This window comes from Triticum aestivum, chromosome 4D, assembly GCF_018294505.1.
Source record: "Triticum aestivum cultivar Chinese Spring chromosome 4D, IWGSC CS RefSeq v2.1, whole genome shotgun sequence".
Classification (NCBI taxonomy): domain Eukaryota; kingdom Viridiplantae; phylum Streptophyta; class Magnoliopsida; order Poales; family Poaceae; genus Triticum; species Triticum aestivum.
Window position 1 is genome coordinate 500,527,897 of NC_057805.1, and position 144,179 is coordinate 500,672,075.

General features: G+C 44.8%; 4 protein-coding genes across 4 annotated transcripts; 3 read left to right on the forward strand and 1 right to left on the reverse strand.

Annotated features, from left to right (window-relative positions):
• Positions 1-15,280: 15,280 nt before the first annotated feature.
• Positions 15,281-49,546, reverse strand: LOC123099037 (callose synthase 9). Its single transcript, XM_044521147.1, has 51 exons — positions 49,148-49,546; positions 48,476-48,573; positions 47,929-48,092; positions 47,673-47,796; positions 46,464-46,574; positions 46,251-46,376; positions 45,189-45,278; positions 44,199-44,296; positions 43,996-44,113; positions 42,894-43,019; positions 42,704-42,780; positions 42,550-42,628; positions 41,618-41,734; positions 40,498-40,600; positions 40,271-40,394; positions 39,060-39,237; positions 38,890-38,942; positions 38,743-38,803; positions 38,578-38,659; positions 37,671-37,720; positions 36,310-36,396; positions 35,696-35,781; positions 35,599-35,623; positions 34,623-34,717; positions 34,467-34,548; positions 34,200-34,360; positions 33,995-34,115; positions 29,046-29,143; positions 28,860-28,950; positions 28,603-28,763; positions 26,355-26,464; positions 25,861-25,995; positions 25,685-25,753; positions 25,423-25,597; positions 25,170-25,284; positions 24,669-24,788; positions 23,294-23,409; positions 23,121-23,204; positions 22,926-23,038; positions 22,023-22,075; positions 21,088-21,264; positions 20,289-20,336; positions 19,611-19,769; positions 19,208-19,321; positions 19,013-19,101; positions 18,769-18,927; positions 18,563-18,665; positions 17,102-17,221; positions 16,454-16,504; positions 16,179-16,361; positions 15,281-15,788 (listed from the first exon to the last, which is right to left on the reverse strand). Exons 1-51 carry the CDS (start codon positions 49,344-49,346, stop codon positions 15,552-15,554), a joined length of 5,715 nt encoding a protein of 1,904 aa, XP_044377082.1. The 5' UTR covers positions 49,347-49,546; the 3' UTR covers positions 15,281-15,551.
• An 18,858-nt stretch (positions 49,547-68,404) lies between these two features.
• Positions 68,405-71,053, forward strand: LOC123099038 (subtilisin-like protease 4). Its single transcript, XM_044521148.1, has one exon. The coding sequence runs from the start codon at positions 68,561-68,563 to the stop codon at positions 70,811-70,813; it is 2,253 nt and encodes a 750-aa protein (XP_044377083.1). The 5' UTR covers positions 68,405-68,560; the 3' UTR covers positions 70,814-71,053.
• Positions 71,054-97,989: 26,936 nt separating this feature from the next.
• LOC123100595 (phospholipase D gamma 1) lies at positions 97,990-101,970 on the forward strand. Its single transcript, XM_044522500.1, has 10 exons — positions 97,990-99,097; positions 99,280-99,396; positions 99,486-99,680; positions 99,780-100,028; positions 100,109-100,177; positions 100,270-100,417; positions 100,638-100,786; positions 100,924-101,091; positions 101,235-101,432; positions 101,511-101,970. The coding sequence occupies exons 1-10, from the start codon at positions 98,009-98,011 to the stop codon at positions 101,802-101,804; spliced, it is 2,676 nt and encodes an 891-aa protein (XP_044378435.1). The 5' UTR covers positions 97,990-98,008; the 3' UTR covers positions 101,805-101,970.
• Positions 101,971-126,717: 24,747 nt separating this feature from the next.
• Positions 126,718-129,565, forward strand: LOC123099039 (flavonoid O-methyltransferase-like protein Os11g0303600). Its single transcript, XM_044521150.1, has 2 exons — positions 126,718-127,547; positions 128,996-129,565. The coding sequence occupies exons 1-2, from the start codon at positions 126,762-126,764 to the stop codon at positions 129,290-129,292; spliced, it is 1,083 nt and encodes a 360-aa protein (XP_044377085.1). The 5' UTR covers positions 126,718-126,761; the 3' UTR covers positions 129,293-129,565.
• Positions 129,566-144,179: the final 14,614 nt, after the last annotated feature.

The window sequence follows — 144,179 nt, forward strand, 5'->3', positions numbered from 1 at the left end:
GATGGCCATATCATATCACTTATATTGATTGCATGTGATGTTTATCTTTTATGCATCTTATCTTGCTTTGATTGACGGTAGCATTATAAGATGATCTCTCACTAAATTATCAAGGTATAAGTGTTCTCCCTGAGTATGCACCGTTGCGAAAGTTCTTCGTGCTGAGACACCACGTGATGATCGGGTGTGATAGGCTCTACGTTCAAATACAACGGGTGCAAAACAGTTGCACACGCGGAATACTCAGGTTAAACTTGACGAGCCTAGCATATGCAGATATGGCCTCGGAACACTGAGACCGAAAGGTCGAGCGTGAATCATATAGTAGATATGATCAACATAGTGATGTTCACCATTGAAACTACTCCATCTCACGTGATGATCGGACATGGTTTAGTTGATTTGGATCACGTGATCACTTAGAGGATTAGAGGGATGTCTATCTAAGTGGGAGTTCTTAAGTAATATGATTAATTGAACTTAAATTTATCATGAACTTAGTACCTGATAGTATTTTGCTTGTCTATGTTGATTGTAGATAGATGGCCCGTGTTGTTGTTCCGTTGAATTTTAATGCGTTCCTTGAGAAAGCAAAGTTGAAAGATGATGGTAGCAATTACACGGACTGGGTCCGTAACTTGAGGATTATCCTCATTGCTGCACAGAAGAATTACGTCCTGGAAGCACCGCTAGGTGCCAGACCTGCTGCAGGAGCAACACCAGATGTTATGAACGTCTGGCAGAGCAAAGCTGATGACTACTCGATAGTTCAGTGTGCCATGCTTTACGGCTTAGAACCGGGACTTCAACGACGTTTTGAACGTCATGGAGCATATGAGATGTTCCAGGAGTTGAAGTTAATATTTCAAGCAAATGCCCGGATTGAGAGATATGAAGTCTCCAATAAGTTCTACAGCTGTAAGATGGAGGAGAATAGTTCTGTCAGTGAGCATATACTCAGAATGTCTGGGTATAACAATCACTTGATTCAACTGGGAGTTAATCTTCCGGATGATAGCGTCATTGACAGAATTCTTCAATCACTGCCACCAAGCTACAAGAGCTTCGTGATGAACTATAACATGCAAGGGATGGATAAGACGATTCCCGAGCTCTTCGCAATGCTAAAGGCTGCGGAGGTAGAAATCAAGAAGGAGCATCAAGTGTTGATGGTCAACAAGACCACCAGTTTCAAGAAAAAGGGCAAAGGGAAGAAGAAGGGGAACTTCAAGAAGAACAGCAAACAAGTTGCTGCTCAGGAGAAGAAACCCAAGTCTGGACCTAAGCCTGAGACTGAGTGCTTCTACTGCAAACAGACTGGTCACTGGAAGCGGAACTGCCCCAAGTATTTGGCGGATAAGAAGGATGGCAAGGTGAACAAAGGTATATGTGATATACATGTTATTGATGTGTACCTTACTAATGCTCGCAGTAGCACCTGGGTATTTGATACTGGTTCTGTTGCTAATATTTGCAACTCGAAACAGGGACTACGGATTAAGCGAAGATTGGCTAAGGACGAGGTGACGATGCGCGTGGGAAATGGTTCCAAAGTCGATGTGATCGCGGTCGGCACGCTACCTCTACATCTACCTTCGGGATTAGTTTTAGACCTGAATAATTGTTATTTGGTGCCAGCGTTGAGCATGAACATTATATCTGGATCTTGTTTGATGCGAGACGGTTATTCATTTAAATCAGAGAATAATGGTTGTTCTATTTATATGAGTAATATCTTTTATGGTCATGCACCCTTGAAGAGTGGTCTATTTTTGTTGAATCTCGATAGTAGTGATACACATATTCATAATATTGAAGCCAAAAGATGCAGAGTTGATAATGATAGTGCAACTTATTTGTGGCACTGCCGTTTAGGTCATATTGGTGTAAAGCGCATGAAGAAACTCCATACTGATGGACTTTTGGAACCACTTGATTATGAATCACTTGGTACTTGCGAACCGTGCCTCATGGGCAAGATGACTAAAACGCCGTTCTCCGGAACTATGGAGCGAGCAACAGATTTGCTGGAAATCATACATACAGATGTATGTGGTCCGATGAATGTTGAGGCTCGCGGCGGGTATCGTTATTTTCTCACCTTCACAGATGATTTAAGCAGATATGGGTATATCTACTTAATGAAACATAAGTCTGAAACATTTGAAAAGTTCAAAGAATTTCAGAGTGAAGTGGAAAATCATCGTAACAAGAAAATAAAGTTTCTACGATCTGATCGTGGAGGAGAATATTTGAGTTACGAGTTTGGTCTTCATTTGAAACAATGCGGAATAGTTTCGCAACTCACGCCACCCGGAACACCACAGCGTAATGGTGTGTCCGAACGTCGTAATCGTACTTTACTAGATATGGTGCGATCTATGATGTCTCTTACTGATTTACCGCTATCATTTTGGGGTTATGCTTTAGAGACGACTGCATTCACGTTAAATAGGGCACCATCGAAATCCATTGAGACGACGCCTTATGAACTGTGGTTTGGCAAGAAACCAAAGTTGTCGTTTCTTAAAGTATGGGGCTGCGATGCTTATGTGAAAAAGTTTCAACCTGATAAGCTCGAACCCAAATCGGAGAAATGTGTCTTCATAGGATACCCAAAGGAAATTGTTGGGTACACCTTCTATCACAGATCTGAAGGCAAGACTTTTGTTGCTAAATTTGGATCCTTTCTAGAGAAGGAGTTTCTCTCGAAAGAAGTGAGTGGGAGGAAAGTAGAACTTGATGAGGTAACTGTACCTGTGACACCTACACCAATTAGTGAGGAAGTTAATGATGATGATCATGAAACTTCAGATCAAGTTGTTACTGAACCTCGTAGGTCAACCAGAGTAAGATGCGCACCAGAGTGGTACGGTAATCCTGTTCTGGAGGTTATGTTACTAGACCATGACGAACCTACGAACTATGAAGAAGCGATGGTGAGCCCAGATTCCGCAAAATGGCTTGAGGCCATGAAATCTGAGATGGGATCCATGTATGAGAACAAAGTGTGGACTTTGGTTGACTTGCCCGATGATCGGCAAGCCATTGAGAATAAATGGATCTTCAAGAAGAAGACTGACGCTGACGGTAATGTTACTGTCTATAAAGCTCGACTTGTTGCAAAAGGTTTTCGACAAGTTCAAGGGATTGACTACGATGAGACTTTCTCACCCGTAGCGATGCTTAAGTCTGTCTGAATCATGTTAGCAATTGTCGCATTTTATGATTATGAAATTTGGCAAATGGATGTCAAAACTGCATTCCTGAATGGATTTCTGGAAGAAGAGTTGTATATGATGCAGCCGGAAGGTTTTGTCGATCCAAAGGGAGCTAACAAAGTGTGCAAGCTCCAGCGATCCATTTATGGACTGGTGCAAGCCTCTCGGAGTTGGAATAAACGCTTTGATAGTGTGATCAAAGCATATGGTTTTATACAGACTTTTGGAGAAGCCTGTATTTACAAGAAAGTGAGTGGGAGCTCTGTAGCATTTCTGATATTATATGTGGATGACATATTGCTGATTGGAAATGATATAGAATTTCTGGATAGCATAAAGGGATACTTGAATAAGAGTTTTTCAATGAAGGACCTCGGTGAAGCTGCTTATATATTGGGCATCAAGATCTATAGAGATAGATCAAGACTCTTAATTGGACTTTCACAAAGCACATACCTTGACAAAGTTTTGAAGAAGTTCAAAATGGATCAAGCAAAGAAAGGGTTTTTGCCTGTGTTACAAGGTGTGAAGTTGAGTAAGACTCAATGCCCGACCACTGCAGAAGATAGAGAGAAGATGAAAGATGTTCCCTATGCTTCAGCCATAGGCTCTATCATGTATGCAATGCTGTGTACCAGACCTGATGTGTGCCTTGCTATAAGTTTAGCAGGGAGGTACCAAAGTAATCCAGGAGTGGATCACTGGACAGCGGTCAAGAACATCCTGAAATACCTGAAAAGGACTAAGGATATGTTTCTCGTTTATGGAGGTGACAAAGAGCTAGTCGTAAATGGTTACGTCGATGCAAGCTTTGACACTGATCCGGACGATTCTAAATCGCAAACCGGATACGTATTTACATTGAACGGTGGAGCTGTAAGTTGGTGCAGTTCTAAACAAAGCGTTGTGGCGGGATCTACGTGTGAAGCGGAGTACATAGCTGCTTTGGAAGCAGCAAATGAAGGAGTCTGGATGAAGGAGTTCATATCCGATCTAGGTGTCATACCTAGTGCATCGGGTCCAATGAAAATCTTTTGTGACAATACTGGTGCAATTGCCTTGGCAAAGGAATCCAGATTTCACAAGAGAACCAAGCACATCAAGAGACGCTTCAACTCCATCCGGGATCAAGTCCAGGTGGGAGACATAGAAATTTGCAAGATACATATGGATCTGAATGTTGCAGACCCGTTGACTAAGCCTCTTCCACGAGCAAAACATGATCAGCACCAAGGCTCCATGGGTGTTAGAATCATTACTGTGTAATCTAGATTATTGACTCTAGTGCAAGTGGGAGACTGAAGGAAATATGCCCTAGAGGCAATAATAAAGTTATTATTTATTTCCTTATATCATGATAAATGTTTATTATTCATGCTAGAATTGTATTAACCGAAAACATAATACTTGTGTGAATACATAGACAAACAGAGTGTCACTAGTATGCCTCTACTTGACTAGCTCGTTGATCAAAGATGGTTATGTTTCCTAGCCATTGACATGAGTTGTCATTTGATTAACGGGATCACATCATTAGGAGAATGATGTGATTGACTTGACCCATTCCGTTAGCTTAGCACACGATCGTTTAGTATTCTGCTATTGCTTTCTTCATGACTTATACATGTTCCTATGACTATGAGATTATGCAACTCCCGTTTACCGGAGGAACACTTTGTGTGCTACCAAACGTCACAACGTAACTGGGTGATTATAAAGGTGATCTAAAGGTGTCTCCGGAGGTACTTGTTGGGTTGGCGTATTTCGAGATTAGGATTTTTCACTCCGATTGTCGGAGAGGTATCTCTGGGCCCACTCGGTAATGCACATCACTATAAGCCTTGCAAGCATTGCAACTAATGAGTTAGTTGCGGGATGATGTATTACGAAACGAGTAAAGAGACTTGCCGGTAACGAGATTGAACTAGGTATTAAGATACCGACGATCGAATCTCGGGCAAGTAACATACTGATGACAAAGGGAACAATGTATGTTGTTATGCGGTTTGACCGATAAAGATCTTCATAGAATATGTAGGAGCCAATATGAGCATCCAGGTTCCGCTATTGGTTATTGACCGGAGACGTGTCTCGGTCATGTCTACATAGTTCTCGAACACGTAGGGTCCGCACGCTTAAAGTTCGATGACGGTTATATTATGAGTTTATGTGTTTTGATGTACCGAAGATAGTTCGAAGTCCCGGATGTGATCACGGACATGACGAGGAGTCTCGAAATGGTCGAGACATAAAGATTGATATATTGGAAGCCTATATTTGGATATCGGAAGTGTTCCGGGTGAAATCGGGATTTTACCGGAGTACCGGGGGTTACCGGAACCCCCCCGGGGGTTTAATGGGCCAAGATGGGCCTTAGTGGAGAAGAGGAGGGGCGGCCAGGGCAGGTCGCGTGCCCCCTCCCCCTCTAGTCCGAATGGGACAAGGAGGGGGTCGGCGCCCCCCTTTCCTTCCTCTCTCCCTCCTCCTTCCCCCTTCTCCTACTCCAACTAGGAAAGGAGGGAGTCCTACTCCCGGTGGGAGTAGGACTCCTCCCTGGCGCGCCTCCTCCTGGCTGGCCGCCTCTCCCCCCGCTCCTTTATATACGGGGGCAGGGGGCACCTCTAGACACAACAATTGATCTCTTGATCTCTTAGCCGTGTGCGGTGCCCCCCTCCACCATAATCCACCTCGATAATATCGTAGCGGTGCTTAGGCGAAGCCCTGCGTCGGTAGAATATGGAACTCTCCCTCAAAGCTCGGCTGGATCGGAGTTCGAGGGACGTCCTCGAGCTGAACGTGTGCTAAACTCGGAGGTGCCGTACGTTCGGTACTTGATCGGTCGGATCGTGAAGACGTACGACTATATCAACCGCGTTGTGCTAACGCTTCCGCTTTCGGTCTACGAGGGTACGTGGACACACTCTCCCCTCTCGTTGCTATGCATCACCATGATCTTGCGTGTGCGTAGGAAATTTTTTGAAATTACTACGTTCCCCAACATGTCCACGCATAAATTTTAAAAGGCCCGCGGACATAGATCATGTCAGCGGCCATGCCATCGGCCAAAGTTCATGTCGGTGCTATGCCAGCCTCCAAAAAAGCCACCACACAGTTCATGCTGGCGCACTTGCCAGCGGTCGGCACACATACCAGCACACAAAAAGGGGCGGGAATTTGACCACGCCATCTCGGCCGTGGTCATGCCGGCATACAAAAAACAGATGGCGCTCTCCGCCATAGATCACTCGTCGTCTTGCAGGTGCTTCTCCTCCCTTGCGTCCTTCTTGCTCTCCACGATTGCAAGCAAAGAAATCGGCGCCGCATCGCGCTTGTCCTCCTTCTTGGAGTTGGTCTTCCCCCGCGGCCGTGACTTTTCGCCCTCCCCAAGCTCCTCCACGGCTTCCTCCCCCCCCCCACGCGACATGAGGATGGCATATTGCGCCTTGAACTTCTCCTACCCCTTGATGACCATCCAATAATGGGAGAGGTGGAAGGATTTACCATCATGTTGGACCTTGAATGCCTCCAAAGCCTGGAATGCCTACAAATGAATAGCATGCAAGCATATGGGAAAATGGACATGCAAGCATAAACGAAAACAGAAACGGATACGAAGAGGGGCACATGTATACCATATCTTGCATGCCGATGCCGCTCATGGGGCGTGCCTTGATGGTCTCAAGGGTGGCACAAAACTTGTTGTACTCTTGTTGTATCACCCTCCATCGCTTCAAGAGGGACACCCACCCATGGTTGCTTTGCATTTGGTATGGCGCAAACTTCTTGCGTTCATGGTACTCGCGATGCACACGAATCCAAAAGGTTGATGCCTTTTGTTCAGCGCTGACCTTGGGGTATTGCCCAATATCCCTCCAACACTCACAAAGGAGCTTGTCCTTGGACGGGGTGTATGCCTTCGTCGGCTTGCTTTTGCACTTCGGCTTTGTAAGTGCTAGTGCCACTCCTAGTTGGTTTTGGAGTATTGACGACAAACTTGGTTGAGGGACTAATGTGTTTGTGAGAATTGCAGGATAACATAGGTTGTAGTCCCTTATTGATTCGGTTTACCTACCAGAGATGACCCCTAAAATGTATGAAGACATTGAAGATAATGGTGGTTCGTGAAGACATTCACGACGAAGATTATGACATGTGATGACATTCACTTGAAGATTATGGAGTGCGAAGACATAGTTGTTTCGTAGTTTCCTTTTCTTCTTTATTGAGTCATAGGAACCACCGTACTGTTAAGTGGGGTCCAAGTGAACAAAGTCAGAGTGACTGAAGTGATGCTCAACCAAAATCCTATGTCTTCGAGCGAAGACAATGTGAGTAAATCTTATCCAGAACTAGATGAGTCAGCTCTACTTGTAGCCCAAGTCAAGCTGCCGCGTGTGTTTGAAATCCTACCGTTGGACACGTGTCGGTTCCTTAGTGACCCAGGGTCATTTCGGACATATCAGGTCGGGTTGCCTCCTGGCTATAAATAGCCCACCCCCTACACCCTAAATCGGTGGCTGCTCAGAGTTAGTGCACGGCTTTTGTCGTTTGACAGCAACCCACCTCCGAAGTCTTTGAGGGAGAGATCCTTGCGAGGACAAAGCCCAAAACACCCAGAGCCAAAGAGTGATAGGCATCACTGAAGTCCTTCTGTCCGCGTGACCTGAAGACTTGTTACACTTGAGGACTGTGAATCCTCCAGCCGGTTAGGCGTCGCGTTCTGAGCATCCAAGAGTCATTGTGGATCGCCGGTGAGCGAAGTCTATGAAGGTTTGGAAGTCTACCTTGAAGACTTACCAGAGTGATTGGGCGAGGACTGGGTGTCCTTAGCTCAAGGGGAATAAGGTGAAGACGCGGTCTTCTGAGTTCAATCTCAGCCTCCCTAACCAGACGTACAGTTGTCACAGCAACTGGAACTGGTCTACCAAATCCTTGTCTTCACCAAGCAACTGGTTCTATCCCCCACTCCCCTTTACTTTTCTGTTTGTCTTCGTGAAGTCATTGCTTGCCTGTCTGATCTGATTGACTTCACTGTGTGAAGACTGTTACCTGTTTGGCTTCATACTGTCTTCCATCCTGATCCATACTACCTAGTTGTTGATAGTCTTCGTACTTTCACTACATTTCTTACTTGACTATGGCTTGTCTAGTGTAGTATATCTTCCGCTGCATATCAATAGGTTCATTTCATCTGTTTGTCTTCAAAGACCTCGTGTTTTGAAGACTTTCATAAAAATCGCCTATTCACCCCCCCCCCCTCCCTCTAGTCGATAACTAGCACTTTCAGGCTTCGCGCCAGCTTAGTTGAGGAGCTCGTCCTCGAACAAAGGCTCCCCATCGATGTTCATATCATCCTCTTCCTCGAGGACTCGTGGTCGAGCGGGAAGCTGGCCAGGCCGACCTGATCTTGCATGAACGCGTCCTCCATGCCAGCTTGATCATAGGTCGATGGTGTGAATGGCGCTCGGCAGTCTTGGCTTTGGGTCTCCTCGGGATCGTAGGCAGCTGCGGCGGCACCGCCAGCGAAGGCAGTGGCCGCCGCACCACCTTCGAAGATGATGTTCTCCATGATGGAACGGCTGGCCCTTTCGTCCTTGCTGACCATCGGCATTATGTCGAACAGGTTGCGTGCGCCGGGGAGCATGTCGGCTGGCATCTCCCGCGGGTATTTCCTCGCTCCTCCAGAGGATGATGAACTGGCCACCGGCATGGCATTGAGGTCGATGGCCACGGGCGCGGGCATGGACAGCACCACCACGCTCACCTCCGGCGAGCATTCCCCGGAGAAGCGGGAAGCTTGCGGATAGACGTGGAAGCCGGGAATCGGTTGTGTGGCAGACGTGCGCGGTGACTCTGGCAGCACCATGCGAGCAAACGTTGACGAGCCCGTGCTAGCCGCGGCCACGGAGGCGCTAATGAGCCCGTGCTGGCCAGGATTCAACCCTAGGTACATCAGGGCCTCCCTCGTTGCAACAGCGACTGGGGCATTGGTTTCCTCTTGCTGTGCGGCGGCGGAGAGGGCGGCGACGGCCGCCGCTTGGTCTCTTGCGTACGATGCGTGCCTCCGGTCCTTTCGCTTCGCCAACTGCACGGCCCGCTCCTCGGGCGTTAGCTTCTTCTTCTTGGGCAGCGCCACGATCTTGCCGGGCGCACGGGGATTTCCTTTCGCGGAGGCGATGGAGGCGAGGTCGGGCGAGGCCGGCGGCAGCATCGAGGGTCGGCGCATCGTCGACCATGGCTGGGAGCGTGAGCGAGCGGGAGGGTTTTGGGAAAGTGGAGGGAAATGGTGGTCGTTGTGCCACCGACTGGCGGGCCAGGGGGAGGAGTAGGCACGTGTCGCGCATGTCCGTTTCGTGTCCGCGCCGACGCAAATGAGGCTCAAATTTAGGCCGGGAATGGGTCGGCAGGCGGCGAAAGGCGGACGCGCGTTCGTTTGGGTCGGCGCGTTGGGCCAACTTTTTTGTCCTCGGCAACCCAAACGGATGCGCGCAGACGAAATGGGTCGGCGCGTTGGAGTTTCTCTAAGGGACTAAAACCTGAGTGTACACTTAGCAAACATATTAGTCCCTATAATTGTGTGACATCAATACTAAAACAACATTAGGGGCCAAGATGTACTTTCACCCTCTCAATGGGACACTTTAGAGTCACAATTAAGAAAAATAATGTCAATAGCAAGAATGATTTGGCATGAGTTTTTTTTTACAATTCCTATTTTCCTTCTATTGTCATACAAATCCAACACCTTTCCTGCAAAAGTTTTGACTCTTCTTACTGGATATCTCATCAAATTTTCACTTCCCTTGTGACACACCCATGCCACAAGATCTCCCCAGTAATGACCTTGAGCAATTTTTTGCCAAACATAGCTTGGATTTATGATAATCCAAGAGTATCCATGACACCGTTCATATTCGATGATAGCACATGGAATTAAGTAGGCAAGTAGCAATAGGTGCAATGACATTTGACAATGAAGGAGATGTAGTGCATTTAGCACATCGAGGAAGTTCTTCAGTTGGATCAAGTTAAGAGTACATTTTTGTACATAACTTGACGAGCTGCCCGATGAGGCTCCAAGCTTGTAACTTTTGCACGTATGATGTTTCTTCATGGATCTCCATGGTACTGTTGTGAAATCTTCTTGGTGTTGCCTATTCTCCTTGAGATATCACCACAAAGGTGATTAGCAACCACTAGTGTTAGACCTTGAGACGGCATCCAAACCTTCACAAACTTTTCGGGGGGAAATCACAAGTTGATTCCTCATAGGTCCATCTCGGTCATTTCACCCCCAACCCATTCATAGGTTCCAAATCACTGCAAATCCAAACAAGAAGACCTCGGAGGGTCCGTAGGAAACATGCTCGACAACTTTGAATGAACTATTGTTAGCCTATCCTAGAAGGGTCTGAATGAATGGAACAAAGGGTTTTGTAAAATTCACTTATCCCAATTCGAAGGTTCCGACTACTCGCCATTCAGATGGTACGGATTATATTGGGACCTAGGGATGTCGCTAGTGATCAATATCGAGATGTTTGGACGGATATGTCTATAGTGTCCAATTTCTTTGAAACCAAACTTCACTGGCTAGAGGGTCTTGGACGAATTCACTTGGAGGAACCGAATGAGAGTAGGACCTTCTTTGGCATCATGTAATGCATGAACCACCCGGTCGAAGGGTCTGAACAACACTTAAAGTAACTCGAACACTCTTTAAAGGACTCGAGGTTCCAAAGATAATGCACTCGAAGGCTCGGGACATGAAAAGAGGAGAGGATATGGGTGGAAGAGTGAGGGGTTTTGTGCGAGTTCTGGAAGTCTAGGTTTGAGCACTTAGCAAGAAATATCTTCTCATCACAAAGTCCAATATCCCCTGGTTTCTTCGACCACAAAAGGCTAGAAATATCATTAATCTTATCGATCATTTCTCATAGTTTTTTAGGGGTCAAGAACATCTCTACCAACTAGGTGGACTAGAAATGATTAATACTTGAGCAAAATGTTCGACCATCAATCTTGTCTTGAATCGTCAAAACCCAGTATGGGGGCCTAGATGCACTTTCCACCTTTATTATACGAGGTATTATTTTGTAGATGTATATACTAGTATTTTAGTTTTGTCTTGTACATATGCGACGATACATACACAAATATATGAGTACACTCTCGTACAAATTGTAGATCTTCAAAACGTTGAACAAAACCAAACTAAGAGTACCTCATATGGTTAGGTTCCACTAGTGCTCCCATTTTTCTGGATTTAGGCTTTTCGACGATGTTCGTTTGGTGCGAGCAGATGTTCCCGTCGACTATGAGGCATCTGTGGTGATTTCGTCAATCCCACGATGTGATGTAGGCTCGGTATCTCAAAGGTGCTCATAGGGGTCGTGCATGTGCATTCATAGGGGTTGTACTGTGTTAAATAAAAGTGTTGAACGAAAAATTTGAAAATTGACATTACTACTAATTCTATTTCGATCCAAACACCGAAACTAATGGAATTGATCACCAATTATATTGCTTGAGGAACTGGAATTGGTAAACGGATCCTAAGTAGAATTTCAATTGTCTACTGTCTACTTACCCTCTATAGTCAAAAAACGGCAGCGCTATATCTAGCATTCAGCGAGACGGTAGAATACCTCGCTGAAGCGTCTACAGTAGTTGGGCCAGCCCATCCGCACACATTAAAGGAAAAGGAGAATGAAAAAGTAGGAGAACGCAGCTTCTAGTTAGTGATAAGTAGTACGGGCACAACCTACTCGAGGCGATTGGACTGGTTTCCTCCGGGTTTTTTTCTTTTGTTTCTTTTCTTCTTCCTACCCTAAATTTTTTTCATTCTTTTTTCTTCTACATCAGCTTACATACATAGTATTACTACCATTTTCTTTTTCTTCTCTGATTTTTTCATTCTTTTTGCATTTGTTTCTTTGTTTTTAATTTATGTTTTTCATTTTTCTTCTTCTTTTTTTTTTATCATTATTTTTGCATGTGTTTCTTTGATATAATTTTTTGATTTATTTTTTTCTTTTTTATGTTTTGTTTAATTTTTTGTTTCTTTTGGTTTTCATTTTACATTTTTTATATGTCAGCACCATTTTTTTAATAATGTTTAACATTTCTCAATGCAATTTTAAAAAAAATACATGGTCAACTGGTTTTCTTTACATATTTTTAAACATTTTATGAATACATGGTCAACATTTTTTCTACACACACTTTTAAACTTTTTCAAATGCTTGATTAACATTTTTCAAATACAAGATTTACATTTCTAGTACATGGTCAACATTTTTTCTATGCAAAATTAACATTTTTTCCAAATCCTTGATTAACATTTTATAAATGCAATATTAACAATTTTATCACATGGACAACATTTTTTCTAAATATATTTAACATTTCTCAAATGCTTGGTTAACATTTTTCGAATACTTGTTCAACATTTTCCAAATGCTTGATTAACATTTTTATAGACATGATCAAAAAAATAATCATTTTTTAAATACATGGTCAACATTTTTTCTCTAGACATTTAACATTTTTCAGATACTTTTCAACATATTTTCAAATGGTTGATCAACATTTTTATATACATGATCGAATTACTTTCATCATTTTTTTAATACATGGTCAACACTTTTGTATACACAATTCACATTTCCAAATGCCTACGTAACATTTTTTCAAATGCTTGATTTACTTTTTTAAAACACATGATCAAATTGTTTCATGCCCATTTTATTTATATCTTGTACTATAAATTCTTCGTATACATGATATACATTTTCTCTATACACGTTTAACATTTTTCAAATGTTTAATCAACATTTTTCAAACGTTTTGTGTAGATTCATTTTTGTAATTTATTTATTTAGAATATTAGGAAGTATAAACAAAAGTAAACAAAAAACAAAAACGTGAAAAAAAACAGAAAATAAGTGTTGTTGTTTCTCATGCGCCTGGGCCGGCTCAATTCACGCACCCTTCAGCGAGGGTTGCCTCTATCTCGCTGGGCTGAATCCCGAAATCACTAGTTGAGGAGTACTCGTTGCAAAGATCACTCCAACTCCCCTGGTTGCAACAAGTGGCGAACATGCACGCCACTTGTCGCAACCTGAGAGTTTTCCCTTTTTCCGTAGACCCGTTTATTCAAAACGTTTTATCTCTCAAACCGTGCGTCCAAATCTCTAACCGCTTTCACCGTTGGATTCCTCGCGTCGAGATCTTCAAAACTAGATCTCGTGTTGATAGGTTTTGACGAACTTTTTTTTCACGAAAAAAACCCGACAAAAAACTGACCGGGAGCACGGGTTTTTTTCCTTTCCGAAAGAGGCACGTCCGTGCCTCTCACGAAAATCACAACCGTGCCTCTTGTGGAAGCAAAACCGTGACTCGCGAAAGGGGAAAAAAAGAGAAAACGCATTTTTTTTCGTTTCCGAGGAGGCACGGCCGTGACTCTCGCGAAAGCACAACTGTGCCTCTCGCGGAAGCAAAACCGTGACTCTCGCGAAAGAAAAAAATAGAAAACATGTTTTTTTCGTTTCCGAGAGGCACGGCCGTGACTCTCGCTAAAGCTCAACCGTGCCTCTCGCGGAAGCAAAACTGTGACTCTCGCGAAAGGAAAAAAACAAAAAACATTTTTTTTCAAGAGGCGCGGCCGTGACTCTCGTGAAAGCAAACCGTGCCTCTCGCGGAAGCAAAACCATGACTCTCGCGAAAGGAAAAAGAAAAAAAGAAAACGCGTTTTTTCGCGCAAAAAGAAATTCCAAATTTTTTTCCCGAAAAGCTAAGGAAGACCGGTGGAAAACCAAAACGTCAAAAAAGAAGCTGAAAATAAAACCGTTTAAAAAAGCAGAAAACGCGTGCGGAAAAATAAAAAAATTCCAAAGGAAGCGTTCAGAGCGCGACACGTGGCGAATGGCTGAGAACGTGCCAAGTGGCGTTGGTCGTTGCGAGGCTCCCGGAGAAGCGCTCGTTAACTAGTTGCTCTCGCTGAATCCGAGATTCTTCTAAAAAAAAACCTGAATCCGAGACATGGGCCCGCCCAGATAGGTTCCTAACGCCACCACCATTGCTTGCCGTAACAATGCTAATTATCATGTTTCAAATGGAATTTGCGTCATAATGCACCGTCAATGGAAGAAACTAATTATCATGTTTCAAATGGAATTTGCGTCATAATGCACCGTCAATGGAAGAAACACAGGAGGATTACGGCATGGTTGAGCAAAGGCATGAGAGGAGGTACGAAAAGGGGAGCAAGAATGACCTTGCAGCCCCATGGTACTAAGGCTCCGTTCGGAAGCTCTCGAGGAGCTGGCTTCCAAAAATCGCTCCGAGAAGTCGGCCGAACGACTCCGCTCCGAGAAGCTGGCTCCGCGGAGACGAGTTCTAGGCAGTGCAAATATCACGGAGATGAGGAGCTGCGCTGGCTCAGCTTCACAAAAATCAGAAGCTGGAGTTCATCAAAATTACGCTAGCAATGCCACCCCGAAGTAACACTGAGTCGAATCGTTTTCCTCCATCAAAGCCCAGCCTGATGGCCCGACTAGCAGCCCGTACAGAAACGAACGCCCACCTGCTCTGCTCTTGCAACCCTAGCCACCGGCCGGCGCCCCATCGCCGGCCGGCCACCCCGCCATCGTCCGCCGCCGCAGACCCCTTGGATCTACGCCTCGTCTCGCAGATCCCTGTCCACCGCCGTTTGCAGCAGCCGCCACTCCCCATCAGCCACCACTCCCGCAGGTCTGCGATCATCTCCGCCATCTGCCACCACTCCCTCCATTGATCGCCGCCGGCAGCTGCATGAACTAGAGCTCCTGAACGGGCATGCCACAAGATCCACGCCGGAGAAAGCCGTTCCCCCAGCTCAAGGTGAGCAGCCACCTCCAGCGTAGCCGAACAGGCTGGGAGCTGCAGCAGTGAGCCGAACGCTTCCTGCTCCTCACAGAAGCTGGCTGCTGGCCGGATGAGAAGCGGGAGCCAGCGAGTTTTGGAAGCGAGAGGACTTCCGAACGGGGCCTTAGTGGCACGTAAGATGACTCAGGATGTGCAGACCACAGTTTCACAACATAATCTAAAGAAACTAACATAAACAAGCTATTTTAACAATGATTCAGCACCCGGTCCTTCAATAACACCACCTCCTATAACTATCATGAGTGCAAAAAATGTCGCAGGCGATGTACATATACAGCCATAGAAAATAACTGCCAGTCAACACGGAGATATATACATATGCTGCTAACTCAGAACCGGGGATCAACTAACTACGAAGGTGCATGATCTGGGTGAGGATTCAAAAAATGGATGATGCCACCATCATATGCCTGCATTCTGATTGTTGCCAGCCAGGATGAGAGAAATCTCCAAACCTCTGCTGAAAGCCTGGTTGAACAGTAGCCGTGTCTGGAAGGTGGAGATGAAGGGAAACCAGGAGCAGATGGCTATGGGCACAAAAATGATCATTCCCATGCCAGCATCATACAGACGAGCCAGCGAGCGCACTATTTTCCACAAACCCAATCTCTTCACAATTGGTTTCCATGCCACAGCAATCTGCAGAAGCAAAAACAAGATCGATAAAGATTTGGTTAGTAAGAACTCTTGTATCCTGAAATTTGGATTTGTTTTCTTTGAGATAAAAATCTATATGGTGTTTGAAACAGTTGTACGGTAGTAAAGATATCTCCGCCTGTCGAGCTAACAATGGAGCAACATTCTGTTACTATGCAAAGGTAAACCACATGGAAGACTTGACATATACCATCTGTGTCATCATTCTATATATAAATCCTTTCATTAGCTACGCAACATGAGCAGATCCACTACCAAGTTTTAAGTTGCGTAATAACCAACTAGCCTTTACTATCCAGTGTCATTTTGAACAATGGCACGGTTTCCGAAATGCAGGATTTCATGGTACCAAAGTTGCCACATGAAACTCACCGAAAGAATTCCCCATCCAGTAGGGACATATGCTAGGATGGAAGCAAGTACATCTAAAACAGTGAGGGGTGTCATCGCAATTGCCACAACCAAACCTGCCAAAACCACTAACAGTGCAATGCTTTTGACCAGACGCAGGAGCAACTGGAAATGAACCATGGCCTTGGGGTTTAAACTAAATACCTGCAGATTAATACAGAAAGCAACACAGGTGAACACTGCGATCAGTAAAAACCAGGTATGGCTGTTAAGCATTACATTGCGAATACACGTACCATTAGGAGGACAAAAAGCCCTCCAAGCACTGCCCATGAAACCCAATATACCTGCAGTGCCAAGACATGATATTACTATTCTAGTATTCTTTTCTTTTGATAAAGTAGGCCAACAAATACATGCAATTGATTCTTCCCCAACTGTTCTCAAAGGAACAACTGATACATCGGTAAGCTTAAACCGCATTCAAGGAAATAGTAGAACCAGACATGGTGCTGTGATGTTCTCAAGCAGTTAAGACGACCAAAACTAGCAAAAGAATGGCAATGCTTAACATTCAATCCAAGATCAGTTTTATGCGGTGTCGGAATTGCACCTGTGTATGCGTTATGGGTGGGTTCAGGTAACAGAAAAACAGATTAGTGTTTTGAGTTAATTTTGGTGTAATGGGGTCACTACTAAATTAAGTAAATGGCAACCATTTTTAACATGGTCTTCCTTCTAAACATACAAGAAATGAAAGAAAATATTTTTGTAATCTTCTAAAGTACAAGTGGAAGATCAGACAATCAACGATATATACAAATATAGACTTTGCCTTAGCAAGTGCTTAAAGAAACTGCAGTATCTTTGGTACATAAAATCCATGTTCATTTGTCAGTGAATTTCATGTCAGCAAGCAAAACAGTGCTGAAACACAAACATACCGATAATGTTGTACTTTCTTTGGCTGCATGCATGTGGTAAACAACTCCATACTGGAAAATAAAAAATCTTAAACTAAGTATAGTTTCCAGTATCCTCCCGCGGAAGGTGTGAATATGTGCCTGAAAAGGAAATGTTTGGAAATGAATTATTTTCAACACCTTGGACCTCAACAAAACTTAGTGTATGAAACTTCCAAGCGTAATACCAGGGGCGGATCCACATGGGGTCAAGGGTGTACGTCTGTACACCCAAATGTTTTGGCAGGAAATTTTTATATATGATTTATACTAGATACATGTATAAAAAGTGGTGTGGTTTGTGCAATAAACATCATGCCGATTCATATAAACCGGTCTCAAACCTTTGGTCCAACTATCACAAACATCTTGATTCCCTTAAGACCAATTACCATCGATGCGTTTTCACCATCTCGTATTACTATTACCAATCCTACATGAACTATGGTTTTAACGACGCCTTGTTTCTGGCCATGACATATTTTATGATTGTATAGAAAACAATCGTCATTTTTTTTACTATTTTCTGTAGGGTACTGTCATTATTATTGAGGAAAAAGTTTTTACTAGCTACATGAACCTTTTAGTTATTACTTACGTACTTACGAAGCCTTTTATCCCAAACAATTTTGGGTAGGCTAGATATGAAACCCTTTCACGAGGACTTCCCAGGAGGTCACCCATCCTAGTACTACTCTCGTCCAAATGGGTTTCATACCCAAAGGACTGGCTAGTTTTTACGTTGGCTCGCCAAGCATATCACAACCCTTAAATATGAAACCCTTTCACGAGGACTTCCCAGAAGGTCACCCATCCTAGTACTGCTCTCGCTCAAATGGGTTTCATACCTATGGGACTGGCTAGTTTTTATGTTGGCTCGCCAAGCCTTTTAGTTATTACATTGGAAAAAATATTTGAACACCCAATTTTCGAATCCTGGATCCGCCACTGCATAATACGTATTGGTATCACATGAAGAACATAAACCCAACTGCAGACTTAAGGAGACAAATTATGCAATGGCACAAAGGAATTAACACCTTTCAGTATTTTCTTTAATTGTGTCCTTTTCAAAGAAAATAATTGCGGAAAGAGCACAAGTAATGACATAATCAGTGTAGAGGTGGTGCAAAAACAGAGCAGGAAAAGTACGCAACATTTGGCATAGTAGTAAGCAAGACGAAAGATAAAGTGAGCTTATTGAAACTATTGATACATCTATATAAGAATTCAAAAGCATAAATCACAATGCTGCTTCAAAGAAATATGCCAATATGTTCTCATGACATCATCAGGCTGCAGCAGGATATTTGTAGAAGTTCAGTTTTGTGACAATGTTGAACTTCAAAAGCAATTCAGGTGTTGACACAAATAATGCAGCAGATAGATGTCATAACAGATCATTCGAGACTGGAGAGGCTAGTCAAAGCAACATTGAATTACCAGTTCTTCATCCCACCAAGCTTCCCAGCTTTCTTCTCCTTTAACCCCAATACCACCTCGGTAAAAAAGCCAGTTTGTCCAGTCTCTGAAATCCTCGACGACCCTGAGAGAGCAAGAGAGAAGGGGTGGCACAGGATTTTATCTTTGTCCTGACAGTTTATAGTGATTGGCTGGAATAAACATACATACAATGCTAAGTGGCTTACTTTTGCCATTCAAATCCAGAAGGGTTGAATACATATGGAGCAAAAAGCCAAGAAAGAGCCATAAACCAGCTACTTATGGAAAGTAAGATATAGCCAATTGCTCCACTGTTGTTAAAACCATAAGCTAGAAAGATAACCAACAGAAGTGCAACCTCCAGCCTACAAAATGGAACAAGAATTGTTGGCTTGGATATTACTGAAATTGCACATACAATCATGAAAGTAACATCACATGACAACATACCCTTTCACAAAATGGCTTCGGGAATAAAGACGGTAATTCTCAGCAAACTTAATATGCCGTACCACAAAACCCCTACCAGTTGCTCTATACTGGTAATAAATAAGAAAAACAAGATCAGTATAGTGCGAAATTCTCAACAACAGAAAAATGTAGTGTGAGATTAAGAAGACGAGCATGACTTCCAGAAAGCCCTACCTTTGCACCTCCATGCAGTATTGTGCGACCAAAATAGTGAGTCCTTGTTCCAAGAGAGAACGTGAAAAATACAGAGCATAGTTGGAACTGCATAGTAATGAAGCTAACAAAAGCCTGCATCCACACATTCACATGTAAGGATTCATAACCGGCTGTTCTCTAGGGAAATATTTACAAAGTAGTGGCTATTCATGAACCAAGCTAATAAATATGGCCAAGGTTCCACATAACACACCAGAAAGATAAGCTCATCTAAAAACGAATAAATTAGAACTATATTGGAATCAGAAGGAACATAACTTAATTTAAACTCAATATTCTTTTCAGAGTAGAGACAGTAATAAACCAACCATAAATAGAGATATGATAATAAACCCAGAAGTCTGCAAGGTAAGAGAAATACCGTCAGGACACCTTCTTCCAGGATGAAACCTAGAATCATAGGAATTGCAGTAAACACACCAATCTGGAAAAGAAACTGGGTGTTCAGAGCCACGCTCAATGCTTTATTTCCCTGTATATCCGCCCTATTTTGAATTGATTCTCCAACACCAGATAAAGCCTACAATACAACAAAAAATGCGTCAGAAAAAATCCAAAACGTGACAAAGAAAAGACTGAAGAATCTAAAGATGCAAAGGTATTTTTGACACATAAACTGTTACATACCATTATAATAACAAATGAAGAAGTTTCTTTTGAAAACAGGTAGTATTTAAATGCCATGCAAAGCTTGAGAAAGTTTGCATTCACTATAACTTTGTGTGAACTTCATGTCCCAAAAGTAACATGTACTGGCAGCCGCATGAGCCAACAAAAAGTGCTTATGCTGTCACCAAACTCTGTTGCATGAAAAGTAGTGGAGAGAAAGAATAGCCGAGACATAATTCAAGCAATATGTGCGGCCTATATGACTGGAACAGCAGTAACTAGAGGCATAGATAAGCATGACAAAAGGCGCAGGAAACAAGTAGGTTTGACATTTACATGCAAGTAGATTGACATGATAAAAAACGACCTGTCTGAGATTCTCGCAGAGATCTTACTGCAAAGAAGGAGAACAATGGATATTGAATCTTACCAGATAAGTTTTACCATAGAGAAATATGTACACTGTCAGTACAGTTAGCTGCAAAAATAAATAAACAATTAAATATCGGTAACTCTTAAGGACAAAAGAAGAAAAGGGATACAACAGCGGAATTCTCAAGGTCAACAGGCAGCATCTTCAATTTGTATAATTAGTTTTATCAATGTGACTTGCAATAATACAAATCCCACAGATACAGGTATAGCTCTTATAATGCACAAAACATGAGCTTGCACAAGAAAATGTATTAGTTGGGAATTTAAACTAAGAATAATATTTGAACATTAAAGATTCGTTCGAATGATAATACATGGTAGATTCACAGAAAGTAACAAAAATATTATGGGATCATAGTGAGCATTTGGAAACAGAGTAAAGTAATTGCCATAGCAATGCCTGAAGATACATACAACCTTTTCCACCCCTTTTCAATGAAAAGAAACGCAAAGTCTTTGCGTTTTCTCAGAAAAAGAAGATCCATGCAATATACTCTGTTCATAAATAGATGACCTTTTGGGCCTTCACAGTTACCAACATGCAACTTTGACTATCAGTTTTCATACGAATATTCTAGTGAGACTTGATAGAACTGCAATATTATGACAACACTTATCTTCAAGAATCTAAATAGTATGAGTTTCACATGACCAAACTACTTTTTCATATATATGAGTCGAGGTTAGAAATGTTTGACTGCACACATTCTAGGACATTGTATATTTACGAACAGGATAGTAGAAAACACAGCTGCCAGAAAAAACATAACATATCGTATCAGATATAGAATTACCATAGTACAGAAGTAAAACCCAACAGTAGTCACATAGAAGGATAACATCCTGAAAAAATCAAAAAGCTGCCCAAGTCTGTATATATCTCTGCTAAGAACTTGTTCGCCGTTTCCTCCCGCAACTTTTCCTTCAAATAGTGCGATCTGATTAAGCCCAACATCTCTTCCTTTACCAACCTACAGAATATGTCAAACATCCATATAATGTTCACAAGGCAGTAGTAGAGCCCAAGTTATATGCTACAGTCGGATAAGAGTGGAGATCAATGTGTGGGAAGAGAGAATCACACTGAGGGCATCAGTACTTTTTTAAGCATTTCATTCATTTATAACTATAAAATTGCTGGTAAATATAATTAAGTGGTAGAGGCAAACTATATTGCTCTCTGAGTAACATAAAGTAAGCAAGGTTTAAAGCTGGCAGCTCAAAAGTGGAATCACTCAAGGCCAAACATATTTAGAATATGAAGATGAAGAAAAAGTGGCATCCATCAGAAATTGAAAATACTGGAACACTTGTGTTGCTTACTTCCCCTTAACACACCGGAAAGTTAGCTAGTAATAACCAAATGGAAGTAATCTACCTCACACGACTGAATGACTTCGATCAAGAGTTCATATATGCTCTAATTTAGCAGAAACTGCAATGTAGTCACATAGTCATCTAAAGTTTAGTACAAGACATGCCGTAGATTAAGTTCTGTTATCAAGTCTATCAAAAAAAATTGCAGGGTGTTATTAAGTCTATCCTTGCTGAGTTCTGTAGTACAGTTTTGTCCAATAAAGGAGTATAGATGCGAGGAGTGAACTAATAAAAGTTTACTTGTTTAGAAAGATTCATAGTCAACAAACAAAGAAAGCTTAAGGTTTCCGTTGACTGAAACACCTGATCAGCAGGTACAGTAAAACAATTACAAATTGAAGAAAAACAATACCTGGATATACTCATGGTGAGTTATGTTCCCTTGACGCAGAGTAGAGTTAAACCCTGCAATTCAAAGATGGTGCACCAGTAAGAAGATACAACTCCACGAGTGTAATATATTATCAGCTAACTAGCGTAATGATAAATGCTATAGCAGAAACAAAGATAACTTTCACGCATATATGGAATCAGTAAGAGGGATACCATAAACAATTGACATACTGATTGTATATGGAAGAGATACCGTCCAGCTAAAACATGAGAAAAAACACAAGACTAAAATATGGTGTTCACAGATGTGTGCGAGGCTTCTACTTGTTTCTTGAGAATACGGTTGCATATAATATCTAGATTACAAAATGGCATTGCAACATATCATTATTAACTTGTTAATTTCATCAAAATTCCTTTCCATGAATAACAGCAAAAATACTGTTAGTGTTTTGTTAAACAAACATGAAAATTGTGAGATATTTCGTATGCTTTCCACTTTTACAGATCAGCAAACAGTACATAATATCAAAATGAGTAAAACATTAAAAAATGTGTATAGTTGACTCCAAAGTGAAGAATTTCTTTCCCTTATGAAGAGCAACACAGAATGGTAACCAGTTGGGATCTAAAGACAAATCACAACAAGATTTAAAATATTATTAGCTAGCACGAGTAACAGAAAGGAAGGGCAAGATAATGCAAAGACTCACTTCAAACATAACCTAATATATACTGCTCAGCTTCTGAGATGAGAAACAGATATAGTTTCCAATGAACTATGTAAAAATGGTGAGCCGTGTACCATCATGTTCTTAACTCAGAAAATAATAGGCAACCACAGAACAAATTAATACTAGAAAAGTAAAGAATGATACACAAACACCAAGAGACAAAGCAAAAAAAGGGTATTTGATCTTACCTGCAAATATATCCTCGCTGATATTGATGATACGGGACGCCTTACTTATGCCACCCCTCGTAATATGAAATATTCTATCAAACACGTCTGGGTGACCATAATGCATTCTCACTCTGCAAAAAGAAAAAGATGTTAACAAGATGTAATTCTAAGATACTTCAGTCGATTAGAAAATTATTATGTAAATGCACTTACTTCAGTGGATTAGAAAGAACACGCTGTCCTAATGTCACAAAACTAGTTTCCTGATTTGACATAAACGAAGCAAGGGAGGAAACACTACACAAGAGAAAATGTTATTTTGACTGGGTTTACCAATGGAGCAAACCAGAAAGAAAATAAACAACCAAAGTATACTGAAATATCACCTTCCGGTGAAGACATGTTCTCTAACACCAAGAATTGAAGGCCTGAACTTGCCATGATTTTGAGAGAATTCCTCAAGCAGATTTCTCATTTTGAGTGCCTCCTCGAAATAGTTATCCTTCAATTGAAAAAACAACTCAGCAATGATAAACAAAACAGTTGATACAGTCTTGCAATGGATCATTAGTCAAATCCTCGAACAGAGACAATATACATAGCAGAGTGAATAGAAACTATGCACAGAATACAGAACTACCAAATGTATAAGAAATGAACACACAAGAAAAAATGTACATGGGAAAGTGAAGAAGGTGCAGCAAATAAATACATTTTTTAACAGAAAGTACTAGATAGCTGCCTCTATTACTGTAAAACCTTCTCTGAGTTGATAGAAAACTACTATTCCCTTGCAAAACAAGAAACTGAATGTCCTAGAATATTTAAATGTGCAGAATTTGGATTAAAATGACACTAATTAAGACAGGATCAAAAAGGCAATGCGTATTGATAGGCGGGCTTGAACAGTAACCTCTCCTATCTTCCTGATTTGCAAGGAGGAAGAGAAGATATTCGGCATGCTCTGTCTGGGAGACGCCGGGTGAGGAATATTTGGAGGTGGGGTCCCAAAGACAGGATCAAAAAGGCAATGATTATTGATAGGGTGGGGTCTGCTATTTTGGATTAACTTATTAGTGGCGCTGATGTTAACAGTATGTATATGGAGCATGTTTCTATGGCCGTCCTTATTGCTGTGGGATGCTGGTATAAGTTGTGAGAGAGAAGGCAGCAGGTTAATAATGAAGCGGTATAATTGCCTGAATGATCGGCGCTCTCGATTCAGACATTGCCTCTGAATTACTGTCAGGCCGGAAGCACTGTCAGCAATTCCGACAAAACAACTCTTTTAATTGTTCAAGCTAAATGTCGATGCCTCGCTGTCATATGATGATAGTACAGGTTCTTGTGGTCCGATGATACAAGATGATGCTGGCGATTTTGTTGTGGCGCAGAATTTCTTCACAGGGCCCATAGCGGATGCGCATACCGCAGAGGCAATGGCACTGAAACGCATACCGTCACTAGCTCACGTAATGGGCATTGAACATCTGCTGGTGCATTCAAATTGTTCGGACCTCACTGATCGCAGAAGAAGTGAGCTTGAATCCCCCCTGTGGCAGTGTCGATCATTGATGATTAGTTCGACATTAGTCAGGAGTTTGGCAAGCTTAGCCAGGATTCATCCCTTTTTCTGCTTTGGCTCCGAAATGGATGATGTATCTCTATTTGATTCGAAATAAAGCTAGCCAGTAGCCATGAAGTATTTCCCTAAAAACAATGACAGTGAATGACTCAAGAAGCGTGAAGATAGCTGGATACCTGATTCATATCAATGGTTTGTACGGCATTTCCGCGAGTGAATATTACAGCATGGTTTTGATTTTCGGGTTTACCCTCCCCAAGCTTTGGATTGCCGGGCAATTTAACAGAATAAATTTCCTGCAACGGGAAGTTTAGTTTGGTCAGAGTGAACACATTGCTCATATAACAAAACACAATATTGAAGTTTAAAATTGAAGATTTAGTGCAGCTTGGATAAACAGGTGTATGGTCATCAAGTAAGTATATGAGAACTGCGATAATAGTATCAGTATGAAGAATCAATGTACTTACTGTCACGGTCTACCCCACAGTTTTATGCACAGATTTTACTTAATGTACCAAAACAATTTAAAAGAACTAACATCGTAGACATTAAAGGCGTGAGCAGGGAAAACAACGGCTGAAACCCAAGCCAACTGCTATTGAACAGCCCCTTAAGAAAATCGATAAGAGCAATCAACCTTTAGCCAGGAGGAAAGACATCCAAAACTAAACTACCTTGTCCTTTCCATGGATGTCAGCTTTAACAAGCTTTGAGTAATACTCAGTGCTAGGCTTTCCATTCTTAACGCTCTCAACAACATCGATGTAAGCAATTCTGAGAGCTTCATTTCTGAAAAACAAAGAAAAATCAGAGATGGTGTACTGGTGTAGCACAATATAATACGCACAAAAAGAAAGAGCTAATCAGCTCCTTCACTGATTCTAAAAAGAGAAGCATCGCTTATTTAGCATGAAATATAAAGAGCACCTTTGCATCAGAAGGGCTATATCTGCAGCTTCTGGTTTCCCTTCTCCTTTCTGCACTCCATATATTTGGCAGGTAACCACATACGTAAATTTCAAATCAGCCTGTGCGCGTGCTTCAGGGGAGTACTCAAAATGTGTGTCAGCCAGACCAGCCATATCAAATGCAGATTCGAGGTCTGGACAAGAAAAACATCAGAAAAGGATGTTACATACATTCAGTTAAGTAAAGAATTTATGTCTGAAAAGGAAGCTAGTAGACATACCTTCAGAATGCATCCTCTCCAAATAACTTTGCAACATAAGGGCCTTCCTGTAGTACATCATCCCACGAACTACAGAGAAACATAGTTACAAAATATAGATCCATGCATAGGAAGAGTATTTACAAAAGGAATGCACACGGGGAAGAATCAACATGTAAATCCAAAAGAAAGCAAACCTGTTCGCGCTAATGTTTGCCCACGGTAAGATGCCCATAGCCGAAGTTCTAATATGTCATTCGCACTGCTAAAAAGTTCAGTGTCTGCTGCATTTTCATCCCTGTTGATGCGAGTAAGGAAGTTCTTCCATTCATCTGTATACAGAAGTTAACCGCATAAGGTTTGGACAAGGAATTCCCATGGTAACAAAGAAAAATGCATTCTCAACAATTAAGACGGGAATGAAATAAGCTCAGTTGTATAGCATTGGTATTGATGACAGTATACGCTAGGTCGAGTTGTCCATGTTTAGATATTAACACTCCTCAAACAGGAGGCTATGGTCCATAGGTGTTTATCAATATTCAAGCTGTAAACCGATTGGTAAAAACAAGTGGGGCATCCGATCTACTCGAATATAGAAACAGATCTCTTAGAAGGAACATGGTTTGAGCGAGGAAACCACCTTTTACATAAGTGTCACCAAATTTCACCAGGAAAAGAAAGAACAAACCTGGATAAATCTTCTGAAGATAAAACAGTGTAGATATACCATCTTCATTTTTCTTTTGGAGTTCGGCGATGCTATAAAGCACAGTCTCAGAGTAATATGGAGTAAATACGCTACAAAAGAGCATGGCAATGTCAGAGCAGCAAGTGCAACTGAATGGGGGGAAAAGGAGAACTGAAGTTCATACCCTCACTTGGTCAGGAAACTATACCACTCGAGCATATAATTCTCAACTCGTAGTTTCAGCAAACTAAAGTTGAGAATTATATACTCAAATGGTATAGTTTCAAATACAAAAATACAAATGATTTAGTTCTAGTACTGTCAAATACGCTGCCTACTACACATCAAGGAATATGTTTATGTTACAGAGTTGCAGACTGGGTATTATACCAATACATGGACAAATATGTAACAAGAGCCTTTCTACGGCCGAGTATCGCAGTAACTGTAGGATATTCGGATGTGTACCAAAACCACTAAATTGTACATAAGATGCTGTTTAGCAGGACCCTGCTAAAAACGCTATAGCCCACCATTTAAAACTATGGTCATCACTCATCAATAGATTCTAAAAGAAACCTCGGCAGAAACTTTTGGATGGATAGTTGTGAACACATTAGCTCTATCAACCACTAGGATTTATTTAATGTTTACAAGGAAATTAGACATGTACAACTTAAAAAATATAATGAAGTAATACATAATTTGGGTAAAAAGCATATATAATGTACTTTGTTATGCTACAGTAAAGATTGAATGAGTTATACTTTATGTATTACTTATTCAAACCACCAAGAATATGGAATCATACACTTGTTATACAAAGTATTGTTAATTCTATATACTATTTGTACTACAAAGGCATGATATGAACAAGAATATGGAATCATACACTGGTGTTTTTTTAACAAAACTACATATTTCCAATATGTCATCCAGTATGACATCTGATATGCCAAAGTCAAACCAGTATGAACTTAATATCCACTAACTGAGATAATACTTTGCTTATCCTTGTACACATTAGTGGATATACTAATAAAACGACCTAAGAACATATACTGCTCCTGCCCCTCAGGTGCTTTCATGCCAAAATAAGGTGCAAATGGTCATGAAAGAATTGAAAACAAACAATCAAGCATCCAAAAAAAATGATCTGTAATATGGTAAACATTAGGAAAAACAGAAAAGGAAACAAAATCTCACTTTAGTTTTTTCTTTATTTCCTTGCAGTCAGAATTTGTTTCTCTTTTAGTTTCACCATTTGTATATAAAGAATACCTTTCAAATTTAGTGGCATGGTAGATACATTTTTTTGTCAAACTTTTGAAATAAGTGCACCGTATTTGCGGAGGGGGCTGTAGAGAACAGCTGTGTGGCAGTAACTTTAGGGGAGAAAAGGACATGGCGCTACAGATAAGAATGACTTGGACAAGAAAACAGGAGATTACAGATGAGAATGACTTTATTGGTTGCTTTTGCTTAATTCCAAATAGTATGTGCAGCACATTATATAGACCTCAAGCATATATCACTTATAATAGTATCTTATCTTAATTCTTTTTTGCGCAAAAAAAAGGCATCTTCTTATTTAGTACAAAGGCAAGTTCGGTATACAAGAGCTTGAGGACGTGGGGCAAACAAAAAATAAACTAACAACACGCACATAAAACCTAATCCCATAACAGGATACTTATATTTATCAGTTGGAGCTCTACCAGGTAGGATGTTTAGCAGGGTCGGCTTAGCTGTTGCTTTACACATGAATAGGAGCAGTAGAAAACTGATAACCACTGCATGTGCTCTCAGTTTTCCAAAACAAAGGACAGTTTTGGTCAGCGTCTGATTAACATCAGCTAATTCTAGATTCTTGTTATAAATTACTTATGGGAGAATGGGCCATGGCAGCACTTTCTCCCCACTGTAAGATTTGTAGCAACATGTGCAACACATAGTATCTCAGTGTATCATTATTCTTGGCTTGTTTTCAACTAAACATCCTACCGGACAATATTATTAGGAAATACTGAAAATCAAAGGGCAGTTGGTTTTAACCAGTTTCTAGTGACAATCAGCTCGTTCTTGCTATGTTATGGGGCAACCTTAACTTGCAGAATTAATTATATTGAAGTTTAAAAGGTGGAAAAAGCAGTTTGCAGCTGTTACTGTTATTAGAACCTGCAGAGAGTGGAATCAAGTGCGGTGGCAGTACTGCTTGAGAGAATATTAAATGCTAAAGAAGCCTCACCTAAAGGAAAGCATTTCTGAAACAGGCCTTGCAAGAGGCATTTGCATGAACAGAGAGTTCGTGAAGAACTGCAGTCTCCGGCTGGCTTCCAGGTTTTTAGGAACATTTGCAGCTGATTCCTTGATGGTCAGAAGTGAATGCAATCGTTTGATCATGTCCTTCTGCATTCCATTATATCAAGATATATTTAAATAAGAGCTATAAAGAGATCAAAGCTAACAGGAAAATATCAACTCAACAAGATCATACGACAATACCAATCCAGGTTCATTTGGCCACTTGAGATTACTGAAGAGGCGGCCTTCGGCTCTTGCTCTATTTATCTGACTCCAATCGTCAATGTTACCACTAACATTCATAAGCAAAGGGGATTAGAAATGAAATGGCACAGCAGCATACAGATCTGACTAAAAGGTTAGAACATTATAGACAAGATAGCAGACCTCAAATCAACAAAAAGCACTTCGTGATGAACAACTTCATATAGATCTTGAATCGCATTAACTGCCCCCTTCTTCATATCAGCAGATTCCGTTTCTTTCTGCAAAACATCATTTCAATTTTCAACAGTTGTATAAACTAGTAACCTGTTCTAAACACCAGACTACAAAGAGTATTTTAGGAGCGGGGGTTAAAATGTTTGATCCGGTTTGGGAAAAGATCTGTATCGTAATTGACTACTTTCTCCGAAGTCCTGAACACCCTTGAACAAAACCAAATAATACACTTTAACTTCTAAAACTTGAGTGCATGGTTTTTGAGTCGCTGATTAGTCGCTGTATAGTCGCCGACTAGTCGCCGACTAATCGCCAAGTCGTTTTCCAAAAATCAGGGCGACTCGCGACTATACAGCGACTTATGGCGACTATACAGCGACTTTCGTCGACTATACGCTGAGCCGCAGGGCTCGCGGCGACTCGCCAAGTCGCGACTCAAAAACCTTGCTTGAGTGAATAAGTAGGTAGTGTTATGACATGCGGAACCAAACTACCGCAGATGCAGCAGCAAAAACATTTTTTGGGAAGCTCCTCGTGTTCTCTCCTTTGCTGCTGCAAGTCCATCTCCAGTCTCCATCCAAAGCCATAATCATGTTGTCTAAGGTAGTGATGGCACTCAGCAGCGATGACAGACAAAGATAAACTCATTTGCGAATGGAACAGCCTGGTGCGAGGTAAAGAACATGGATGAAGCTGGGTTGCTAATCAAGGCTGACAAGGAGGCAAGTTGGGGAAGCCTCCAGCGGAGGTGAACTAAGTGAAGTACAGTTGGGCAGGCTCATTGATACGATGCCAAGTATTGGTGGTGGTCAGAAACTACAGTGATTACACTTCAGTTACTACTGATGTGTAATGTTTCTTGCTGAGAAGAGTTAGATCATTAGCAAATTTATATAAATAATTAATGCATGGCAACGATTAAGAACTAGGGCTTTTTGGGTTAGAAAAGGCCAACATTGCTCCATGATTTATAACATATGATTTCACCTATTTCTTGGAACCAAACAGCCTTTCTCACAAACCAAAGACTCAAAATTACTGCATTATGTGTTCTTTTTCATGAATCAGTTACCAAGTAACTCGATCCTTATGTTTGTATCACAAAAGATGTATAAGAAAAGTTGTCTTCCAAATGCTAATAAGATATAACACTACCAACAAACTCACATCGTTGGTCTAGTCCTAGATAGTAACAGCACTGTAATGGACTTGTGTAAACGAAAATAGACAGCACACTCCAGTTTATCTTACAGGTGGTAGTTACAGGTGGTAGATAACTAGCCTCTTTATGCAACAAAGCCTTTAGTCCCAAACAAGTTGGGGTAGGCTAGAGCTGAAACCCATAAGATCTTGCAACCAACTCCTGGTTCTGGCACATGGATAGCAAGCTTCCACGCAGCCCTGTCTATTGCTAGTTCCTTGGTAATACTCCAGTCCTTCAGATCTCTCTCTATGAACTCCCATGTCAAGTTCGGTCTACTCCGACCTCTCTTGACATTATCAACATGCTTTAGCCGTCCGCTATGCACTGGAGCTTCTGGAGTCCTGCGTTGAATATGCCCAAACCATCTCAGGCAATGTTGGACAAGCTTCTCTTCAATCGGTGCTACCCCAACTCTATCCCGTATATCATCATTCTGAAACCGGTCCTTCCTTGTGTGGCCACACATCCATCTCAACATGCGCATCTCCGTTACACCTAACTGTTGAACATGTCACCTTTTAGTCGGCTAACACTCAGCATCATACAACATTGCGGGTCAAATTGCCGTCCTACAGAACCTTCCTTTTAGCTTTTCTGGTAATCTCTTGTCACAGAGAACACCAGAAGCTTGGCACCACTTCATCCATCCGGCTTTGATTCGATGGTTCACATCTTCACCAATATCCCATCCTTCTGCAGCATTGACCCCATCGAAAGGTGTCCTTATGAGGCACCACCTGCCCATCAAGGTTAACCACCTCCTCCCCGTGCTAACAGTACTGAAACCGCACCTCATGTACTCTGTTTTAGTTCTACTAAGCCTAAAACCTTTTCCAAGGTTTGTCTCCATAGCTCTAACTTCATATTAATCCCCGTCCAACTATAATCAACTAGCACCACATCATCCACAAAGAGCATACACCACTCGTTCATAGCAGACCCCTGGTGCAGTCCTATTTTAATCGGAAAGCAAAAAAGAGAAGGGCTCGAAGCTGACCCCTGGTGCAGTCCTATTTTAATCGGAAAGTCATCAGTGTCGCCATCACTTGTTCGAAAACTTGTCACAACATTATCGTACATGTCCTTGATGAGGGTAATGTAATTTGTTGGGACTTTGTGTTTCTCCAAGGCCCGCCACATGACATTCCACGGTATCTTATCGTAGGCCTTCTTCAAGTCAATGAACACCATATGCATCTCCTTCTTTTGCTCCCTGTATATCTCCATAAGTTGTTGTACCAAGAAAATGGCTTCCATGGTCGACCTCCCAGACATGAACCAAACTGATTTTTGGTCACTCTTGTCATTCTTAAGCGGTGCTCAATGACTCTTCCATAGCTTCATTGTATGGCTCATCACCTTAATTCCACGGTAATTAGTACACCTCTGAACATTCCCCTTGTTTTTGAAGATTGATACTAATATACTCCGTCTCCATTCTTCTGGCACCTTGTTTGCCCGAAAAATGAGGTTGAAAAGCTTAGTTAGCCATACAATGGGGATACACACCTCAATGCGGATACAATCACGGTCCATCGCCTTGCCTCCTTTCATCCTTTTTAAAGCCTCCTTGACCACAGACTCCTGGATTCGCCGCACAAAACGCCTCTCATCGAACGGGTCGTCCAGTTCAATGGTAGAGCTCTCATTCTCCCCATTGAACAGCTTGTAGAAGTACTCCCGCCATCTATGCTTAATCTCCTCATCCTTCACCAGGAGCTGGTCTACTCCGTCCTTGATGCATTTGACTTGGTCGACATTGCTCGTCTCCCTCTCTCAGATCTTGGCCATCTTACAGATGTCTCTTTCACCTTCCTTCGTGTCTAAACGTTGGTGGAGGTCCTCATATGCCTGACCCCTTGCTTCACTCATAGCTCGCTTTGAGGCCTTCTTTGCCACCTTGTACTTTTGTGTTGTCTACACTCCTATCCAGGTAAAGGCGTCTGAAACAATATTCTTCTCTATCATAAGCCTTTCGGACATCATCGTTCCACCACCATGTATCTTTAGCTTCGCTTCTACTTCCCCTGGACATTCCAAACTCCTCTGAGGCAACCTTACGAATGCAAGTCGCCATCCTCATCCACATATTTTCGGCATCACCTCCTTCCTCCCAAGGGCCCTCCTTAATGACCCTCTCCTTGAATGCCTGAGCTACCTCCCCCTTAAGGTTCTACCACTTCGTTCTAGTTACTTTGGCACGCTTATCCCGCTGGACACGAATCTAAAAGCAAAAGTCAGCCACCACAAGATGCTGAGGGACAACACTCTCCATGTATCACCTTACGACCTAGGCAAGCATGCCTATCTTCTCTTCACGAGAGGATGAAATCAACCTGGCTAGAGCGTTAACCACTACTAAAAGTCACTACATGTGATTCTCTCTTTTTAAAGAGGGCGTTAGCTACAATCATGTCGTAGACTAGAGCAAAGCTTAAGACATCTTCTCCTTGATTCCTGATGCCATAGCCAAAGCCCCCATGCACCCCTTCAAAACATGTGTTAGATGTACCAATGTGGCCATTGAGGTCTCCTCCTATGAAGAGGTTCTCGCCAATAGGTACACTCCTAACCATGTCCTCCAGGCCTTCCCAGAACTCACTCTTGGTGTTCTCATTGTAGCCAACTTACGCGTTGATAACATTGAGAACTAAATCCCCAATTACCAGCTTGACGAGGATAATCCGGTCCCCGCGCCTCTTGACGTCTGCCACTCCATGCTTGAGGCTCTTGACGATCAAGATGCCTACTCCATTACTGTTTGCAGCCATACCCGTGTACCACAGCTTGAAGCCGGTATCCTCCGCCTCCTTCGCCTTCTGCCCCCTCCATTTGGTTTCTTGGACGCAAAGGATATCAACACCTCTCCTCACCGTTGTATCAACTAGCTCCCGAAGCTTACGTGTCAGGGACCCTACGTACCAGCTACCTAAGCGGATCCTCCTAGGCTCGGCTAGCTTCCTTACCCTTCACATTCGTCGAGTCAAATGCGAAAATAGCCTCTTCGTGCATACATAAAGAATGTTTTACTGCATATGCTTGAATAAGGGACTTCGATCACATTTCACTCCAAAGCCAACATGTCAGAAGTGGCCCAAATGGACATGCTAGTGTTCTAAGTCATGGCTATACAAGGAAGTGCAAAACTGGAAATGTTGATAAGAGTTGTCAATGCCAATTAAAGGACGTGGACACCATATTTTATATAATAAGAAAATACATCCAACACTGGCAGCCACAGGGGCAGATCAAAATGGTGTAGGGAATGTAGCAGGTTTCAGCAAAGCTTTTACAGTACCAGTGACATCTAGCTTGAGTAGATGCACTCTTGCTATAGAATACAGGAATTCTAAAGAGAATCTAGTTCTAGCAAATGGTACAGATTGGATTTCAGCCATGAATAAGGTGATCTTCTGGCAAATATGGCCTATACAAGCCATGTAACTGAAAAGGGAATGCTAGGAGGTTTCAACAGAGCTTTCGCAGTACCAGGGATATCTACCTCAGTAGACAGTGAGCAAGCTAAATCATATATCCAAAGAGAATCTAGTTCTAGCAAATGGAAAAGTTCGGACTCCAGTGGAATAACGTGATCTTGCCGTAAATATGACCGATACACACATGTAACTGAAAAGGCACCCAAAAGGCACACCACAATATTGATGTATTCAAACTAAATCATAATATTTACCAGTATTCCCGCTACAGCAACAAGCTTGGCAATGACATTAGGCAATTTGCTGAAATGAATATCACTCTGGATGTTGTTCTTTGAAATGCTTTCTTGAATACCATCAAAAATCCTTTGCACCCTAAAAAATTAAAATACTTTGCAGCATAAAAAATCTGCTGAAGAACACAGGATGCAAATAAATAATGTTCTAAAAAACCATTACCAGAGATGGCCTTCTTTATCTAGAATAGATGACAGGATATACTTGATGCTATGAAAGCACTCCTCGACAGCATATTGCATATATTCGTCCTTTGAGATCCTTAGCCAGAGTTCATCTTGTGAGTCGTTGCAATCGACTGCAATATCTTTGGCCAAAAAAACCTGCAATGAAAGGGCAACTAATCACTAAAGAGACACTAATCAGAGACGGCACGTGGAAAATATGCGAGGGAATACTATTAGAAGTTAAATTTGGTTGACTTTTGACCTTGCTGGCAAGCAAAAAAAGTGGCCACTGCACAATTGGAAGACCGCCTATATTCTTGGGCATCAAGAGTAAATCCAGTTCACTGCAAAAGGGTCAAAACATCAAGCTATGGCTTTCAACAAAACAATAGCACAAATTTAAAAGAAATGTGCTTACGTGTTACTAATGTAGTCCTCTTCCCGCAAATTCTTCACAATTTCATTCCAGAAAGGAGCGAATCTAGATGCATCAAGCTTGTTTAGCTCTGCTTGCTGGTAAATTTGGATTTCCAGTGTCAACATATTTAAACTAAAAACAAATAACTGAGAGAAAACATGGTATATTTATAATTTGCACACAAAAAGACAGTTTGTATTACCGTACTTGTTTAAGCGAGAAATAGCAATACAGACACAAAACACTTAGCCATAACTGTCATAACTAACAAAAGCTTAAACAACCATGAGGAATTTACGAGTCCAGTGCAAGGCATACAGGACAAGCCAAAAACGAAATAAAAATTACGATATCTAGAAAACGCTAAAGAGAGGGCATCACAGGTGTAAGGCATAGGAAGCAGAGATGCTCGTGTAATGGAGGAGGATTAGGACTGAGCAAATACTCAGACAGCAGGAGGAGGAATGCCTACCTATTTAACTTTTAGTGGAGAATTGGCTATTTTGCACAGGTACATATAACAAATATATTCACTTTGTAGGAACGAAAATATTTCAAGTCTGAAGTTCATGCTTTAAGCTAAGGAGCCAGTTGCTAAAAAAAAAATTGTATAACCGACAAAACAAGATACCACTGGTCCAAAATTTATCACTTTCATGTCCATTAACAGACACAGTTTTGGTAATTTTGACCACAAATATGTGCATAGATTAAGTTTTCACGAGAAAATTAGACTGTATTTGTCGTAAAAGGTACTTCAATGGTACATTTCTGCATGTTTCTAGTAACATATGAGAGTAAATATCAAGTTGAACCATGAGCTCTTTACAAAACAAAGCTTCTTAACTTGAGGAGGAAATAAATATTGAATTTGGAGAATATATATTTTTTAAAACATGCGATCAGGGATCCACATACAGAAAGCTAAACTGTGAAGGAACAAGTTGTGAAATGCTGGTGCGAAAAAGAAACACACCTGACCAGATGATAGCAGTTGTTTCCTGTATGATCCATCAAAACCAGCTTTAGTGTATTGAAATGAAGTGTAAAAAAACTGTATAAACATTTAAAACCTTTTTGGAACAGCAACATGAAGTTTATCCATGAATACTTCAGGGAACTTCTCAAAGAACCTGTGGACTGCTTCAACAGATCTAATCTGTAAAAATAGGACCACCAGGCAGGATAAATCAACAGATGATTAAACAAACCACGCTTTATCAGCCATAAATATATGAAGAGCTAGGAAAGAAAACATCAAAGTATGAACTATACGCTGGCGGGGCAACCAAAAGTTAACACATATCCATCCAAAATGTAAATATATTTTGCATGTGAATGGTTCATGTGCTATTTATGATTGCATTTCCTTACAGAAGTGCACTTTACCCAAACTAACTACACATAATAAGCTGCCTCCTTAGCTCAGTTGTCTAGCGCCACAGTTGGTGGGATAGCCAACAGGTTCGATTCGACCCCTCATCCTCTATTAACAGAAGTCGGTGGAAGTCTTCCTCCCACATCTTCCCTTTTTTTACTAATTACACAGTGATAGTCCAATAAAATCATCTTACAAAAAATAACAAAATTTCCCTTGTAAACAATAAGAGTAATAGATCTTCCAGAAGCAACTTATGAGAAAATAACAGCATGACAATTAGCATAAAGCTAAAGTTTAAGGACTAACCTCTCCCAGGCGATCACGTGCACCAAGGAGGAATCCAACAATAGCAGACATGATAGTGTAAAAAACATGGATGTCCAAAAGATAAATCTGCACAATAATATTCGTCTTATAAATATGCATTTCATATATTCACTGCACATAAGAAGCAGCTACCTGCACAATCAGCCCAACAGAAATAAAAGGAACAAGCAAGCTGATGGAATAGGCATAGGCACGTTTAGCCTCCCACGAGTCTGATCTTAATTATCAAGGTTGCATGGTGATTCAGCCAAATAATATAATTTGCCACAGAAACAATATTTATCAGTTTGTTATCTATCCATGTACTAATAACCAGCATGCCAAAATAATGATATAAGAAGATAATTTACCATCAAAAAAGATAGGCGAAATATGTTGTAATATTACTTATCCTATGGCTGCTGGCAAGGAAACCATACTTTTGTTCAGGTCAGACGCTATGTTTACACCGCGCGTCAGCTGACATCTATGTGGTAGTTCAACTACTGACTCTAGAGAACTTTCAGTCTACAGCACAGAATTCAAAATTCATCGCCTACGCAAGCGGGGGCTACATGCACCGGGCTGCCCTTTTTTTATGCTCTATAGACCAGGATCAAGTAAAGCAATGACCACAACTGATATCATCAGCTAACCAATATGCAGTGAGCACATCAGCACAAGAGCACCCATGTTTGACCTGGTAATGTTGGGTTTAGGCCCACATGGTTTAATCCTAGTTGTGTGTGAGTTGCACATAAACACTGAGGAAGCGCCCATAGTCAGCCACTCAAGAAGAATGGAAGTGTATGGGCTCGATGTACATAAACTGACTGATAATTAGTTAGTGTTCTTTTAGTGTTACAAATTCCAATGCCTTGGAAATACCTTCTGCACATCTGCTACATATAGCCTACTTACTCCTTTGTCATCCATAGAAGCTCTGTACAAGTATTTTCTCTTGTTGGATAGTAAGGACATAGTTTATCCGAGTGGTATCATGTCACTAAAGAAGTGTATCTGTGCATTTCTACCAGACTATTGAGCTTATTAGGCGTGACACACTGGAACTGATACCAAATTATTGTCATTCTTTGGAGTCCTGCGAGCTGGAGTTGTGTCTCCAGTAAGTTGTGCAATGTTTCAACAAGACCCAAAGTTACACTGAAATGATAGTCAAATTAATTCTTCTAAAGGAACCTTATTACATTGTCATTTCGAAATACCATTGTTAATGATTGTGTAGTGCCATGGATCATATATCATACCTACAGTTCAATAAGTCGGAGGGGATGCATGTGAAATAATACTATAATGGTACATAATGTCAACCAAAGCTATAAGGAAAAAAGGTTACTTACTGAGGCCACTGGAGCCCATAAAGCAAGGATTGTAATCGCATTATGGTTATCTGCAAGCATTCCAAGAACCAATACAAAAATTAAAATCTGGGCCTACAAGCTCACTTCAGAATGATAGAAATTGCATACAAGTTTTGCACATCAAAGGGCACAGCTTAGCGCATCACACTGGGATAGCAATGGAAAAACATGGTGGCAAGTTGCAACATAACAGACTTAAGAGATTAAGGGCACTAATGTTTGGGAAGAGATACATTTTTCAAGAAAAAATATTTCCAGATATACAACAGAACCCAGAAGGCACGAATATTTGCAAAGAGATTTAGAGGCACTACTCTTAGGCCTGCAAATAGCAGATTTTTGTTCTATCAATATAACCAAACGAAATATGCTCATGTGTTTTCTCAAAGAAGAAACAAGAAAGAAAGTTGAATATCCATTTCTGAGCCTGGGCTCATCTGCACTCTATGAACAGTAAAATCAAATAAATACTCAAAAAAATCCAAAAAAAATTGTATGGAAGATGTTTCAGTGCGTGAGGTCCGTGCAAAATTTCAGTTCGTTTGGACATCTGAGTAGCTCTCAGCAAAAAAACAAAATCGGTCCAAACAGTACATGAACAGTACACTTTCACAGATCTCAAATTTGTCTTTTGCTGAGCGCTACTCAGATGTCCAAATGAGCTGAAACCTGGCACGGACCTCTCGCACTGAAACATCTATCATGCGAAAAAAATCAGAAAATTTTGAACATTTCAAGTATTTTATTTGATTTTACTGTTCATGGCGGGTGTAGATGAGCTCAGGAGCCAAATCGCCCCTCTCAACCAAGAAAGTGAACTATTACTATGATCAATTGATGCTAAAAATGACAGTGTAATGATGGGATAAAGTGTGTATATACTTACTCTTTGAGACAAAGTCATGCCATTGATACTGTAAGCCTTTGAAACTGATTATCAGTCTTGTTGGTTTTACAAGAGGTTTGATCTGCATAAGAAAGCCAACTTTCAAATACAAATTGATGCCGGTATAAGCAGAGAGCAGAGTTAAAACAGATAAACTATACTTTCCTGGAGGAAATAGGTGAATGAAAATTTCGCAGCAAAAATAACAAGCCAGAAAGCGACATATCTGCACAGTAAATCAAGTTAGTGATGATGTGCTTCAAACATGCCAGCACAATCACAGAACTATGCTTCAGGGTTAGACCAGATTACTTGATATAATCTAGAGGCCTTTCATGCAGGCCTCTTCCAACATAATTGTGTTCCTTCAGTATATAAAAAAAAGTCAGACATCAATAACATAATCTAGAGGACTTTCATTACAAATGTTTCTACAGAAAGGCAGCTTTTAGATAGTCCGAACGCGTGAAAAGGGACAAGACCTGATGCATCCACTTGGCAAGGCGTACAAAAGACCAGCTGTAGCAAGCATTGGTAAAACCACGGCAGCAGGGAACACTCATGAGTAGGCTGATGATTATCTGGAAACCCGCATACGCGCTGATTACAACAACATAAATCTTAAAAGGTGCAGATTGCACCCCATCTTGAAGTGCCTTGCTGCAAAAACGACAAGTTATTAATACTTTTACTGAAACTGTGTAAACACCACAAAGGGATTTTCCCCACACTTAGATACCAAGTAAGGAAATCTATTAATAAGCTTGGGCAGAAAGTTTTGCTAAATATTGTGGTCATGGATGCAAAGGCGAGTAGGTACGAAACAACTAAGTTTTTCATCCAAGTAAACTAGCATAAGCATTAGAGTTGACATCAAAGGGTCTCAATACTTTGCTCCTCGATAAGTAGAATTGTCAAAATACATACAAAAACGTTTGGATGGCTAATGTGATAGTTTCATCAATAAAACTGAACTGATGCCCTGGTCCACAGGCCAGTTTTAGTATTTTTATTTCAGAAAAACAGAAGAGATGTTCTTGGGCCAACCTGCTATTAACTTTTTCAAGCAAACCACATAAAGCCTTGTTCTATCCATCTTATTCTCAGAATTAAGATGTTACACTTAACCAAAACCGTCAAAAGAGATGCAGAATGCCAGAAACTAATGGAGGGTGGTTTGCATAATGACAAGCTTCAAAGGGCATACAAACCAAGTCAAGGTGGGCCAGACATCACAATTAGGTACAAATTCGATCTTTCTACTGTTGGCCATCATGTCCTTATATTCAACACAACTAAGATCATAGATATTTCAAATGACTAACAGAGAACCATTAATCCTTTCTTTATAAAAATGGTAAGGCTAACTAAATGTTAGCCATTAGTCCTTATGCTTGGGCCTTAAGAACAGATCATATTCAACCTACCAATTAAGAGTGCCAGGGAACATTGAGGGCACCAGGTCAATTTTTGGCATACTAAGTTTCAGAGATGTTACAAAATATTATTATCTGTTTTTCAACAGCCCAGGATCAAACGCTTACTGATTGAATCCCGGGACAAGATATGTTCCCAGAATTTCAGTATTCATCCTGAGCTAGATGATAAGATCCTTAATGGAACGATTCAAACAAATTATCCAGTTACATAGTGAATTATTGGCAATTCACTCTGGGCAGGCATCGAAACTTACATATATAGGTAACAGATGACCAGTGAAGACGCAGTAAACCAACAGAATCGCCAGATCACTCTAGTAATTGCAGAACCACGAGATGTTGAATAGGCGCCATACATCATTAGAATGTCCAATACACCTTCCGCAAACAAAACAAAGAACAGGAGCAATTAGTCGCCTACAAGAGAATTTATGCAAAAGATCACACTGCTATGGTAACAGAAAGGTTTTTTGGTACAAACTCTCGATAAATTCCATTATGATATAAGTTGGGCCAAGGCTAAGAAGTTCCAATACAGTATTTGTGTCAAAACTGCCATTGTTAAAAGCAATGATAGTAAGTCCCTGCATGCACATAAACAGAACCGCACTGTTAGGTGACACAACAGGCACGATAAAAGAATTTAAAAATGACAAGAAAGCACAATAGAATTTTCAAGGCAAGGAAATACCATCCGAAACAGCAATAAAGAAACACGAAAAGTTGTGCATCTCTCCTACTGAACATAATTTTTTAAAGTCTTAACTGTAAATGCATGAATTTGTATGACGATGAACTCGCATGTGAAAAGAATACACGTTGGTCAGCAAAGCAGTATCATACTGCCAGTGTAATGCATGGCAATGAAGCATATAAAGAGAAGTCCAACTATTATTAGGTTATACTCCCTCCATCCCAAAATAAGTGTCGTGGTTTTAGTTCAAATTTGAACTAAAATGAACTAAAACCACGACACTTATTTGGGGACGGAGGGAGTATGTACAAAAGTAAGCTTCTGCAATGTCTCTGTAAGGCTAAATCATTCTTCACTCTAAAAAGCTGGCTCCTGATTCAGCATTGCCTTTAAGCCACATCACCTTTAAAATATTGTCATTATATTGATGTTAATAATAAATACTAATAATTGGATCATAAATTGCTAGAGGGGTTAACAAGAATGGGCAGCTTTAGAGGAAGGGTGGAAGTTTCTATCAAATCATGTAATATTTCATGAAAGACAAATACACAGTTCAAAAAATTCATGGGAATATTTTCTGTAAATATCATTCAACAGACCAGCAGCAAAGCACAGTTGATACTTCCAACAGACACTAAAGTGACACTATCCTAAGACACACACACACTCATGAACTGTGCCTCTAAAAGACACACATTAGTTTAAAATATCCCTTATTATTCCCCTTCAAAATACAAATCCCCAAGACACAAGCCTTTAACCAGAGTAATGTGCCCCTGGCACCTCCCAACTCATGAACAGAACAAACCTAAGACACAGACCACAAAAGTTACAACAGAAAGGGTGGACATTTAAGGTGAACCCAAAGCAGAATACTGAGACCGTTGTAGGATAATTCATGTACCTGAAACATCAATAGTAGGAACATCCAGAGGCGGTGAAAGCTATGGTAAAGATGCAGAAAAGTTCTGTGCTCCACGAAAGATGTCTTTCCGTAATGATGATTCCTACTTATCAAGCCCTGTAAAAGAAATTGCGCCAACACAATTTTTATGAAAACTACCAAACAATTCATAAAATATATAAACAAAGAAAAAATATCAAAGTATTCAACATAGCTAATGATGTGTACAGCATTCAAGAACAAAATTCGTCGATTCTAGGATTAGGGCCTGTTTGGCGAGAATGTTGGGTTTGTGTTGGTAATTGCTGAAAGATGTTATGGCACTGATAAAGCATAAAATGGGAATATATTTCATAACCTAACAATGAAAATTCCAGATCCCTCTTCGTTGCACACAATCCAAATCGCTACTCAATACTCACCTCCCAATACCATGACAATCCTCCCCAAAACAACAATACACAAGTGAACAAAAGACAACACTACTGTCAAGCACAGCAGAACAGCAGATCTCCGAGTTCCAACGATTCTGCTCAACAGTAAACCTCGTCAAACACTTTGAGAGCTGGCGGGTAACTGCGCCACAGTGGCAGCCCTCATTAGGAAAGCAGGAGCTAGGGAGCAACACACCAGAGAAGCCACTATGACGGTCTTAGCTGACCATGTCAAGTAAGGTAAAGAGAGTGGCTGGGACGCCGGGAACAAGTGATGAGCTACCAAGACCCTCAAAAAGAGTGACAGTGGCTTACGTGGATAGATAATAGTGCAACTTAAGTCAGAAAAGAAGATAAACAATATCCTTGTGACTGACAGTCATACTAACAAATAATCATCAAACGAGAAAAAAAAAGGATCCCGTAACACACATTTATTAGTTTAGTTCCATCTACTGCAAGATCCAAAAATCTTATATACAGTTAATGCAAACAAACCTGTTCTTTCCTACTAGGCTTTGAGAAGAATGGGTTACTCAGTTTCCACGGCCAACCCAGCTGAAAACATTTCTCAGACCTAAAAGAGAGAAGCAACAGTATTTGAAAATAGCAACAGAATAACAAAATCCGAGAGCTCAATTGATCCACCTACCAGAAGAACTCATTGAAATCATCATAGTTTCTCCATGCAGAATGTGCTGCCCGCCCATTGTCATTGTTGCCTGCTTCCTGCAGTAGAACCACCATTCAGACATTTATATAGGACAGAACATATCGAGTTAGACTAGCTGATAACCCTTGAAAAAAAAGTTAAGACTAGTTGATCAAGCAGCACCACTTACAGCTGCAACGATTTCATATAGAGGATAAATGACTTGGTCAAGAAATGATACGCCATCATTAGAAATGCAGCTTCCAGCTGGCTCAGCAGTCTGTTTCTGCATAATCACCTCTAGTTCTCTTGCTAGCTACAAAATTGAAAGGAAGCAGGAATTTCAACAACAAAAGTTGAAATTTGGCATCATTTACAAATTTAATTGGTTAGAGATCATCTATACATTTAACAGCTGCAACTGAATATGCAAGAATGAAAGAAAAATTGAGGTTAGTAATCTACAAATATAATAAGATGAAGGTTAGCCATGCGCTTAATTTTAATATAATATGCTAACATAATTTGCTGATTTGTTTGCTCCTAAAGATTAAAGATGATCACCTTAGAAATACATAAGGCCGAAAAGCCTACAAGCCTAGAACAATCCCCAGCCTTACAAGCATGCCAACGAGGTAATAGAGCAATTAAGGAAGTGTAATTTGTGCTCCTAGGAGTTTGCTCCCCCACTGTCAAGAATAGTTTGACTATAATGTATACTGTTAAGCTTCATGCACTAGCCAACGCAACCAAAAGTCCGGACCTTTCCATCAGTTCGGACTTCTGCAATTTATCCAAAAATTGCTGGTAGCTCCCCTTTGTGTCCACGTATAGGCCTCTTGAGTCATACGTGAGTTTCGCGCGCCATCACTCTCTTCCTGTTGCACGTGTTGACTTGTCTTCCCCATCACACGTGAGAGGGGATGTGACAGTATATGTGTATTGGACTAGCCCTTATCAAAAGTCCGAACTGATGGAAAGGGCTAGTGCAATCCACATATACTTCTTGTTGTTGCTTTTTTTAATTTGATGCGTGTTCATACTTGAAGTGCACTTTTAAGTTTGGCCAATACAAGTACCATCCAAACATGATTCATCCAAGGGCCTATGTTCAAAGTAAGCATAATAGCACACAAATGTGAGGCTTGCGCGAGATTCTTAAACAAATATACAAGAGACAAGAAAAAATGAGTACTCTCATGATATTCATGCATGAAAGAAGTAAATGGAGGCACAACATGCACCAAAATAAGCACATTGGAGAATTTGAGTAGAATCCTCTACGGACTTACATGATGAAATATGTAGCATAAGCCTTCTGGAAGAAATCGTACGTTGGCAGCCTCTCCCCAGATCAAGTAGTATAAACAAACATATAGCAACTTCTTTTCTTTGGTCAATGATTCAATGCTAACAGAAAACAATGCAGTCGCTTGGTATTTGTAACAAATAAGGCAAGAATAAGAATTGAAGTGCAGAATATAAGAAATCATACTTATTCCAGACAGGGCGTAGTGGTAAATAGTTGCACCATTTTATGTAGTTATCCAGGGACTTGGAAAACACAACATGTACAGCACCCTCGTCAATTTTCTAGCAACAAATGAAAACAATGTTAAATACCATGCATAAGCTCAATCAACACGATAATAAGGCCGGATGAAAAAACGTATTTAGCTGTTACCATATTTTATCACATGATGGAAGTAAAAGGATATGCTCTGAAGTGTCATCATACATGGAGCAAAAATATCATTGACTACAGTAAAGAAATGTTCCATAAGCATTTTAAATGGCACCTGATTTGTGCATGGGTTAGGAGGCAGTAAGTCCTGCCCATATAAATAAGGAACAAGATCCCAATAGTGGGGATTAAATTATATGTACTTTTTAGCGAAAAATTATACTATTTGTTAGGGACTCACTATCTCTTGATCATTGTGTGTTTCAAAAAATGCCTCTTCTTGATCATAAAGTGTTTCATGCGTTCTAAAGCACTAGACAAAATGCCTTTTCTTGGTTAGGAAGACAAAAGTGCTGAAGCGGAAGTGAGTACATGTATGAGTAAAACAATACACAAACAGGAACATGACATATCAACTTATCACCAACAAGAAAGAAGAAAACATATGTATATGTTGCTACCAGATAGCGAGCTAGGTAAATCCAAAAGAAACTGTTCGGTTCATACACAATAGAGAAAACATTGATCGGCCAAGTACAACTATGTTGGCACAAGAAAAAGGAACATCAATAATAAGTTAAAACACCTAATGTTTTGTTCAGGGTGATAACTTGTTCCAAATTCTAACTAAAAATTCCAACTGACGTATTTTAATATTTATTAGGACAAAAATCATTTAACTGGCCCGGGAAGGAGGGTATAGCTAAAGGAAAAAAAACAAATATATTCACACGTGGTCTCCTGCATGCTCTCGTAATTAAAAAAACAGAACAATGAGCTGAATATATAGTGTGCACACACCGGTTCATTCCCTGATAGTTTGCCTAATCGAGACTGCTCATTTGCCAACAGGTGAACAATGTGCTCCCGTTGATTGCTCACATTGTCTTTCTGCAACCACAAGATCAAGGGGGTTATCACATATTTCGATGAAAGCATCAACATTATGTAGCATTGTCATTCTATAATGGATCAAGAAAGCCCAGATCAGTTAAAAGGGGTGTGTTAAGTTTGAACCGAAGACAGCCGTGCCAAGGATTTGATTGCCCATGTTGAAGCCAATGTTGGCAAGAAAATACACTGGGAGACTACAAGCAGCTAAAGGAGCATGGGCATACCCAATTTGGCAACCATCCAAACAACGGCCATAATCTTGGGCATGACCAAATAACTAAAAGGATAGGTTTGGTCAGAAACCAAACATACCCCAAGTGCAAGGACCAAGAGATATTATGTATCGCAACCTGTATTTCTATTTCCATCTTAGAAATCATAGAAATAACACATAAGTCAATATGCTTATTTTATTCCTGCCTCATTTTCCATAACAGCTTCAGTCATACACTCGTACTGTTACACTAGGATGCAAGTTTGGCTCCACAAATATAATTGTTTATTTATCATTTATAAGTGTGCACAGTTACATGCTAAGACACTATATTATTCACCAGCGTGACTTGTAAATATATGCATTGCCTTATTTTTCAGTTAAATGCTCGATGAAATGTACATCAACGTACAAAAGAACATGTGATAAGGATAACATGGGAAGTATTAATCTCAACATCTCAAGTAATGTTGAACGGGTGCACAATTTAACATAGTTTCCAAGTTTGCAGTATCCAGAAATATGCATATAGCATAGCACATTTACTATTATATCAGTTAACCCATATAGTTGAGTACGACGAGCAAGCAATTTGCTGATTGCTAATCAGAATTAGTGTTTGTCCCTCGGGTTGGCAACTAAATTTTTGTTGGCAGATAATAAGGTAGTTCATCAAGCAGTAAAAAGATTACAGCAGTAACTCCACAGAAAATGTAGGCTAGCTTACACAACAGGTGAGCCACATGCTAGCTAACCTGAAAACCAAACACGCAGTGCAAAAGGTCCAGCATATCAGAATTCCTAGCATCAGGAACTGAAATGGTATTCGGAAGCCTGGGCAGATCCCTATGGTACTGCAAAGATGATATTGCTGCCCTCACCTGAAATTCAAACAACGTTACAGGAATATAATCACTACCAGATCTAAAAACTGTAAGAATAAAAAAAGACCAGGCCCTGAACTATACCTCTGGAAAAGTGACAATTAGGTTAGTTGTAGACAAGGAATCTAGAGGAATGATATTATACGCCACAACATCCTCTGTCCTTGCCGCATCCTTTTGCATGACTTTTTTCATCTGAGTAGAAAAGAGTGCATTACTATTTACACACACAAAATAAAATAATGGAACATTTATTTTTGCCAAGTAGGTTCAGAAGGTGGGAGCAAAACTGAACAGGCACGGACTCATAATAATCGCACCACACTTGAATTCAGTTATACATTAAAACTTTGTTCGCAATTCAATTTATGGTGCTATTGATACACTACAGTTTATAGTTAAGATAATGGTCAGGTAAAGAGCAATGCCTGCTAAACAATGGAGTTTCTTTGCACAGCACCTTATACTAGAGACGTGGGCAAGAATAAACGAGTAAGGAAACTACACCCTGAGGTTACACAATATGCATGGGGCCAATATGCATGTTTTTGGTCAAAGTAAATCCTTGAGACAACTCAACATTATATCTGTTAAAGCTCAATAAAATAACTGAAATCTTAAAGTTAAAGCTTCTGTCTTGTTAATCTCACATATTTGATACTTCTACAAGATACATGGTTCCTGAATATTTGTTAATCCACTGCCGCTGGTAACAGAACATATGAATGTACAAATAACAGTAGGTGAGGTCACTCTTTTAGTTTTTAAAAAGATGAAAATACTTTCATTATCTCCATGGTGGCACTCAACCACGTTACAGTAAAAGGAAGTACTCCCTCCTTCCCAAAATGTTGGGCGTCTAATCTTTTGCGTGCAATCCCAGAATGTAGGGCGTGCATGTCTTCCTCTCTCCTTCCGTTACAACCATAGATAACGATAGCTAATTTTCTGGGAAGGAAAACGATCGCTGAATGGGTCTCCATTGGAGTTAGCCCACGTCATCTCCCTCTCTCTCTCACTTATCTCCCCAGTCCCCACGAAGGCACCCCACCTGGCTTTCAATCCCATGACAGAGGAGTTCGTGAGGAGTAGAGGAGATCAAGGGAGGCAATTTCCCTCTACCAGCCAACGACAGCTCAAGTAACGAACGCCTGCGCTAATTTTCGTGCTGAAACACTAGACGCCCAAGATTTTGGGAAGGAGGGGATACTGTTAATATTTTCTCTGATCTTTAAACATTTGAATGAAGGAGAAACGAAGTCAAGAATTAATCATCAAGGATAAGAACAAAACCTCTTCAGAAATCAAATTTGCTGCATCCTCAGGGGAAATTTCCTTTGTTATATCCTCTATTACTGACCATAAGACCTTGAGAGTTGCAAGTACTTTTTTGCGCTTAAGTGTTTTGCGCTCCAGCCTGCTCAAATAACAGTAGTGTAAACACCACAATGCTAGAAGTTGAAGTAACAACCATGCTTAAAAACAGCATGTCTCAAAAGCAAAAATGAATTAGAACTTTCAGCAAGGTCTCCATAGGAGGAATACATACTCTCCAAGGTTACCGCTGAACACACCAGATTCCCTCAGCTTCATTTCGTCGTCACACAACTCGTCAACTTTATGTCTTTCTCTGTAGAGCTTATAAAATTCTTGCAGTTTAGCTATATCCTGGCTTCGGTCTATAGCACCACCTTCCCTCTTAGCTAGTTTTTGCTAAAATTTTGAGAAAGACAAAAGCACTGTTAGAAGATGTTTTACTTTCCCAAACAAAGAAGTCTACTGCAATTCAACAAGTCATGGTTCAGGAGATGTGGTGTGTGATTTGATTCAGGACTGAGATTGAAATGCAAAAGCCTTCCTGCATGCCCAAGGCAGTCATGAAATGTTACAGCTCTGATTGGCAAGCAATACATAAAAAAAAGTAAATTATAGCTTATTTTAGAACGTCCGCAGTCAAACATTTGTGAACTACTAGATTAGTGACTAGTAACATAGATAAGTGTGTCTGAATGGTCATGTAACAATAATAGTAGTAGATTCACCCCCAAAAACAAGAAAGGGGTGAGGAGAGGGAGTAATGGCAGACATGTGCATACCCGGATTACTGACATTAAGCCGGTCTTGAACTGAAGCACACCTCTCCCTTCGCTATTTGGATCCAGATTTTGGGCGAGGGCATATGCGTGCTCACACACTGCTCATGGAAGTCGAAACATATTACAAGACAATACCACATTGCGAGTAAAAGTTAGATGCGCTAAGGAACTTAATTGCTATGGAAGTCAAGACATATTACAAGACGATAACATATTGCGAGTAAAAGTTAGATGCGCGAAGGAACTTAATTGCTCAGATATAGTCCAGATCATTTCATCAGCGTTGTGTTTGCTTTTCTCAGAGAACTGCTAGTTTAGTTTCTACTAACATATCTTTGGTCTACCAAGTGTGTTCAGTGGAGCAAAATAGCTGAAGCATGGCAGGCGAATTCTGGTCATGGCAATGTCGTAGACAGGCAAACTGTGTGCCAAAGTAAAACGTGCAATGGGACTTAATTGCTCAAACGTTAGTGCGAATCATATCAGAAGTGTTGCGTTTGCTTTTCTCAAGAGCACTGGTACTTTGTGCTAGCATCTCTTGGGCCCAAAAGGTGTTTTCAGTGATGTAGTAAAAGGTACGGCCCAACTATGAGAGGCGGATTCTGGCCATAGCAGCGTCGTGGACAAGCGGCAGCAGGCAAGGGTTAGAAACGGTGGTGGAGGGGGCCTTACGAATCCTGGCGACGGTGGGGTCCTCGTCCTGGATCTCGTCGGCGGCGCGGAGCACCTCGTCGATGTGGGTGTTGTTGCCGAGCGAGGAGGGGACGTTCCCGGCGATGCCGCTGGCGGGGACCCCGTAGACGCCGCCCATCCGGTCCCCGCGGAGCGCCGCCCGCACCAGGCGCTCCCAGTTGGCCTCCGCCCTCGCCATCTCGCCGGGGCCCCTGCTGGATCTGCACGCGCGCGCGCTCTCAGAGGCCGCCCCGCATGAACGCCCGAGCTGCCGGCGCGCCGAGCTGGCGAGAGAGGGAGGGGGGCGATCGGGGGCTAGGGTTTGCGCGTGCGCGCTCGAGCTGGGGCGGGGCGGGGCGGGGGTGGGGAGGAAGGAAAGGGGATGGGGAGGGGGGAGGGGAGAGGAAATGCGGCAAGGAAAAATCTCAAAACCTCTCTCGGCTTTCTGGCGAGACTTTTGGTTTGGACTGGAGGATGCGATCTACCGCCGCTCGCTCCAGGTGGAAGAGGAGGGGGAGGGGAGCGGGGTGGGGCGGCGGCGTGTGTGAAAATCGCACCGCGCGGCTCGGCTCGGCTCGGCTCGCAGGGCGCCGCTTGCTTGCTTTCTGTTGCTTCCGGCCCCAGCTAGCGCGTGCGCCTGCGCGCCCAGAAGAGGAAATGCTCAACGCGGAAGGACCCGTGTGCGCGTGCGACCGCAGTTTGTGTGACTGACTGACCTGAGACGTGCGCGGCGGCCGGGCATGTGTGGTGCGGCGCGGTGCCTCGGTCGGTCCGTCAAACAGTGCGACGACCACGCGCCGCAGACTGGGGACGCGCATTTGAAAGAGCCTCCCATTGCCATGCCTAAAAACCTGTCCCGTTGGGGCTTTTTTTTTGAAGAAAAAAATGAACAGTTACGGGCGTGTTTGATAGGTTGCGTCGTTTTTTTTAACTATGCATTGGTTGAGAAAATGCGGACAAAAGAAAAACATATTGTCTTGGTGGCCAAGGATGGCAAATTCCAGTAACACACGGCAAGTTTCGGTTAAAAAATAAACTAAAGCACGAAATTGTCATGCTTGCCGACTAAATTTGTCATTCTCGCATAACTAAACTTGCCATAGAAAACGTTCGGAGTTGCCATGTGCTCGTACCAGACGTGTGGCACTTATCAGGGTCCATCATTTTTTCCTGACTTTGGTGGCATGCAATGGGCTGGTTTGATGCACTACGCGGTGTTTGGTTGTGCACGGCGCAATCAAAACATTGTTTCCGTTCTAGCCAGTAAACAAATGACAGTTCATCCTAACTACTAAGAAAAAGCAGTACAATTTAACAGTGTTAAGGCTAAATAGGGGAAAGTCCATCGATGTTGAAATAGGTGTAAGTCCTTCGTCTTCTTCTCCTTCTTCATATCCTTGTCTGACATCTGTTTGCCTGCATCGCCTCATTCTACTTCATCTTTTTGTTATTTCAAGCTTCATTGTCAGATGCCTCCACACCATGGTCAAAGTTTTCAACATTATTAGCCATCGCATCTTCCTCCTCCGACACAAGCTCATCACAACCTCATTGTAGGATCCAGTTTTGGAGGATGCAACATGCAAGAACAAGCCTAACTTGAGTGGGGAAGTGTGGAATGGTTTCTGATCCAGGATCTTAAATCTATTCTTCATAACTCCAAATGCCCTCTCAACTATGGGTAGAGTGCCTCAGATTGAACAATTCCTGTTCAGTCCTAGGATAGTTCTTGAAAGAGAACTCGTTCGGATGGTACCTATTTTTTCGAATGGTGGAAGACCACCAGGCCGACATGCATATCATCTTTTAGAGGTAGAGCTTATCGCCGGGGATATTGATGCCATCAGGTCGAGCCGTGATGTCAGCAAGAATATTAGCATCGAGGGCAGATCCCTCCCAGCCAGATAACACAATGTGAACGTCACATCGAAATCAACAACAGTAAGCACACTCTGACTTGTGTATTACTTTATACCCCTATATGTTGTAGCATGTGACTTCCGCCCCTCGCAGTCGCATGAGTACCAACTCATTGCACCGATGCAATCCTGGAAGTGGCATGAAAACATGGTGGTATGGTTGTATTAAAAGGTGGCATGAAAACATGGTGGTATATAGTTTTTGAAAAAAAACACAGATTTAAAAGAAGTTCAAGAATTTAAATAAATATTGTGCGAATTTGAAAATGGGTTGAGATTTTTTTAAATCATGAATTTGAAAATAATTTGATAATTTAAAAAATAATAAATTTGAAATAATTTATGAATTCAAAAAGCTATTCGGTACTGTCGCTAGTTTGAAAAAAGTTCATTAATTCGGAAAACATGAATTTGGGAAAAAACTCGGGAAATAAATCGCCGATTCCACTAGTTTGAAAAAAGTTCACGAATTTCGAGGAGACATAAATTTGAAAGTAATAAGAATATCTAAAAAATGTTCATGTATCCGATAATGTTCAGAAAATAAAAATAAATCATGCATTTAAAAAATAGAAAAAGGAAAGAAGAAAGAAGAAAGAGAAGGGAAAACAGAAAATAAAAAGAAACATAAAAAATGTAAACTAGTGAACATGCAGATAAAAACAGGAAAGAAATTGAACAAGAAAAAAACCGGGTGAAGGGACATTCTAGGATGTTCCCATGAGGCGGCTCATTAAGGAAGAAGGAATGGGCTGTGCCGCGTGAAACAAATAGGCGCTGAAACGGGGAGGGCGCCCGAACAGGTCGCTGGCGCCCACTGCAACTCCTTCTTTGGCCGCCCACAAAGGAAAGACAACGAACAAATAACACAAAAAATGCCACTTCTGATTGATAATAGCTCTAACAGTATAAGAACAAGTGTGGCCGTGTTATTTTTTAATAACTTAGATTTTTTATTTTTTAAGGAAAATTACGAATTTGAAAAAAATCACAATTTTGCGACAAAAGTTCATCATTTTGGAAGAAAAGTTCACAAACTTAAAAATAGTTCATCATTTTGAATAAAAAATCACAAAGTTAATAAAGTTCAGCGATTTTCAAACACGTTTATGAAGAAGTGGGAAATAGTTCATTGTTTTTGCAAAAAATCATCAAATTTGAAAAAAAATCATAAATGTTGGAAAAAGTTCATCGATTTTGAAAAATAGTTCATTGATTTTGAAAAAGTTTACAAATTTTACTAAAAAACATCAATTTTGAAAAAGTTCATCAAATTTGTAAAAAAATTCATCACGTTTGAAAATAGTTCGTCGAATTTGATTTTTTAAAAAAAATTCATCAAATATGAAGAAAATGTTCAAGAACTTGACAAAAAGTTCATCCAATTTGATAAAATATATTTTTTTAAATCATTTATTTTGGAAAAATGAAGACAAATTTGAAAATTTCATCGAACAAGGAAGAAGGAAAAAATAAAAACGAAGTAAAGAAAAAAAACAAGATAAGAAAATTATGGAAGGATTGCGCTCTATTTTTTCAGTTTATCAGAAAAAGGAGGAAAGCAAATAGGCCGGGCCCAACTAGCACGCCTTGTAGGCGACCGTTTGCACAAACAATAAGAACGGGCGCCTACAGCGCTAAATAGGAGTCGGCGCTGAAACGCACAGGCCTCAGGAGGGCAAGAACTACCCTTGTTGCGATTGGGTCTGTCTTTGGATTTTTATTTTTCTGTGTTCTTACTTTGTTTCTTTCGATTTTGCTTCGTTTCTTGCTAATTTTTTTACTTTTACCTTCTCCCTTTCATTTCCTTGTATATTATGTTTTATTCATTATCTTTTGGCTTTGTAATTTATTTTTTATAATATGAACATTTCATTATTCGATGATCTTTTCTAAGTACACACTGAACATTTTTAATACACATTAAACATTTTCTTAATATAAATAAAAAGAAAAATACTAATATGGAAAATGCTTCATTCCTACCGGCGGATACTCGGAAGAAATCGGCCGCGCGTGTTGCCGTTCAATCAAACTTGATCGTAAGGTACGAGTTGCAATCGCTTTTCTGGAAACATCCGGCTTGAGCCGTTCTTATCCTCATATAGTCAGCCCCCACCAGATCGATCCATCCCGTCTCCTAATCTGTTGGGGAACGTAGTAATTTAAAAAAATTTCCTACGCACACGCAAGATCATGGTGATGCATAGCAACGAGAGGGGAGAGTGTTGTCCACGTACCCTCGTAGACCGATAGCGGAAGCGTTATCACAACGCGGTTGATGTAGTCGTACGTCTTCACGATCCGACCGATCAAGTACTGAACGTACGGCACCTCCGAGTTCTACACACGTTCAGCTCGATGACATCCCTCGAACTCCGATCCAGCCGAGTGTTGAGGGAGAGTTTCGTCAGCACGACGGCGTGGTGACGATGATGATGTTCCACCGACGCAGGGCTTCGCCTAAGCTCCGCGACGGTATTATCGAGGTGTAATATGGTGGAAGGGGGCACCGCATACGGCTAAGAGATCTCAAGGATCAATTGTTGTGTCTCTGGGGTGCCCCCCTGCCCCCGTATATAAAGGAGCAAGGGGGAGGCAGCCGGCCAAGGGGAGAGGCGCGCCATAGGTGGGAGTCCTACTCCCACCGGGAGTAGGACTCCTCCTTTCCTTGTGGAAGTAGGAGAAGGGAAGGGGGAAGGAGAAAGAAGGAAGGGTGCGCCCCCCCTTCCCTAGTCCAATTCGGACCAGACCATGGGGAGGGGTGCGGCCACCTTTTGAGGTCTTTCTCTCCTTTCCCGTATGGCCCATTAAGGCCCATTACGAATTCCCGTAACTCTCCGGTACTCCGAAAAATACCCGAATCACTCGGAACCTTTCCGAAGTCCGAATATAGTCGTCCAATATATCGATCTTTACGTCTCGGCCATTTCGAGACTCCTCGTCATGTCCCCGATCTCATCCGGGACTCCGAACTCCTTCGGTACATCAAAACTCAATAAAACTGTCATCGTAACGTTAAGCGTGCGGACCCTACGGGTTCGAGAACTATGTAGACATGACCGAGACACGTCTCCGGTCAATAACCAATAGCGGGACCTGGATGCCCATATTTGCTCCCAAATATTCTACGAAGATCTTTATCGGTCAGACCGCATAACAAAATACGTTGTTCCCTTTGTCATCGGTATGTTACTTGCCCGAGATTCGATCGTCGGTATCTCGATACCTAGTTCAATCTCGTTACTGGCAAGTCTCTTTACTCGTTCCGTAATACATCATCCTGCAACTAACTCATTAGTCACAATGCTTGCAAGGCTTATAGTGATGTGCATTACCGAGTGGGGCCCAGAGATACCTCTCCGACAATCGGAGTGACAAATCCTAATCTTGAAATACGCCAACCCAACAAGTACCTTTGGAGACACCTGTAGAGCACCTTTATAATCACCCATTTACGTTGTGACGTTTGGTAGCACACAAAGTGTTCCTCCGGTAAACGGGAGTTGCATAATCTCATAATCATAGGAACATGTATAAGTCATGAAGAAAGCAATAGCAACATACTAAACGATCGGGTGCTAAGCTAACGGAATGGGTCAAGTCAATCACGTCATTCTCCTAATGAGGTGATCCCGTTAATCAAATGACAACTCATGTCTATGGCTAGGAAACATAACCATCTTTGATTAACGAGCTAGTCAAGTAGAGGCATACTAGTGACACTCTGTTTGTCTATGTATTCACACATGTATTATGTTTCCGGTTAATACAATTCTAGCATGAATAATAAACATTTATCATGATATAAGGAAATATATAATACTTTATTATTGCCTCTAGGGCATATTTCCTTCACAATCAACCATGCCGCATGCTCTTTGTCCTCTCCTCTCTCTTGCAGATGCATAGCTCTATGGCGAAGCTTTCATCGGAGCTTCCTCCATCCCTTTTGAACCAAGCATCGCGACGCTCCTCCTCTTTGCAACATCGAAAACCACGACCACTGCCACCCGCCTCCATCACGACCATCACTGGGCGCGTCCCTGCTGCAATTGCAACGACTGAGTTGCAAATGGCAACGACCAGCGACGACGGTGTTTCTGAAACATCATCTTCATTGCATTTTTTCCGCAACACCATCTGTGTTGCAAAAATTCGTTCCGCAACAATACTCACATTGCAAAAGAGCGAAGACGAAAAAATAATTTACGAAACATCAACTATGCTACAAAACTTTCTGCAGAGTTTCGTTGCAAAAAATTCTGCAACACTACTTTTGTTGCAATTGTAAGGACAAAGCTAGATCGCTGGATGGTGCTCGATCTAACGAACACTGAGGCGGCAGATCTTTTAGAAGGATCCGCCGACTGACACGTAGCATGCCCATATCTGTTTCAGCATAAAATGCACCTTTACTTTAATTATTTCAAATTATTTTATTTGGAATTGGAACATTTCTGTGGGTATCTTTTTTTTACTTTCTAGAATGTAACTACGTTCTACGGGCTGGATATGCATAGATAATACGACATTCGTAACTGCTACCGAGAACAAATCAAACAAGGTTGTATGATCAGAGTCAGTTTGGTTTCTGTCCTAGGCGTCGTGCATACGAGAAAGTAGCACGTGACCTTGACATGAGAGGCTGAAACTTTTTAACCGACGATGCTAGCCAATTGGAAGAAATGTGTTTAGTATAGCAATTTTTCTGCACAGTACAGTTTTTCTGCCTAGCGAGCAGCGGCGGAGGTATGTGCAGCTCTGGGGTGGCCGCTGCCCCCAGCCGTAGCCTAACTACTGAAGGGAAAAAATTTAGAGGGTTAAATTAAGGAGAGTTTAGCCATTTGCGCCCCCCCATCCCCCAAAGATGTGTATTTCTTGTTTGGCCCCCCTGAGATCTTCTGCTAGCTCCGCCACTACTGGTGAGGCTAACCTGAAAGAAATATGTTTAGTATACCAATTTTTTTGCACAGGAGAAACTTTCTACCCTATCCTGGCCTACATCGCTAGCACTAGCATTAACGAACAACTCTTCAAGCTTCTTGTAGTGCTTTTCTTCGGGTTTTTTTCTTTCAAAATCTTTCTTCACTTTTCAAATCCATCCATAATTTTCAATTTCATGATTTTTTCCTCAAATAAATGAACATTTTCACTGAAATTCTCAAATTCATGAAGTTTTCCATGACATTTTCAGTGAACAATTTTCAAATCCATTCACTAAATAAGTTCTCAAATACATGATTTTTTTTTTCAAATTCACAAAAAAATTGACTGAACAATTCTTCAAAAGTCAAGGTTGCTGAACAATTTTTTAAATGGTCAATATTTTTCCCTACACAAAATTTCAAAAATCTCATTTAGTGAACAATTTTCAAAATCACAATTTATTTAAATACATTAACACTTTTCAAATTCATGAATATTTTTCGCTAAACAATTTTCAAAATCTCATGCACCAAATAGTTTCCAAAATCATTAAGTTTTTCATGAATTTTGGGAAAAATGTGAATACTATTTACTGAACAATTTTCAAATCCGCGAACATTTTTTTGGAAAATTTCAAACCTTTTTTGGGAAAGTGAACAAATTTTATAATTTCATTTTTTAGAGATTTTTTTTTCTGAAACATGTGAATTGTTTGAAAAACAAGAAAAGAAAAGGAAATGGACAAAAAATAAAATTAAAAACCAAAAAGAAAACTGGCAAAACCAGTAAAGATAACAACTCAACAGGAATAAACATGGCCCGTAAGCTTCCTAAAACCGTCAGGGAAGATTTCGGAACCTTTCCGAATGAAATCGTTGCTTGCCATTAAGTGGGACGGCCCGATGCGGGCGCACATAGGCGATCGGACGCTCCAAGCATTTACGTTAGGTAAGCTCACCACATATTATATGTGTGCAAGGTAACAACATTGGGCCAAATGTGTACTCCCTCCGTTCCTAAATATAAGTTTTTTTAGACATTTCAAATGGACAACAACATACGGATGTATGTAGACATATTTTAGAGTGTAGATTCATTCATTTTGCTCCGTATGTAGTCTCTTATTGAAATCTCTAAAAAGACTTATATTTAAGAACAGAGGGAGTACAACCCAACATAAAAGTCCTCTTCTGCCGCCGAGCTCAAATAAACCCGGGATGAACAGCAAAAATCGAGACATGCGTTCAGCCTGCCCAAATTTCCAAAATGCGAGCAACCAAACGGTGGGGTTTTCACGGTGCTCTAAAATCTTCTCGGCCCTGCTCATGGTTTCATGGTCACGCAACACAGCCAACACGAAACTCATACGGGCTGCATTCCCTGGCAATCAAATACTCCTACTCCGTAATAAACATTTGAGACCTATTCTTTTTTGAAACCTATTACAGTACTGTACGTATGTTGCATCGATGCCTTTCGCCGTTCAGTACTGTCGACAGGCACATCGAGTTACTCTCAACCCCTGTGGAAAACGTGGCATCCAATGCCATCTTAATTCCGATGTGACTGTCGAGGGCGACCCCTGTCTGTCTCTTTGCGCATGGATCAGGCCACGCAGCACGAAGTTCGGTGAAAGCTGTGTCCATGGATCATGGACGCGATCATGAGTGGCTGCCTGTGCCTGGCCATGGCCTGCCCGACGGCGATCGGGCAGCAAAGCGGCCTGCTCGAGCTCTCGAGCACTTCCATTCCGTTCCGTTCCCCGAAAGCTGAATGTGCTCACGGCTTTCCATGCCGCGAAAGCAACGGCACAGGACGTCACCCATCACCCGTCAGGCGTCACCAGCGGCAGCAGGCTTTAATCTGTATCATGAGATGAGTGAGACGGACAGGTTTCAAGTTTCAGCTCACTCGTCAGTCTCCCAGACGTCCAAGCAGCAGCACATTTCAAATTCCTGCCTGGAGTGCAGGTCTGGCTCCACGGCCACACGCACTGTTCTCGGCTCAGCGCTCACGCGCGCGGAAAGCAGCCAGAGCGCGACGGCGATCCCTCTGCGCGCGGCCAGGCTTATCCAGAAGCAGAAGCTAGCCTTGCTGTATTCCCCCGTACCCTGCCCGCGAGGCCGTGATCGATTCCAGCAACGGGCGCTCTGCCCGGCGCCGGAGTGGGGCTGCAGGCTGCAGCGGGGTGGTGGATTCGCCGTCGTTCTCCATCGCGTCGCACTCGGGTCCCTGCCCGGCGCCTGTTCCACGGGCCACGGCGATTGGCAGGCAGTCGGCCGGGCATGCGAGACTGCAGACGACGCACGCACTCACACGACTGCTCGTGCAAGGCGACGAGCAGCTCGCTCTCGCGCAGACAAGGCTGCGGAAGACGGAAGTGGACGGGCGATGCGGGCAGCAGGACGGGCCCGGGCTCGGCGGTCCACCAAAATCATCAGCGCCGGGCCGCCGGGTGTGGCTGTGGGCGCGCGTAGCTCTCGCTCGTCGACCATGTCCAATGAACTCAACCGGTCCGCGTCAGCGAACGAAATCATACCTGGCTCCGTCGCCTCCGGGCATGTCTGGCCTTGGACAGCTCGGCGCCATTAACGCCGATCACGACGCGCCGTGTCCGTCCCTGCCCGCGTGCATGCCAGCCCGCGCGCAGCTGCAGCCTCTCGTCACCTCTGCCTGCCTGCGCCGTGCGTGCATGCATGCATGCATGCATGCGGCGTGGATAAAACGTACAGTACGTACGTGAAAACACAGTCCGTGCGTGCGTGCGTGCCGCCGTGGCGACAGGCGGCAGGGCCCTCCGGCCGTCGTCTTGGTCGCGTCGAGTGGCGTGACGTGTCGCCGTGCAAGCTGGCCGGCCACTTGCTACGGTGCTACTACGTGCCACCGGGGAATACAGCGCGCCGTTCAACGTTCGTCCGCTAGCTACAGCGATAGCTGCCCGCTTGTTCGCTCCAAATGATTGATTCCCATTATTCCATATGATGATTTGCATGGGTGCTGCAATGGCGACGGGTATCATCATCGGGTCGGTTCGGTGCACGGTCCTTGTCGCCGTGTCGGCAGTTCGGCACGGTCGAATCACGGCCGTGGAATGAAATATCGCAAGCTGTTACGTACGTGTGCTTGACGAGTGACGACGCTGCATGCATGGGCTCGAGCTCATCTGAAAACGATGCGTGATGCCAAAGTTCAACCTGTTAAGTTTCATGTACTAGCTAACACAACCAAAAATCTGAACTGATGAAAAAGATTAGACAATCCACATATACACTTCACCACAACCGACTAGCTAGTTGCATGCATTCATGACTCGTCGTCAGTCGTCTTACTTGGTTCTTGCACACCCTCGTCAACTTTTACTACACACAGTCCGGGTTTCTTCAGTGGTTGGATGTCCCGGTTATCAACAACATCCGTCCGGAAAGATATTCGGAGAGCACACGCATGGGATATATTGATGCCAATGCTATCCTCCGACCGGGCCCAATAATTGGTGCCCATCATGTACCATTACAGAGAATTTCGGCTCATCATTGGAACGAATTTCACCAGTCCACACCTTGCCTTATCCTCTGAGGAAGAAAAGAACTCAGCCCACTTTGCTGGAGCGTAGGCAGGAGTCTTTTGAGGCGATTGGACAAGAGATACCGCTACAAGTATATATCTAGGTGTATGATCTCTCATAATGCATGCATCTCTACTACTTCTAGACCTAACTGCAATCAGTGCTAATAATGAAGCAAGGGAGTACGGGAGCAGCTACGCTAACTATCTAGCGGTCTAACCCTTTTGAGCTTTAGGTTAGGCAGGCAGGCGCGGTGTACGTTAAGCTCCACTCGCCGCTCTGCCTAGCTACCACATGCAGCTTTAGGTTTTGCATGATGATCAATTAAACCTGGCCAGCGACGCAGCTACATCTTTACGTTTGTATTAGGGCATCTGTCTGTCAGGCAGGGCTTGGACCGGGCTACCTCCTTCCTTATCAGCCGGGCATGCATGGCCACACACGCCACTGCTTGAAGTTGAAGTTGAAGTTGATGGACGACAAAATATGGTATGTCAGCGAAATATTTTTGTGCAAGGGATGGCGAGGCATTTCCACAGGACGAAGCAGGCCGCTATTTTGCTCAAGCTTGACATAGCAAAAGCATTCGACACTGTCTCATGGCCCTACCTGCTGGACATGATGCGGGCGCGACGATTCGGGTCACATTGGTGCAACTGGATCGCCATGCTCCTCGCCACCAGCTCGTCCAGGGTGCTCGTCAACGGGGCGTTGGGCCGGTCGATCAGGCACCACAGGGGGCTCAGGCAGGGCGACTCGATCTCCCCGTTCCTGTTCATCCTCGCCATGGAGCCGCTTCAGAGGCTGTCGGACTTAGCCGTCCGTGATGGGCTGCTTTCCAAGTTGAAGGGGAGAATTCCAAGCCTACGAACCTCTCTCTACGCGGACGACGTTGCTCTTTTCTTAAACCCCGTCCGACAGGAGCTTCAAGCCATCCGGCAGATCCTGCAGGCCTTTGGGCAGGCCACGGGGCTTCAAGTAAATTTCTCCAAGAGCAAGGCCATCCCAATCCCCCCCGAGCTCTTCGATGTGGATGATATCATACAGCCGCTTGGGGCTGCACGCGCCGCCCTGCCGTGCTGTTTTTTGGGCCTCCCTCTGTCCCTTCGCAAGGTTCGCAAAGCTGAATTGCAGCCGTTGCTGGACAAGATCTTGGCCCGATTGGCTGCATGGAAATTCAAGCTTTTCACTGCCGCCGGCCGTCTCGTGCTACTGAACTCCGTTATCTCCGCGCTGGCCGTATATTGGCTATCAGTTCACCAGTTACCAGCCTGGGTGAGGCGTCAGATCGACAAAATCAGGAGGGCACTGCAAGGTTGCATGGGGCAGGATATGCAGGCCTAAAGAACTCGGAGGGCTGGGCATCATCGACCTTGACCGCTTCGGCATTGCGCTCAGGCTGAGATGGCTTTGGTGGGAGAAGACGACCCCCTACAAGCCTTGGATCGGTCTTCCTATGCCTTGCAACGAGGACGACCGCTGGCTGTTCGCGGCAGCCACGACGGTAGCACTAGGCGATGGCCGAACGGCCTCCTTCTGGATGGATAGTTGGCTGCAAGGCCAAGCTCCATGCCACATTGCGCCAGAACTGTTTCGCCTCTCCAAACGCAAGCACCGCACCGTGCGTCAGGCACTAACCGGCAACCGCTGGGTAAACGACCTAGGAGGACGAGTTCCAAGCAACCTCCTCGCGGCTTTTGTTTCCCTCTGGGGCCGGATCAGTGCTACGACCATCCTTGATACGGGCAGGAACATATTCACCTGGAAGCTTGAGGCCTCTGGCAGCTACTCGGCCTCTTCGTCATACCATTTGCAATTCTTGGGGTCCACCTTCTCGCCAATCATGCAGTCCGTCTGGCGTGCCCGGGCGCTGGCCAAGATTAAGTTTTTCTCATGGCTCCTCTCCGCTGGTAGACTACTCACGGCGGACCGGCTCATGGCCAGGGCATGGCCTAATTCCTATTTCTGTCCGTTATGCTGGCGCAACCTGGAGACCGCTCAACACTTGTTCAGGGAGTGCACTTGGTCAAGGAACCTCTGGACGGCGGCGGCCAGCCGCTTTCGCGTCCCCACCTTCCTTCCAAGCTCCTGGAGGTCTTCAAACTGCATGGTGGATTGGCTGGACGGACTTAGCACGGTGCCTGTTGGCCGCAAGCGGGCGAGATCAATCGCTCTCCTAACCACCTGGTGGATCTGGCTCGAGCGTAACGGCCGCATTTTCAGGGATCTCGAGCGCCCTGTCCGGGTAGTGCTGGAGCTTCTCACCGACGAGCTAGCTACGTGGGTATTGGCGGGGGTAACCACTTGATGCTGCGAGAGTGAGGTCTAGGCAGCCTGGGATCCTGTTTTTTTTCTTTTGTTTTTCGCAGCCTTTGGTTGCTTTTGTACAGACTAGCTGTTTCTTCTCATAATGCGAACGCAGTTCGCCTGCGCTTTAAAAAAAATGGTATGTAAAGACCGATGATTAGCTCCGGCACTGACGAGTTAACAATCTAATCCTCCGTCCCGTCTCCATCATTAGCAGCGTTGATTGCTGACTGTTGGTTAGATTAATAGTACTAGCTTGTGTACGTAGGCTCCGGCGCCTGATTTTGATATTCCAAGCAGAGCATCACCTCACCTCAGTCTGATTCAGAGGGTCAGGGTCAGACCAGGCGGCCAGGCCAGGCGCCGCAAGTATCTGTATGACTTGATCCGTCATCAGGATCCAAGCGAGGAGACAATAATAATAATAAAAACGGCGATGCCTTTCCCTACCAACCAGACACGGCGGCAGAGCCGGTGAAGGCCGGGACCCGTGCGCCATGGCCGACCGCTACGTGTTGGCCGGACCGCCCCGCCATGTTCCCTCGATTTGTTTACTCATCAACCAGGTGATCTCCATGGCCGGGCCGTGTCCCGTCACCTTGTTTATTCAACCGGGGCCGCTTCCATGCGGTGCAGGTGATTCATCTGATTCCCAGTGCCTGCCCGTGTGCTCTCGCTGGCTCGCACATTGCATCGGGAAACCACGGTCGGAGAGGCCATGCAGCATGGCTCATTGGTGGCGGTGGCTCTCCTTCGCCGCATGGGACGGCGCTGTTTCAAACGCAGTACAGTACGTAGTGGTGGTCTGATCGAGCGAGCGGCATGAAGCAGTGCACCGAGGATCCCGGTCGATGGGCGGTAGTGCGCCGAGGAGGTGCGCGCGCGCGCGCTGTGCCCTTGCACTACCTACGCCGGTTGCGGCGAGGGACATGCTCCGTTGGGGGAAGGGAACCGAGCGAGTGGGGCGGCGGCGCGCGGCCACCGGCCGGAGAAAAGAGGCCCGGCCGTCCCCCGCATTTTCGTGCACCGGTGCGTGCCATCATTTTCCACATACGCGTACGAAGAAAACGGCACCATCGGTGCGGGTAGGCGCGTGCTCCGGTTTTAATCGGCAGGGAACATGGACACCCATCATCATGCACATTTGAGTACGTAGTAGATGAAAGCTTTCCATGATTGGTCGGCGTTAGATTTCGACTTGCTGTGAGCGAACGAATGGTCTGGGAGCCGAACATTCCTAGGCGTGCACGCGTCGCCTTTGTAGTCAACATAAATAAGACAAAACAGTTTGACCCCGTAGTCACCTTCGGTTCTTTGTGTACAGTTCATTCTGTAACAAATTCTGACCTTTGAAAAAAATATTCCACTATAGATCTGATGCCAGATTTTTACCATGGCAATCGAACGCTTTTCATGGTAAAATATGCTCTTCGAGGATGGCAAGTTTAGTTGGCAAGCACGACAAATCCGCCTCATTATTTATTTTTTGTTAGAAAATTGTTGTGCTCACAAACCAAATTGCCATGAAAACCGTCAGATTTACTATGCCTAAAATTTTGACGTCAGATTTTAGTGTTTCCGAGAAAAAAAGATCATACTCTGATCCTTTTAAGGAAAAAAAATACACCCATCAAGATTTAAAAAAAACCTGGAATTCATATGTTAAAAGGTTGTCTGCGATTCTGGTTGATGCAGTCTAGGAGAAGTGATTTCTTTCAAAAGAAAATCTTGGAAAAAGTAGCACGGGATTTATTCAACCTGACATGGAGGCAAAAACTTTGCCTCATCTCGTTGGAAAGAAGGGAAGTAACAAGGTCTCGAGAGGGACATTGCTCCTCACACAAATGAAAAAAACAAATGCTTATTCTCGCGGCATTATAGAACCAAATGCTTTGCCCGTGTGATAACCCAGTTTTCACCTCGGCCTTAATAGCCTTGCCCAACACATTAGGCAACCTACCCACATGTTGGAATACTCTCGCATTTTTCTCTTTCGAGACTCCCAATAGACTAGCATGATAAGTGATAACATCCCCTTCTTCCTATGACCATGCTCGAGGACCACCATGGCCCACCACTCCTTGACCGAGGGGATCCTGGTCCAGGTCACAACATCCAATTTCGGGGCATCCACCCAAGCTCGGATCGCGCCCGAAATAAATGCGGGCGAAGAACCTACACATGAAGAGAAGATGCGCCGCGGTCTTCGGCTCCCGCTTGCAAAGTTGTCAATAGTTGCAGTTTGGCCAACTTGTCCTTCACAGTTGGTCAGCGGATCCGAATTCTATCCTTGATAACGAGCCAGGCAAAGAACTTGCACTTGGGCGGAGCCCAATTCCTTGACACCACCTTGGTCATGTTGGAAACGATAGAACGCTCGAATTGAGCCGTGTAGGCCGAGGCCGATGAATAAATTCCATCGACAGTGAGGTTCCACGTGATATCATCGGCAAGATCGTCCTGGAGGTGAACCGCGACGAGCCTCTTCCAAAGGCCGCAGAATTGCTCAATGTGCTCCATCGAGAGGCCTCCAAACATGTTGATCCAACGAATCCAATGGTTTGTGACGTCAAGAAAAAATATATTTAGGAATTTCTACGGTCGGTTGCTGATCAAGTGTTGGAAAACAAAAAAAAACCTGGAATATGATGCTTTTCTATTTCTTCCTTTTTTTCGGCGGATAATCAGGGAGCTTTACTCCATGAAAATATATGCCCATTAATCAGGGAGCTTTATTCCATGAAAATAGAATTACAATCATTCCCATGGACGCCTACGAAGAAAATGGTACCGATCGGTTTGGGTAGGTACGTGCTCCGGTTTAACGGGCAGACAACATGCAGATCCATCATGCTCATGCACATTTGAGGTAGCAGTGGTTCGTAGCAGATGAAAGGTAGTCCATGATTGGTTGGCCGTTGACGTTAGATTTGGATTGCCAGCGTAGATTAGAAAAGTTTGCCATGCCCATGCATGGCTGGAGCACCGAAGAAACCCTGCCTTTGTGCCCAAAAATAAAACGTCGTGAGCAGTTATTCGCCCAAAGCTAGAACCCACTTGGGTTCTCTCGACCCGTGCTGTTTCGGTCCTGCCGCGGCGAGGACGTCTGGAACTCTGTTCCTCCACGTAGACATGTTGGAGCGAGCATTGTTCCACGAGACACGGGCCCACCGTCGATAGTTCGCAACAGTACGGCTGCTAGAATCGAACAAGGCAAAGTGGGACTCGACGTTCAATAAATATATTCTCACATCTTCGATTAGCACCCATGATGTGAGCACCCAATTTTTCTAAGCCCCTTCTCGTGCAAAAGCGACAAGCAAGAGAGAGAGAGAGAATTAAATCAAACGCACATGCATCTTCGGACTACCTTGGTATCTCACTCAACTCTAGCACCAGCTCTGATGCCTGCTCACGACTAAATTTTCCTAAGCCAAGAAACAATTTTTTGGGTGGCTTTAATCTACTCTAATTGATCCCTCAAATGACCTAACTGTCAATACCATTTTTGTGACAAAAATAGTCATTGTATTCACCGTTGATATCATCAAGCCCACTTCCATGTCCACCATTAGACCTCCGCTGTTGTAGTTCTCCGATTAGGATCCCCCCTCCCCTCTATTCAAGGAATTTCTACACCCGGTTGCTCATCAAGTATTGGAAAACCTGGAATCTGAAGCTCCCTATTTCTTTTTCTTCATACGAATAATCAGGTTGTTGTATTTCATGGAAATGGGATTACAATCTACTAAGGGCGTGTTTGGTACTCATCCGTGGCCGCAAAATCCTGAACTCCACAACCAGCTTCCGATCGCCACTTTTTCACGAGAGAGCCGAGATCTAGGGATATGTTCGGCTACACGGCTTCTCGCTCGCACAAGGAGCGAACCTGAAGCCCAACATATTGCCCTTCCGTGGCCCATTCGGATAGGCATTGTAGGAGGCTAATAGTCCAAACAGTGTGAGATTGATGGACAACCCATAGGCCCGGTTGGCTGTAGCTGTTTTAGCAAAAAAAATAGCAGGTGCGGGGTGTGGAGGAGAAAGAACGAGCGAAGCGGTACGAGAGGGGCTCACTTCGCGGTGGCAGGGACCGGTAATATACTCTCTACTCGCGCTTCCCGGTTTTGGAGGAGCTAGGATTTCTCAACTCCACAACTCCTCAGATATCACACTGTGTTTTTAGCTAGCTTCCCACACCCATAACAAGGAATTGAACCGTCCGGCTGCACTCCACACCTGAAGTTGCAGATTTGAGAAGCGGGAGGGTTCCCGCACACGCCCTAACACAAGAGCATGTACGAAAGGGGGTTGGCCTTCCTCATATCCCCCTCCCCCTTTCCTTTAAATAGATTTAGTTCCATCCTCAGTCGCCCCGAGACAAAGATGGTGAGAAGCATTGCGACCACCGTGTCGTGTCCGCCCAACTTCCATGGTGGTGTCCGCGGCGCCGATGGCTGAGGCAATCGCTCGGAGTAAGGAGGCGGGCCATCCGCGCATTTCGTGTGTGGTGTGTCCCATTAGTCCCATATATACACACGCGCACGAAGAAAATGGCAGCGATCCGTTTGGGTAGGCACAAGCCCCGGTTTTTAATCGGCAGACAAGATGGAGATCCATGATGCACATTTGAGTGAGGTGGTAGTGGTTCGTAGCAGATGAAAGGTTTCCATGATTGGGCGGCGTTGTTAGATTTCGTTTGCCATGCATGGCCGGAGCGCCGAAAAAAGAAAAAGGAAAATCCGCCGTGAACGCGCTGCCTTGCGCCCAAAAATGAACCAACCGCTTGACATCGTGAGCAGCTTCTGCTTCGGTTGACCCACATACATACATATATGCATCTCGTGACCACTTCAGTTCTTCGCCCGAAGATAGAATCCCACTTGAGCTCTCTCGACCCGTGCCGTTTCGGTCCTGCCGCGTAGACAAGTTGGAGCGGGCATTGTTCCACGAGACAGGGGCCCCACCGTCTGTAATTCGCAACAGTACAGCTGCTAGAATCGAACAAGGCAAAGCGGGACTCGACGTCCAATAAATATATTCTCACTCCTTCGCTTAGAGCACGTACAGAGCACCCAATTTTTCTATGCTCCCATCTCGTGCAAAAGCGACAAGCAGAGAGAGAGAGAGAGAGATGAGTCTCGTCGAGGCCGAGACCGATTCCGTCCCGTTCAGACGACATCTGTCGTTCCGAGGCGGCCCACCGCGGAGTCGAGTCAAAGAATGATTGACCCGGCACTAGCACCACTCTAAAATACTACTCCATCAGGGCCCGCACGCCGGATATCATTAGCCGGAAACTGTCCCCGACGGCCGGGGCCCGCGCCGCACCGATCGCCATCCATCGGTCGGGGAGGCCACCGATCGAGTCGAGTCGGGTCGACGAGAGGCCCCTCACGACCGCACGCGCCGGGAGGGAATGGAATGGAGGGTAATACGACGCGAACCGCTACCGTCCGGCCCGGCGTCCAGCTGTGGGCACGATCGATCGACCGATGTGGCGATGCTTAGCGCTAAAGACTAAAGAGCATGCCACGTGTGCTGCTGATGATGCCACGAAACGAGATGGTATGTGTGCAGTGCTTGGCCTCCGGCGTCCAGCTAACGGCAAGATCGACGTGGTGATGCTCAGAGCATGCATGCCACGAGTGCTGATGCTAGTAAGAAACAAGATATGTTTTGAAATGTTTGGCTTTTCGCTTGGCAATCCGGAGTCCAGCCAAGCGACCGCGCCGAACGCCCGGCCAGCCATCGACCCATACACCTGCACTCCGGTTCGAATGACATTTTTCCTTTTGAGCTGGAAACAGAGCGTTCGGTTAACCAAATGGAGTAAACATTTTGACGCCAGCTAAACCAACCCGTCCACGCCCCAGCCAAACGCTGTGATAACTACAAACAGCAAGCAACCTCGTGTTGCAAATTCTTGGGCAAGAAGCCACGCGAAAAGCACTAGGGAAGTTTGTGTGCAGCTAGAGAAATTTATCCTCCTGCTTTATTCGAATAACATTGGATGTAGGCCTGTGGGCTCAGTGACGCTTTTACTGTTCCGAGTTTGAGTCCCGCAAGATACTATCTAGCGCCTAGTGCCTACGGTGGCAGGAGTAAATACCATGAACGCATCCGTCGATCGCACGTCAGTGGGTTCCGTAGCGTGCACCAAGTTTGGGCAACAAAGTTACTCCTCCTACGCTCCGGCTCCGCTCCCCTGCCCCGGTGCCTTAACTGCCGCAGTTACGTGAAGTGTCGCCTCAGAAACGCACAATGAATGAACCCCAAGCGTGGGCGCGCGTGGCCAAACTCTCATGCCACGCACGCCGGAGCGTCAGCGCGGCGCGGCGCACGCGAACGCGGACGGCGTGACGCGAGTGAAGAAGCCCGGCCGCGGGGATTCAAAATCAACGGCGGCGGAAATTCAAAATCCCTCCGCCTCCTGGTGCCCTCCAGCTCACCGCCAGCGTCCGCCCGCCCGTCCGGTGCCGCCCATCACTCACTCACCCACTGCCAAGTGCCAACCCTACATAAACCCCGGCAACCCCCTGCTCTCGCCACGACACGGCCACGGCCACTCCACTTCACTCTCCCACCTTCTCCATCCCCCAGCTGCCGCCCACCCAAATCAAAATCGGCTCCACCTCCACAGCACCCAGGCACGCCGCCCGTCCGTCCACCCATCCGGCTCGCGTGCGTGCCATGAGGACCCTCGTGCTCGTGCCCGTCCTCCTCCTCCTGCTGGGCGCGTGCCATGGGCAGCGGAAGAACTACGTGGTGCACCTCGAGCCGAGGGACGACGAGGGGAGCGCCGCCCTCCCGGTGGAGGACTGGCACCGCTCGTTCCTCCCCGAGGCCGCGCCGACCTCTGCCGGCGACGGCGCCGACGCCGGGCCCAGGATCATCTACTCCTACAGCCACGTGCTCACCGGGTTCGCGGCGCGGCTCAGCGACGCCGAGGCCGAGGCGCTGCGGGGCAGGCCGGGCTGCATCAGGCTCTACCCCGAGGTGTTCCTCCCGCTGGCCACCACCCACTCGCCGGGCTTCCTCGGCCTGCAGACCGGCAAGGACGGCTTCTGGAGCCGCTCCGGGTTCGGCCGCGGCGTGGTGATTGGGCTCGTCGACACCGGCATCCTGCCCAGCCACCCCTCCTTTGGGGACGCCGGGATGCCGCCGCCGCCCAAGAAGTGGAAGGGCGCGTGCGAGTTCAAGGCGATTGCCGGCGCGGGGGGGTGCAACAACAAGGTCATCGGCGCGCGCGCGTTCGGCAGCGCGGCGGTGAACGACACGGCCCCGCCCGTCGACGACGCCGGCCACGGCACGCACACGGCCAGCACGGCGGCCGGCAATTTCGTGGAGAACGCTGACGTCCGCGGCAATGCGCACGGCACGGCGTCCGGGATGGCGCCGCACGCGCACCTGGCCATTTACAAGGTGTGCTCCCGCAGCCGGTGCTCCATCATGGACGTCATCGCCGGGCTCGACGCCGCCGTCAAGGACGGGGTGGACGTCATCTCCATGTCCATCGACGTCTCCGACGGCGCGCAGTTCAACTACGACCTCGTCGCCGTCGCCACGTACAAGGCCATCGAGCGTGGCATCTTCGTCAGTGCCGCCGCCGGCAATGCGGGGCCGGCCGCCGGGAGCGTCTCCAACTGCGCGCCGTGGATACTCACGGTCGCGGCCGGCACCACGGACCGGGCGATACGCACCACGGTGAAGCTCGGCAACGGCCAGGAGTTCGACGGCGAGTCCCTGTTCCAGCCCCACAACAACTCCGCCGGGCGCCCGCTCCCGCTCGTGTTCCCCGGCGCCAGCGGCGACCCGGACGCCCGCGGCTGCAGCTCCCTCCCCGACTCCGTGAGCGGCAAGGTGGTGCTCTGCGAGAGCCGCGGCTTCAAGGAGCACGTCGAGCAGGGGCAGACCGTGAAGGCGTACAGCGGCGCCGGCATGATCCTCATGAACAAGCCGGAGGAGGGGTACACCACCTTCGCCAACGCGCACGTGCTGCCGGCGTCGCACGTCAGCAACGCCGCCGGCTCGAAGATCACCGCCTACTTCAAGTCCACGCCCAACCCCACGGCGAGCATCACGTTCAAGGGCACGGTGCTGGGCATCTCCCCCGCCCCGACGGTGGCCTTCTTCTCCTCCCGCGGGCCGAGCAAGGCCAGCCCGGGCATCCTGAAGCCGGACATCAGCGGGCCGGGGATGAACATCCTCGCGGCGTGGGCGCCGAGCGAGATGCACCCGGAGTTCGTCGACGACGTGAGCCTGGCCTTCTTCATGGAGTCCGGCACGTCCATGTCCACCCCGCACCTGAGCGGCATCGCCGCCGTCATCAAGAGCCTGCACCCGAGCTGGTCCCCGGCGGCCATCAAGTCGGCGCTCATGACCTCCTCGGACCCCGCGGACAAGGCCGGCGTGCCGGTCAAGGATGAGCAGTACCGGCGGGCGAGCTTCTTCACCATGGGCGCCGGGTACGTGAACCCGTCGCGCGCCGTGGACCCGGGCCTGGTCTACGACCTCTCGCCCAACGACTACATCCCGTACCTGTGCGGGCTGGGCTACGGCGACGACGGCGTGAAGGAGATCGTGCACCGCCGCGTGGACTGCGCCAAGCTGAAGCCCATCACGGAGGCGGAGCTCAACTACCCGTCGCTGGTGGTGAAGCTGCTGTCGCAGCCGATCACCGTCCGCCGCACCGTGAAGAACGTGGGCAAGGCGAACTCCGTGTACACGGCCGTGGTGGACATGCCCAAGGAGGTGTCGGTCACGGTGCGCCCGCCCATGCTGCGGTTCTCCAAGGTGGACGAGAGGCAGAGCTTCACGGTGACGGTGCGGTGGGCCGGGAAGCAGCCGGCCGTCGCCGGCGCCGAGGGGAACCTCAAGTGGGTCTCCCCGGAGCACGTGGTGCGGAGCCCCATCGTGGTGCCGCCGGCCAAGGTGGTCGTCTAAATCGGTAGGGAGGGGTTGGGCTCTCGGCGTTGCTCGTAGGCGTGCGTGACAGAGGGTAAGAACATTGCGTTGTATAGGGTGGCGCGGTCGATTAATTAGGCGCGTGCGTACTTCGTCGAGCGCCGCCATTGCCACGGCGCGGCAAGCTCGGCTGCGACGTTGGCGATGGCGGTGGGTGTATAGTGCAAATAATGGAATTTTATTAACCCGTGAAATGTAGCTCGCAGCAATATTTGATGACTGTTCCATTGCACACTGGCAAGACACCGATCGAAAGCAGAGCATTTCACTCCAATTCTTTCTTCAGATAGTGACAGAGCGTTTCTCTGCTTTCTTCTTCAGACAAAAACAGAGCATAGTGCATCTCCCACAGCACTATAGAAGGCCAGTGGCATCATCTGACTGTTCCACTGCACTTGCACATCGGCAGGAGCACATTTCATTTCTTTCTTTGGATCTTAAAAAAACAATTTCTTTCTTCAGGAATATGAACAGGGTGCTCGTTTTTTCTTGAGACAAAAAGCAGAGCATCCGGCTGCCCGTAGCGGTTAGGCAACCGTTCGGACGGGTGGAATTGAAGACCACAAGACAACCTTCAAAGATGGGAGGGTACAGTACATGCATTACTGTGATTATTAATCCAACGCGCTTAGGGATGAGATGACACACTCTGGGTTTGGCCTTTATTTATTTTTATTAGAGAAATGGAGTCGGCGGAGCTCGATAAAAGGCTCGAATCTAGCCCAACTTTGAATTAGTAAAGCCGTCAGCCGGTCAGGATTATAAAGACACCACAATACAAAGAAAATGAAAACAGAGCGAACAAAGATACAAGGTGCTAAGAGGAACGACTCAAAGGGAACAACAAACACCGTTGCCATCGACCAGACGACCACCGTTACGCCCAAACCAGCAAACCTAACTAAGGCCGTTGGAGGAGGGCAAGAGCTCGCGCAGTCACCGCAACGCCGACGACCGACACTTTCGTAGGTGTCGCGCCGACGAGTACCTCTGGTGGTGGCGGAGGTAGAGGAGAGGCAGGGAGGGAGTGTGGCGGCAGCGGTAGGCTTAGCCCTCGAGTCGCCTCAGAGGAGGCGGCGTGAGGGTGGTGGGAGGGGTGGTTGTTTCCGTCTCACTTATCTTAGAGCATCTCTAACAGACCCCTTAAAAGTGGTCGAACCCTTATAATTTTTGCGTTTTCAGGTTTTGATAAAAAAAAGTGTCAAGAATAGAAACCGTAAAAGTGGTTCAACCTGTAATTTTTTTAAAGGGCACCGAAAATTCACACCCGAGACCCTTATGTTTGAAGGTTGGAAGGCCAAACCGATGGTGCCCCGTATACCGGTCAAACCTCGTCGGAGCAAACGCGCCGCCATGGAATTTGCCGGAATCCGCCCGAAACTTGCTGGAATTCATCACCACACCTGGAAAGGCCGCTTGACGCAGGAATCGACCGTCGCTGGTTCGAATTGGTCGAGCTTGACCTCGCCGTGGCCTCAGCCTGGCCGCCAGAATCCTCCTGGCGCGGCCGGCAAAGGGGCAGGGCTCAGCCGGCGCGACCGACAACGGAGCAGGGCGCAGCCGGCGGGCGACGGGGCGCGGCAGGCGGTCGACGGGGCTAGGCGGGCCCGGCTGGGTGAAGTGGCGGCGCCGGCTAGGCTGGAGAAAGGAGCTCTTATCCCAGTTTGTTTTTACAGTATGTGTTCGGGCGTAGCTAAAATGAACCCTTAAAATAACTTTTTTCTCTACCTTTATCCCAGTTTTACAGTTTATAGTTTAATATAAGGGGTGCTCTTAGATTCTTGCGGGACAATGTCAGAACCGGCTTTAGCCTTTAATTAACGTGGCAATTGCGCCTACTACAGTACTCGTTACAGTGTTTGAGACCACCAGTGCTCCATGAACGAGCCGGCCGTGTGCCATTGCTATCCAGTTTATGAAATGCCACAGCAGACAGTAGTACTACTCGCTGACTCAGACGAGGAGTGTAAATAAATGAGTGGATTTATGACAGCCAGAGCCAGAGTCAGAGCCATTTACTGAAGCCGCGTTCGACTTTTGCACTGCACACGGGTAGTTACTGTTGGTTTAAAGTCCATTTCCTCCCCAGCTGGAGTACTACGTAGCGGTACACCTACAGGCTACAGTCCTAGTACGACTCCACCTCGTTCGCTTCAGGACGGCAAACATTGGATTTCCAGCCTGTGAGGTGCCGAGCACGGTACACGCGCAAGTTGGGCTGAGCCTGACAGACCGACTGTGGCACTGCTCACTGTTCATGCCCCGCACCGTCGTACGTGCGCCCATATAGTATATGGATGCGTCCACCGATCACTCACCCAGCCCATGCACATAGATTTACAGCGTGTTCGTAGCATCAGGCCAACTCCACTGCGCGACCCCAAACGGACGTTCGTTTTGTCGGGTTTCTGTCCGTTTGTGTAGGGCAATGGGGTCGTGTCCGGACGTGTCCTGGGATGCGGTGGCCGTGCGTCCAGCGCGCGGCCGCATCCCTTTGCCCCATCCTGTTCGTCAGGGCAAAAAATGCCCATATTTTCATCAAAACTAGTTTTACAACCGAAATATTTGTCTGAAAATTAAAATAGTTTTACAACCCAATTGAAATTGTCTTTAATAAAATAGTTTTACAACCGAATCGAAATTGTCTCGACTGCACATAAAATGGACCAATACATCTATTGGTTGCCAATGTGATCCCACACGTGCTCAATCAAGTCATTTTGAAGATTCAAATGAGCGTGCCAGTCACGCATCTCACGGTGGAATTGGACAAACTGTTCAAATATGGCCGGGTCTTGGTGCAGGGCTCAATATATTCACCTTGATAATCAAATCCTTGGTCGAAGATACTCTCATCACGCTCGTCCTCGACGATCATGTTGTGCATGATCACACAAGCAGTCATCACCTCCCAAAGCTTCCTTTCATCCCATGACAGTGCAGGGTTTCGAACGATACCCCACCAGGATTGAAGCACACCAAAAGCACGTTCCACATCCTTTCTAACACTCTCTTGCATTTGGGCAAATCTCTTTCTCTTCTCACCTTGGGGTTTCGAGATTGTCTTCACAAAAGTTGACCACTGAGGATATATATCATCTGCTAGATAGTATCCCTTGTTGTACTGGTGGCCGTTGATCTCAAAGTTGACAGGTGGGGAGTGGCCTTATGCAAGCCTCGCGAAGACTGGAGAACGTTGCAGCACGTTGATATCATTGTGAGAACCTGACATGCCAAAGAAAGAATGCCATATCCAAAGATCCTGCGATGCCACTGCTTCTAATATGACAGTGCACCCGTTGACATGCCCCTTGTACTGGTCCTGCCAAGCAAATGGACAGTTCTTCCACTCCCAGTGCATACAGTCTATGCTGCCAAGCATGCCTGGAAAGGCTCTAGCTGCGTTGGTCGCCAACAATCTCTCTGTATCAGCGACAGTTGGCTGCCTCAAGTACTCTGGGCCAAACACCTCGATAACAGCCTGACAAAACTTGTACATTGACATCAGACATGTTGTCTCACTCATACGCACATACTCATCCGCCAGATCGCCTGTAATTCCATATGCAAGCATGCGGATGGCCGCGGTGCATTTCTGGTAAGAGGAGAGTCCAAGCTTGCCAAGGGCACCCGTCTTGCACTCGAAGTATGGGTCATGAGCAACCACTCCCTCTCGGATACGATTGAACACATGCCTTGCCATTCGAAAACGGCGACGAAATTTATCCGGCTTGAAGAGCGGGGTGTTGGCAAAGTAATCGACATAGAGCAGGGCGTGTCCTCTCCCCCTGTTGTGGTTCACGTTGGGAGCACGGCCAGGGACTGACCCCCTGTACCGAGGAAGCTGCCGTTGAATGTGGTCGTGAACGACCAGTGCAGCCACCACAAGATTTTCATCATCCGACGACGAATCGTCCGATGAACAAAGGAAGTGATGGAAGAAAAACTCGTCTCCACTGTCCATACCTTGGTGGGCAAAATGTTGATCACCTTGCGGTCGTGGTGGCGAAGAGGCCGCGATGATCACCTCGACGCAGCAGGGGTGGTTGCCGGCCGGCTACTGGCCGCTCTGGAGCTCTCGTCGGAAGCTGCCAAGGCCGCCGTGGTACGTCGCCGGCGGTCGTGGCCCCTCTGCGACCGGCAAAGACGGCGACAGCCAAACCTCCGATTGACGGCCAAAACTACCGCCAAAGCGCGGGCGTGGTGGCGGCCATGTCGAGACGTGGTTTGATAGGGACGGCCGGGGGCTGCGCTGTGAGAAGATGGCCGGAGAATAGCGGCGGCGCCGGCGGCGGGGCGGGGCGGAAGAGAGAGGGTGAAAGCGTTGGGAGCGAAGGGACTGCTAGTGTCCCCTCCAGGCGGGCCACGGGGGGACAAGGGCGTGCGTCCAGGCCGTCCGCGCGCGTCCGTTTCACCCCAAACCGAGCGCAAGTTTGGGTCGGGGATGGATCGAAAACGGATGGAATCCGGACATTTGCCCGTTTGAGGCCGTGTGCTGGGCCGCGCTATTCGTCCGTTTTACCTTAAACGGACGCGCGCGGACAGGATAGCTGGCTGCTGGTTACTACCTGCTCCACTGTTGCTCACATCCAGATTCAGTGCAGTGCTGCTCCTTTTTGAATTGGCACGCTGTTTTCGCACTTCTTCACCGGCAGTGTGGCACTTACTAGTATGTAGCATGGAGTCTGGTAGCAGCACATTAAGTGCAGCGTAACGAAACCTTGGTGTGTTAACCTAGATTGGGCCGGCACAGTAGTAATCACTGTCTTTTTATTAGTCCTACTTATTATTAGCCTCCAAGTTAGGCCTGCTCGAGCGCTCAACACCTGCACTGGCCACTGATTTGATCGAGCCGCTGGTGATTTGTTCGGACTCCAAAGGCGGCAGGGCTGCGACGACACGCTGTCCCGTAACTTTACGTGGCTGTCGTCTAAAGAGAAGCTCCTTTTGATGCACTAGAATTTCTGTCGCCGTTATCCTTGGATTATCCCATCAGATCGACCCTTGATTAGCTAACAAAATCTAGCGTGGACATCACCGCCTCGTGCATGCTTCTAGAAACACCACCAAACACTGTACATGCCAACAAAGATGCTAGTACCTACACTTGACACTTTGCTTTTCTGCCCCGCTCTCCTCTGGCACGCACGATGATCCGATCCATGATGGGATAAAAGAGGCCGATAAAAGTGCAGTGGACCTGTGGAAAAGGGGTTGCATTTTTCAGGGAAAAGTTACACCCCCCGTTGTTCTGTTGCTGACAGCACTTATGTTGAGTAAAATGGGCCCGGCACTGCGTTGCGTTGTTGCTGGTGTTTGCTGGCGTGACCGGCAGTTTTTATGCCCAGACACCTGGTCCGCAAGCGTGCGCGCCGTGCCGGCCACCTTCCTTCCCTGGATGCATAGAGAGAGCCACGGTAGAACGGACGAACGTCGGGAACACCGGCGCGCACCCGTTGTCGTCGAGACATGAACATCAGGAGAGATCTCGGGCGGCGGCCGGCCGGGAGGCAGCGGAGATCGGCGGGGATCGAGCGAGCACGGCGCCGTTGGCGTGCGGGTGTAGAGAAGAGAGGCAGAGTACACGGGCGGGCACGCGCTGTTGGTGCTGGTGCAGCGGCTGTGCATGTACTTACCACGCACGCACGCAAGCATGCTCCGGGTGTGAGCTGGGAAGGCCGAGAGCTGGCGCCTGGCGGTAGGAGCTTGTTGCCTCGTGGGCCATGGCTTCCCGACTGTCTAAAACAATAAGTTCTGCCCGACTTTGATGAGGGAGGGGAGATGATGACGAGGCGACTTCAGCTTGCTCTAATGCTTGTAGTCATCGTTAGATGGTCAACGAACCTGGATATAATTTTTATTATTTCTGGCATTCGTTGTAGTGTCATGACAGATGATGCATAGGTCGAAATTTTTCAAGAAAATAAAAGTAAATCATGTACAAACTAAACTAAAATGGACTGGCACAAAACATGTTTCTGTCAATTTTCCTCATGCAGCCCAACTCAAACCTTTTGCAAACAAAACCAATCTAAGCCTACAACAGTTCTTGGGCCGAGGCAAAACAACAACCCGTTAACCCGTGGTGGTGTAACCTGAAAAATAAATTATCAAACAAATAGAAATAAAGAAAAACAAAAGTAAACTTTTTCGAGGATGAATGAAGAAGTTGTATCGGTGTTACCTTTAATAAGAAAGTGGATGATTTTTTTTTAAAACAAACAATGCCACCTCTTAATGTCTGATGAGATGACTAGAACAATGGCTCAACTTTATTTTTTTATGTTTTCAACCAATAATAGCAGTGCTGGATCTGTTGGTTGGCCTGCTACTGGGCCTTTGGTGGTTGCCCAACCCATATGCTAGATCTGAATGATGATGTTTCACAAGCCCAGGATATTACCCAAGGGGCCTAGCCCAATTGTTGTTGCTCTATTTTGAATGGGCCCAATATGTCTTTGGACCTTGATATTTTCGGACTGGTCTTATCTTTGGAAATGAATTTGTAGAGGCAATCCTTCGTTTTCCACAATATGTCTATAGAAGGAATTAAAAATTCACTATTGCTATGAGCGAGTTGGCCTGTGATAATGGTTATTTCCTGGTCAAAAGAATGGGGTCCGTCCTCATAGCATTGTGGAGAAGGATGCTTTACCGAATAATCTTTTTAATAGTGCCCAAGGCTCTTGCGCATACTATCACAATTTCCAGTTTGAAAGTGCCCCTGTTATGTTTGAAGGTGCGATGAACGCCACACTCAACCATCGCTCTCTCATTGTGTGTTGGTTTTCTTCGACAACGTATCGGTTTATTCGGAAACCCTCGAAGATCATCTTGCCCATCTAGCTAAGTACCGCAACTCCTCCATCGTGATCGATAGAAAATTAAGATGTCCAAGTGTTTTTTTGTCCACAGACAAATCTCCTAGTTGAGATTTGTGATTTTAGAACTAGGTGTATCCACTAAACCTCAGAGATCAACCGTGTCCAAAACTGGCCAAAACCTTTGAATGTGAAGCATCTTCACCAATTCTCGAGTTCTTCGGGCTACTACCACAAATTTGTGAGGCATTATGGCATAATTGCTCGGCCACTCACCCAATTACACAAGAAAATCACTCATTTTGTTTGGACCAGCGAGTTTGCTACTACGTTTTAGGTTCTGAAAGATTATTTGACAAGTGCACCTTGCACTGCCGGACTTCTCCGCAACTTCTATTGTCAAGACGAGTGCGAGCGATTTCGGTATTGGAGTAGTTCTGCAACAAGATGGGCACCCCCGGCGTTCCCACTTTGAACGCATAAGATATATTGATCCTTTTGTGATTCTGCATAAGTCTTGTCGCCTCATCGAAGCTTTGTCTATTTCGCAGAGAAAAGGGAAAACCAAATGGAGCTGATGTGGGCAGTAAAACTTCTAGAGTGTGTAGCAAGTGAAGTATTCCATGCGTCAAGAGGATGGCGCCCTAGGGTGCTCAGGATTACTGGTGGCTAAGGATGCTTTTGGAGGGAGAATATGTCATCCCTTCTGTTGGCCATGGAAAGTTCTTCAACATTTGCGGTTGCGCCTACCTAGAAGACCGTCTTTGCTGCTGCTTTAGTTTTCGTTTTTGCTTTTGTGTTACATTGTTTAAGGTGTATTTGTAATAACTCTAGACTCCGAATTCCTGGTTTTAGTTGCTGGCAGCTTATCTTAGTTTGGTAGTAGCTGCTGAGCTGGCTTCGGTTAGGAAGAAATGGCGTTTTAGATTGTGTTCTAGAGTCTCTTCCTGGGGTGAAGAGGGCTTGTCCTCTTCCCGACAGTTAGAGTTCTGCTGATGGGTGTGTTGTGGTGGTGTACAAACTCTGATGGTTTTCTTACTGAAAATCGGGGGGAAACCCCTCACTAGTAGAAAACCGGGCTTTGATCACAGGGCAATATTCACATTAGTCCCGGTTCAGTCACGAACCGGGACTAATGTGAGCATTGGTCCCGGTTCGTGCGGCCAGGGGCCTGCCGGGCCTCGTGGGGGCATTGGTCCCGGTTCGTCCGGCCCCTTTGGTCCCGGTTGGTGGGACAAACCGGGACCAATGGGCCTCGCTCCTGGCCCACCACCATTGGTCCCGGTTGGTGGCTTGAACCGGGACCAGAGGCTCACCCTTTAGTCCCGGTTCATACCACAAACCGGGACTAAAGGGTTGGTCCTAGTAGCAGTCAAAGTTTAGTCCCACCTCGCCAACCGAAGGGCGCTCACACCGGTTTATAAGCCCGTCCCTCTCTGCCTTGTTGAGCTCCTCTCAAAGTGAAAATAGATGCCCTTATACAGGGAATTTGACCTAAATTCACAGTAATTTTTTCTGAATTTCATAGAAATTTATTATGAATTTAGGTTGAATTTTCTCTATAGGCGCATCTATGTTCATTTTTTTATAGTAAATAAAATAAATAAACCTTACTAAAATAAATAAACCTTAATAAAATAAAATAAAATAAACTATAGTAAATAAAATAAATAAACCTTAATAAAATAAATAAAAATAGCAGCAGTAAAATAAATAAAAATAGCAGCAGTAAAATAAATAAAAATAAAATAAATAAAGTAAAATACATAAGTAATTAGAAACAAAATGGAATAAAATAAATAAGTTTTTTGTTGTAAGTAGAAAAAAACAAAATAAATAAAGCAAAAGAGAAAACAAAAAACAGGGAAAAAAATTATGCCACCTACTGGGCCACCACGGCCTGAATACGACTTGAAACCCATCCATGGGCCCGGATTCGGGCCCGCAGATGGCCCAGTAGGCCCCACAGGCAAAGAGAACGGTTAGGCCCGAAAGCCCACAGTTGAGAGGAGCTCGAGAGGGTGGGCGCAGCAGCGCTTATAAACCACTCTCGAGCTCTCTCAACTAGCGAGGTGGGACTAAACTTTTGACGCGGGGCAGCACAAGGCCTTTGGTCTCGGTTGGTGCCACCAACCGGGACTAAAGGGGGGCATTGGTCCCGGTTCGTGGCACCAACCGGGACCAATGCCCCCCCTTTAGTCCCGGTTGGTGCCACAAACCGGGACCAATGAGTTGCCTATATATACCCCATCGCCACAGCAGAGCACTCCACAGTGCTCTGTTTTTTCTGGCCGGCGAGGGGAGGGCATTTGGGTGCTCTAGCTCACCTCCTATGCACATGAGGTGTTCGATGAAATGTCTGAGCCACACTAGTTAATCTTTCTCCTCTCGAAACTCGACCTCCGAGCTCCATTTTCCACGAGATTTGTCTAGGTTTAGCGGTCCGTCACGTCCCGTCCCCGTCTTCACCGCCGTCGATCGCCCGCGCCGATCTCGTCGCCAGCACCATCGTGGTGAGCCTCTTGTTCTTATCTTCTTTCTGAAAGATTTTTTTTACTTTAGATAGATACTTGTCTAATTTTGTTACTTTTATTATTCCTTCTTATTACATAGTGCGATGGTTTTGGTATCCGCCTCCGTCGGCCCTCGTCCTTGTAGGGGAACGTAGTAATTTCAAAATTTTCCTACGCACACGCAAGATCATGGTGATGCATAGCAACGAGAGGGGAGAGTGTTGTCCACGTACCCTCGTAAACCGACAGCGGAAGCGTTATCACAACGCGGTTGATGTAGTCGTACGTCTTCACGATCCGACCGATCAAGTACCGAACGTACGGCACCTCCGAGTTCTACACACGTTCAGCTCGATGACGTCCCTCGAACTCCGATCCAGCCGAGTGTTGAGGGAGAGTTTCGTCAGCACGACGGCGTGGTGACGATGATGATCTTCCACCGACGCAGGGCTTCGCCTAAGCTCCGCAACGGTATTATCGAGGTGTAATATGGTGGAGGGGGGCACCGCACACGGCTAAGAGATCTCAAGGATCAATTGTTGTGTCTATGGGGTGCCCCCTGCCCCCGTATATAAAGGAGCAAGGGGGAGAGGGCCGGCCAAGGGGAGGCGGCGCGCCCAAGGGGGGAGTAGGAGAAGGGAAGGGGGAAGGAGAAAGAAGGAAGGGGGCGCCCCCCCTCCCTAGTCCAATTCGGACTAGCCCATGGGGAGGGGTGCGGCCACCCTTTGGGGTCTTTCTCTCCTTTCCCGTATGGCCCATTAAGGCCCAATACGAATTCCCGTAACTCTCCGGTACTCCGAAAAATACCCGAATCACTCGGAACCTTTCCGAAGTCCGAATATAGTCGTCCAATATATCGATCTTTACGTCTCGGCCATTTCGAGACTCCTCGTCATGTCCCCGATCTCATCCGGGACTCCGAACTCCTTCGATACATCAACATACATAAACTCATAATAAAACTGTCATCGTAACGTTAAGCGTGCGGACCCTACGGGTTCGAGAACTATGTAGACATGACCGAGACACGTCTCCGGTCAATAACCAATAGCGGGACCTGGATGCCCATATTGGCTCCCACATATTCTACGAAGATCTTTATCGGTCAGACCGCATAACAACATACGTTGTTCCCTTTGTCACCGGTATGTTACTTGCCCGAGATTTGATCGTCGGTATCTCGATACCTAGTTCAATCTCGTTACCGGCAAGTCTCTTTACTCGTTCCGTAACACATCATCCCGCAACTAACTCATTAGTCACAATGCTTGCAAGGCTTATAGTGATGTGCATTACCGAGTGGGCCCAGAGATACCTCTCCGACAATTGGAGTGACAAATCCTAATCTCGAAATACGCCAACCCAACAAGTACCTTTGGAGACACCTGTAGAGCACCTTTATAATCACCCATTTACGTTGTGACGTTTGGTAGCACACAAAGTGTTCCTCCGGTAAACGGGAGTTGCATAATCTCATAGTCATAGGAACATGTATAAGTCATGAAGAAAGCAATAGCAACATACTAAACGATCGAGTGCTAAGCTAACGGAATGGGTCAAGTCAATCACGTCATTCTCCTAATGAGGTGACCTCGTTAATCAAATGACAACTTATGTCTATGGCTAGGAAACATAACCATCTTTGATTAACGAGCTAGTCAAGTAGAGGCATACTAGTGACACTCTGTTTGTCTATATATTCACACATGTATTATGTTTCCGGTTAATACAATTCTAGCATGAATAATAAACATTTATCATGATACAAGGAAATAAATAATACTTTATTATTGCCTCTAGGGCATATTTCCTTCAGTCCTGTCTATGATTCGGATGTGGTATATATTATCTTTTTATAATTATTTGGTTCATTTATTGTTTATGACAAATATGCCGACCAATGTGTCATAGATTTTATTTATCTAGGAGGTGGTTGAACCGGAAATTCCAACTGACCCTATTGTCGAGAGGTTAAATTTAGTTGAAGAAGAAAACAATTACTTGAAGGAAAAAATAAAAAAAATTGAGGAGGAGAAGATGATATTGGAGTTGCATGTTGCGGATGTCGTCGATGATCACAAGATCAAGATGGATGCAATGCGCTTGAAGATTAGAAAGATTAGAAAATATGCCATTCATACCGAGGCTTGGTATCGTTATGCCGTTGGATCAATTGTTACCTTGGTTGCGATTATGATCGCATTTGTTTTCGCATTGAAATGTTTTACATAGTTTCAATGTATGGTTTAATTAATTAGATGCTCTGGAGAGCTATATATATGTTGTTAGATGAGAACTATGTATGTACTTTGGTTTTAATGTGATTATGAACTTCTATTAATTTGGTCACTTAATTATCTATTCATGATGTTCTGTAATGGTTTTTGACACACTTAATTATATATAATGCACGCAGATGAACCGGCAATGGATGTACGGTGACAGACACACCTCCGAGTACATTAAGGGCGTGCATGATTTTCTCGAAGTGGCTGAGGCAAACAAGCAGAATGGTTTTATGTGTTGTCCATGCCCTACATGTGGGAATACGAAGTCTTACTCTGACCGGAAAATCCTTCACACCCACCTGCTTTACAAGGGTTTCATGCCACACTATAATGTTTGGACGAGGCACGGAGAAATAGGGGTTATGATGGAAGACGGCGAAGAAGAAGAGGACGATGACAACTATGTGCCCCCTGAATACGGTGATGCTGCAACGGGGGAAGCTGCTGAAGATCAAGAGGAACCAGACGATGTGCCCAATGATGCTGCAAGGGGGAAGCTGCTGAAGATCAAGAGGAACCAGTGCCCGATGATGATGATCTCCGCCGGGTCATTGTCGATGCAAGGACGCAATGCGAAAGTCAAAAGGAGAAGCTGAAGTTCGATCGCATGTTAGAGGATCACAAAAAAGGGTTGTACCCCAATTGCGAAGATGGCAACACAAAGCTCGGTACCGTACTGGAATTGCTGCAGTGGAAGGCAGAGAATGCTGTGCCTGACAAAGGATTTGAGAAGCTATTGAAAATATTGAAGAAGAAGCTTCCAAAGGATAACGAATTGCCCGACAGTACATACGTAGCAAAGAAGGTCGTATGCCCTCTAGGATTGGAGGTGCAGAAGATACATGCATGCCCTAATGACTGCAGCGTACAAGGATCTGAACGCATGCCCGGTATGCGGTGCATTGCGGTATAAGATCAGACGAGATGACCCTGGTGATGTTGACGACGAGCCCCCCAGGAAGAGGGTTCCTGCGAAGGTGATGTGGTATGCTCCTATAATACCACGGTTGAAACATCTGTTCAGAAACGAAGAGCATGCCAAGTTGATGCGATGGCACAGTGAGGACCGTAAGAAATACGGGAAGTTGAGAGCACCCGCTGACGGGTCGCAGTGGAGAAAAATCGAGAGAAAGTTCTGGGCTGAGTTTGCAGCTGACCCAAGGAACGTATGGTTTGGTTTAAGCGCGGATGGCATTAATCCTTTCGGGGAGCAGAGCAGCAATCACAGCACCTGGCCCGTGACTCTATGTATGTATAACCTTCCTCCTTTGATGTGCATGAAGCGGAAGTTCATTATGATGCCAGTTCTCATCCAAGGCCCTAAGCAACCCGGCAACGACATTGATGTGTACCTAAGGCCATTAGTTGAAGAACTTTTATAGCTGTGGAATGAAAAACGGTGTACGTACGTGGGATGAGCACAAACAGGAGGAATTTAACCTACACGCGTTGCTGTTTGTAACCATCAACGATTGGCCCGCTCTCAGTAACCTTTCAGGACAGACAAACAAGGGATACCACGCATGCACGCACTGTTTAGATGACACTGAAAGTATATACCTGGACAAATGCAGGAAGAATGAGTACCTGGGCCATCGTTGATTTCTTCCGACCAACCATCAATGTCGAAAGAAAGGCAAGCATTTCAAAGGCGAGGCAGATCACCGGAAGAAGCCCGCCATGCGTACCGGTGATCACGTACTTGCTATGGTCAATGATTTACACGTAATCTTTGGAAAGGGTCCCGGCGGACTAGCTGTTCCGAATGACGCCGAGGGACACGCACCCATGTGGAAGAAGAAATCTATATTTTGGGACCTACCCTACTGGAAAGAGCTAGAGGTCCGCTCTTCAATCGACGTGATGCACGTGACGAAGAACCTTTGCGTGAACCTGCTAGGCTTCTTGGGCGTGTATGGGAAGACAAAAGATACACCTGAGACACGGGAGGACCTGCAACGTTTGCACGAAAAAGACGGCATGCCTCCGAAGCAGTATGAAGGTCCTGCCAGCTACGCTCTTACGAAAGAAGAGAAAGAAATCTTCTTTGAATGCCTGCTCAGTATGAAGGTCCCGACTGGCTTCTCGTCGAATATAAAGGGAATAATAAATATGCCAGAGAAAAAGTTCCAGAACCTAAAGTCTCATGACTGCCACGTGATTATGACGCAACTGCTTCCGGTTGCATTGAGGGGGCTTCTACCGGAAAACGTCCGATTAGCCATTGTGAAGCTATGTGCATTCCTCAATGCAATCTCTCAGAAGGTGATCGATCCAGAAATCATACCAAGGCTAAGGAGTGATGTGGCGCAATGTCTTGTCAGTTTCGAGCTGGTGTTCCCACCATCCTTCTTCAATATCATGACGCACGTCCTAGTTCATCCAGTCGACGAGATTGTCATTCTGGGGCCCGTATTTCTACACAATATGTTCCCCTTTGAGAGGTTCATGGGAGTCCTAAAGAAATATGCCCGTAACCACGCTAGGCCAGAAGGAAGCATCTCCATGGGCCATCAAACAGAAGATGTCATTGGGTTTTGTGTTGACTTTATTCCTGGCCTTAAGAAGATAGGTCTCCCTAAATCGCGGTATGAGGGGAGACTGATTGGAAAAGGCACGCTTGGAGGGGACTCAATAATATGCAGGGATCGATATTCTTGGTCTCAAGCACACTACACAGTTCTACAGAACTCTACCTTGGTGACCCCGTATGTCGATGAACACAAGAACAGTCTGCGCTCCAAACACTCGGAGCAGTGTGACGACTGGATTACATGTGAACACATCAGGACTTTCAGCAGTTGGTTGGAAACACGTCTCAGAGGTGACACCACTGTTTGTGATGAGTTGTACTCGTTGTCCAGGGGACCATCTTCGACTGTATTGACTTAAAAAGGATACAAGATAAATGGGAATACATTTTACACGATCGCCCAAGATCAAAAGAGCACCAACCAAAACAGCGGTGTCCGCTTTGATGCAGCAACCGAGAGGGGAAAGGACACATATTATGGTTACATAATGGACATATGGGAACTTGACTACGGACATGATTTTAAGGTCCCTTTGTTTAAGTGCAAATGGGTCAATCTGTCAGGAGGCGGGGTACAGGTAGACCCACAGTACGGAATGACAACAGTGGATCTGAACAATCTTGGGTACACTGACGAACCGTTCGTCCTAGCCAATGATGTGGCACAGGTTATCTATGTGAAGGACATGTCTACCAGACCGAGAAAAAGAAAAGATAAGGAAGCGAATACATCATACGATGAGCCAAAGCGCCACATAGTTCTTTCAGGAAAAAGGGACATTGTGGGAGTGGAGGGCAAGACAGACATGTCTGAAGATTATGAAAAGTTTCATGAAATTCCTCCCTTCAAAGTCAAGGCTGACCCAAGCATCCTGATAAACGATGAAGATTATCCATGGTTACGACGCAATAAGCAAATGACACAAGTGAAGAAAAAGTGAAGACTTTCTCCCGCAACTATTATGATGATACCATGCCAACTTTGTAACAGACGAGTATGATACCATTGTCCGTTTTGTATACGAAGTGTATCTAGTTTTTTGCCGTAACCCTCTCAACTTTCTTGCACATGCTATGTGGATGAAATGATGATACCATGCCAACTTACAACCTTTTCAGAGTTCATTTGAAATGCTTTTCAATTTTAGGGTCTTATAGCTCAAAATAATTAGTAAATGCATGAAAAATAACAAATGAAGTCAGAAAGGGTTGAAAATTGATGATGTGGCTTTGAATGGTGCATTTTGAACACACAAAAAGTCAGGGGTTCAAATAAGTTTTAAAAAATGAAATCCCTTTGTAATAGACGAGTTTCCGTATGAAATCCTGATACTTCGAAAGAGATTGTCCGTTTTGTACACGAAGTGCATCCAGTTTTTACCGTAACCCTCTCAACTTTCTTGCACATGCTATGTGGATGAAATGATGATACCATGCCAACTTTCAACCTTTTCAGAGTTCATTTGAAATGCTTTTCAATTTTAGGGTCTTATAGCTCAAAATAACCAGTAAATGTATGAAAAATGGTGCTTGAAAAATAACAAATAAAATAAATAAGTAATTAGAAACAAAATAATATAAAATTTAATAAAATATATAAGTAGAAACAAAATAAAATAAACTTTAATAACATAAATAAAATTTATGAAACTAAAATTATCGAAGTATTTTCTGTTCAAAATCATTGAAAGCAAAAATAATTTTCATAAAGAACTTTTTTTGTTAGAAACTTTAATAGCAAAAAGAATTATCATAAAGTAAAATAAATAAGTAATTAGAAACAAAATAAAATAAAATAAATAAGTTTTTTGTTGTAAGTAGAAACAAAACAAAATAAATAAAGCAAAAAAGAAAACAAAAAAAAAGGCAAACAATAAAAATTATGCCACCTACTGGGCCACCACGGCCTGAATACGACTAGAAACCCATCCATGGGCCAGGATTCAGGCCCGTAGAAGGCCCAGTAGGCCCACAGGCATGTACAGAGAGGTTAGGCCCGTAAGCCTGCTTTAGAGAGGAGCTCGACAGCTCAGGCGCACCGCACCTTATAAACAGGTGCGGCTCTCTCTCAGCTAGCGGGTGGGACTAAACTCCCACCACCACGCCGCTGTGCAAGGCCATTGGTCCCGGTTGGTGGCACGAACCGGGACCAATGCCACCCTTTGGTCCCGGTTCGTGGCACCAACCGGGACCAATGCCCCCCCTTTAGTCCCGGTTGGTGCCACCAACCGGGACCAAAGGCCGCCGCTTCCCGCCCTTTGGGCTGCTGAAAAGAGGCCTTTGGTCCCGGTTGGTGGCACCAACCGGGACTAAAGGGGGCATTAGTCCCAGTTGGTGCCACGAACCGAGACTAATGCTTGGACTATATAACAAACACTTGTGAAAATTTTTAGTTTTCATCGCCAGTTGCCTCCCCCCCCGCCGTCAGGCTGCTCCACCTCGTTGTCTACGCCGCCGCCAACGCCGTCGCCTTCCCGAGCCCGCGCCGTCCTCGTCGCCGGCATCCCTGAGCCCGCCGTCCTCGTCGTCCCCATCGCCGCGTGCCTCCCCGAGCCCACCCCTCCACGTCCCTGTCGCCGCCTGCCGTCCCGAGACCGCCGTCCCCGTCACCGCGTGCCGCCCCGAACCCGCCATCCTCGTCACCGGACTCCTGCCATCGCCGCCCCCCTCGAAGTGAGCCCCCCCTTTCCCATTTTTAGAAAAGTTTTGTATATCTAGCTAGGAAAGGAAGAAGAAGAAAAAGAAGGAGAGAAAAAAGGAAAATAAGAAGAGGAAGAAAGGAGAAGAAGAGGAGAGGAAGAAGAGGAGAAATAAATAAGAAGAGGAAAAAAGAAGAAAAAAAAGGAGAAGAAGAAAGGAATAGAAGAGAAGAAGAAAAAATAGAAAAAATTCTATTTTTTCTTCTTCTCTCCTCTATTCCTTTCTTCTTCTCCTCTTTTTTTTCTTCTTTTTTTTTCTTCGATCTTCTCCTCTATTCCTTTCTTCTTCTCCTCTTTTTATTTCTTCTTCGTTTTCTTATGTTTTATCGGGTCTGTCGTCGTCGATATACCCCTCTCCCGATAACTTCAACACGAGGGGGGGGGTCGATATACCCCCTCCCCGATAATTATTTTCCCATGTACGTATGTCGTCGTTGTCGATATAACCCCTCCCGATAACTTCAACACGTGGGGGGGGGTCGATATACCCCCTCCCCGATAACATTATTTTCCCATGTATGTATGTCGTCGTTATCGATATATATAACTCCCTCCCAGATAACTTCGACATGATGGACGGTCGATATTTATACCCCCTCTCGACCGTGATAACTTATACCACGGGAGCACCCCTCGGCCCTCTCGCTCGACCAAAACTCTCGAGGACACCCAAACCCTAGAAAATAAGATGTCGGTCTCCTACCCCCTCCCGCCGCGCCCCTACCCTTGAAGCGTTGCCGAGGCCACCCCAAACCCGGAATAAGCTAGGTCTACGTTTGCACTAATATATCCACCTGCTGTCATGTTTGTGTAATAATTGCCATGTTGTAATATTTGCAGAAACAATGGAGCACGGACGAGACGAGCAAGAAGAAGAGGTGTTGGGGGACATAATCTTAGCCGGACGTGATATCTTGTCGTATCTTAACGGCAATGATGGTCTGTAAGAACAGGGTGAAGAAGCAGGCTACGGTGATCGAAGAGTGGAGGAGGAAAGACATGATTATGATGGCTCCGGTGACCCAATGCTGGTGCAAGAAGGAGCCCGTGGTGACGGCTCCGGTGACCGAACAGAGTCCGGCCAGGTAAATATATTAGTTAAGCGTGTGCTGACTAGCTAATTGATGCATTTATTGTTTTGGTATATACACATATTAATTAACACTCGTCTTTCTTCTTTTTTCTAGCCCTCCGGATCGAGCACAACTTCGGTAAAGAGACGAGGCCCGAAGAGAAAGTTGCGCTTGGATGAAAGGTTTGAGATCACAGCAATCGCGCGCGACGGCCAACCGATTGAACCCATCCGGACAAAGGATGCATTTGCTGCTCAGTGCGGGGTTCTAGTTAGGGACAAGATCCCGATCAGCATCCAGAAATGGTATAAGCCTAAGAAGGAAGACCCTGAGGTGTCTTATGTCAATGGTATGCAGAAAGATGATCTTTGGACTGAGTTGAAGGCAAATTTCACCCTACCGCCAGAGGAGGATCTGGAGAAGCCAGTTAAAGAGCAATTAATCAAGTCCCATGCTCTTAAGAAGATGGCAGACCTATTCAGGAGGTGGAAGAATGAGCTGAAAACGTTTGTCGACAAAGAAGAGACACCAGAATTCATCGGCCGGTATGAGAAGATCAGAGATCACTGGCCCGCATTTGTGGCCCACAAGACATCGGAAAAGAGTAAGAAGATGTCAGCGACAAACAAGAAGAATGCTGCGAAGAAGAAGCTTCACCATCGCACGGGGTCAGGTGGCTACCTCAAAGCCCGGCCTAAGTGGGCCAAGGCTGAGAATGATCTGCTTGAAAAAGGGATCGAACCACAGACAATGAACTGGACAGACCATTGCCGGACTTGGTTCTTCGGGGCTGGCGGAACCTTGGACCCTGTATCAGGGAGGTGCGTTTGGACGAACGAGCTTTTGAGAATACCAGTCAAGAAGATTCAGCAATATATCGATGCAGTGCAGGAAGGGACATTCGTTCCAGACAGAGAGAACGACGAGCTCACAATGGCCCTCGGGAATCCTGAGCACCCTGGACGGACACGAGGCACGCCAGGCTCCGTTCCGTGGAAGGCTGGTTTTCCGGACGCAGGCGGTTACAAAAGCCACGAGAGGAGGAAAAAAATGGAGTAGACCCAAATTCAGAAGCTGCACGAAAGGGTTCAAGCGCTAGAGGAACGAGACGGCAATCGACATGCCGAAACTACCCCCGAAGCTACCCCGCCATCTCAGCGGAGAAGCGGCGTGGCTTCCACCGAGCTGCTTCAGCCGGAGCATGTCTTGACGGCTCCTGCTAGCTACCCCGTGGATGCTATCATGGAGTCTCAACATTGCCACCTTATGGCGCAATGACAGAACTTCAAAGTCAAGGCGGCTGTTGGCTCTGTTTTACCTCCTGAACCCGGCGCAACCTACCACTGCCGGCCGATTCCAGAAGGATATGCTAGGGTGATGGTGGATGAAATAACGGACCTCCAGCTTGACCACCCTACCGGTGAAGGGGAGACTCGACTGGGTTTAGCTCTGAAGACTCCATGCCTATGGCGGAAGGAGCTCATTAACCTTCCGAACTGGACGCCTCCGGCGAGTAAGGGCACTCCACTGCCGCCTCCTCCTCCGGCGAGTGATCAGGGCACTCAGCCTTCTTCTCCGGCGCGTGGCGGCACTCCGCCTCCTCCTCCGGCGAGTGATCAGGGCACTCAGCCTCCTTCTCCGGCGCGTGGCGGCACTCCGCCTCCTTCTCCGCCTGCGCCGGCGTGCCAGAGCAGCCAGCCTCCTCCTTCTCCGCCTCGTCAGCAAGGGCGGAAGAGACCCGCCGCCGCTCCGGCTGCTCCGGCGCGTCGTAGTCCTTCTCCTCCGCCTCGTAAGCAAGGAAAGAAGACAACCGCAGCCCCTCCGTCTGCTCTGCCGGCGTCTAGCAGTATAGCTGCCAGAGGCGGGAGGCAATACAGATTCGGTCCTTCTCTGAAGACTCCAGAGAAGTTACCATACGAGAGGACCGAGGAGGAGAACGCGAAGATCGTGCGAGCCGAAGTGAAGAACTTCTTTGAAGGGGTGAAAGCAAAGAAATATCCACCTCCGGAGGAGAAGGTAGATCCGGTGAAAGCGAAGCGCACTCTGGATGCCCTGACAAAACCACCAAAGTCTCCGCCGAAAGGAAACTATGAGCGTATTATTGCAAAGACATTTGTCAAAGCGGAGCGGTCGGGAAGTACTGTCAGTGATCAAAGGTTAAAAGAATGACGAGCTGGGAAAAAAATTGCCCAGCTCGGCGAACAAGCGAACCAATCGTGCCCCCCGCTCAAGGTGGCTAAAGACATCGTCGCTAATGATCCGAGGATGGTGGCCGGTTATAGCAATCTTGGAGATTACCTGCCCGACGATGTACATTATGAAATCATGGAGGTGGACGAACACAAATACCATTACGGGAAGCCTCTCGTCAAAGATGAAAGATCTCTAACAACGATGATGCGAAGATTACATGATTGGTACATGAAAACCTGCAAAGAGTCTGATGGGATGAATACTTTGACGCTGAGAGTTAAACCGGAGCATGACCTCGTTGGAATTGAACTGCTGAATGTTCCATTTGAGGAGTTCTTCCAGTTTTTCAATCAAAAGGCCCTCGATAAATCAACGATCACTTGCTACTGTCTGTAAGTAGTAGTACTTCTGTCATTAAGTCTCTCTATATAGGTCAGCTCTTTCATTGCATGTATTTATAATTATCCTCACTATATTATGCAGATTGAAGATCGCCGAATTGAAGAAAAGACAAATCGGTGATATTGGGTTCATTAACACAAATCTCATAGATGCATATACGGTTGAAAAACATGCCAAAGAAGCCGAGGCCAACTTGCTACGATCGTTGGTATTAAATTAAAACAAAGATATAATACTCTTTCCTTACAACTCCAAGTGAGTGTTACTGTCTTGTGCATATTCGGTTTTCCTTATTAGTCCAGGTTATGGTAATGTAATTGATGACTTATGCATGCATGCGCAGCTTCCACTATATTCTCCTAGAGATTAAGCTTGAGCAGGGAGTAGTAACCGTCTTAGACTCGAGACGAAAAGATCCCCAGGACTATGCGGACATGACTCAAATGCTCGAGAAGTAAGTTAAATCGATCATTATCCACCATATCAGCAACTTTGTTCATTTCCTGATATCAAGTAATTGTTTTCTTTGTCTGGCAGGGTTTGGAGAAAATTCACCACAAAAGCTCCGGGACTGCCGAAGAAGCTGCAATTTAGACACCCGAAAGTAAGTACTATAGTAGCATGTTCCGCACATCTCCTAGTGATTCAAGCGCTAGTTTCATCAATACCATTTAGCATGCTTGCTTATCAGTTAGATTGACCTCTATTTCTTGTAAAGTGGTTGTGGCAGGAACAAGGGAATGATTTCTGTGGATACTACGTTTGCGAGTCTATCCGCCACACGACCTGTGAGCGGGGCTACTCTGACGAACAATATGAAGTGCGTAAGCAATAATATTCACAATTTTATTTTATTACCATCATTTGTGTCGAGTTTCATTTATTCATATATATATGTATTGACCCCCTTCTTCAAATTAGATGTTTCGGATGCGGGATGAACTCCTAGCAGAAGATCGTATGCGAGCAATTCAAGAGGAATTGGCGGCATTCTTCCTTGACCACGTGATCGCTGAAAACGGAGAATACTATGTGGACCCTGTGTTCTTACAATTTAATTAGGAGATTATATGAGATAATTATTGTATATATGTAGCCGGTAGTGTCAGATAGATATATGAGAACTTGTTGTTCGACCAATCTCTCGGAGAAGGAGAGGTGGTCGATATCACTTCTCTCTGTATGCATATGTTCATGACGATCTTCTGTTTCCTTCATTTGCTTACTAGCTAGCGTGTCTAGTCCTCTCCATACGTATATAATACGTAGCGTCGACCAAGCACGAAGATAAGAGAGGACACTTCTCTCTATTAATTAGCTAGCTAACACAATATATGAAACACCTAAATTAACCCCCCAAAACCCCCCACCCCCCCCTTTAAAAAAACAAAAACTCCAGCCCCTGAAGTGCTGACGCGTGGATGCCTATTGGTCCCGGTTGGTGGCACCAACCGGGACCAAAGGCCCCCCTGCCTGGGCTGGCAGCAGCGGCCACGTGGAGGACCTTCTGTCCCGGTTCGTGTAAGAACCGAGACTAAAGGGTTAGGGCTTTAGTAACGACCCTTTAGTCCCGGTTTGAAAACCGGGACAAAAGGCTCTTACCAACCGGGGTAAAAGCCCCTTTTTCTACTAATGCCTTTTCATAAAAGTAAAACTGGCGTTCCTCGGTAAACCGTTGTACCCAAGGAGCCGAGAGTTATCAACCTACGAGAGGAAGTGCTCGCCATTCTACCGGGAGAATAAAAGGATACGCGATACCGAGACACGCTTCGTAGATGAACAATGGGTAAACCAAATGGGTATAAGTACAGAGGAACACGAGAGTGAAGGCATCTAAGATCTATCACGGATCTAGGAGGGCGGCTACCTACTCTCACCTCGGCTATGAACCCTAATCCCCCTTCGTGCTGTTTGATTTGGCACGCTTGTGCTTGTATCCCAATGTAATAGAGTTTCTAAGCTACTCCCTCCGTCCCATAATATAAATAAGAGCGTTTTGACTGCACACTAGTGTAGTGTTAAAAACAGTCTTATATTATGAGTCTGAGGGAGTACTTTGCAATTTCCCACTAAGCAATGTATAGAGAGATCCTAGCACCACGTAGCAACAGGAGGTCCGGACAGTGATTTTTTTTTTCTTGTTAAGATTAGCTAAAAGGGCCATACAGTATATATGTACACAGTACACACGATCCAGTGCAAATGATAGTGTCAATCTACTGAAACTAAATGCGTATACTAAAATAGTACATCAATAGTATTTGCAAATGGATGTACTTTCGATCGACAAATTTTTGCAATTTTTGTTTTGATATTGACTTCCACACAATGCATGCATGACAAAAGCACTGAAATAAAACCAGGACGTTACATTCTTCGCTTCTTGAGATAGCAGCATCTACGTAATACTAGTTCATACTCGGTCGCTGCTACCAATACGTTCCATGAAAATTCAGATTAAGAGATGTTATTCCTGCAGCCTTACTTACTTACGAAGCGTGTAGTTTAATCGGTTGAGTGCAGATTGGGCATGGACCAAGAAGGCCATTGCCAGCAACTGGTAGACGAGTGGCTCTTGAGGTTACCCATCCCAAGACACTTGGTTGTAATGTAAGGTCTGCCAAGTCGAGCACGCCGACGTTGTACTTCCCGTAGAAGCTGTCCAAGTCCGTGTACGAGCTCGCGACGTACATGCAGTTCCCCCGCACCCCGTCGAGCCCGTCGGCCTCGACGCAGAACGCTCGGAGGTGGTCCACGAACGCGGCACGACCGCCGATGTTAGGGTGAACACATGCCTACTTATCCTTTATTATCTGCTTCAATCTCTCATGCATGAAATCCTCACTTGGGAATCCTGGGTTCTTATTTTCTTCCACAGCCCTTGAAAAGACTCAGGTATGGAGTAGTACTCATGAAACATCAGTCCATTTGACCTGCAAGAGGATGGATGGATGGCGAAATGAGATCATTAGTTAGAGCGATCATGCTGAACGCTAATCGGGGATGAGGTAGGAAGCGAATTGAGAAAAACCGTACCATTCATGACGATTGCAGTAGGTGAGAAGATGATCAGCAAGAGTGAAGGGCCGCACGGATGGGCAGATCATCTCCTTTCCGTCGTGCACCTGACACAACGCCGTTGGCCGCTCGAACGATCGGCTGCTCAAACAATGCACGACGACCGGATCCGGGAGCGACACCGTGAGGTAAATCGAGTTGCTGCTGATGGACGGAAGGTTGTTGGCCGACACGGACAAGCACCTGTCCAAGGAGACGAACAATGCCCGGTCGCCGAGACTTGTTACGGGAATCAGTTCATGGTGGCCGCTTATGCTTATATTCACCTTGAAGACTGCAGGAAGCCATAGAGCTGGCCTTGGAAGGGCAAGGTGTTGGAGAGATACATGTTTGTTTGGATGACCTCCCAGCTCGAGTGGCCTGCATCGGCGCTGAGCACCACAGACGACCAAGGGAACCAGGCCACGACGGCAATGGAGGTGGTGGATGATACACTAGCACAAACCGCAGCGTTCATGCCAAGGACGCAGTTGCGGTTCTTGATCAGCTGCTGGTACACGGGGACGAGGGACGGGAAGTCGACCGCGGCGCCCGTGAAGGGGTTGAGCACGCGGACCGCGGTGGTTCGCTTGTGCAGCAGGATGACAAGACCATCGGTGAAGCCAATGATCCTGTGGCGCTGGAGCTCGGGCAGGCGGACGCGGAGGCACCTCGCCGTTTGACTGTGGAAGAAGGTTATCTGGCAGGCGTCGTCGGGGCGGACGGCGTCGCCGTCACAGAGCGCGACTCAGCCGACCGGGCGGAGAGACCGGATCCGCAGGGTGGGGTCGCGCGGAGTGGGCGCGCAGGTGCGCCATCCGGAGCAGACGGCGCGGAAGGCAATGTAGTCCACGACGCCGGATTTCAGCACCAGCGCGGCGACCTGGCGGGCTATGTCGTCCGGGAGGGACGCCCAGCCCCGCGCCGGAGTGGGGATAGACCGGCGTTTGCAGGGGGTGGGAGAAAGGGGAGCGATGGACCCTTGCGCTTCCGTCCGGCCGGAGCGAAAGGAGGCGCCTTTCTCCCCATCCCGCAGCTTGGCTTGTTCGGATGCTTTGCTCTCGCGCGTCGGCCGGAGCTATATACAGGACGGCTCCTGCTGCGATCCCAAATCGGAGTTGATTTCTAGATGAAGGGGAATCCGAGCGGCGCCTGGATCTGGATGGGACATCCAGCGACGTAGTTAGACACCGAAGACCAGTAAAGTGGGGGAGAATATGAACCTGGCGTTGCCGAAGCGGCGGCCGGAATAGGGTGGAATCACGCCGCTGCCAAAACGGCGAATGGGCAGGGAAAGGGAAAGGCAAAGCACTCCCCGCACTCCTTTTTTTTTGCTATTTCTTTAGGAATCCAATAACTCCCGAACGTTAGGATTTTGAGCATTTCGTCCCAAACGTTTTTACATGGCAACTTTAGTTTGTAGGGGATGGCAACTTTAGTTGATAGGGGATGTCAACTTTCTCCTTTTTCGTTATTTTGTCAGAAAATTGCCATGTTTCCGTAATGTCATGCAAACTAAACTTGCCACCTAAAACGTTCGGGTTGCCATGCTTAAATCCCGAACGTTCGGGAGTTATCATTACCGTTTCTTTAACACTCCACGTCAGACTTTCGGAGCGGGTCTCAGCGCCCCCCGCGTCATCTTTTACCTCTTTGTATTTGCTATTTTACTAGTGAGATGCATTGTTCTAAAAAAAACACCAAAATACATTGATTCGGAAATTGTTTATTTGACAAAGTATGTGAGGGGTCATCTTATATGTACTACCACCGAATCGGTACATCCATATCTAGACAAATCCAAGACAAGAATTTTGGGACGGAGGGAGTAACAAATATCGATATGTTTCTTCGGATATTCATTCTTCTCTAGAGCTCACAAGCATCCAGATGAATAGTATATGTAGGCATTGTTCTTACTCTAAATTTCTATCGCACATGTGTATGGAACATTCTAATAATTGTTCCCTTGGAAAAACATTCTAATAATCGTTGGATCTGTAGGTGTTATGTCAAAGGAGAGAATAGACGATGGATCCTATATATGTCCCATAGGGTTGCGATATACACGGCATCTCAACATCGCCACCGCCGTTCTGTGTTGTGTGTGTCTCTTGCGTTGGCCTTGTTGTGCTGTGCCCACAGCTGAACTTGGGTTTCGTTTGTGTTTGGGCCCGTCGGTCCTGTCAGCGGTGGTTGTGTACACGGCATCTTCAAGTCATGTCCATCCAAAGATGCATGTCTGATCCTATGCAAAAAGACATACCACTCGGGCAAGATCTACGGTGAATGTGCTCGTGAAGGATGCCGCTGCATAGTCTGTGTGATATCTACAGGAAATTGAGGGTACTAGCCAGCCTCGCATGGTGCCACATAATGATTTCTAAGATTTAGAATATTTGTAATAATATTTACATGTTCGTTTTAAAACAAAACTTAAAAGTCTATGGAAATTTGTGTTCCGAGAAACATGATCGAAGTCCTCTGATAATTTAAGCATGAGCAATGTATTAATACATTCAATCTTGGGATAGCCCATAAGCTCGGCCATTTTAATTGGCCTCTCAAAGGAAAATTGCTGCCATAGAATAGCTAACCGCCATCCTCCTTAATTATATGTGTAACGGAATCTACCAGTTTTTATGCATAGGTGATTTTTGATAGTTAACTCGCTTTTAGAGCACTACAACCGGAGCCTACGCGGACGACTACAATCGGCGCTCTATTGACCGCAAGGGGAAGGGACCGACGTGGAAATAGTGATGTCCGGCGCCACTCTCCGTTCTATCTAGCTATCTAGTTTTATTTAATGTATCTAATTTATGTGTCGGGTGATGAACTTGCTCTTTTGGGCCCGATTGTACGAAAACTTGCTCTTTTGGGTCCGGTTTATGCTATATATGTATGTTGACCTACGAGTTGCATGGATCGTATGGATTGGGGGCCTGATATTTGAGGACCATGATTGCGGACAAGAACAAATAGGGGGTGATCAGTCACTGTCCACAGATATATAGGGTGGACCATGGTTGTAGGCGCTTTTAGCTAATGTATGTATAGTTAGATAAATTTATATTTTTCGCTAAAACTCGAGATATTTACTTTGTAAGTGACAATTGTTTTGAGCCAACGACAATAATTGTAGATAATATTAATCAAACAATAAGACTGTGAAAATGCAAAAAATCTGATGTTAGATTTTTAGGAATTGTAAACCTGACGTTTTTATGGCAATTTATATTGACACGATGATCGTTTACAAGCCCAGCAATTTTCTGGCAAAAAAAATGAACTTAGGTGGATTTGCCATGCTCTTCATCTAAACTTGCTATCCTCGACAAACATAATTTGCCATAAAAACATTCGATTTGCCATGCCTAAAAATCTGGCATTCGCTGGATATTCGGGTCCTAAGATTAATCATCTTGTATTAAACCATTTACGTACAAATATATTTGTATGTGGCAATGTTATAATAAGAGATTATGTATCCAATAAGAGAAAAAAAAAAGAACCTCCCCTGCATTTCAGGGGAAGCAGCTAGCGATCCACCACCAGTACCGAACAACGGGGAGGAGAGAAGGTGGGCAGCTGCATGCATGCAGACGCGCGCGCGGTGCCTGCACATGCACGCGTGCGCGGCGACGATCATCGCGCGAGCAACGCGAGACCACCAATCGATCAGCAGGCTAGACGTGCGTCGGAATCGAGACACAGATCGATCGTCGTGCGCGCTCGGGCGATCGATCCTGCAGCAGCAGCAGCGGCGGCGGCGATGTCGGACGACGAGGACTGCCGGACGACGGCGGCGCTGCTGGCGTCGACGTCGTCTAACCACCGGGCGGTGCTGCTCCACGGCAGCCTGGACATCTGGATCGACGAGGCGTGCAACCTCCCGAACAAGGACATCCTGTCCAACACCATGGGCGGCCTCCTCAAGAGCTGCACCTCCGACCCCGGCTCCAAGTCCACCAGCGACCCCTACGTCACCGTGCTGGTCGCCTCCGCCACGGTGGCGCGCACCTTCGTGATCCAGGACGACGAGAACCCCAAGTGGCGGCAGCACTTCCTGGTGCCCGTGGCGCACGAGACCGCCGCGGTGAGCTTCGTCGTCAAGGACAGCGACGTGATCGGGGCGGAGCTGATCGGCGCCGTGGCCATCCCCGCGGAGTCCCTCCTGGCCGGCGACCGCGTGGACGGCGTGTACCCGGTGCTGGAGTCGTCTGGGAAGCCGTGCCGGCCGGGCGCCACGCTGCGGATGTCGGTGCAGTACGTGCCCGTGGCGAGGCTCACCATGTACAGCCACGGCGTGACGCCGGGCCCGGACTTCCCCGGCGTGCCTAACACCTACTTCCCGCTCCGGCGCGGCGGGCGGGTGACGCTGTACCAGGATGCGCACGTGCCCGGCGACGGGCAGTGCCTGCCGGAGATCCGGCTCGGGAACGGGCAGCTCTACCGGCACGGGCAGTGCTGGCACGACGTGTACGACGCCATGTCGCAGGCGAAGCATCTCATCTACATCACCGGGTGGTCGGTGTTCCACACGATCCGCCTGGTGCGCGACGGCGGCGACAAGGCGCGGCCGCTGGGCGATCTGCTCAAGAAGAAGTCGCAGGAGGGGGTCCGGGTGCTGCTGCTCGTCTGGGACGACCCCACGTCCAGGAGCGTCCTTGGCATCCAGATGGTAATAACTGAATTCAGTTGTCGATTTAATCAAAATGCTGCAGAATTTTGCAATTTATGTTCATGTCATTTATCTGAATTAATTCTGCTCCAAGTTTCATCGTTGGCTTTGATGAATTTGAATGAACTGATAAGAATAATTTCCATATGTAAATTATGACTTCATGCCATCGTCATATGTAGGAAGGTTACATGGGCACACGAGATGAGGAGACGCGTAGGTTTTTCAAGCATTCTTCGGTTCAGATACTGCTCTGCTCACGATCTGCCGGGAAAAGGCACAGCTGGGTGAAGCAAAAGGTTGTCTTTCATTTCATCCGAGGAAATAAACTTACTTAGATATTATCTTTATGGGCAATGAGCTGATGATGGCAGGCATTGGAAACCAGGAGACAGGAACTATTTTTACCCACCATCAGAAAACGGTGATCGTCGACGCCGATGCCGGCAACGGGAAGCGGAAGATAGTCGCTTTCGTCGGAGGCCTTGATCTATGTGGTGGGAGATACGACACTCCAAGGCACAATCTGTTTCACACTCTTCACACGGTGCACAAGGAGGATTATTACAACCCAAACTTCGCGGTGAGAACTCCTGAATATAGTCTGAACTTTGTTAGAGATTTTCATTCAAGGATCAATTCTATATTTGATAGCCAAAATGCGCCGCTTGTCTCGATGCAGGTAACTGATGAGCGCGGGCCGAGAGAACCATGGCATGATTTGCATTCCAAGATCGACGGCCCGGCAGCATTCGATGTCCTGAAGAACTTTGAGGAGCGTTGGTCAAAATCATCCAAGCGCCACGGGTCCAAGAAATTGTCGAAATCATGTAATGACACGTTGCTCTGGATCGAAAAGATATCTGAGATCGCAGCTATTGACGATGATGTATACTCCAATGACAATGACACGGAGAGATGGGATGTTCAGGTAAGATCTTCCACAGTATTCCAGAGTTTCCAACCAAAGTCGTGTGTCGAAACATTGAGCAGTCTCATGTTGGAGTGCAGATTTTCCGATCGATCGACTCGAACTCCGTCAAGGCTTTTCCCAAGGATCCACGAGAAGCAACCATTCAGGTAACTGAAATACAGTTTTCACCTGACCATAACTGTGTTCAGACAGAGCTCCATTTGTTTTACCTGATAGACAACTTTTGCTTTCTTGACAGAATCTTGTTTGCGGGAAAAATGTACTAATCGATATGAGCATACACACAGCCTACGTTACCGCCATCCGAGCAGCCCAACACTTCATCTATATTGAAAATCAGTATTTCCTTGGCTCTTCATTTCAATGGGATTCACATAGAGATCTTGGTAAGCAAGGACTAGTACAGTTTCTTTCAATCTTAATGGCATGCTAGGTTGTGTTGTTTAGTGTCGACTTTGCTATCTCTTTGTTCTTGATGAACTAGTGCAGGTCACCAAATTAAAAAAAAAAATCTGATACCTTAATTTCCCACATCATGCCAGCAACAAATATGCCCGGTACTTAAACTTCTGGCAGCCCCGGACTCTGAAATTGGTTTTCTTGCAGGCGCGAATAATTTAATTCCGATCGAGGTAGCCCTGAAAATTGCTGACAAGATCTACGCGAACGAGAGATTTTCGGCATACATAATAATTCCGATGTGGCCTGAAGGCAACCCAACCGGTGCTCCTACACAGAGAATTCTTTACTGGCAGGTTAGGTTCTTTATCTCTCTCAGTGACTCAGATCTTTATCACTACAGTGTCAACTAAAGCACATCAGTTTCTAAGAACCTTCATTATAAGCATAGCTGCTTCTGTTAGGCTAATGCAATTCATGTGTGCCACTGCAGAAGAAAACAATGCAGATGATGTACGAGATAATCTACAAGGCATTGAAAGACACGGGATTGAATGGTTCATATGACCCACAGGACTACCTGAATTTCTTCTGCCTCGGCAACCGAGAAGCGGTGGAAAATGCCGCTTTCTCCGAAGCATTTTCACACACCAACCCTCAGGTGAGAATCGATCAAGTCAAGGACTGCAAGCGGCTAAAATTCTGTGGCAATGCGAGCACCACTATATGTAGGTGCCACTTTTTTCTGAAAGATTATGCAGCAGAACTCACACTTGTCTGCCCTGATGGGCATGGATTGTTCAGGACCAAGCTAGGAAGAACAGGAGGTTCATGGTGTACGTGCACTCCAAGGGCATGATCGTGGACGACGAGTACGTGATCATCGGGTCGGCCAACATCAACCAGAGGTCCATGGAGGGGACGAGGGACACCGAGATCGCCATGGGCGCGTACCAGCCCCACTACACCTGGTCCAACATGTTCTCTGCTCCCCGCGGACAGGCAACCAGCCAAATCCATTCCCTCACCCCATCATCATCATAAATCTACAACGACTGACGAACTGGAATGCTGCTGCAGATCTACGGGTACAGGATGTCGCTGTGGGCGGAGCACACCGGGGGCGTGGAGGCGGTCTTCGAGCGGCCGGACACGCTGGAGTGCGTGCGGCGGGTGCGGGGCATCGGGGACGCCAACTGGAAGCGGTTCGTGGCGGAGGAGGTGACCGAGATGCGGGGGCACCTCATCAGGTACCCCGTCGCCGTCGAATGGAACGGCAAGGTGGGGCCGCTGCAGGGGTGCGCCGCCTTCCCGGACGTCGGCGGCAACATCTGCGGCTCCTTCTCCGGCATCCAGGAGAACCTCACCATATGATCTCTTCTCTAGTAGTGCACCAAGCATTCGTAGACGCACGATTAACAAATTAGTGGTCCAGATGCAAAGAGAGAGACAACTCAGTCATATGTAGTGCTCCCCGCAGTTTTATGCTCTTTCTCCGGTACAAAAAAAGTGTTTTTGCATGGGTTTCACAATATTTTCAGGCATGCTGGAGCAAAGTTTGCTGAACATATTTTCAGGGAAAAAGAATGTTTTTAACACGTTAGTTTTTCTGTTTTGAAATACGCGATTTCAAACAAAGTTCCATGGTTCATTTCCTTTGGCCGCGTTTTCCCCATAATATTTAGGTATATTTCTTGTGAATGCTTGAGCATTTCGCCAAATTTGGTTAACATTTACACATTGCTTACATAGCCGTTTCATTCGAGTTTCAATAAATGAAAATTTTCAAAACATATTCAACATTGATCATGTATCGAAGAGCACGTCCAGACCAAGAGGATGGCGAAAACAGTTACTAAATCGGACACACACTTCGAAAAAAGATCTTACTTTGGGTAATTTTTTTAAAGCATGGATTAAATAATCGGAGACGGAAATGGTAGACTGTGGGCAGTTTTTTTAAATAGCTCACATATGTAAGTGAAAAATGTTTGAATCTAGATCAGCAAATCGAACGTCTCACAGTTAGGCCCCTCAGCATAGTTGTGCTTCCCCACAAATTTAACCACATATGTGCATATGCGTGAAGCACATTTGTGCTTCCTCGAAAGTGAAGCATAGTTATGCTTCACCCCGTGGAAGCACATATTTTTCTAGGGGATGGGGAAGGACATGTTAGTTTATTTGAAAGCACGGGTTAGTATAGTTTGAAAGCACATATTACTGCTAGTTAAAAGCACAAATTAGCCCGAAAAAAAGTTCATCAAAAGTTATCAACATGAGATCTAGTTTCGAAGATCTCGACACGAGAAAGACAACAATGAAAATGGTTCGTGATTTGGATGCACAGTAAAAGAGATAAAACCTTTTTAAAAATTGAATCTACAAAAAGGCACAAACAAACCCAATCGTGTCTCCCTGCGTGGGAAAAAATGCCACCAAAATTCTCAAGTTGCGATAAGTGTCACACATGCAGTCAGTAGTAGAAAAATGGCCTAATGTGAAGCTCATTAGTCCCGATTTGTAATTGAACCGGCACTAGGTTCGAACGGCTAGGCGGGCGGCGCTCATTTGTATCGGTTCGTGGCGAATCTTTAGTACCGGTTCGTGCCACGAACCGGTACTAAAGAGGTTGTGGCAGGCTATTATCAGGATGGGGCCCCACCAGCACCTTTAGTACCGGTTCATGCCACAGCCCGGTATTAGAGTTTTTTAGTTGATTCTTTTTGCAGCGGTTTTTTAGTCCCACCTCGCTCCGCTAATAGGGTTTTTACCACCTTAAATATGTTACTTTTCAAACTATCACAACCACTTGGTCTTCATTGAACTCTATGTGTAGAATTTGTGGCCGCAATATGAGTCTTCTCCGGTTTCAAAACCGGTGAGGACTCATATTGACAATTCAAATTGTATACAAAAAGATCATTGATGATCAATGTATTTTTGATATATACTTTTTACATGTTTACACATAGCAGTAGCGCGTTTTAGCTGAAAGGCGCTACTGATCAATGTATTTTTCATGTATATTTTTACATGTTTATACAATCTCTTTCGAAGTATCAGGGTTTCGGATGAAAAACTCATCTGTTATAAAGGCATTTCATTTTTTAAATTTATTACACAACTTCAGACTTTTTATGCGTTCAGTATGCACAATTCAAAGCCACGTCATCAACTTTCAACCTTTTCTGACATCGTTTGCTATTTTTCATGCATTTACTGATTTGTTTTGAGCTAAATGACCCTGAAATTGAAAAGCACTACAAATGAACTCTGAAAAGGTTGAAACTTGGCATGGTATCATCATTCCACCCACATAGCATGTGCGAAAAAGCAGAGAGGGTTACGGCAAAAACTGGATGCACTTCGTGTACAAACTGGACAATCTCTTTCGAAGTATCAGGGTTTCGGACGAAAACTCATCTGTTACAAATGCATTTCATTTTTTAAACTTATTACAACTCCAGACTTTTTGTGCGTTCAGTATGCACCATTCAAAGCCACGTCATCAACTTTCAACCCTTTCTGACATCATTTTGCTATTTTTCATGCATTTACTGATCTCTTTTGAGCTAAATGACCCTGAAATTTAAAAGCACTACAAATGTACTCTGAAAAGGTTGAAACTTGGTATGGTATCATCATTTCACCCACATAGCATGTGCAAAAAAGTAGAGAGGGTTACAGCAAAAACTGGATGCACTTCGTGTACAAACTGGACAATCTCTTTCGAAGTGTCAGGGTTTCGGACGAAAACTCATCTGTTACAAAGGCATTTCATTTTTAAAACTTATTACAACTCCAGACTTTTTGTGCGTTTAGTATGCACCATTCAAAGCCACGTCATCAACTTTCAACCCTTTCTGACATCATTTGCTATTTTTCATGTATTTACTGATTTGTTTTGAGCTAAATGACCCTGAAATTGAAAAACACTACAAATGAACTCTGAAAAGGTTGAAACTTGGCATGGTATCATCATTTCACCCACATAGCATGTGCAAAAAAGTAGAGAGGGTTACGACAAAAACTGGATGCACTTCGTGTACAAACTGGACAATCTCTTTCGAAGTATCAGGGTTTCGGACGAACACTCATCTGTTACAAAGGCATTTCAATTTTTTTTAACTTATTACAACTCCAGACATTTTGTGCGTTTAGTATGCACCATTCAAAAGCACGTCATCAACTTTCAACCCTTTCTGACATCATTTGTTATTTTTCATGTATTTACTGATTTGTTTTGAGCTAAATGACCCTGAAATTTAAAAGCACTACAAATGAACTTTGAAAAGGTTGAAACTTGATATGGTATCATCATTTCACCCACATAGCATGTGCAAAAAAATAGAGAGGGTTACGGGAAAAACTGGATGCACTTCGTGTACAAACTGGACAATTTCTTTCGAAGTATCAGGGTTTCGGACGAAAACTCATCTGTTACAAAGGCAACGCACCCCCTTTACTACTGGTTCGTGGCTCCAAACTAGTGATAAAACACAGTAATATTAAACATAAGAAAAAAGAAATCACTGAAAGTCTAAATTTTAAAGTTAAGTTATTCACAAACTAGTGATTTACACAAATTTCAAATAATTCAAATTTAAAAACTACTCGCACTAACATAAAGTTTGTAATTTTTTGTACCTAAAGCAAAAATATTCACAAAGAAACTCTAAATACAGCAAAAAACAACTCAAAAATAAATAAAAGAAAATATATAAAGCAGAAAAGAAAAAAAACTACATAAGAAAAACAACTTTGCGCGCTGCCTAGTGGGCCTGCTTGGCCTTGGGCCAGGATGCAGACCCGTTAGGCCCACAGGGCAGCGCGCAGTTAGGCCTAGAAGCCTGCTATAGAGAGAAGCTCGCGAGAGCTACCGCACCGGGGCTTATAAACCAGTGCGGACGCCCCTCGGCTAGCGAGGTGGGACTAAACTTGCCGCACCGCACTTGCGCCAGCGCACCCCTTTAGTACCGGTTCGTGGCTCCAACCGGTACTAAAGGGGGGGGGGGGTCTTTAGTACTGGTTTCAGCCACGACCCGGTACTAAAGGGGATCGCTTCCCGCCGTTTGGCCTGACCAAAATTGACCTTTAGTACCGGCTGGTGGCTCCAACCGGTACTAAAGACCCCTCCTATATATATAGCACTTACGAAATTTTCAGTTAGTTTCTTCTTCATCTTCTTCGTCGTCGCGCCCGTCCCCGTCGTCGCCCACGTCGCGCGCGCCCGTTCCCTTCCCCGTCCCCGCCCCCGGCCCGTCGCCGCGCGCGCCGCCCCCGGCCCGTCCCCGTACGTCGCCGCCCCGGCCCGTCGCCCCCCACCCCCCCGTCGCCTCGTAGCGCCGGCCGTCGTCCCGCTGTAAGACCGCCCCGGCCTGCCGCGCCATGGCGGCCCTCACACACACACAGTACACACACACAGTGTACACACACAGAGAGACATTTTTTTCTTAATTAATTTCTGTTTTTAGTTTTTTATACTTTTAGTTTATATAAATGTTAGATTAATGTCAACTTTTGGATGATTATATATATATAGAAATGTGTGCGACCAAACGTCACAACGTAACTGGGTGATTATAAAGGTGCTCTACAGGTGTCTCCGAAGGTACTTGCTGGGTTAGCGTATTTCGAGATTAGGATTTGTCACTCCGATTGTCGGAGAGGTATCTCTGGGCCTTCTCGGTAATGCACATCACTTAAGCCTTGCAAGCATTGCAACTAATGAGTTAGTTGCGGGATGATGTATTACAGAACGAGTAAAGAGACTTGCCGGTAACGAGATTGAACTAGGTATTGAGATACCGGCGATCGAATCTCGGGCAAGTAACATACCGATGAGAAAGGGAACAACGTATGTTGTTATGCGGTCTGACCGATAAAGATCTTCGTAGAATATGTGGGAGCCAATATGAGCATCCAGGTTCCGCTATTGGTTATTGACTGGAGACGTGTCTCGGTCATGTCTACATAGTTCTCGAACCCGTAGGGTCCGCACGCTTAAAGTTTCGATGACGGTTATATTATGAGTTTATATGTTTTGATGTACCGAAGGTTGTTCGGAGTCCCGGATGTGATCACGGACATGACGAGGAGTCTCGAGATGGTCGAGACATGAAGATTGATATATTGGAAGCCTATATTTGGATATCGGAAGTGCTCCGGGTGAAATCGGAATTTTACCGGAGTACCGGGAGGTTACCGGAACCCCCCGGGGGCTTAATGGGCCATAGTGGGCCTTAGTGGAAGAGAGGAGAGGCGGCCAGGGCAGGGCCGCGTGCCCCTCCCCCTAGTCCGAATAGGACAAGGAGAGGGGGGCGGCGCCCCCCTTTCCTTCCTCTCTCCCTCCTCTTTCCCCTCCACTCCTAATGCAATAAGGAAAAGGGAGGGAGTCCTACTCCCGGTGGGAGTAGGACTCCTCCTGGCGCGCCCCCTCCTGGCCGGCCGCACCTCCCCCCTTGCTCCTTTATATACGGGGGCAGGGGGGCACCCTAGAGACACAACAATTGATCGTTTGATCTTTTAGCCGTGTGCGGTGCCCCCCTCCACCATAGTCCACCTCGATAATACTGTAGCGGTGCTTAGGCGAAGCCCTGCGTCGGCAGAACATCATCATCGTCACCACGCCGTCATGCTGACGAAACTCTCCCTCAACACTCGGCTGGATCGGAGTTCGAGGGACGTCATCGGGCTGAACATGTGCTGAACTCGGAGGTGCCGTGCGTTCGGTACTTGATCGGTCGGATCGTGAAGACGTACGACTACATCAACCGCGTTGTGCTAACGCTTCCGCTTTCGGTCTACGAGGGTACGTGGACAACACTCTCCCCTCTCGTTTCTATGCATCACCATGATCTTGCGTGTGCATAGGAATTTTTTGAAATTACTACGTTCCCCAACAGTGGCATCCGAGCCAGGTTTTATGCGTAGATGTCATATGCACGAGTAGAACACAAGTGAGTTGTGGCCGATATAAGTCATACTGCTTACCAACATGTCATACTTTGGTTCGGCGGTATTGTTGGATGAAGCGGCCCGGACCGACATTACGCGTACGCTTATGCGAGACTGGTTCTACCGACGTGCTTTGCACACAGGTGGCTGGCGGGTGTCAGTTTCTCCAACTTTAGTTGAACCGAGTGTGGCTACGCCCGGTCCTTGCGAAGGTTAAAACAGCACCAACTTGACAAACTATCGTTGTGGTTTTGATGCGTAGGTAAGAACGGTTCTTGCTAAGCCCAGTAGCAGCCACGTAAAACTTGCAAGAACAAAGTAGAGGACGTCTAACTTGTTTTTGCAGGGCATGTTGTGATGTGATATGGTCAAGACATGATGCTAAATTTTATTGTATGAGATGATCATGTTTTGTAACCGAGTTATCGGCAACTGGCAGGAGCCATATGGTTGTCGCTTTATTGTATGCAATGCAATCACCCTGTAATGCTTTACTTTATCACTAAGCGGTAGCGATAGTCGAAGAAGCATAAGATTGGCGACACGACAACGATGCTACGATGGAGATCAAGGTGTCGCGCTGGTGACGATGGTGATCATGACGATGCTTCGGAGATGGAGATCACAAGCACAAGATGATGATGGCCATATCATATCACTTATATTGATTGCATGTGATGTTTATCTTTTATGCATCTTATCTTGCTTTGATTGACGGTAGCATTATAAGATGATCTCTCACTAAATTTCAAGATAAAAGTGTTCTCCCTGAGTATGCACCGTTGCCAAAGTTCGTCGTGCCCAGACACCACGTGATGATCGGGTGTGATAAGCTCTAAGTCCATCTACAACGGGTGCAGCCAGTTTTGCACACGCAGAATACTCAGGTTAAGCTTGACGAGCCTAGCATATAACAGATATGGCCTCGGAACACGGAGACCGAAAGGTCGAGTGTGAATCATATAGTAGATATGATCAACATAGTGATGTTCACCGTTGAAACTACTCCATCTCACGTGATGATCGGACATGGTTTAGTTGATATGGATCACGTGATCACTTAGAGGATTAGAGGGATGTCTATCTAAGTGGGAGTTCTTAAGTAATATGATTAATTGAACTTAAATTTATCATGAACTTAGTCCTGATAGTATTTTGTAAATTATGTTGTAGATCAATAGCTCGCGTTGTTGCTTCCCTGTGTTTATTTTTGATATGTTCCTAGAGAAAAATTATTGAAAGATGTTAGTAGCAAAGATGCGGATTGGATCCGTGATCTGAAGATTATCCTCATTGCTGCACAGAAGAATTATGTCCTTGATGCACCGCTAGGTGACAGACCTATTGCAGGAGCAGATGCAGACGTTATGAATGTTTGGCTAGCTCAATATGATGACTACTTGATAGTTTAGTGCACCATGCTTAACGGCTTAGAATCGGGACTTCAAAGACGTTTTGAACGTCATGGACCATATGAGATGTTCCAGGAGTTGAAGTTAATATTTCAAGCAAATACCCGAGTTGAGAGATATGAAGTCTCCAACAAGTTCTATAGCTAAAAGATGGAGGAGAATAGCTCAAGCAGTGAGCATGTGCTCAGATTGTCTGGGTACTACAATCGCTTGAATCAAGTGGGAGTTAATCTTCCAGATAAAATAGTGATTGACAGAATTCTCTAGTCACCATCACCAAGTTAGTAGAACTTCGTGATGAACTATAGTATGCAAGGGATGACGAAAGTAATTCCCGAGCTCTTCGTGATGCTGAAATCGACGAAGGTAGAAATCAAGAAAAACATCAAGTGTTGATGGTTGACGAGACCACTAGTTTCAAGAAAAGGGCAAAGGGAAGAAGGGGAACTTCAAGAAGAACGGCAAGCAAGTTGCTGCTCAAGTGAAGAAGCCTAAGTCTGGTCCTAAGCCTGAGACTAAGTGCTTCTACTGCAAAGGGACTAGTCACTGGAAGCGGAACTACCCCAAGTATTTGGTGGATAAGAAGGATGGCAAAGTGAACAAAGGTATATTGGATATACATGTTATTGATGTGTACTTTACTAGTGTTTATAGCAACCCCTCGGCATTTGATACTGGTTCAGTTGCTAAGAGTAGTAACTCGAAACGGGAGTTGCAGAATAAACAGAGACTAGTAAAAGGCAAGGTAACGATGTGTGTTGGAAGTAGTCCAAGATTGATATGATCATCATCGCACACTCCCTATACTTTCGGGATTAGTGTTGAAACTAAATAAGTGTTATTTGGTGTTTGCGTTGAGCATGAATATGATTTGATCATGTTTGTTGCAATACGTTTATTCATTTAAATTAGAGAATAATTATTGTTCTGTTTACATGAATAAAACCTTCTATGGTCATACACCCAATAAAATGGTTTGTTGGATCTCGATCGTAGTGATACACATATTCATAATAATGAAGCCAAAAGATGCAAAGTTAATAATGATAGTGCAACTTATTTGTGGCACTGCCGTTTAGGTCATATTGGTGTAAAGCGCATGAAGAAACTCCATACTGATGGGATTTTGGAATCACTTGATTATGAATCACTTGATGCTTGCGAACCGTGCCTCATGGGCAATATGACTAAAACGCCGTTCTCCGGAACTATGGAAAGAGCAACAGATTTGTTGGAAATCATACATACAGATGTATGTGGTCCAATGAATATTGAGGCTCGTAACAGGTATCATTATTTTCTGATCTTCACAGATGATTTGAGCAGATATGGGTATATCTACTTAATGAAACAGAAGTCTGAAACATTTGAAAAGTTCATATAATTTCAGAGTGAAGTGGAAAATCATCGTAACAAGAAAATAAAGTTTCTACAATCTGATCGTGGAGAAGAGTATTTGAGTTACGAGTTTGGCCTTCAGTTAAAACAATGTGAAATAGTTTCACTACTCACGCCACCTGGAACACCACAGTGTAATGGTGTGTCCGAACATCGTAACCGTACTTTATTAGATATGGTGCGATATATGATGTCTCTTACCGATCTACCACTATCGTTTTGGGGTTATGCATTAGAGACAACTGCATTCACGTTAAATAGGGTACCATCTAAATCCGTTGAGACGACATCTTATGAACTGTGGTTTGGCAAGAAACCAAAGTTGTCGTTTCTTAAAGTTTGGGGTTGCGATGCTTATGTGAAAAAGTTTCATCCTGATAAGCTCAAACCCAAATCGGAGAAATGTGTCTTCATAGGATACCCAAAGGAGACAGTTGGGTACACCTTCTATCACAGATCCGAAGGCAAGACATTCGTTGCTAAGAATGGATCCTTTCTAGAGAAGGAGTTTCTCTCGAAAGAAGTGAGTGGGAGGAAAGTAGAACTTGATGAGGTAACTGTACCTGCTCCCTTATTGGAAAGTAGTTCATCGCAGAAACCAGTTTCTGTGACGCCTATACCAATTAGTGAGGAAGCTAATGATGATGATCATGGAACTTCAGATCAAGTTATTACTGAACCTCGTAGGTCAACCAGAGTAAGATCCGCACCAGAGTGGTACGGTAATCCTGTTCTGGAGGTTATGTTACTAGACCATGACGAACCTACGAACTATGAAGAAGCGATGGTGAGCCCAGATTCCGCAAAATGGCTTGAGGCCATGAAATCTGAGATGAGATCCATGTATGAGAACAAAGTATGGACTTTGATTGACTTGCCCAATGATCGGCGAGCCATTGAGATTAAATGGATCTTCAAGAGGAAGACGGACGCTGATAGTAGTGTTACTATCTACAAAGCTAGAATTGTCGCAAAAGGTTTTCGACAAGTTTAAGGTGTTGACTACGATGAGAGTTTCTCACTCGTATCTATGCTTAAGTCTGTCTGAATCATGTTAGCAATTGCCGCATTTTATGAAATCTGGCAAATGGATAAACAAAACTGCATTCCTTAATGGATTTATTGAAGAAGAGTTGTATATGATGCAACCAGAAGGTTTTGTCAATCCTAAAGGTGCTAACAAAATATGCAAGCTCCAGCGATCCATCTATGGACTGGTGCAAGCATCTCGGAGTTGGAATATACGCTTTGATAAGTTGATCAAAGGATATAGTTTTATACAGACTTGCGGTGAAGCCTGTATTTACAAGAAAGTGAGTGGGAGCACTACAACATTTCTGATAAGTATATGTGAATGACATATTGTTGATCGGAAATAATGTAGAATTATTCTGCAAAGCATAAAGGAGTGTTTGAAAGGAGTTTTTCAAAGAAAGACCTCAGTGAAGCTGCTTACATATTAAGCATCAAGATCTATAGAGATAGATCAAGACACTTGATAAGTTTTTTCAATGAGTACATACCTTAACAAGATTTTGAAGTGGTTCAAAATGGAACAGTCAAAGAAAGAGTTTCTTGCCTGTGTTACAAGGTGTGAAATTGAGTAAGACTCAAAGCCCAACCACGGCAGAAGATAGAAAAAGAATGAAAGTCATTCCCTATGCCTCGGCCATAGGTTCTATAAAGTATGCCATGCTGTGTACCAGATCTATTCTATACCCTACACTGATTTTGGCAAGGGAGTACAATAGTGATATAGGAGTAGATCACTGGACAACGGTCAAAATTATCCTTAGTGGAATAAGGATATGTTTCTCGATTATGGAAGTGACAAAAGGTTCGTCGTAAGGGGTTACGTCGATGCAAGTTTTGACACTAATCTAGATGACTCTAAGTCTCGGTCTAGATACATATTGAAAGTGGGAGCAATTAGCTAGAGTAGCTCCGTGCAGAGCATTGTAGACATAGAAATTTGCAAAATACTTACGGATCTGAATGTGACAGACCCGCTGACTAAAATCACAAGCAAAACATGATCACACCTTAGTACTCTTTGGGTGTTAATCACATAGCGATATGAACTAGATTACTGACTCTAGTAAACCCTTTGGGTGTTGGTCACATGACGATGTGAACTATGGGTGTTAATCACATGGTGATGTGAACTATTGATGTTAAATCACATGGCGATGTGAACTAGATTATTGACTCTAGTGCAAGTGGGAGACTGAAGGAAATATGCCCTAGAGGCAATACTAAAGTTATTATTTATTTACTTATATCATGATAAATGTTTATTATTCATGCTAGAATTGTATTAACCGGAAACATAATACTTGTGTGAATACATAGACAAACAGAGTGTCACTAGTATGCCTCTACTTGACTAGCTCGTTGATCAAAGATGGTTATGTTTCCTAGCCATTGACATGAGTTGTCATTTGATTAATGGGATCACATCATTAGGAGAATGATGTGATTGACTTGACCCATTCCGTTAGCTTAGCACTCGATCGTTTAGTATGTTGCTATTGCTTTCTTCATGACTTATACATGTTCCTATGACTATGAGATTATGCAACTCCCGTTTACCGGAGGAACGCTTTGTGTGCGACCAAACGTCACAACGTAAATGGGTGATTATAAAGGTGCTCTACAGGTGTCTCCGAAGGTACTTGTTGGGTTGGCGTATTTCGAGATTAGGATTTGTCACTCCGATTGTCAGAGAGGTATCTCTGGGCCCTCTCGGTAATGCACATCACTTAAGCCTTGCAAGCATTGCAACTAATGAGTTAGTTGCGGGATGATGTATTACGGAACGAGTAAAGAGACTTGCCGGTAACGAGATTGAACTAGGTATTGAGATACCGACGATAGAATCTCGGGCAAGTAACATACCGATGAGAAAGGGAACAACGTATGTTGTTATGCGGTCTGACCGATAAAGATCTTCGTAGAATATGTGGGAGCCAATATGAGCATCCAGGTTCCGCTATTGGTTATTGACCGGAGACGTGTCTCGGTCATGTCTACATAGTTCTCGAACCTGGAGGGTCCGCACGCTTAAAGTTTCGATGACAGTTATATTATGAGTTTATATGTTTTGATGTACCGAAGGTTGTTCGGAGTCCTGGATGTGATCACGGACATGACAAGGAGTCTCGAGATGGTCGAGACATGAAGATTGATATATTGGAACCCTATATTTGGATATCGGAAGTGTTCCGGGTGAAATCGGAATTTTACCGGAGTACCGGGAGGTTACCGGAACCCCCTGGGGGCTTAATGGGCCATAGTGGGCCTTAGTGGTAGAGAGGAGAGGCGGCCAAGGCAGGGCCGCGCGCCCCTCCCCTAGTCCGAATAGGACAAGGAGAGGGGGGCGGTGCCCCCCTTTCCTTCCTCTCTCCCTCCTCTTTCCCCCTCCACTCCTAATCCAACAAGGAAAAGGGAGGGAGTCCTACTCCCGGTGGGAGTAGGACTCCTCCTGGCGCGCCCTCTCCTGGCCGGCCGCTACTCCCCCCTTGCTCCTTTATATACGGGGGCAGGGGGCACCCTAGAGACACAACAATTGATCGTTTGATCTTTTAGCCGTGTGCGGTGCCCCCCTCCACCATAGTCCACCTCGATAATACTGTAGCGGTGCTTAAGCGAAGCCCTGCGTCGGCAGAACATCATCATCGGCACCACGCCGTCGTGCTGACGAAACTCTCCCTCAACACTCGGCTGGATCGGAGTTCGAGGGACGTCATCGGGCTGAACGTTTGCTGAACTCGGAGGTGCTGTGCGTTCGGTACTTGATCGGTCAGATCGTAAAGACGTATGACTACATCAACTGCGTTGTGCTAACGCTTCCGCTTTTGGTCTACGAGGGTACGTGGACAACACTCTCCCCTCTCGTTGCTATGCATCACCATGATCTTGCGTGTGCATAGGAATTTTTTGAAATTACTACGTTCCCCAACAACTATACGATGTTCTTCAACAGGGACTCTCGATGATAGTTGTGCCTCAGTGGATCGAGACTAAAGGTCGCATGTCAATGGTTGATACGTCTCCAACGTATATATAATTTTTGATTGTTCCATGCTATATTATATTCTGTTTTGGACATTAATGGGCTTTATTATAAACTTTTATATTATTTTTGGGACTAACCTATTAACCGGAGGCCCAGCCCAGAATTGCTGTTTTTTTGCCTATTTCAGAGTTTCGCAGAAAAAGAATATCAAACGGAGTCCAAACGGAATGAAACCTTCGGGAACATGATTTTCGGAACGAACGTGATCTAGAGGACTTGGACCCTACGTCAAGACATCAACCAGGAAGGCACGAGGTAGGGGGGTGCGCCTACCCCCTGGGCCCGCCCTCCACCCTCGTGGGCCCCATGTTGCTCCACCGACGTACTTCTTCCTCCTATATATACCTACGTACCCCCAAACTACCAGATACGGAGCCAAAAACCTAATTCCACCGCCGCAACCTTCTGTACCCGTGAGATCCCATCTTGGGGCCTTTTTCGGAGCTCCGCCGGAGGGGGCATCGATCACGGAGGGCTTCTACATCAACACCATAGCCTCTCCGATGATGTGTGAGTAGTTTACCTCAGACCTTCGGGTCCATAGTTATTAGCTAGATGGCTTCTTCTCTCTTTTTGGATCTCAATATAATGTTCTCCCCCTCTGTTGTGGAGATCTATTCGATGTAATCTTCTTTTGCGGTGTGTTTGTTGAGACCGATGAATTGTGGGTTTATGATCAAGTTTATCTATGAACAATATTTGAATCTTCTCTGAATTCTTTTATGTATGATTGGTTATCTTTGCAAGTCTCTTCGAATTATCAGTTTGGTTCGGCCTACTAGATTGATCTTTCTTGCAATGGGAGAAGTGCTTAGCTTTGGGTTCAATCTTGCGGTGTCCTTTCCCAGTGACAGTAGGGGCAGCAAGGCACGTATTGTATTGTTGCCATCGAGGATAACAAGATGGGTTTTTATCATATTGCATGAATTTATCCCTCTGCATCATGTCATCTTGCTTAAGGCGTTACTCTGTTTCCATGAACTTAATACTCTAGATGCATGCTGGATAGCGGTTGATGAGTGGAGTAATACTATGAGAAGTTTGATACTTGGTAATTGTTTTGAGATATGAAGATGGTGATATTAGAGTCATGCTAGTTGAGTAGTTTTGAATTTGAGAAATACTTGTGTTAAAGTTTATGATTCCCGTAGCATGCACGTATGGTGAACCGTTATGTGATGAAGTCGGAGCATGATTTATTTATTGATTGTCTTCCTTATGAGTGGCGGTCGGGGACGAGCGATGGTCTTTTCCTACCAATCTATCCCCCTAGGAGCATGCGCGTAATACTTTGCTTTGACAACTTGTAGATTTTTGCAATAAGTATATGAGTTCTTTATGACTAATGTTGAGTCCATGGATTATACGCACTTTTCTTCCTTCCACCATTGCTAGCCTATCTAATACCGCGCATTTTTCGCCGGTATCATACACCCAACATATACCTTCCTCAAAACAGCCAGCATACCTACCTACCATGGCATTTCCATAGCCATTCCAAGATATATTGCCATGCAACTTACCACCGTTCCGTTTACTATGACACGCTCCATCATTGTCATATTGCTTTGCATGATCATGTAGTTGACATTGTATTTGTGGCAAAGCCACCGTTCATAATTCTTTCATACATGTCACTCTTGATTCATTGCATATCCCGGTACACCGCCGGAGGCATTCACATAGAGTCATATTTTGTTCTAAGTATTGAGTTGTAATTGTTGAGTTGTAAGTAAATAAAAGTGTGATGATCATCATTTTTTAGAGCATTGTCCCAAGTGAGGAAAGGATGATGGAGACTATGATTCCCCCACAAGTCGGGATGAGACTCCGGACTTAATAAAAAAAAGAGGCCATAAAAAAAGAAAAGGCCCAAATAAAAAAATGAGAGAAAAAGAGAGAAGGGACAATGTTACTATCCTTTTACCACACTTGTGCTTCAAAGTAGCACCATGATCTTCATGATAGAGAGTCTCCTATGATATCACTTTCTTATACTAGTGGGAAATTTTCATTATAGAACTTGGCTTGTATATTCCAATGACGGGCTTCCTCAAAATGCCCTAGGTCTTCGTGAGCAAGCGAGTTGGATGCACACCCACTTGGTTCCTTTTGTTGAGCTTTCATATACTTATAGCTCTAGTGCATCCGTTGCATGGCAATCCCTACTCACTCACATTGATATCTATTAATGGGCATCTCCATAGCCCGTTGATACGCCTAGTTGATGTGAGACTATCTTCTCCACAACCACCATTCTATTCCACATTTAGTGCTATGTCCATGGCTCACGCTCATGTATTGCGTGAAGATTGAAAAAAGTTTGAGAACGTCAAAAGTATGAAACAATTGCTTGGCTTGTCATCGGGGTTGTGCATGATTTAAATATTTTGTGTGGTGAAGATAGAGCATACCCAGACTATATGATTTTGTAGGGATAACTTTCTTTGGCCATGTTATTTTGAGAAGACATAATTGCTTAGTTAGTATGCTTGAAGTATTATTATTTTTATGTCAATATTAAACTTTTGTCTTGAATCTTTCGGATCTGAATATTCATACCACAATTAAGAGAATTACATTGAAATTATGCCAACTAGCATTCCACATCAAAAATTCTGTTTTTTATCATTTACCTACTCGAGGACGAGCAGGAATTAAGCTTGGGGATGCTTGATACGTCTCCAACGTATCTATAATTTTTGAATGTTTCATGCTATATTATATTCTGTTTTGGACATTAATGGGCTTTATGATACACTTTTATATTATTTTTGGGACTAACCTATTAACCGGAGGCCCAGCCCAGAATTGCTATTTTTTTGCCTATTTCAGAGTTTCGCAGAAAAAGAATATCAAACGGAGTCCAAACGGAATGAAACCTTCGGGAACGTGATTTTCGGAACGAACGTGATCCAGAGGACTTGGACCCTACGTCAAGACATCAACCAGGAAGGCACGAGGTAGCGGGGCGCGCCTACCCCCCGTGGGCGCGCCCTCCACCCTCATGGGCCCCACGTTGCTCCACCGACGTACTTCTTCCTCCTATATATACCTACGTACCCCCAAACTACCAGATACGGAGCCAAAAACCTAATTCCACCGCCGCAACCTTCTGTACCCGTGAGATCCCATCTTGGGGCCTTTTCCGGAGCTCCGCCGGAGGGGGCATCGATCACGGAGGGCTTCTACATCAACACCATAGCCTCTCCGATGATGTGTGAGTAGTTTACCTCAGACCTTCGGGTCCAAAGTTATTAGCTAGATGGCTTCTTCTCTCTTTTTGGATCTCAATATAATGTTCTCCCCCTCTCTTGTGGAGATCTATTTGATGTAATCTTCTTTTGCGATGTGTTTGTTGAGACTGATGAATTGTGGGTTTATGATCAAGTTTATCTATGAACAATATTTGAGTCTTCTCTGAATTCTTCTATGTATGATTGGTTATCTTTGCAAGTCTCTTCGAATTATCAGTTTGGTTTGGCCTACTAGATTGATCTTTTTTTGCAATGGGAGAAGTGCTTAGCTTTGGATTCAATCTTGCGGTGTCCTTTCCCAGTGACAGTAGGGGCAGCAAGGCACGTATTGTATTGTTGCCATCGAGGATAACAAGATGGGGTTTATATCATATTGCATGAATTTATCCCTCTACATCATGTCATTTTACTTAAAGCGTTACTCTGTTCTTATGAACTTAATACTCTAGATGCATGCTGGATAGCGGTCGATGTGTGGAGTAATAGTAGTAGATGCAGGCAGGAGTCGGTGTACTTGTCGCGGACGTGATGCCTATATACATGATCATACCTAGATATTCTCATAACTATGCTCAATTCTATGAATTTCTCAACAGTAATTTGTGCACCCACCGTAATACTTATGCTCTCGAGAGAAGCCACTAGTGAAACCTATGGCCCCCGGGTCTATTTTCCATCATATTTAATCGTCCGACAACAAGTTATTTTTAGCGCCGTTTTTATTTTGCTTTCTTTACTTTGCATCTTTATCATAAAAATACCAAAAATATTATCTTATCATATCTATCAGATCTCACTCTCGTAAGTGACCGTGAAGGGATTGACAACCCCTTTATTCCGTTGGTTGCGAGGATTTATTTGTTTGTGTAGGTGCGAGGGACTCGTGCGTGGCCTCCTACTGGATTGATACCTTGGTTCTCAAAAACTGAGGGAAATATTTATGCTACTTTACTGCATCACCCTTTCCTCTTCAAGGGAAAACCAACGCAGTGCTCAAGAGGTAGCAATGGTTTACGGCCAAGACATCCTACAACGCACATGAGTGCATTTAGGATTTCTAAAACCGAGGAATGCTTAATAGTGAAAGACTGGAGCAAAATTGTGAAGGATCGTAGAGAAGTACTTGGGGGCAGCAATCAAAAGCGCAGCCCACGATTAGGAGACAGGTTCATCTACATGCTCCAATATGATGAATAAGTAGAACTACACATGTTCTATACTATTTTACCTGAGAGAGAGCAGCAGAAGTGATTAGCTAGTTCCTGCTCTTAGTACTTTGTCCTCTCATGTCCGTGTTCTTCGTCCTGAACTTAATCTTAAAGTGATTTGCTTTTGTGGTCTTATGAACGCTTATAATGTCGTGACCATGTTGAACTCGATGATATCTTTGCTTCTGGTACAAGTGAATGTTTCTTCTTTAAGCTAGTGTTGGTGTGGTGATTAGATAGCGGTAATGACTATGATGATTAAATAGTGGTAATGACATGATGATTATTAGCTAGTGTTGTTGGTGATGATATGATGCAAAAGTTTTTATATTAATATGATGATGATGATAAGTTATTATATCATTTATGAAAGAACCGCGGATTAGTTTCAACTGGATGGATCCTAGCTAAGTGATCAAGTATTATGGATAATCCATGTTACTTGATCACTTAGGATCCATTCACTTAAAACTAATCTGCGGTTCTTTCACCTAATGATTTAATAACTTATTATAATATAAAAACAATCTCTAAATTAAATGAAAAACACAAAATTAAAGGAAAAAATAAAAAATAAAACCAAAACCACCAAACCTTTTAGTACCGGTTGGTGTTACAAACCGATACTAAAGGTCTCCACGCCCCCGTCGCTGGCTCGTGCCACGTGGTGGCCCTTTAGTGGCGGTTCGTGCTGAACCGGTACTGGGGGGACCTTTAGTCCCCACCCTTTAGTGCCGGTTACAAAACCAGCACTAAAGGGCCTTTCGAACCGGTGATAATGCCCGGTTCTGCACTAGTGAGTGTGTCATCGAACATATAAACCACGCTAGGCAACTCGCCTAGCGAGGGCACTTGCATCCCGCTTTTGATCTCGTTCGCTCGATCTGCCTCGCTGGAGGTTTTTCACCCCGGTGTCAAAAATCCCACGGCTTGTTTCTTTCCACACCACTCTTTCTTGCTCAAGCGGATGACAAGTGAGCCTTCGTCTCTTACGGGCCTAGCTTGGAAGTGCGCGTGCTGTGTGTTCGTCGCCCGCGCCTTGCGTGAAAAATACATTAACCGCGCCCATCCTGGATGATTCACCCACCAATCCCGTGTCCTCCCCCCGCTCATCCTCTCCAGACGCCGCCGCCGCCACCACCGCCGCCGCCACCCCTGTCTCTCCTCCTCTCTCCTCATCACCATCATCACGCGTGCCCACCCAACGAATCAGGTGGCCAGTGCGGGATGCAATGGCGCATCTGGCCAGAGGAGAACGGAGCGGCTGCATCTCCTGGCAACGGCAGTGGGGGCGGGCGAGGTTGCAAGGTGACGGGCTGAGGCGGCTGCGGTGCCAGCGGATGGAGGAGCCGCTCTCAGGTCGAGTTGGGGCTGGCAAGACTGCAGGGCGACGGCCCCAGGCGGGGGTGCAAGGATCCGGTCGGTGTGCTGTTGCTGCCGCCGACGGACAGAAGAGGCGCCTTCGGCCGGGTCGAAGTGGCAGCGCTGTCGGTGATGCCAAGGTGAGCTTCTCTGCGTCCTGATCCCCCTTTGCTCCTGGTCTTTATCCCTCTCTTTTTCTGCTCATCTATGCAAGTGTGTGTGGTTCCTTTTTTTTTGAATAAACCTCTGACAGCAAGCCAAGCAGGGGCAAGGAAATGGGCAAGCGAGACCAGAGAGGGAAGGAACAGGGCGTGGCCTCACACTCGTCGTCAGCTTCACCGTTACTTGCAGCTGAAGAAGACAGATACCAGCAGCCGATGGCGCCGTCCCAGCTGGTGTTGCTTACCACAGGCTCTGAGGTATGGTAGGATGCGATTCTTATTTTGAAGAGTGGCACGCTCGAGTTGTGAATCTGCTGCCATACGTTGGCTGAGGAAAAAATAATGGCACTTATAATATTTGTGCAGCCAAGTTTGCGAGATTTACAGACTTGATGCAGTAACACTGTAAATAGGTATAGATTCAGACCTCACCAAAGACATGTTCATCCTATTGCTTGCGTCGGTATTCCATAGATTATCTGCCCTGTATGCCTATTGCTTTCCTAGCTTGGTAAGTTTGTTAGCCTGAATTTTTTGAGGTGAATATGCTAAGTTTACATGTTGTAAATAGATTATGATCTAATAGCCAGCAATCTCTCGGCACATTCGCTCACAGTAGTTTGTGTCATTGATGTTTTTCTTAATCTACACATGCGCTTGTATCATGCCCCTCATATATTAGAATAGATCAGTTTTGTTCTAAGGTTTTATTCATTTATTTATTTCTGCGAGGTGGCTATCCAGTATTCAAATTAACCAGACCATTTTTTACTTACCTATAGACCATTTTAGATCTACTCTGACAACCAATACGGCCTTCAAGTCCACTAGAAGAAGCAGCTTGTGAAGCATCCAAGTGGTTAGCCTAGAGCACATGAAACAATTACCAGCTCATCAAAATTTATAGCTGAAGTTAGGTAAAAAAATTAGTAACAGTGATCAAGTGGATGTACACCCAACTGGATTTATAGCTGAAGCAGAAATAAAAGGAAACTAGCAACAAAATAGATGTGTTACACGAGATCTGACTTAAAATGGCAGATTGCTTGAAGTTGCAGAACTAGCTAACTTGAAATTACCTCAGGACCAAGGGGGTCTTCTGGGTGTCTTTCTCTACGTACAGGTGAATATTTATATCCAGAGGATCCAATGGCACCATTCAGAGTGACATTAGCTGTTTGCTGAACGTTATTTTTATCAGATGCATTATCCCCTTGAGTTATAGCCTATAGTTCCTCACTTCCTTTGAAGTTCTTGCAATCCATACATTTACAATTCTTGGAGCAAAGAATATTTGCTTGAAAGCATTCACAGTACTTCTTGAGACACCCTGATTTTTTGCAGTGCCAGCCTTTATTATGTTTGGGAAGTGAAGGTGCTCTAGCATCCTGATGGCAGCGAAGATTAGTCAAATGCACGAAAAAGAATCACAAGAAAGTATTTTATTTAAATGCAGTAAACTTATTTTTGAGTAATCATGTTCTTTTTCTGTTTTCCAGGAAGGTACAAAGGCTAAGGTAAAAAATGATTTTAGTGGGAGATTCAACCTGGGAGAGGTGCGCAGAACTACTCAAGAAAAGAGGTAATCACTATAATAAGTGATATATTTCACTGTTTTATGGTGGAACTCGCATATGAGGTCTTTTAATGCTTCAGAAAGGAACTCAACAGTTTTACGTGGATAAAAGAAGACCTGCCTAATGTTTTATTGGTCTTCTTTTATCAACATACCTGCTAAACACCATATTTTATATTTCATTTTTAGCTGGACAGTAGGCAGTCTTAAACAATTTAGACCCACCCCCCTGAACTTCACATTCTAGACCCAGCCTGCTTTATTTATGAATGTGAAATGGCATTGCATTGTTACTTTATATTAGTGACAAATTCCTGAACATACTTTGGTTCTCTGAACTTTGTTTGAAGTGCTTCTTCCGTTATCAAGTCTCTAACTAGGCTTCGTTAACCATGTTGCTGAATTTTCCTTATTTTATAGTAGACTCACATGATTAGTTGATGCAGATTCTACAACTTGAAAAGCACCTCAAGGAATTGTTATTTCTGATTGCAGTTGCATCCCAGGTGTGCTGAGGTGATAACAACTGAATTCTGTTCTACTGCAGATAGATTCCGTATTCACTTATATTTGCATGGGCCCAAGGATAGTTCTCTTTATGTTGTAGTACCACTTACAAATGTATATTCTGTGAAAGGAAGCGGATAATTTAAATGGGCCCAAGGGACTTGTGGTGAGGCCTACAAGGCTGGAACACTGTCTGTTGGATATTTATTTGTCAACTAATACATGACCATACTAGAGAAGCACACACCACGCACACACAAGGACCCTAACAGGTTGTATATATGTATGTGGACGATCTTTAAATACCTGGATGATAATCATTTAAATACCTGAATGATTATTCCGCATAAACAAAGATTGTCATTTTTAACACAAGAACAAAGCGGTGTCCCATAACACAAATAGGTACTGTTTGTGCTGAGTAGCAAATTCATTTATTAGTTATCTGGCATCAAGAAGAGCAAACACCAATGCGGCGAGACATACCTGTTCCATGTAAACATGCGGAAAGTGGTAAATCCTTTCACCTTGACGAGGCACTGTGATCAACGGCCTAGCGCAAGCATGCCATAGCTCCTTGTATAATGTGTCGCTAGAACTCCCTGCACAAAGGACTCATTATGTGAACTGGGCATGCAATTCAAGGGACCTTTATTTATAGCAGCAAATTCTAACAGTTGATCATGAGTTAATTTTACCAGTATTGCATCATCTTTTATTTCTAAATAGCAATACTGAATATGCTCATTCCTATGGCTACAGTACAAGTTAAACCATCCCAACTCCATAGCAGTACTACTCCAAGCAGAACTGGAATGATTATATATTTTTTATTGATTTTACAAATTCAGCAGGTTGAGCATTTTCCTATGATTTTCTTGATAAATCAAATATTAGAGTAAACTTTCATACTCAGCGACAACTTGACTTAGCCTAATATATGTTGGTTTCTGAACTTGGTAGATCAAATCAGCCAGGAAAGCTACATGTGTGCAAGCTAGCTAGACAAGCACACAAGGAAACTGCTCGATTGATGAACAGTAGAGTTAAACATAATATAGTACGAGAAAAACAATTCTCCCATGCACGGGATGTCCCGTGCATGTGGGAGCCGTTGATTTAATTTGGAGATCCGATGCCATGCAATGCATTGATTGTTTGATACGGCTGGTAGTTGGTTACGTCTTTCTCTGACCACATGAAAGCACACTGTTCTGGTTAGGCTCCACCATCCCATACTTTTGCATTTTATTTCCAAGTAAAAATCTATTCTATCTTTTAAACCAAAGTACAATTTATGACCCGTTTGCATATTTGTGTTTATGACAACAAGAACTTTAATATGAGACCAATTTTTAATATATTTCAACAATTTTAAAATTGAAGCTCTGAAACATGGTAAACAGTGTTAATTAATAAGAAAATCAGTTTGATACACATTGTTACACAACGTAAAATTATGATACGAAACACGGCGAGCCATAGTGAAACAGTAATATATTTTTAAGAAATAGAATGAAACATTTTTTATTTTTTCGCATGTAATTAAAAATTACGAAACAAGTTTGAGCATGGTTATTTAGTTGTTTAAAAGTTAATTTCTAAAAATATACTCAATATTAGTCTTGTTTTAAAAATCTTGTAAGGAAAAATATATACAGTTGTGCAAACAGATTGTAAATCAAAATTTTACTTCAACATACATGAGGTGTCTATTTATTTGAATGAAACTGAGTGAGTAGACAAAACACTGAGGATGTTAGTGGGCCCACACAGCAATAAAAGAGGAGATGGATGCATATAGCAAAAAGCTCTCTCTTTCTCAAGTACAAGCAGCCCACGAGCAGCAGCAAGCAGAGCAATAGCGAGCAGCCAACAAACAACAACAACAAACAGCAGAAGTAGCAGCGGCAAGCAGCAGTAAGCAGCAAAAGCGAGGGGCAACAACCTCGTGGCCTAAACATGTTGGCCCGGACAAAAATGGTCACAGGAGGCAGCGCCACAACCATCTCCAGCGACGGTCTGAATGAGAAAAAAACGACGTTGACCAAGAAAAGAGGGCACGAGAAGGCAGGGCGGCTTCTCACCCTACTGTTTGTAGCGAGGCTGGACGGCATGGGGACGAACGACAGCGAATTCAGGACGGCAGCAACGGCAGTCAGCTTCAAGGAAGAAGTAGGAGAGACCCGCTGCTTCGAATTCTTGGTCCAGAGGAGACGCGGGGCCCGTCACGGTCCCTGGAGTTGCTCGGGGAGGAGGACGACCGTGACAGCGTCGCAACGGCGGCTGACGGAACAGAGGAAGGCGGCCTCGGTCCAAAAGTTTGCTGCATGCTCGATGTCCACGAATAGCATCAAAACGACGTCCGGAGCTGAACAGAGTTAGGGAAAGTACCTAGGATCAAGGACTCACTGGAAAAATGAGGCAATTCACGGCGTTGTCCAGCGGGCCTGCATGTTGGACCCTGGGGCGTGGACGTCGAGCCGGACGGAGGGCCGGTGGATCCCGCCCGTTCCTATGGCTGGCGTTGCTGCGGCGAGCCGCGGTGTCCCCGGCGAGCTCGACCAGAAAGAGGATCCAGGAGGAAGACGAAATGGATTGAGGAGGGAGGTAGTGGAGTAGGAGTAAAACGTGAAGGGGCAGGGAGTCGCGGGCGCATGTGCCGCGAGCTGGCGCTGCCAGCCTGACTGGTGGGTTCACGAGAGGGACCCATTGGTCAGTAAGGTTGAAAGAAAAATAACAAAAAAAAAAATGAAAATGACTGTAATATCTCTTCCTCCTCTACTCCCTCATAATCTACTCAGTATTAATTTCAGTGCTCAAAACTCATCAGAAATATCTTGAAAAATTTCACCTATGCTACTACTTATATAACTGTGAAAATGTCCAAGACTTTTCAGGAGTATTTGACTGCCTTTTTTCAGATTTGAATTCAAATATGCCCTGAGTTTGGGTTTGAATTGTAAGCCGGTGATATGAAATTCCAAAATTCATCAATCTTTTACTAGAGTTTGTAAATAACACACAACTCCAAGATATAGCATGGAGTATGACTTAAGACTTGTCAAACTATTTTAAAATTTTGTTTGCAGATTACTCTTGGTTTGGATCAGTTTTTTTTCGTCTTAGAAAACATGTATCATCATGAACCATCTATCTATCATCAATCCGTACTTATTTCCATATGTTTCATTCTGTGTCTATATATTTTAATGCACACTCTTTCAATACTTGGCTTGCACTCGGCCTTTACGCCATTGGCGCAACGGGTCATCTAGTTTGTAGAAACTCTCAAGGTGTGAGTGATCTATGTAAGGGGTACCCCTTAACAAACAATGTCGTTTTTTCAAGCCCCAAAAGGAAAAAAATCACGTGAAGTAAGATTTTTCGGGCGCTAGAGCCCGTTCCACGGTGGTGCAATGGCGGGCTGGGCCCAAATTATTTTTCCTCTGGGCTAGACACTCACATAAAACAGATTTTTCTGTGAGGCATAGTTACTCCTACGATACTCCCTCAAAAAAAAGTTGCTCCTACAGTAAACTAGGTAATTTTTCCTGTGATGAATTCGTTTGAGCTACTCGCCCGGTCCATACATCTAGATACATTCGATTGTGCGACAAGTAATATGAGTTGGATGGAGTATCTAGTAATGAATCCACATATGTGCTGAAGCTAATACTCCTTCCATTCCACAATGTAATGCCTATAAATTTTTGTGAAAATCAAACTTTGCTAACTTTGACCAAGTGTATAGAGAAAACCGTCTACATCTACAATACCAAACATGTACATTCTGAAAATATAACTCATGATGTATCCAATGATGTCTATTTGGTATTCTAAATGTATCTACTTTTCTTTATAAATATGGTCAAAGTTTGTAATGTTTGACTTTTGCAAAAAATCTATAGGCACTACATTATGGAACGTAGGGAGTACTAGTTTGTTTGCAGACGCAAAAAAAAAAAGAAAAAGAAAAAAAGACGCTCATCTTCCCTGCAAGAGACAGGTCCCCTCTGCTCAGAGCCGTGTACGCAAGCATGGCCCACCTCGAGTTCCACGAGTAAAAATTTTAAATCCTTATTAGTTGCTGTCGTAGGAGGTAGTTAGAAGTTAAGTAGACGCGTCCTTTAATTCCAACAGTCACGATCCCGGCCTGGTCGTATCATCTTCCCTGCAAGAAGCAGCTCCCGGTCCCGGCTGTGCTCCTACGAGGCGTGTACGCAAGACATGTCCACAAAAGCATGGCCCTCCACGGGTTCCACGAGCGAAATATTAAATCATGTTAGTTGCTGCATACGTAGTAGTACTAGCTAGCAGTAACACAAACGCATGCTATATAAATCCTCTTAGCCAGCCGAGCAATTTACACCCACTACACAGCCCTGAGACTGGAGAGTGATAGAGCAAGAATGGCAGCTCACATGACAGTCCCCAGCGACGCCCAGCTGATTAAGGCGCAGGCTGACCTGCAGCGCCACAGCCTCACCTACCTCACGTCCATGGCACTCAGGTGCGCCATCGAGCTCGGCATCCCGACGGCGATCCACCGCCTCGGCGGCACCGCGTCGTTGGCCGACCTGATGGCCGCGCTGTCCCTTCCGCCACCCAAGGCGCCGTTTCTCAGCCGCGTCCTGCGGCTGCTGGCCAAATCCGACGCACTGTCGTGCACCGAGGACGGGGTCTACAGCCTCACCCCGCTGTCCTACATCCTTGTGGACGGCGTGCTCATCGACGGCGAGGCCAGGCAGATCGCCTTCCCGCTGGCCGTCACCTCGCGGTACCACATGGAGTCAGGTTTAGGACTGGCCGATTGGTTCAAGAACGATCGTGCGCTACCGGTGCCATCTCCGTTTGAGCATGTGCACGCCGCGGCGCCCTTCGACGAGAGCATGACGCTCCTCGATCCTGAGACCGACAAGCTGTTCTATGAGGCCTTGGCCGCCCATGACCATATGGGGATCGGCACGGTTGTACGGGAATGCCGTGGGCTGTTCAATGGTCTGGAGTCACTCACCGACTGCTGTGGTGGTGATGGGACGACCGCAAGGGCCATCGTCAAGGCCTTCCCGCATATCAAGTGCAATGTGTTGGACCTTCCAAAGGTGATCGAGAAAGTCCCAAGTGATGGTGTTGTTAACTATGTCGCTGGTGACCTCTTCCATACCGTCCCACCAGCTCAGGCCGTCATGCTCAAGGTACGACGATATATATGGCGTTCTCTCCATTTAATGTTCTAATATATATTTTTCTTCTACGTACAGAGGAATTTTGGGATATAACCAAACTAATATAGACCGTTAATTCTTCGTGATCCAACTGCTAGCCACTTGTAGACAGTATTGCCTGTTAATAGGTACACAAGATTTTTTTTTCTTCCAAAAGTCAAACTTAGCAAAATTTGACCAATTTCTAGAAAAATAATCTATATCTACAATACCAAACACTTACAATATAAAAATATATCTCATGACATATCTTTCTTAGTGGGGTATCTCATGACGTATCTAATGATGTATATATTGTATTCTAAATATAGACATTTTCATATATAAACTAGGTCAAAATTTGCAAAGTTTAACTTTGAAAAAAAATCTATAGACACTACATTATCGAACAAAGGCGGTAATAGCTATGTCCTTGACTAAAAAAATACAATATAGACTTATTTATAAGTAAACTGTGTCATCATAAGCACAAAGTGACTATTTTTTCCATGCATGTTAAGTTTTTTTTACTTTGGTGCTATATCCCGCAAGTACAAGGTTTGATTTTGACTACAAGTCGGTACGAACAATTATCATTTCAAAAATGCTGAGCGATTTTGGTAAGTGATATACCAACACATAGGCTAGATATATCTTACTTTGGGATGTGGTACAAATTTATTTTCTTAATTATGAATCATCCTAAAATGATCTAAATAGGCAAAATGTTTAATTCCTCGCAATCTTATTAAGTGATGCACCTATTTCCATGTATACGACTATACATGTAGTGATCAATCTCTCTACTATGGCATGATCTTATTTTAGAAAAGAAAGCCTAACATTTTAAGGTGCATACAAAATAGTAGTGGTATCCTTGTGCTCTGTACTAGTGAAATTCATGCAATTCGTGTGATTCGAAATTATGTGTTATGGATACATATGGTATTAACCAAGTGAAGAAGAAAATGGTACTCCCCCCATTTCTAAATATTTTTTAGATATTTCAGTATGGACTCTAAAATATTTCTACATACATCCGTATGTAGCTCATACTGAAATCTCTGAAAGGACTTATATTTAGAAACGGAGGGAGTAATTTAGTTCATTGGAGCCTTCCTTTTTCTAACAAACAACGAACAGCTTGCCATAATTAGACATTTTTATACACAAACTTACCCTTTGCCAACGAAGGACTGTAATTAATATTCTTCTTGCCTCTAAGGAGGTAAGTGGGAGCACCTTAAAATTGCTCTTCCATATAACATACCACATAGCACAGAGGGAACTGAGAGTTTGGATTGAACCAATTATTTCATGTTTCGGTATTGGTTTTTTGTAGGACTACCAACACCTATGCATAATTACATTATGTTGATAACTTCTGCGTCCCTGATTATCCATTGCTTAAACAATATAGATTTTTTTTTCCATTCCAGCTTGTTCTACACTTCTGGAGCGACGAGGATTGCATCAAGATCCTCGCTCAATGCAAGAAGGCCATACCTTCCCGAGAAATGGGAGGAAAAGTGATCATCATAGACATAGTGCTTGGATCTTCTCTAGAGACAATAACTGAAACCGAACTGCTGATGGACATGCTGATGTTCATATGTACCAGAGGACGGCAACGGGATGAAAAGGAGTGGAGCACGATCTTTACGAAAGCAGGGTTTAGCAACTATAAGATTGTCAAGAAACTTGGCCATCGAGGTGTCATCGAGGTCTATCCATAAGGTTGGTGCAGATGCCCATCTGGTGTGTGTTCTATATGAATAGTAGTGTGAAATAAGAAATAAATAAGTACAGTGCCTTACTCGTCAATGGAAAATGCAACAAATTCTTAAGTAGACGAAGTGGTAAGGGGCCGGTCGCTTGAGAACTGTATGCACGTAACCACTCATATGTATGTATGTATGTATGTATGTATGTATGTATGTATGTATGTATGTATATGGCATGTTTGTATGTTCCAATAATTTAAGATGTTAAGCCTTGTTGTTTTGGTATGTGTATAACTTTATTTTTGAATAGTTTAGTGGGCAAGTATTTGTGTATGTTCATCATGCTAAAGCTAGCATTTTCTTAAGAATAGCTACATATCTGTTGTGTCTTGGGAAAGGAGATAAGTCGTTTTTTTTTCATATGCCTCCACCAGCACCGCCCTCCTTGTCGGTTCTCCAATTTTCTCTATGGTTCCTTCGCTTGTAGTTGCACTCTTCAGTGAATAGATTTGCAATAGGAAGATTTTCACAATAATGACACTAGTGTCAAGAAATAGACATCGCTGGAGGTGACAACGACAAGAAAAGAAGACGGGCCTAGTAAAATAGAAGAAATCTGGAAGTTCAATCAATGGTCGTAGAACCGAGGAAGATGGAAAACACACATTCCGACAAGGCTAGAGTTTTCCGTAGCATGCAGATGGTTCATATCTACAATGACTTGGGAGTGCCAACCCTCCCTGCCGGCACTCCTCAACACCCCCTCCTCGCAGTCATCTAGAAACGCCCTTGCGGCGGCAGCAGCAGGGCATCTACCTTTGCTTGCAGACGGTGGTATTTGCGCATGGAAGAGGTTGATCGGGTGTCCGTTGGGTGGCCCATCAGCATGACGTGGATCTGGCTGGTGGCCAACACGTGGACCTAGTGGCAAATGTGATGCATCGAGGCATGTGGCTCCTCCCAGGTGTACCGGGGAAACTGTATCTCACGCTTGGTGTTCGGGACGCGTATATCCGACACCGCTATGGGTGCATATGCAGTGGCAGTTCTGTACATAGATTATTACTGGGAGTCGACAAGTTGCCCCAGGATCCTCCCTCTCTCTCCTCTGAGCCGCCTTGCCGGCTAGTGGGGAGGGGGGGAGGAGGCATCGTTACGTAGATAGTAGTATCCTATATATCTAGGAGAATGATCACCACTACTCTATTTATCTTGACATGCAACATATCTACATCATCAAGTATGTCCAACATGCAATAAACGCTTCTCACTACCTCTTCATGTGCATGCAACCTACCATAAATAACCATTTTTCATGCACTCTCAAGCATGCACATCATCCTACATTTCTTTTCGCTATGTGTACATGTGTTGACGTCGTCCAATCATCCAGACGTCCGACAAGAGTCCCTTACCAACCATTTGGTTAGACTTCACTTGTTGTTAATGTGATCATTCGATTCGGAAAGCCCAACCGACCGTCTTCCCTAATTCTCATGCCTTTCATGTCCATGTCTCCTTTTTTCCCCATAGAATTCCTTACTTCTTCATTGCCCATGCCAAGCTATCGTCTAGACTAGTTGAACATTTAGCTACTGCATGCGGTTGGCTCCTTGGAATTTCCCTGTGCTGCTCACTCACTATGCTCAAGTCTGCACCATGCACATGGCCCTCAACAGCCGCCTGAGTGCACGCCGGCCTATCGATCGACCTCAACTTCTCTTCATCTGGTCCACAACGTACGAAGATACAACAAGACAATAGTGTGTATGCTTTATCCCGGTCATTCCTCTATGTATGTTGTTGACTATAGAAAACAATCAAACCGTGTGATTGGTTTTCTTTCATGCAAACCAGCTTTGATAGATTACAAACAGAAAACCAAGTCAACAAATAGAAAACCAAGTCATGTGCACTATTTTGGTTGCAGGATTTGGCCATGTCCCAAGGTTTATGTATCCTCTATTGTAGAAAAATCGGCCCAGAGCAATTTAAAGGCATGCTTTACCACCATTAATGTTGTAAAAACTATGTGCTAATAATAGCACTTGCTATTATATCTCTATGATCACTCTTACATGTTATTTCATAAGCAACTACCTGATGATTCTTATTTAAAATTTTGATTTAGTATAAAGTTTATATTAGTCTTAATATAGTTATTATTAGTGGTAGACGTGGACTTCTCATGTGGGAGACTGACATTAGCATGGGAAGAAGCCGCTGGTGCAGGCGAGCAGGCGAGCCTGGTGGCTGGTGGTAGCTTCCTGTTGTCCATGGTGCTCCTGAGGTCGGACCTGACGGAGTATCTGTTGGCACCCCTATAAATATGGTACTTGGTCTGACACTCTGACTAATACCAGCCGCGTCCATTTTCAAAATGGTTGAAAACACCTGGAATGGTTTGAAAGAATATCCTCTGCTAATTGAAAAGGAAAACACCATCGACCACACTTATGACCCCCTCATCATGAGCCAAACTGTCTTCCTCCTCTTCCCCGTCCACTGCACAAATGTTCAGATCCCAGCAAAGACCACGACGTGGTCTCACTTCCATGTCCACGTTGTTACGTCGTCGCTTCACCCGTTGGGAGGAAGCGGAAGCCACAGACCTCGAGTCACACACGTCGGAGCTCAGCACCACGATGGCATCCTCCAAACCAACCATGTCATCGTTGTATCCCCTCGCTATTGTTCCTCCCGCGATAGCATTCTTGATGCGCATTTCCGAATCGCCATCCAGTCGGTTGACGCCATCGATCAATATGACGCGGTGAGGGTTCTCCACAATCGCTTCAAACAGCCTCGCCCTGACGTCACCACCATTGCCCTCGCCGTCGATGTCCGGTGATCTCTGCCTCTTGAGGGCAAGTTTGCCGGTTTGTGCGGGGATGTCGGGGTTACCCTGAACCTGCAAGGTGGTGAACTCGGCGTAGGAGCCAAACACGAGCCTCGCGAGCTCGCGAGCAACCGCCGTCTTGCCCCCACTGTCCCTTCCTCGGAAGAGCAGCCAGGTCGTCGGCCATACGCCCGCCCTCCGCCTTGTCACGCCGGACCGGCATCGAAGCACTGTGCTCGATATGCCGGGAATGATGTTCGCGTGCCGTGGAACGCGCAGCTCGAGCGCGCCACGCAGGATCTTGAGATTTTGCGCGGTGAGCTCCGTGAACTTCGGACGGCAGGAAGCAGACTGCATGTGTCACGTGTCATGGATAATCAAATCGCGAGTTTTTTACTTCATGCGTGCATGATACATTAGACACATGTATCTATCTGAAAATGTGTTATACGTACGTTTGCTTGAAGACTGGCGCCGCAGTACGTTGTACTGGTGTATTTTGTACATTTGTAGCGGTGGAGCCAGGGAGGCAGGATCACCTCGGTGCCGCATAAGAAAGCCGGCTGCGCTGTTCCTGATTTTGCTTTGCTAGCTTGACATTCACTGCAAGAAAGCAGGCAAATTAGTCTATTTCTCAGCCCTAATTATGTTCCATACATACGCATGCATCTACATTGGCCAAATGGGAGATTGTTGCCTTGTTAGAAACTAGATTTACTTCCAGCACAGACTAGGATATTCGAGATGGATAAGGTTTGGTTGGTCCCGGTTCCACAGACACCCTCTATCGACTTCGAATATGAACATATATGAAAATACTAATAATGGTGAAGTGAAAATAGTACTATCATAAATATATTTTGCAAAAAAAAAGACCATACTTTCTTACCAACATAGTAAACGCATACAATGTTACATTCAAAGATACACAGACCATGTCAGTATCTAAAACAACAACAATTTATGGAGTGGTTTTTTACAAGGAAAATGACTTCTATTATTATGTAAGTAAACTAGTGCAAATTATCCCCACAAAAAAAGCTAGTGCAGATTAACTCTAGGACAAAACAAAAGAGAATAACTCAAGTCATAGGCTTGCGACGATGCCGGCGCGAAGCTGCACTGGCCTGGGGTGGTTGGGTTCAGCGGGGCTTTCAGAGACCACGACAACGGTGAGCTCTTGCGACGGCGAGCGGCGGCGCTAGGCAGGGAGAAGCTACAGGCACGACAAGGTCTAGGAAAAAAGGGGAAACGTCCTACGGCTCGCCGAGAGACGTGATTCAGGATCATGGTTCAGCCGAACCTATAGTCTATGCCGTACGATTTAACATCCTACTACATGTGAATCTGTGACATGCATGCCAACTGCATTTTTAATCAACCATGCATGGATTCTCATGAATAGACATGCATGCCAACTGCATTTTTTAATCAACCATGCATGGATCCTCATGAATAGTGTCTAGAAATCAATGGCGTCGAGCGTAGGTTCGGCTGAACCATGGTTCCGTAAAACATTTTCGACGGCTCGCCAGGAACTCGAGTATGCTCTCAGAAGAAGCTGGGGTAGCACATCAGAGGAGATCGGGCGATGAGCGCCGCCGGTCGTCGGAGGTCTTTGCCATCGATTCTGGCGTGCCCCTCTCCAATTCCTAGCGGCAAGGGGCCCTCCTCGAGCCCCTTATTCCTTCACGCTCGTCAATTTTGTGCTTGGACGTCCCCTGTGAGCTCCCCGCGACGACCATCTCCGTGCGCGTGATGGATCTGGGGGCTTCTTGCGTGCCGAACTGGGGCCAATCGACGCGTGACGGAATGATGGTGAGCTCACTGGGGCCACGCCGGCGAGCCTGGCACCGCCACTTGTTGCTGGCCGCTTCAAGTTCCTTGTACACACCGGAGTTGAGAGAGAGAGACAGGGAGGGAAGAGAGAGAATATTTATTTTTTATTTTTTCTTCAAGTGGGTCCTGCATGTAAGTGACACATGCATAGAGGTGCAAAAATGTCCAAATAACGTCTCCTAAACGGTCAAAGGTGGATGAAAACGGCACGGAAGAGCATTTCTGTAAGGGCACCAAACGGTAGAGGGGCAAATTTGAGCATGCTTCGAAATTAGGGGTAAATCTGAATAATGGGTTCGAGTTAGGGGCACAAATGTAAAAGCTCTTTTTTTAACGCCGACCCACCGACGCGAACACATCTGTTTTTTAACGCGTGAAGGAGCGAGTTTGCAAGGATTAGAACTCATGACTTTGCAGTCCTGGCGCGAGCTGCTAACCCCTCGACCTGACGGCTATCGATGATCATGGGAAGCGTGAAATATATAAGAACACATAACAGTGTTCAAATTCAAAAAATAATTAGAAACATTTCTTGAAAATCGTGAACGATTTTGAAATGCCTCAATATTTTTTGGACGCGCAAATAATTTTTGAACAAAAATTCCAAACTTTTTTAAATTCCCAAATATTTGCTGTATTGCCAACAAATTTTGAAAACATGAACATATTTTGAATTCCTGAACAAATTTAAAAAAAATTAACGTTTTTCTAAATTCCCAAACATTTTTGGATTTGTTAACAAAATTTTAAAATGTGAATTTTTTTGAAAATTAATTTTTTTTTCTGAATTGTGAACATTTTGTTGAAAAGAAGCAAACAATTTTCGAAATAATAATATTTTTTGAATTACTAATCATTTTTGAAAGTATCCGAACGAAGTCTGGAAACAGGAACGATTGTGAAATTTTGAACTAATTTTGAAAATGCGAACATTTTTTAAAATTTCTGATATTTTTTGAGAAAATAAAACTAGACTTGGCAAAAAGATACGGGAAAGAAAAAGAAAAAAGCAAAAGAAAAATGGAAACAGAAAAAAGTGACAACGGGACGGGCCTGTCGTGGGTGCCCCTACGCGAAGCACCGACTACCTGATCTTTGAAAAAATACTGTAAAATATGATAATTGGTCTGACTAATACCTGCCGTCCATTTTCCAAACCGTTGAAACTACCTGGAATGGTTTGAAAGAACATCCTCTGCTAATTGAAAAGGAAAACACTATCCACCACATTCAGGCTGGTCATAGTGGGGAGTAACTTAGACTAGTAACATGCATATGTTACTAGTTTATGTTACTACCTCTATAGTGCATAGTATCATAGATTAGTATCATAGATGGTCTCATTTATTGTCATGCATGACACATAGTAGCATTACATGTATTATGTTACGGTATCTACCTACACTAGTAGAAAAAGGGGCTTTCGTTCGGGCCTGGCCAGCCCATTAGTCCCGGTTCTGCCACCAACCGGGACCAATGGAGGCATTTGTCCCGGTTCGTGAGCCCAGGTGGCCGGCCGGGGCCTCGTGCGCATTGGTCCCGGTTCGTCTGGGCCCATTTGTCCCGGTTCTTGGCACGAACCGCGACCAATGGGCCTCGCTCCTGGCCCACAACCATTGGTCCCGGTTCGTGGCAGGAACCGGGACAGAAGGACGGCCTTTAGACCCGGTTCCAGCCACGAACCGGGACAAATGAGTTGCCTATATATACCCCATCGCCCGCGAGCAGAGCACTCCACAGTGCTCTGTTTTTTGCTGGCCAGCGAGGGGGAGGGCATTGGGTGCTCTAGCTCACCTCCTATGCACATGAGGTGTTCGATGAAATGCCCGAGCCACATTAGTTAAGCTTTCTCCTCTCGAAGCTCGACCTCCGAGCTCCATTTTTCTGAGATTTGTCTAGGTTTAGCGGTCCGTCACGACCGTCCTCGTCTTCACCGCCGTCGATCGCCCGCGCCGATCTCGTCGCCGGTACCACCGTGGTGAGCCTCTTGTTCTTATCTTCTTCCTGAAAGAAAAAAATCTTACTTTAGATAGATACTTGTCTAATTTTCTTACTTTTGACACATATAATTATATATAATGCACGCAGATGAACCGGCAATGGATGTACGGTGACAGACACACCTCTGAGTACATTAAGGGCGTGCATAATTTTCTCGAAGTGGCTGAGGCAAACAAGCAGAATGGTTTTATGTGTTGTCCATGCCCTAATTGTTGGAATACGAGGTCTTACTCTGACAAGAAAATCCTTCACACCCACCTGCTTTATAAGGGTTTCATGCCACACTATAATGTTTGGACGAAGCACGGAGAAATAAGGGTTATGATGGAAGACAACGAAGAAGAGGAGGACGATGACAACTATGTGCCCCCTGAATACGGTGATGCTGCAACGGGGGAAGCTGAAGATCAAGAGGAAGCTGAAGATCCAGAGGAACCAGACGATGTGCCTGATGATGATCTTCGCCGGGTCATTGTTGATTCAAGGGAAAAGTGCGAAAGTGAAAAGGAGAAGCTGAAGTTCGATCGCATGTTAGAGGATCACAAAAAAGGGTTGTACCCCAATTGCGAAGATGGCAACACAAAGCTCGGTACCGTACTGGAATTGCTGCAGTGGAAGGCAGCGAATGCTGTGCCTGACAAAGGATTTGAGAAGCTACTGAAAATATTGAAGAAGAAGCTTCCAAAGGATAACGAATTGCCCGACAGTACGTACGCAACAAAGAAGGTCGTATGCCCTCTAGGATTGGAGGTGGAGAAGATACATGCATGCCCTAATGACTGCATCCTCTACCACAGTGCGTACAAGGATTTGAACGCATGCCCGGTATGCGGTGCATTGTGGTATAAGATCAGACGAGATGACCCTGGTGATGTTGAGGGCGAGCCCCGCAGGAAGAGGGTTCCTGCGAAGGTGATGTGGTATACTCCTATAATACCACGGTTGAAAGACTGTTCAGAAACAAAGAGCATGCCAAGTTGATGCGATGGCACAGTGAGGACCGTAAGAAAGACGGGAAGTTGAGAGCACCCGCTGACGGGTCGCAGTGGAGAAAAATCGAGAGAAAGTTCTGGGCTGAGTTTGCAAGTGACCCAAGGAACGTATGGTTTGCTTTAAGCGCGGATGGCATTAATCCTTTCAGGGAGCAGAGCAGCAATCACAGCACCTGGCCCGTGACTCTATGTATGTATAACCTTCCTCCTTGGATGTGCATGAAGCGGAAGTTCATTATGATGCCAATTCTCATCCAACGCCCTAAGCAACCCGGCAACGACATTGATGTGTACTTAAGGCCATTAGTTGAAAAACTCTTACAGCTGTGGAATGGAACAGGTGTACGTGCGTGGGATGAGCACATGGGGGAAGAATTTGACCTAAAGGCGTTGCTGTTCGTGACCATCAATGATTGGCCCGCTCTCAGTAACCTTTCAGGACAGACAAACAAGGGATACCACGCATGCACGCACTGTTTAGCTGACACCGAAAGTATATACATGGACGATGCAGGAAGAATGTGTACCTGGGCCATCGTCGATTTCTCCCAACCAACCATCAATGTTGAAAGAAAGGCAAGCATTTCAAAGGCGAGGCAGATCACCGGAAGAAGCCCGCCTTGTGTACCGGTGATCACGTACTTGCTATGGTCTCTCATTTACACGTAATATTTGGAAAAGGTCCCGGTGGACTAGCTGTTCCGAATGACACTGAGGGACGTGCACCCATGTGGAAGAAGAAATCTATATTTTGGGACCTACCCTACTAGAAAGAGCTAGAGGTACGCTCTTCAATCGACGTGATGCACGTGACGAAGAACCTTTGCGTGAACCTGTTAGGCTTCTTGGACGTGTATGGGAAGACAAAAGATACACCTGAGGCACGGGAGGACCTGCAACGTTTGCACGAAAAAGACGGCATGCCTCCAAAGTAGTATGAAGGTCCTGCCAGCTACGCTCTTACCAAAGAAGAGAAGGAAATCTTTTTTGAATGCCTGCTCAGTATGAAGGTCCTGACTGGCTTATCGTCGAATATAAAGGGAATAATAAATATTCCAGCGAAAAAGTTCCAGAACCTAAAGTCTCATGACTGCCACGTGATTATGACGCAACTGCTTCCGGTTGCATTGAGGGGGCTTCTACCGAAAAACGTCCGATTAGCCATTGTGAAGCTATGTGCATTCCTCAATGCAATCTCTCAGAAGGTGATCAATCCAGAAATCATACCAAGGCTAAGAAGTGATGTGGCGCAATGTCTTGTCAATTTCGAGCTGGTGTTCCCACCATCCTTCTTCAATATCATGACGCACGTCCTAGTTCATCTAGTTGACGAGATTGTCATTCTGGGCCCCGTATTTCTACACAATATGTTCCCCTTTGAGAGGTTCATGGGAGTCCTAAAGAAATATGTCCGTAACCGTGCTAGGCCAGAAGGAAGCATCTCCATGGGCCATCAAACAGAGGATGTCATTGGGTTTTGTGTTGACTTCATTCCTGGCCTTAAGAAGATAGGTCTCCCTAAATCGCGGTATGATGGGAGACTGACTAGAAAAGGCACACTAGGAGCGGACTCAAAATAATATGCAGGGACGGGCATTCTTGGTCTCAAGCACACTACACAGTTCTACAGAACTCTACCTTGGTGACCCCGTATGCCGATGAACACAAGAACAGTCTGCGCTCCAAACACCCGGAGCAGTGTGACGACTGGATTACATGTGAACACAGCAGGACTTTCAGCAGTTGGTTGGAAACACGTCTCAGAGGTGACACCACTATTTGTGATGAGTTGTACTCGTTGTACAGGGGACCATCTTCGACTGTATTGACTTATAAAGGATACGAGATAAGTGAGAATACATTTTACACGATCGCCCAAGATCAAAAGAGCACCAACCAAAACAGCGGTGTCCGCTTTGATGCAACAACCGAGAGGGGAAAGGACACATATTATGGTTACATAATGGACATATGGGAACTTGACTACGGACATGATTTTAAGGTCCCTTTGTTTGAGTGCAAATGGGTCAATCTGTCAGGAGGCGGGGTACAGGTAGACCCACAGTACGGAATGACAACAGTGGATCTGAACAATCTTGGGTACACTGACGAACCGTACGTCCTAGCCAATGATGTGGCACAGGTTATCTATGTGAAGGACATGTCTACCAGACCGAGAAAAAAAAAAGATAAGGAAGCGAATATATCATACGATGAGCCAAAGCGCCACATAGTTCTTTCAGGAAAAAAGGACATTGTGGGAGTGGAGGGCAAGACAGATATGTCTGAAGATTATGAAAAGTTTCATGAAATTTCTCCCTTCAAAGTCAAGGCTGACCCAAGCATCCTGATAAACGATGAAGATTATCCATGGTTACGGTGCAATAAGCAAAGCACACAAGCGAAAAAAGTGAAGACTTTCTCTCCACAACTATTATGATGATACCATGCCAACTTTCAACCTTTTCGTAGTTCATTTGAAATGCCTGTTGTAACAGAAGAGTTTCCGTATGATATCCTGATACTTCGAAACAGATTGTCCGTTTTGTACACGAAGTGCATCCAGTATTTGCCGTAACCCTCTCTACTTTCTTGCACATGCTATGTGGGTGAAATGATGATACCATGCCAACTTTCAACCTTTTCAGAGTTCATTTCTAGTGCTTTTCAATTTCAGGGTCTTATAGCTCAAAATAAACAGTAAATGCATGGAAAATAACAAATATCCTAAAAAATAAATAAGTAATTAGAAACAGAATAAAATAAACTTTAATAAAATATATAAGTAGAAACAAAATAAAATAAACTTTAATAACATAAATAAAATTTATGAAACTAAAATTATCAACGTATTTTCTGTTCAAAAGATTATAAGCAACCTCTATTACTGAAACTAAAATTATATAAAATTTATGCAACTAAAATTATCAAAGTTTTTTCTGTTCAAAATCATTAAAAGCAAAAAGAATTTTCATAAAGAACTTTTTTGTTAGAAACTTTAATAGCAAAAAGAATTATCTAAAATAAAATAAATAATTAATTAGAAACAAAATAAAATAAAATAAATAAGTATTTTGTTGTACGTAGAAACAAAATAAAATAAATAAAGCAAAAAACAAAAGAAATAATCTGGGAAAAAATAAAAAACGCCACCTACTGGGCCACCACGGCCTGAATACGACTAGAAACCCACCCATGGGCCAGGATTCAGGCCCGTAGAAGGCCCAATAGGCCCACAGGCAGATACAGTGTGTTTAGGCCCAAAAGCCTGCATTTGAGAGGACCTCGAGAGGGCAGCGGAAGTGGGGCTTATAAACCACTCTCGAGCTCCCTTAGCTAGCGAGGTGGGACTAAACTTCCGTGCCGCGATGCGGGCAGCACAAGGCCTTTAGTCCCGGTTGGTGGCACCAACCGGTACTAAAGGCATACATTGGTACCGGTTCGTGGCACCAACCGGTACCAATGCCCCCCCTTTAGTCCCAGTTTGTGCCACAAACCGGGACCAAAGGCCTCTGCTTCCCGCCCTTTGGGCTGCTGAAAAGAGGCCTTTGGTCCCGGTTGGTGGCATCAACCGGGACTGAAGGTGGGCTTTGGTACCGGTTCGTGTCACGAACCAGGACTAAAGCTTTTCCTATATAAGCCAACACTTAGCATTTTTTCAGATTTCATCGCCAGTTGCCGCCCGACGACGCCGACCTCCTCGACGCCGTCAGGCTGCCCCGCCGACGTCGCCATCACCCGTGCCCCCGAGCCCACGCCGACGCCGTCCGCCGCCCTCGAGCCCACGCCGTCGCCCGCCGCGCCCCTGCGCCACGCCCCGACGCCGTCGCGCCCCGCCCCGACGCCGTCGCGCCCCTGCCCCGACGTTGCCTCCTCGTCGCCGTCGCCGCGCACCCTGTGAGTGCCGCCCCGATCCCCTCCTCCTCCTCCCTGTAATGGCCGCCGCGCCCCCTAGCTATTATATATGTGTAGTTTAGATTTTTAATTTGGATGTGTAGTTAGATGTGTAGTTAATTTAGTTGTTGTAATTTAGATGTGTAGTTTAGATTTTTTTGGTGATATTATTATTGAATATGCAAATGTTTGTATGTTCATATATATGCAAAGAATATATCAATTTTTTCATAGAATTTTTATGATTTTTTTCTGTTGTAATTTTTTTCATAGAATTTTTATGATTTTTTTGTTCATAGAATTTTCTTTGTCAATTTATGTATGTATGTTCATATTTAGAAGAAAAAGAAGGAGAGAAAAAAGGAAAATAAGAAGAGGAAGAAGGAGGAGAAGAAGAAGAATAAGAAGAAGAGGAGAAATAAATAAGAAGATGAAAAAGAAGAAGAAAAAAGAGTAGTAGAAGAAGAAGAAATAGAATAATATATTATTCTATTTTTTCTTCTTCTCCTCTATTCCTTCTTCTTCTCCTTTTTTTCTTTTTTTTTCTTCGATCTCCTCCTCTATTCCTTTCTTCTTCTCCTCTTTTTTTTTCTTCTTCTTCCTCTTCTTATTTTTTATCGGGTATGTCATTGTCGATATACGTACCCCCCTCCCCGATAACTTTTAGTAAGTACTACTTAGAAAGTGTTTAATAGAATTAGTTAGAAAAATAATAGAACTAGTTAAACTAGCTAGTTTATTTTTAGTAAGTACTACTTTATTCTATTTATAGTAAGGAAATTAATAGGACTAGTTTGTTTTTTTAGTTAAAGCAATTATTCCCGCATCGACGTCGACGATGCCTATCCCGCATCCTCGTCGTCGACTCGGCGGAGGAGGCCGGCTTGATCAGAGCGGCCATGTCCGGGACTGGGCTCCGCCGGGCTGGTTTTGGGAGGTGCTACCTTCCGGGGGGCGTAGGTTGGTGAGGAGCCAGCCCGTCGTTGACCCGATCATTGTTTGGTGGCGGTCGCGTGGGCCAGTGATGGTGCCAAGGCTTCCGGACACCGCGGAGGTGGTACGTCACCGTGTCAGCGAGGAGGACTAGCACGTCCGTCGCTACATGGTTGCGTTGGAGGGCAGGTTCGACAATACCTGGCAGGTTCTTCAGGGATCTCACTAGAGCTATGATCCTGTGATGGTTCCTTCCCTTTGGGTGTCCACCGCCCGCGCCGATACCCGTCGGGCGCTACGGTTCTAGCTGTACTGGCGATATGTATGATAGAATTCAAGGTGTATTAGTGCTAATATTCGACGACATACGGACGCATGGAGATGATGTAGCTTTGCTTATAATTGAATGCATCCTAATTTGAATACTACTTTATTTTGCGATTTGATTTTGCTTATTGAATGCTCAAATTGGAAAACTACTCCTACTTTGAATGCTAAAATTGGAGAGCACTATGCAAGACATATGCATATGATTAGTTGATAGCTTATAGGGTTTTTGTTTTTGCAGAAATCTAGGAGCCCCCGGCCCCTCCATCATCCCCGCCGTCGTCCCCGTCACCGACCCCCTCCGACATCGAGGTGAGACCAGCCAAATCCTCTTTTAGAAAGATAATTAAACGATATTTCGGGTTGACTTTAAGTCTGTCGAGTCTCCACCATATATGAGAGGACGAAGAATCCCGACTGTTGTCGTGGGGGTAGCTTCTCCTTCGTTCCCGTGTGCTAGACAACTTGGGGTAATGCACTCGAGAACGAAAGGAGGAGCTACCATCACCGACGGTCGCAAATGTCAGAGAGGAATCAATGAGGGAGAGTTCCGACTGTTGCCGTGGGGGTCGCTTCTCCTTCGTTCCCGTGTGCTAGACATTTTGGTGTAATGCACTCGGGGACAAATGGAGGAGCGACCATCACCAACGGTCGAATGTATACACCACGTGAGCTGAGAGTTTTCAAGAAAAGACTCGACAAACCGATAGTCAACCCGTGATGAATAATAATGATCTAATTTAGTTTTTGTAGTACATATATTTAATTGTACAAGTTTAATCTTTGAATTATGAACGTAGGAAATGTCATCATCGGACGACGAAAGTCTCCCGGGGGAGTGCGGGTGGTGCCATGACGATCGAGGTTTGTGCGACAGGCCTCACCTGGACGATGATCGGCGCTTCAGCATTAAGCTCGAGGAGACCTTCGATGTTGAAACGGTACGCAACGGCGACAAGTGTTTTTTTCGTAATTAAGCATGACTTCAACTATTTCAACGTGTAATTTTCATCTTTTACAATTCGAGTATAGCTTATCCCATGCCATGCAAGACGCTATGTCTTGGAGAGGATGGATTTTGAAGACCATGAAAATTTTGAAACGAAGAAAATTCACCTAAGGACCCATCATGATGTGGATTTTGAAGTAAATCTGTATAATGCTGAGAGCGTAACCCATTTTGGTTGCAAAAATTGGGAAGCATTTTGCAAGATGTATGGTTTTGATGAGGGTATGCTTGTCACCATGGATCTTGGTGATCCTGAAATCGAGCAAGACAATATGGACATTTGGGTCCTTGTTGATACGCCTCCAGTTCTACCGCTATGTGAGTTTCTCAAACATAGTTATTAGCTAATTTATATTGTTTATTTCAAAATAGTTGACAGCTTATTTCCATTGACAACTTATTTTGATTGTTCAAACAATGTGCGGAACATGGTAGACAAAACCCACTACACCGATGGCTCCGAATTAACTTATCAGGAGAAAAATCATTGTCGGATTTTGTACTGATATTGAGAATTACAATATCTACAATCAAACTCCTCAACATTATGGTCAATACGTGCCACTAGTGCACGTGTTGAACTACGGTAACTACCATGGAGATACCCTGGTAAGGTATTTTACTATTACGACATCCGTACATCTTTTGCATACTTCTAAAACTAGTACATCATTGCTAACTATGAAGTTATTACTATGTTTTTCAACAGAGAATCCCAGAGGATTGTGTGCCTCATTTGATGTATCAGAATGGCAGCCTTCGTGTTTTGAACATATATCCAGGTCATCCTATGAATCTCAACTGTCCATACCGGATTTCTCAAAGAAGTGGAGACATGCTAATCAATAAATGGAAAAAATGTATGGACACTCGTAAGGAGGTTCTTGGAAGCAAAAGGAAGCGAAGTGCAAGAATTGGAGACAGGATGATCTCCATTCTCCATAATGGAAAGTCAGGGTCTATATTGTTTTATGCTATTTTACCTTAAAGAGGGTATTTAGGTCCTACCTAATACTGATGATCATGTGCTAAGAACAAAGTAGGGTTGGTTCGATGACTATTAGG

Bases quoted from the DNA above. Each gene is read 5' to 3' on its own strand.
- LOC123099038 (XM_044521148.1), top strand. From the start codon at position 68,561: ATGAGGACCCTCGTGCTCGTGCCCGTCCTCCTCCTCCTGCTGGGCGCG.
- LOC123099037 (XM_044521147.1), bottom strand. From the start codon at position 49,346: ATGGCGAGGGCGGAGGCCAACTGGGAGCGCCTGGTGCGGGCGGCGCTC. The intron at 29,144-33,994 runs GTAAATATTATG...GATGTTTTGCAG, and splicing joins TTGCTGTAGCGGGAATACTG to AAAGAAACGGAATCTGCTGA. The intron at 17,222-18,562 runs GTAATTCAATGT...TTTCCTTTTCAG, and splicing joins CTTGGTGGGATGAAGAACTG to GCACATATTCACACCTTCCG.
- LOC123099039 (XM_044521150.1), top strand. From the start codon at position 126,762: ATGGCAGCTCACATGACAGTCCCCAGCGACGCCCAGCTGATTAAGGCG. The intron at 127,548-128,995 runs GTACGACGATAT...TTTCCATTCCAG, and splicing joins CTCAGGCCGTCATGCTCAAG to CTTGTTCTACACTTCTGGAG.
- LOC123100595 (XM_044522500.1), top strand. From the start codon at position 98,009: ATGCATGCAGACGCGCGCGCGGTGCCTGCACATGCACGCGTGCGCGGC. The intron at 99,681-99,779 runs GTGAGAACTCCT...GTCTCGATGCAG, and splicing joins ATTACAACCCAAACTTCGCG to GTAACTGATGAGCGCGGGCC. The intron at 101,433-101,510 runs GCAACCAGCCAA...ATGCTGCTGCAG, and splicing joins TCTCTGCTCCCCGCGGACAG to ATCTACGGGTACAGGATGTC.